Source organism: Ptychodera flava, chromosome 10, assembly GCF_041260155.1.
Source record: "Ptychodera flava strain L36383 chromosome 10, AS_Pfla_20210202, whole genome shotgun sequence".
Taxonomy (NCBI): Eukaryota; Metazoa; Hemichordata; class Enteropneusta; family Ptychoderidae; genus Ptychodera; species Ptychodera flava.
The window spans coordinates 31,754,442-31,877,036 of record NC_091937.1 but is presented as its reverse complement, the minus strand read 5'-3'; the positions used below and the strand labels follow the sequence as shown (position 1 = coordinate 31,877,036).

General features: G+C 38.8%; 3 protein-coding genes across 4 annotated transcripts in view; 2 read left to right on the top strand and 1 right to left on the bottom strand.

Annotated features, from left to right (window-relative positions):
• Positions 1–1,035: 1,035 nt before the first annotated feature.
• On the top strand, positions 1,036–46,545 carry LOC139141611 (leucine-rich repeat serine/threonine-protein kinase 1-like). Its single transcript, XM_070711205.1, has 27 exons — positions 1,036–1,270; positions 6,834–7,257; positions 13,098–13,263; positions 13,675–13,825; positions 15,184–15,331; positions 16,265–16,408; positions 16,858–19,104; positions 19,788–20,092; positions 20,650–20,770; positions 21,392–21,556; positions 22,223–22,345; positions 22,719–22,974; positions 23,671–23,803; positions 24,317–24,411; positions 24,720–24,842; positions 25,292–25,488; positions 26,349–27,920; positions 29,264–29,719; positions 30,694–30,945; positions 31,468–31,590; positions 31,979–32,198; positions 33,414–33,418; positions 38,388–38,551; positions 39,189–39,437; positions 40,374–40,597; positions 41,116–41,238; positions 42,013–46,545. The coding sequence occupies exons 1-27, from the start codon at positions 1,155–1,157 to the stop codon at positions 42,342–42,344; spliced, it is 8,634 nt and encodes a 2,877-aa protein (XP_070567306.1). The 5' UTR covers positions 1,036–1,154; the 3' UTR covers positions 42,345–46,545.
• A 294-nt stretch (positions 46,546–46,839) lies between these two features.
• LOC139142531 (WD repeat and coiled-coil-containing protein-like) lies at positions 46,840–62,944 on the bottom strand. 2 transcript variants are annotated; one of them, XM_070712489.1, is made up of 13 exons: positions 62,728–62,944; positions 59,940–60,060; positions 58,270–58,368; positions 57,451–57,509; positions 55,321–55,496; positions 54,906–54,973; positions 53,941–54,142; positions 52,713–52,829; positions 51,859–51,954; positions 50,772–50,934; positions 50,147–50,305; positions 49,714–49,842; positions 46,840–49,235 (listed from the first exon to the last, which is right to left on the bottom strand). In XM_070712489.1, exons 1-13 carry the CDS (start codon positions 62,780–62,782, stop codon positions 49,132–49,134), a joined length of 1,548 nt encoding a protein of 515 aa, XP_070568590.1. In that variant the 5' UTR covers positions 62,783–62,944; the 3' UTR covers positions 46,840–49,131. The 2 variants fall into 2 exon arrangements, with proteins under 2 accessions (XP_070568590.1, XP_070568589.1); XM_070712488.1 differs by having other exon boundaries at positions 53,743–54,142; positions 62,728–62,932.
• A 16,746-nt stretch (positions 62,945–79,690) lies between these two features.
• LOC139142530 (polycystin family receptor for egg jelly-like) overlaps positions 79,691–122,595 on the top strand; it is a 56,510-nt gene continuing 13,605 nt past the window's right edge. Inside the window, exons 1-28 of the mRNA XM_070712486.1 lie at positions 79,691–79,925; positions 82,371–82,610; positions 83,858–83,986; positions 84,584–84,745; positions 87,238–87,378; positions 87,756–87,914; positions 88,234–88,365; positions 89,449–89,616; positions 90,131–90,262; positions 91,588–91,758; positions 92,328–92,951; positions 94,107–94,310; positions 100,571–100,786; positions 101,848–104,173; positions 105,375–105,556; positions 106,275–106,448; positions 107,380–107,681; positions 108,984–109,103; positions 109,463–109,498; positions 109,993–110,124; positions 111,036–111,135; positions 111,980–112,086; positions 115,241–115,483; positions 116,554–117,139; positions 117,601–117,719; positions 118,133–118,360; positions 121,561–121,731; positions 122,519–122,595. The exon at positions 122,519–122,595 is cut by the window's right edge and continues 84 nt beyond it. Of these exons, the coding sequence (XP_070568587.1) occupies positions 79,721–79,925; positions 82,371–82,610; positions 83,858–83,986; positions 84,584–84,745; positions 87,238–87,378; positions 87,756–87,914; positions 88,234–88,365; positions 89,449–89,616; positions 90,131–90,262; positions 91,588–91,758; positions 92,328–92,951; positions 94,107–94,310; positions 100,571–100,786; positions 101,848–104,173; positions 105,375–105,556; positions 106,275–106,448; positions 107,380–107,681; positions 108,984–109,103; positions 109,463–109,498; positions 109,993–110,124; positions 111,036–111,135; positions 111,980–112,086; positions 115,241–115,483; positions 116,554–117,139; positions 117,601–117,719; positions 118,133–118,360; positions 121,561–121,731; positions 122,519–122,595 (7,586 nt within the window). The 5' untranslated portion in view covers positions 79,691–79,720. The remainder of the gene's footprint in view (positions 79,926–82,370; positions 82,611–83,857; positions 83,987–84,583; positions 84,746–87,237; positions 87,379–87,755; positions 87,915–88,233; positions 88,366–89,448; positions 89,617–90,130; positions 90,263–91,587; positions 91,759–92,327; positions 92,952–94,106; positions 94,311–100,570; positions 100,787–101,847; positions 104,174–105,374; positions 105,557–106,274; positions 106,449–107,379; positions 107,682–108,983; positions 109,104–109,462; positions 109,499–109,992; positions 110,125–111,035; positions 111,136–111,979; positions 112,087–115,240; positions 115,484–116,553; positions 117,140–117,600; positions 117,720–118,132; positions 118,361–121,560; positions 121,732–122,518) is intronic.

Here is a 122,595-nt window from a genome sequence, read left to right as displayed (position 1 = left end):
CAAACTTTTTTAAAAGTCACTTTGTTTGTTGGAGTTTGCCCCACCATGCAGCATTGTGCCTGACTACGTACAGCTTCTGACTGCAGTGGTCAGCATGCCAACAAACAACCAATAAAAAACATGTGTTAAAAACACCTATCTGAAGGCAATGATAAATTGTAAGACGTTAAACAAGTGTGGAGGCTAAGTCATGACGACAGTGCCAGTAAAATTACCTGACGTGTTTCTTTACGGGGAATTGAAAATGAAACTGAAAAAAATAAGGAAGCTAGACTTCGCAGTCACAGTTTAATGGACTACACCCCCCCCAAAAAAAAACCAAACAAACAAACAAACAAACAAACAAACAAAAACAAAAGCACCACAAAACCAAAGAAAACAAAAGCTACAACATCCACACCAAAACATTTCGCTGGTGCATCGATGCATTTTTTCGGAGTTTTTGTTCGTTTTTAGCCCAAAAATCCAGGTTCTCAACTTACCAATCACGCAAAACGACAAATCTTGATTTTTACATGATGCTGACGACAATAAATTCGTGAGGAACAAAAAGGTTTCTTTCAGGCATATGCGTTCCATATATGACTTTTGGGTGTCCGTAGTTTTTTAGAGGGTCATCTCCATAGATCCTAAAAATAAGTTGCCTTGATTCCAGATGCCAGGCCAGGAGGTGGCACAATGCACAAGGACATGGACATTTCTGCGTTGTCAAATGTCAAATAAATTTATCGCAGTATATTCTAGGTAGATTTTGGGTGAATGCGAACAAAATCTTTATTAAGCTAATGGGTGAAGGCGATAATGCCTCAAACAGGTCAGGTCAACTGGGACTTCCCCTTACGTCATGATCACATGAGTCGGGAGGACATGGGATTTCCCGATAACAATCTTGTGTTTGACAGGCAATAAGTTACGACGGCAAACAACAGACAGACGTCATCACGCCTCCCTTCACCCAGTTTCGTATGCCGACTATACTACACTGGTGCAGTGCCAATTCCTGCGCCGTAGCTCCTCAACAGAAGAATCGCAGCCTACATACCGAACGTTGATACGATAAAGAGTACCTGATTTGAAACCGAAAGCTCGGCGGGTGCATTTGAAACTAAAAAGACGCTGAAAAATTTAAAACAAGTTCATTGGGGGTCCCGCTTATGTTTTTGAGGGGATCCAGTATGCACACAAGCTACCAATTCTGCGCATCTAACTTCAGACGTCATCGGCCGCCTGTTGATGTGGACAAATTGTCTGCCTCTACGTCTATCACAAAGTAAGTGACCCTTTTCCGTATTTAACGAATAGTTTACAGGATAAGCTGAATCGTAGACAGAAAAAATTAACGTGGTATATCCATGGACAGCCGACTCCATAAATGTAAATAAATAGCAGCATTGTCCGCTGCTCAATGTAAACCTGTCTAGGGAGCAGTTTGTCAATTTAGACGAGCTGAGGAGCTCCACAACAAAGATGGCTGACATTTCCTGATGTCGTCGGGATGGAGTTCTACTGTGAAGGTTTGAACTTTTCACCTTTATTTTTGATCTATAGCTTCCCATTGAAGTGCCAAAACGGTATTTTATAGAACTATTACGCTATGAAACGGTCCCTTACAGAGTTCCCGCATCGCGCGAGTCACATGCGTGCTGTCACTGTGTCATTGTAGGTGTTTTTTTCAGTTCAGTGCACAGCCTCTGCACGTACGGACGGTGCATAACATCATGATGTTCTTGTCGAGTATCACTGTAGTGATATAGGGCAGCCTGGGCTTGCGTATCGAAACTGAGGTATTGTACACATCTATAAATTTGACATACGATCCGGGTCAAAGGAAGGCCACCGGATTCAGTTCCAAAGTTCTATGTTCCCTGTATGGGGCACGAAAAAAAGGAAAACGGTTTTCACTCACGACTTGTGTGTGTGTGTGTGTGTCTGAGATTCCAATGTCTGGTTAAAATTCACACATTTTCAGCAAATTTATGCATAGACGCTTTGTAGCAATTTTCTAGCCAGGCCGAGACATCTATAGTCAAAATAGTTTTGACATTGTGATTTACCCGAACACAGTCCCTCCACCAAACCCGAAGGATCAAAATATAGTGTAGAATGTACAGAATGTATTATATATTAAATTTTAAATTAAGTTCATACAACAAAATTCGTGTTGCATATAACAACTGTTTCAGACGGCTTTTTAATCTCTCTAGGCGATGTAGTGCTAGTACTATGTTTGTTACGTTCTCTGTGTTATCATTTGGCGAGTTAATGCGTAAGCGTGTTCATAATTTTATCAGTAGAATACAACAATGCACAAACTTTTACGTCAAGAATATTTATAATTGTACATATATAGATTCATATCAGTGCAGGCATTGGAGAAATATTTATACTAGCTAGTTTTTTTTTGTCGGTTTTTGAATGTGAACAATTGTACTTTCTGTTACCATTTTTTTCCCTTTTTTTATGTAACGTCTATGGGCCTTGAGCCTGATTTAAATAAATAAATAAAAAATAGCCACGGTTTATTACAGAAGACTATATTGTGTGAATGATAGTTAATTTTGTAGATCATGAATTTAATTTACATGGGTAGAACTTCGAAAGTAAGTCTTTGTGTAGAATTTGAACTGTGATCGTTCAAAGACGCGAATAGGGAATCTAGTATCTGTCACCACTATGTCAACTTAAAATGTACTATTTGAAATATGACGTGCTGGTTTGTATTGCAGAACCGTCAAAATATTAACCTGATTGTATCCCTAATCTTCTGAAAGATTTTATCTATCATAGGATCAGTGTAATTGGTTGAATACTCCATGTCATTGGTGCTGTTGAATGGGTCAATTCTTGCTGACAAAAATTGAGAAAAAATACCATGTGTAATTGTATTAGAACAAGTATTAAACTAGAACAAGTGAAAATGTTTATCTTTGTTTTTATACTGATACTTTGAAGATTACCAATTTTCTGTATCACTGATACGATATTGAAATACAACTCTCAGAGCCTGCATGAATTAATGGATGAATGAATAAAAAATAAATAAATAAATAAGTACAAAAGTAAATAGATAAGAAGTAACAATGCTGTGTTGGTAAATCCACTTCATATTTGAGTCAGATGGAAAGTTGTTGGACAGACCATGTATTATTTTTCTCTGCACAGACAGCCCATTCGAAAACATGCTTATCCTTTGTTTTGCCCCTGATCTAGTTCAAATTTTGTTAGTTAAGATTTTGCCGAATCATAGCATGCGGGTCACAGTGTGAAGTATTAACAGGGAACAATAAATGGGAGTTTCTGCGACTGCAAGATTAATATTGCCACCTGGCTTTCCCCAGGACTCATACTATTTATCTTTAAAATGTTCAAATATGAAAATGTCATTTTTTAGACAGGGGTCATGATATCGTTTTGTTCCATATTGTTCAAAACTAGTGTGATATCAATTACTCACAAAATTGAATTCTGTCAAGATTCATCATTCAGGCATAAATGTAGCTCTCATTCCAGGGCGAGATTTCTAGTAGTCATGTCAATATGCATTTGGGCTTATTCTCTGTCGAGCACAAGTAAAATTCATGGTTTGTCCATATTTATAGAATTATCACTAGGTGATAGTCACTATGAGACCTGTCAATTTGTTGCTGTTGTTGGCATAGGAAAAATGATGTGTTTGCAATTGTACAGTTCATAGGTCATATACTGCAGATATTGGATCAGGTACATCATGTATTTCCTTACATGTAGCCAAATGCATACTTACTGTATGCATTTGGCTACCATTTATGGTACCCTTTGCATGTATACAGATATAGAAAATCCCGTTTTCAGAAATCAAGCTATTCTATTCCAGTTTGTGGGTTACATTGAAACCAAGATTGTCTTTTCAGATGCAATGCAGTCCTTCAAACATTCACCTTTTTTGCTCAGTCCTGTTTCTTGACAGTACAAAGGTCTGTGTCCCCGTCAGATAAGGTACAAGTGCAGCTGTATATTTTTGCACTTCCAAAAAAAAAATTCATAAAAAAGGAACCAAAAGAAAACCTGACCATGGTACAGATGATAATATCATATTCTGACATGGCTGTATTAGTATTAATTTTGTAAAAATAAGTTACGTTTTATTGGTGTAGTGTACCCAATTTGGAAATGAACAGGACTCTCAATTATATGCTGAACTTATGCATATATTGTCGACCAGAGGGTTGTAGTAGTAGATGATGTACAATTGATCATCAGTGTTACTATAGTAACAAAACACAATGGAATGTATGATATTTAGTGTAATTACTAGTTAATTACCTGAGATGATCTGTCTTTGTTCCTAGATAAATAGCATGTCATTATCAATCATGCGGGCGGATTTTTGTCTGTCTTGTCCAGCTAAACCATTCATACGTGTTTTGATAAATTCATTGTGTCTTACTTTATTAAATTTGGAGTAAAAAACAAATTAGAAAAGGACAGGGTTTGTATTCAATTATAAACCTAACCAAGTTCATGGCCACCTAGCACTTGACATCATTCATAGATTTTGGACTTTTTAATGATAATCGTATCTCATAAGTCTGCTCTGCTTGGGTACAGAATATCTACTACTTACCCTGACATACATATACTCCTTGAAGGCAATAAATTTAACACGTTAAGAAAGAGGTGATTAAATTCTTTTTGCTCATATATTGGTAAGGTCTCGGTACACAGGCAAATGATCTAGGAACCCTGATATCACTTCTGTTGTCCCCTAATGTGATTGCATTTATACCAAGGGGAACCTCGGTAACATGGCTAGACAGTTCGCCTCCCGCCCCAAGCAAAAACACTAGATTAGCACTTTTGTACAATATAATATGTTTTGGCGTCTAATCTTCAAGATAAATAGCTAACTCCCACAGTGAAATGTGTTTAATGACAGGTAATGAACTAACATGAAATTTAATAGTCTGTTGACCAATGTCACACATCGTCGCTGTATTGACATGCAGATCAACTGAAACACATGCAGTCACAGGCATTCATGTGCAGTTACCTAGGCTGGGTGTACAACACCAGTTCATTCACTTACATTGTGAGCGTTTAAATTAGAATTCTATTAGTGTCAAGCTTCATCTTACTCACTGCCACAAATTGAAACATGCAGCAAACATCAATTTAATCCCGATTTTCCAGAGTGAAATTGCGAATTCCATTTCAGTAAATGAATTTTCAGTGCTGTAAGGGTTTGTGTACTTGATCTCGCTTTTCCTTTCATCATAATTTTCCATACACTAATTTTATGTGTGATTTCTCTACGAAAAACAAAAATCTCACGTTTTAAGAGACACAGATGTGGATGTTTGAATCGTTAATGCCATGTGTACCGCAGACATTCAGGCGTAAAACGTGATTACGATTCTATTGTATATGTGAACAAGATTGCACTGAACCCCCCAATGACTGTCTCAGAGCCAGTTTACTATGAAACTAAATAGAAAAACAGCAATTCTAATTTGAGCAGCTGCACTAAGCCTTTAGCCTTTACACTTGATGAACGATCAATGCACTGCTAATCAGGCAGCTAGGCTGTACACAATGGAGTATACACTGCAGTGTCCTTCTACAGCCTTTTTAGATGTCTTCACTCTCTCGGCACCTTGGTTAAGTGACAGAAGATATTGAGTTTTGTCAGAAGCAATCAGTGTAGGCTTTAGGACCTTATAACACCTGAACTTTTTAATCTGAAGAAGGCAATCGCCTGTTTCAAGATATTGATGTGGATCTACTGGTTGTAAGATAGATGTGGTACATTACAAGTAATGCTGTCAGAGCAGTACACTGTAGCCGAGGCATGCAATTATTAACTCACATTCAGTTACGAGCTGTTACCTTCAGTAGTTAAGAGCTCACTCAAAGCATACTCCTGTTAAGGTAGTGTGCACCTCGAAAGTGAAAGACTTAAACTTCTGCAAAATTTTCCTCATTTAAATTTTCAACCATTCTCTTACCAAATCAAGAATAAAAATCAGGGGTCACTGTGCCAAGTTTAGTACTACTGCTAGAGAAACAAATTACCGAATATTTAAGTGATATTTGAAATTCAAAATGGCCGCCATCCCTGTATTAACTCTATGGGGAAAATAATATTTTCAATTTTCGAAAAACACACGAAACCGTCTTGAAAATGAATTAATGGTCATGACCATTAATTCATTTTGGCGATGGTCATTGATCGTGTCTAAACCTCGGGTCAAATATATGCATGGTCACCCATTCATTCAGTATCTTTCAACATGTCAAACAATATAAGTAGTATCTCACACCAAACAAAATTCATGAAAAATGGCTGACTTTGTCCCTTGAAGTAAAATTCTTTTGTTTGCCGTCCACGTGCTGGTAGGTTTTCAAAAAAAAATTAAGAAAACAAACACAGTGTTAACACTATTACAAATATAAATATTTTCCTAAAAGAAACCAAATAAAATATGAGCGTATGTCAATACACTTGTGTTTTTTGTCTTTGTTTGTTTTTTTTTTTCCCTGGCTGGCTGGTAGGTTTTTCAAAAATCAAAGCATGGCAAACACAGAATTTTCTTTAAATGGCCTAATCTGTGAAATTGTATGATGAAGAAAAAATCTTGTGAATAAGTGGTGTGCATAATTTACTTATAGAGCACACTGCTCTAAAGTCGTCATTACAGTCTTTTCAAATTTCATACAGTTATTGGTTGATATATGGTACCATGAACTTCCTTTTTAGCAATGAGAGTTGTTAATAAAGAGGAACCATGCCTGCTATCTGTATATGTGCATAATAACGTTAAAAATAACAATTTTGTGATTTGCTAAATTTTCAGAATTGGTAATGAAGAGTTTGTGGTCCTAGATGGTGAGTCTATTTCTGATGCCAGGCATGACAGAAATCTGACGAGCGTCATGAACAATAACAACACAGCCGAGCTGGACTTCCCAGCCTACACCACCCAGTCCATGTCGCCCATGAACATGGTCTCCGAGCTGGAGCTGGGAATATCCGACACCGAGGCCTTCCCGGGCCAGCTGCTCCACCTGGCCGCCTTCTACGGCAACGTGGAGTTCTTGCAAGACCTCCTGCATGGGGAGCAAAAGAAGTATATAGATAGCACCGACTCGTTCGGTAGAACTGCACTGCATGTGGCTTGTGGCCAACACTCCACTGAATGCGTTAAGACCCTCCTGGAGGCCGGGGCCAATGCTAATATTGCGTCTGTCAGAGAGTACGATGGCATTCCTAAAATGACTGTAAGTTTCATTCCGTTTTCACTAATAATTAATCACAGGATATTTTTTTTGAGGGCAGTCACATTTTCCGGCTGGATGCTACTAACTTGTGTTGCAGCACAGTGATTTGGTGCAGTGGAGCATGCCCAGTGTGTCATAATACCATACTCTCACTGTAGTATCCATAATATGTATACATTTAGTGTACATTTTTCATTAACCCACTTCCTACCTGGTTCATCAGTGGCTGTATGGTCAAGTTGTTCAAGAGTCAGTACGGCATACATAATCCACATAATTGACTGCATTTTGACCCTTCCACCCCTAGACATTGGTGTGACCCCATTGTTTGCTGTAATGATTGGTGGACCTATGTATGGGGAAATAGGGGTGACAGGGTGATGAAACTATGGTAAAGAACTTAGAGCTTCCCAAATAAATGCATACCGGTATATAAACATAATTTTGAGTGTATTACGTACACTAACATGGCAATTTTCACTTAATTGATAATATGTATAACTTTGATAATGTCTATCACATTGATGTCTAATGCAGTGATTTCCTGGATAATTGGTATTGATGCAGATTTTGAATGACATAGTCAGAAAAGGGTTTAACTCTTGAAGTATCAAAGTTCTAATGTTCAGTGTACCGGTAACTTGCAAAATTTGAACGGTACGACCCAGAAAGATTCGTAGTGGGAAAATTACTTGCATTAAAAAATCTCTAATTTCATGTCAGTACTGTATGGTTTTCAATAGTGTATGGGATCTTTCCATCAGGATAAGGGGTCAAGTTGGGTGTCCGATATAAGCCAACACCCAATACACGTATTTATTTTCTGACTCTGGAAATTAAACATCTGGTTCATCCTTAGCACTACAGCAAAAATGTTTTATTCATAACCATTTGCATATTGCACTTGATGGCATGCTGTTATGTATTTGTTTTGTTTAATACCTGTATTTTTTGTTATTTTTCACTCAGTATATCTGACAGCATTTGTACAGAAATACTGAATTCTGTGAATGGTAATTGCCATCCACAAAGTGCTCATTATGTCAATGTGAAAGAAAAAAATCAATGTTTGTACAGTTGATAATTTGATCATCCTTGAAAGCAAAGCATTCGTAAGTCAGCATAGTCTTTCAGTGAGCGAGGTAGCGTCACATAAACAAGTTTATATATATATATATATATATATATATATATATATATATATATATATATATATATATATAATATATATATATATATATATATATATATGTACACAAACATGCACACATACACTTTTGTTGAAACTACTATATTTATAATATTTAATATTTGTTGTGTGTATGATATTTGCTATGTATGTAATATATATATAGATGTATAGATGTAGTTTTTTAAAACTACTTATTTTACCATATATATATATATATATATATATATATATATATATATATATATATATATATATATATATATATATATGACATTAAATTACATGAACTTTTGAACTTTTGTTGAAAATCTTCTGATTTAATAATATTTGTTCTTGTTTTCCATTGCAAGTAAAAAAAGCAAAAGCATCAATATTGGTCAGATTATCAGTCATATTTTATTTTATCACTTTCACATCATTTGAAGGCAGATATGTCTAGAAAATATAATAATAAATTTTGAAAATCACGATCTTAAGTGAATCCAAAAACCCCATTACGGAAAGTGAAATGAAGGCTGAAGGCTATAGTAGAGTTTTATATCCTGGTTTTTACAGCTTGCAACAAGGGTGTTTCCGAGACGTAATGCTGAAAGTGTAATTGGATATGATACAAGGATATTTACAGCCGTACCTTCCGCAAAAGACTCCCCAAGTATGTCTGTGTTTTAAAGGAGCCTTTTCAAATATCCATCATATTAATTTATCAACTCATGTACAATACCTTACACTTCAGAATCTAAAACATATTTGCAGAGGGTGTAATTTTGTAATGGTGAATTTATGGTAGCTCTGTTTCAAATTTAATTTGATTTTGAGTCTTTTAATTCAGTTTCAGATAGAAGAGAAGGTCATAGGTCAAATTAATTGAAAGTCAAATTGGGTGTTTTTTCACTATCCTTGGAAAAGTGTCTGTGTATTGACATCTGGTGTCTGTGATAGTGATATTGCAAAACAAGGCTTTATAAACATGCTAGCTTTAGATGTACTTTATTGGTACACTCAGTGTTTCTGTCATGAGAAAGACGTAGCCTGTACATACATTTTGGTAAATCTAAGTACCGTATATCTTTGCCTCTCACACAAATTGCATCTAGCTGTGCCATGGCTGTGCTTATAGAAAGACAAGCATAAGTGTAATTCACTGGTATGATTTCCTGTCCGCTCTTTTGTTGATTTGGATGTTGTTGAAAACATACTGTATGCCTCGGAAGAATAAAAAGCAGTCAAATCTTGTTATGCATATGTTTGTATATTTTTAGATTTCAGAAATGCAAAATCCACTATAACTATCAAAAGGGATATTTTATCCATATGCAATAAGAAAATGTCACGAAGAGAATATATAAATAATTGCTACGTAGATAGATATTCAGTTATTTCTACATCTGAAATTCTGTAGAGAAGCTGTTGTCATGGTGTAATAGTGCATATAGAACTCTCGTACTTTGTTGGCAAATGAATATTGGTTTTTCTGATTCGGAAAGTAGCTTGCTTTCAGAACTCATGCACATGCTGCCAGCCTGTTGTGAAGTCTTTGTGTGAAGATAATCTACGTGTGGGATTTTCTCAGACAGCCTTTCGACATTCATTATAAATGTATGAATTGTGATTTATAATTCAGACTGATTTTCGCATTGGATAGATATCCTCATTACTCTCAAGAAAATGCTGGGAAACCCCCCAAAAATGCTGTATTCTTCTTGAAGAGGGAAAATCTTGAACAAATCTGTTCGAAGGAAAAAGTGTGATTCATACCCATGTCTGGGATAGGAAGTCGCCCTGTCATGAAACAATACACAAGGGGAAATACCTCCACCCATAGGTCACCAAAGGTCACAGCTGTAAGGGGTCAAAGGTGACACGAGTTTCAGACGTGATAAAGAGCCTTTCATGCAACCGAACAATCGGTAATGTAATCGTGTCAACAGGGACACTGCAGTAGCAAATTTACCAATAACGGGGGAGTTTTCCAAATGTCTTCCCACGCATCAAGTTCCTAGCTGTACCAACCATATGTGTCATAGCTCAATTGATGTTTTAGGAATATTTAAATAGAGTTTTAATCACACAAATGAATAAATAAAAACAGCAAAAACAAGCTTTCTTGTGCTGTGGTACCATTCCACTGGTATAAAATATGGTTACAAAGTCAAACATATATGTTAATGAAGCCAAGTATTGACACCATTATATGCTATTTTTATCACCTTTAGTAGGGCTATCAGAATAAAGGTCAAAAAGGCTGTCTTGTCTCGGATGAATTTAGTATTTTCTGAATTTATGTTGTGCTGGTTTTGGTCTTTGTTTAAATTTACTTAGCTTGTGCTTTTTGAATTCCAAATCAAGGACATCCATCCTTTTTTGAAACTTGGACATGGCAAATATAGTACGCATGTTGACTGTCAGTGAGGGTAAACAGCATGTGTTTGGTTTGGGCCTCCTGAAACACTGTTTTCAAGGTGACTCAGTCACAGGCTGTAGGGGAAACAGGCCAATGCTGTTCCCTAAATATATCTTCTTAATAATTGTATTTATAACACATCTCGTACGTTTTCCTCACATATTTTTGTATATGTCTTGGCCACCACAAGTCTCTACGGTAGACAAAACTGCTATCTTCTGTACACTTCATAGAATATAGACATGTGCACAGAGAGTGCTTTCAAACGTATCCATGTAAATGTTTCCAAACTGTCAGCTGGTTTGAAACAGTTCCATAACACTGTTAACCCTTTGAGCACTGTAATTTTTTCCCGCCAAAATTTTATTTCAACATTTTTACCAACTTTTACGAATTTTTCTGTAATTTTTTGATAATTTTGGACCAAATGAACATCACATTTCATTGGCTACAGTTTGTTATCAAAATTTTGACAAAAATCTGAAAAAATTAGGTGGAGTATATTTTCATAAGGTGAGAAATATTGACTCAAAGAGTTAACCTGTAGCTGGCTTCGTGCCAGCATCAGCAGCAAAATCACACCTACCATGTGACACAAAATTGACAAATCCCAACATTAACTTGACAAATCACAGTAGGTCTTAAATGAAATTTTCATCAGAATATTGAAAATTCATTTGAGGAATTGAAGGTTAAATTATTTTTAATAGTACTGATGCACATGTGTCTTCCATACTGATCAGCTGAGATCAGAGTTTCAGATTCAACATGCTGTTACAATCCAATCACAAAGGTCGTAACAACTTATTTAATCCACTGATTTCACAATTAGTGTTGACCTCGTCTTGTTATATTTGCTGCATCAGCTCCTGGCCTTCCATCAAAATGCATGCAAAGTTGATTTTAGTCAAATTACGGTAGTAGGGGAAACAAAAAGGCTTTGTCAACCTCAAGCTTTCAAGGACAAAACAGTGAATTTCTGTGAATGTGATAATTAGTCAAGAGTATTTCTGTCAGCATCGTAGACTTAGACTCTATTAATGCAGAATTGTATCACTGAAATATCAAACATCATCTTGTGTGTGTGTATGTGTGTGTGTGTGTACATATATATATATATATATATATATATATATATATATATATATATATATATATATATATGTGTGTGTGTGTGTGTGTGTGTGTGTGTATTAATTACAGATTACAGTTGGTATTGTTATATTATTCTGTAATTTTTGTATATTCCTATATATCAGTATCTTCATTCACTATGTTATCAATCACGTTAAAGTTGATGTTTACATCACATTCAACTCTGCTGCAAAGAAAAGGCGGCTTTAACTTCAGGTAGCCGAAGTCAGAAATGAATTGAAAGAAATAGAAACACAGAAATACACCAACTTCAGTTGATTGTTTTCCATCATGCAAAGCTCCCTGTCATAGACTTATCTGATCTGTTCAAATGACCCTTCCCATAGAACAATTTCAGGTCTCTCCATCCTTTACATAGGTCCAGCTGTGCCTATCAAAACATTGTACTCATCCCACACTATAACAATGTACATGTAGTATTTGTCCAAGCTACACGTTGATTCTGCATTGAATAGCCAAAGCTTTGATTTAGTCATTTGCCCGATACGATTTCAAGCAAATACCTTACTGGTAATTTGGTATCCATTTTACATGGTCACTGAAGATGGATGCTGAACCTTAACATTTCCCATTAAATAAACCAAGCGTCTTGTTGAATACAAATTGCATTTGATTGTTTAGCCACTGCATTTAAAATAGAAAAAAAGGCCAAAGCTTGGTGTTGATGTTGGTAAATTGGACTCCAAGGACACTCTAGAAAAAACAGCAAATAGCACATGAATCACCAATGTAAAAGAAATCTTGAGATCTGCCAAGCTGCAGCATAATGCCTTTATGTGTCTCCGTCTTATCTAAGTTGTCAATCTAAATAATTTGTGTGTATTGTAAATTATTATAGTTGTTGGCAGAGGAAGGAGAAAAATGTGTCTCATCAAAATATATTTTTGAAAATTTGATTGAAATATTAATATTGGCTGTAAAATTCATATATGCAACAGAAAGCCCTTATGATATTGTTCTTATGGAAATCAATTTCAGTGAACAAGTAGGGGCATTACAGAAAGGTGAAGCCAGATAAGAAATGGCTCGGTAAAAAAAGATCTAGCGAAGCGATGTCTTTTCACTGCAGATCTGTAATCCTTTCCTTTCCAGTCCCCACTACACAGAGCAGCCTGGGACAACAAAATTGAAATGGTGAAGCTATTGACGGCCAACAACGCTGATATCTACGTGAAGGACGGCGCCGGGCGTACCCCGTATGATCTGGCGATAACCAACAGGAGAATGGAGGTGGTGGATTTTCTCAGGAATGAAGCAGGTGAAATAAATGTTATTTGAAAATATGCCATAACATACTTTGGTAGTGTATTAATATACTTTGTGCATTTTCAACTCTCCTCCTTATGATTATTGCTGACTGTGCAAAAAATGTTCTAGTTCATGTACCATATGAGCATGAAAGCTTCCTAGGTGTGAGTAAGTCCTAAAATTTGTTTTGGAACACAGCCAGACATTATAAAGTGATATACCAGTAAATGCAGGTTCAAATGTCACCAACCTCCAATACAATAGTTTGGAATAATGTTAGAACACAAGCAGGAAGATTTCAAACTTAACATTACTCACAATATAAAACTACAAGTAGCGTGACATTGTGTATGATGATGCAGTTTTCTCTTCATCTGCTGAATTGTGGATGGATGATCTGCTCCTTTTCATTGCTTCTCAGAAAAGAGGGAGGCTCTTAGAGGCGAGCTTGGTTCTGACCTGTGCAAGGCTTGTGTCAGTGGGGATGTTGTGAAGGTGGACGTCATCTTAGATCAGCTTGGGCCATCAGCGGTCAATGCATACTACACTGGTGGTACTACATTACTCTACAAGTGAGTATGCTGTGCGCTACATTTTTAATCCCAGTGGATAAAGTTTAGGGGGACTTATAGATTTGGTCGTGTCTATGTGTCTGTGCGTGCATCCGTGAGTCTGTTCACGCTAATTTCTCAGAGATGCCTGGAGCGATTTGTTCCAATTTGGTAGAAGAATTACTCCGTATGTCATATTTATGCACCTCGATTTGTTTTGTGATACAATTCAATATGACCTTCATTTCCTTCAATGATTTCTTAATTCATCAATCAAGTGGGGAAAAACATGTACGATGAATGTAATGATAATGTGTCATGATGCACAGAAAGTATGGCCGCCATTGCGCATATCTTTGTATAACAGGTTCCTTTGATTCTAGGCATACCGGTATACCAAAGATACATGTATGAGACTTATTTGAGCAGCGTTTCTCCAACTTTCACAAATATCAGCCTGGTAATATCTTGTGACAAGTTGTTTTCCAAGCGACATAGTTTGGAGGAAGGATATCCAAATGACCAGGAAGATGATAAGCATGAAAGGTATCTCAGTTAAATGACACAGTTTTTAGCTCATATTTGGTTTTGTACTATACCAAAAAGAGCTTATATGATGAGTCGGTGGTGTCTGTATGTCTGTATATTTGTGGGTATGTATGTGCGGATGTATGTCCGTCACACACAAAGGCTCCCATACCGCCAAAACTACCATCTCAGTATTTGGTGTACAGGTAGATGCAGGGGTTGAGATGTGAATTTGTTCACACATCAGTGTCAAAAATGTGCAAATGAGGTAAGAAAAAGGGAAATCCTGCAAATGTGCAGGAGTGATGGCATGCCAGTAAGAAACAGGCCAACTCCACTGATCTTGAGTCATTTCCTGTCATTGTTCATGAACTGTTACATATTAACAGACCTGCTCAAACTATAGACAGTAGAGGGGGAAGACTGTCTATGGTCAAACTAAGAGGGGCTTGTTTCTGCTATGCATGTTGCTAAAGTTGACCTCCAGTACCTAAAGTTTCAGACCTTAATTACATTTGTCATTCTTGTTTTTCTGGTTTAAATATTTCTTGTTGTTTTTCTGGTTGTACTGTGCAGAAATCATTGTCATAACATCAACGTAGAATTTTCCTCCACTGAACAGATAAAAACAACATTTATCGTTGATAATTGGTAATCCATACTGGTATATACCAATCTGATCAAATTGAGTGACACTGTATAATTGCGGTATTTTTGAGAGAATGTGCTGTACATTAATAGACCAGCATTAATATTTATGTATATGGCATTGTTATGTGACATCAAAGGTAATTAAAGGGTGGTAATGAAGAAATGATAATGTTTCTGGTTTGTTTCTGTCTGTTCTGCAGAGCTAGTGAAGCAGGTCACCTGCCTGTGGTCCATCTCCTGATAGAGAAAGGAGCTGAGGGCAAGCCGAACAAAACTATCTCCAGGTTGACGCCGCTGCACGTCGCGTGCAACAAAGGCCATGTCCACATTGTCAAATTGCTGCTAGAGGTACGTTACACTTGACCTCAAGGTAGGAAAATATTTGCCCCAATATCCACAGTAACATAAAGGGTAAAGACAGAATGACATTGGCTGATATGTGAAAATGCATGGACAGGTGTAGATGAATATGAATATTCAAATGAGCATGAAATGTTTATCATGTCTTCACTATAATGTTATGAAATTATATCAGTGAATTACGGTGCTATTCAATAGGAAAGAGCATGGAATTTCATACAAACTTTTGGTAAGCAGCACTCCCAGCTGTATTGCTATCCCATAATGCATCATATTGGCATATCAGATCAATGTGAGATACATGTATGTGAGTACTGCCTTGGACCAATTTTGTCGGTGCACTTGTGATCCATTCTATTTGTGCAGGATGCGAGGTATAATGATATTCAAATATGCAGATTACATTAATGAGCATTGTTTCGGTATTAAATTCTATGCTAATGACCCTTAATCAATGTGGAATATTCATGTACCTCGGATTTTGCATTGTGTTGTGATCCATTGTCACATATGGTACAAGTTTAATATCTCAAGTTAGCAGTGTCACATACTGGTATTGTAATACATATACGATGGCAATATAGAACTGGGCAAGTTTTGGACAAAGAGGATGTTTTCTGTTTTTGCAAATTGCAGCATTATACAACTTGATCATATGCATGTTGAGAAGGGATGTTTTTGTATATTGTACAATGAATATACTTGTTGCCTATTGACGCTAGCATAGTTGGCTGGGAGTACTTTGTATGTATCAAATGTTTCACGGTAAACCCTTGTTATTCCCTGATCATGGATTCAACCTCTCATTTCCCGTGACGGACCCATTGTTCCGGGAGATATGGGCCGGAGTAGGGATTGCCTGTGTGTAACACTTACTCACCGACTCACACCATGGTTTTATTGTCTCCATTCTAACAACAGCATTTTCCGAGCCTTGCGGGAGTGCCCTCCGCACCAGAGGAGCTGTTGCCCGTTCACGTTGCATGCGCAGAGGGAAAGATAGACATTGTAAAGCAGTTACTCACAGCTGACGAAGAAGAATCGGCAGAAACTTCATCTGCTAAGGTGAAGCTTTTCTCCTCAGCTTCCCGATGTTTTCATCGTGAAATTGTGTTTGATGTGTGTTGGCTGTGCTTCATTTGATGTTTCTGGGCAGCCATTTGCTTTGTATGAGTGGTGCTCTTGCAGATTGGCTTGTGTTTGATTTGCATAATTTATTCATTATTTGATTTGCATAATTTATTCATTGTTTGATTTGCATAATTTATTGACTATGTTCAACGTGCATAGCATTATTTTATGGTAATTAAATTTATATTAGCTGCATTTGAGCAACCCATATTTATTTACCAGTAATGCATAAAAGCATCAGTTATTCCTGTTTTGATATGTCACGAGAATTTGGCCAGAGGTTTGTTATTTTATTGGAGGGTTTTTAAAGAAAATGAACAAAGTAGAGAATGCATTGCGTCTCACATTCTATAAAAAAATTCAACTGCTTTTTTTTTTCGCAGAATGACCTTGTGAATATGTCTCCAGCAAGAGCAAGACTGGCTAGATCTGGTTCTGTTATATCAACCCGCAAGGAGGACTTGTTGTTTGATATAAATGCTGTCGACGCAAGTGACCAAACGCCCGTCTATCTCGCAAGTGTGTCAGGACATTTGGATGTTGTCCGTCTGCTACTTGAGTACGGTGCTGCATACCAGCCAATCAGTGGAAGCCTTCTTTCACTTAACAGAGAGAAACCCACCATTGATCTTGAGACATACTCTGTGATTGGTCAGACAGCTCTGCATGCGGCGGTTTTGAACAACAATATAGAAATTGCCAGGCTTTTGATCAGGTACGGGGCGAATGTCAACGCCCCCATCAAAAATGAGATTGCCAAGTATTCAGCAAATTTGGAGATTGAGAAGCAAGGACAGACCAGCGTAAAAGTGAGAGAGGCCGACTCTAACGCACTCATCGAGGCATGTACAGTGAACAACACCGACATGATCGCGTTGCTTCTCAAGCACGGTGCTCGTGATGTCGACAACAAAGCGCTCAGGTCAGCCTTGCAAGCCAGAAACGATGAAGTGATCGCCATGCTCCTGATCTACACAGGAGTTCACATGGACGGAGAGTATAACGTAAACCGTGCCCCGAAAACTTTCGGCTACGACGCCAGTCTCAATGCAAGTATGACCAGCCTGGCGAGTATAGGCACCCTAACAGACAGTTTGAATACACTAACTCTAGAGGGACCGTCCACAATGACCAACAGGTCCATGAAGGGATTCTACGATACAATGTCCGTTGACTCCAGCAGTACTGTCATCAGTGAAACAATGTTCTATTCACTTCCGAGGAAGAAGAAAGAGCGCACTGGAACCACAACGTCCAAAAACCCCATGCCGAGCACGTCTGTCGCAATAACCTGGCATGACAAAGAAAACCTTCCTTACATTAAGGAGGAGTGGCTCGTGGAGGCCTGCTTGCACGTCAACCACTGGCTTCGTAGCAATATTTCTTTGGAGAACGCTTTCCACGCCCTACAAGCAATAACCAGGATAGATATTGCCAACAACTCGATTACTGAACTGCCCCTGGTCATATTTCAGTTACATTCGCTCAGAACACTGAACGCCTCACGGAACAAAATAGAGAAACTGCCCAAAGCCGACTTTGAAGTTCTGTCTAGCGCCCTCATGGAGGATACCTTCACTTCAGGCTGGCACTGTCCAGTGTTACAAAAGATAGACCTGAGTCACAATGAACTTGAGTACCTACCGCAGCAGTTGTTCAAGTTACCTGAACTTGAGATACTGCTTGTTTCGCACAATAAGCTGAAGTCTGTACCGTATGCCATGTGGACGGGGCCCAAGCTGACGAGATTACACATGTCTTATAATGATCTGGAAGAGCTGCCATATTGCCCGGAACAAGGGCAAGACGAAGATGAGGTTTTCAGAGACACCAGAACGGGGAATGGCGGTGTCAGTATCGATGATGTGGACGTATCCATGCAAAACTTAAATTCAGTCAATGCAAATGTAACAGCTGCGGAGAAACTGCCGGGTAGCAGTCGGGGATGTATGAACGAAGGACAGCAGATCAGCGAAAAGAGGTCGGTGCTACGTCTCGGACTGAAGAGGTACAGTGTCTGGAGAAATAGTGGCCTCAGCATAGAGAGCCCGGACAGCGATACGGATGAAGACGTGAATGCGCAGTCGTCGCTGGAACTGCTAGACATCTCACACAACGCCCTCAAGAGAGTACCTGTGGGTTTGCCATGCCTTGCCCCGAAACTCACGAAGCTCATGATGGCTCATAACAGAATGCGAGAGATCGGTCCGCTGAACCAGTTTCCCGCCGGCCTCAAGCATCTCATCCTATCCAATAACAAGCTGCTCTACATGGTCAAATCCAGACTGCGGGACAGCATCACGTTCACTGTCGGCGACGAGCAAAGCTACACCGCCAGCGTCGCCTCCACAATGTCCCTGTGCTTTGCTGCGTCGGCGACATCAAAGAGGTCAAGTACAAGCAGCAGCAGTAGCTCAAGCCGAATTTCCTCCCAGCACGGGTCAAGTTCAACTCTGTCCAGCATGTACAACATGCAGTGTTGCAAGCACAGGCGGCATAAGATCCTGGCCGGGCTGAAAACCCTGGACTTGAATAACAACAGACTTCGGAAACTTGATCTGATGCTGGTGCCGGATGGAGAAGACGATGAGGATGATGATCCTGAAGTCTTGAGAAGACCAGCTTCAAGTGTGAGTTGCTCAACAATATCCCTCTCTCAGACGTTTTATAAAAGACCACAAAAAACAAAATATCACAAAGTAGAAAATGTTGCACTTTAATCATCAATGATGATGCCCTTGAAATCGCAAATTTTCAGAATTTACTTATTATGTGTTCTTCTCAGTGTCGTTTGACTCCTCTACTGGAAAATGGATGATGGGTTTGTACTATCCTGGAAAATCCTTGAATTTAAAGCCTCCTGAAAAGTCCTTGAAAATGGAATTGAGTCCGGGAAAGTCCTGGAAAATTTATAATCCTCCCACAGTTTTCAAAACTGACAAGGCAATCAGTTGTGATATCGTCAAAATGATATATAAAATGATATATAAAAAATGAAATATGTAAAAATGATACGGGAAAATAGTACTTTGGACCTCAAAAAGTCCTCTAACCCTTTCACCCCCAGTTCCCTGTATACAGGTCCAACTTTACCACAATGGATTTGGGACAAACCATGGTGGTGAAAGGGTTAAAGTCCTTGAATTTTAAGTGACTTTGAGTGTGAGGACCCTGTGGATGTAAGAGCTCAAAGTATTTCATCTTATGCTTTATTAACAATTGTGTTTTCAAATTATTTCCCAGTACATGAAAACCTGAATCCCAGTTTCAGCAAATTTTTAATGCCACTTCACAACCGGTTTCTGTATGACAGGTCAAGAGGAGGTCAGCCCTGTCCCAGGCAAGCATACAGCCGCTCTTTCCAGAGCTATCCCAACTGAAAGCCAGCAACAACAGGCTGACAGAGATTCCGCCAAAAGTTGAACTGATGACCCAGCTGACTGCCATACAGGTCGATGGAAACCAGGAAATCAGTACAATCCCGCCGGAGATCGGACGATGCAGCCGGATCTATGATTTGAGGCTGGAGGGATGTAACATGGAGGAGCCGTTCAAGACCCTGGTGAAGACAAGACAGACTAGGGACTTGTTGGGCTACCTCAGATCAGTACTTGATAAGTAAGTACTATCATAGACAGCTTCACTGTCTATAGTACAGTGCAAATCATTGCTTATTGTGTGGTTCTACACTTTGCAATCTCCTTGTAGCACCAAGGAGATTGCAACATGTGTGTGTGTCTGTCTACATGTGCTTTTGCTCCATGTAAAGGGCATAGCATTCTTTATAGCTTTCAACATTTATGCACTCTTTTTTAGTAGATATTGAATTTCTTTGAGTTACTACTAAACCAACGCATGTACATAATTCATTTATTTCCTTAAATTAGACAGAACTTGAGGTGATGACTCCTCAATTTGGCTTAGAGGGCATAATTTTACAGCATCCAAATTTGAGAGATCTGAATTATTTTGTTGAAGTATAATTTTTATAACCCTACCATCAATGCATACTTTCTTAAGGGGAGAATGTTTACTTGCATTGAGTTTCCTTCAAAATGTTCTAACGTTGAATACAAAACCAATTGACCAATACAAGTACCATCGGTTGAATCAGCATATATATTCTACCAAGCATTCCTGGCAATAACAACGCTTGATATGGTTTCTACATTCAGATCCAAGAAATATTCCCGCATGAAGCTGATGTTTGTCGGTGTGCAGGGCATCGGCAAGACTACATTGTTGAATCAGTTGAGAAGAGAAGGAACGGGATCCTATCAGACAAGAGCTGCTGAAGTAAGATAGATGTGGCCATAGTAATTCCATAAGACATACAGTACACCTTCACAGAGAGCTAAGCCTTAGAGATATACAGTGACAATCCCCGTGTTGTGTCACTCCAGTAATTTCAGTGATGTAATATCAATATTAGGTCACTATCATGATGTAACTGTGGCTGCATAAAGTTTTCTGTAATTTTATTTTTCTCAACTCGGTTTCTAATAATTTTGTAGCCTTCATGCAAAAATTTTTCACATTTATGTAAAATTTTAGCTGCCCCAATTGTTATTGCTCATAGAATTACACATCTGATTCAGTACTTCATATGGCTCATGAAACAGCAAATCTACAATCAAAATTGGGGGATAAGGGGACGAGTTTTCTGTATTGTTTTTAACCAATATACTAACTCTGAGGAAATTTCATTGAAAAGTATTATTACTATAAGAACTGAGTCAATGATAGACTTATTTTTGCCTTCCCACAATGGAAATATTATATCATATGACTATTACAGTTTGGAACATAAGTTTTTTCTTTCTCACTTAGTCAATCAATTCTGTACTATTTCAAATTTCATAGAATTTCATCTTTCCGAAAAGCACTGCTATAAAACACGTCATTATTTCTACGCAGGGCTGGGCCAGACGTCAGGGCAACCGAAACATTGACCAGAAGACGAGAGGCGGGACATACATCTCAACAGTTGGCGTCGACGTCTGTGACTGGACCTATCCCAAATATTCAACCAAGAGTAAATACGGACAAGTGACATTCAGTACATGGGATTTTGGTGGGCAGGTAGGTCAGAAAGTGAAAGGTTTTGCCTGATTGAGGTATCATTGAAGGAGTTTATTGGCACATACGTTGCAAGTTTTCAGTAGAATGTGTAAAATGGAGTATATCAATATCATATTTTAGCTAGATGATATTTAGCCATTTTTTGTGAATGCATGAGTTTGCTGTGCGTGTCAACAGCTGTGTTTTGTAATGGTTTTGCATAGATTACCACAATTATTCATTTGAAAATTCGTGACCCAATTTATTCTGTCCACCCCCATTTTCCTGTAAACAAGTCCATATTTACAATTGATAACAAAGGTTTGGGCCAAACCATGGTAGTGAAAAGGTTAAGATAGCAGACAATTAAAATATCTGTCATGGTACCAATGATGCTTTCCTAATACCACACATTACCAAGTGTTTGACAGCAGTTGACAAGTAGAGATTCTTGTGTCTGCGCTTGTTTTGCCAGAATGATGACTGTTCCAACACATTAACACCAATGCTATCATCATGTCATAGCATCAAATCCCCAGTCCCTCTCATTCAAAATAGGCTTTCTACCACGGTATCTCTAATGTCCAGTTTGCACCACCAGAATTACTTCTGGAAGAATTCAAACAAGGAAAATCTATCACCAAAACAGTTGTATCAATTGTTTTATTTTTGTTCCCCTTTCAACAGAAAGAGTACTACGCCACCCATCAGTACTTCCTGTCCAAGAGATCACTGTATCTCCTTCTGTGGAAGATTACAGATGGTGAGAAAGGGGTCAACGAACTTCAACAATGGCTCGTTAACATACAGGTGAACATATCTATATGTATATCAACCTGGGGATCTTTTGTTTTCATTTAACATACAGTATTCTATCATCAGCATTGATTATTGGGTGTGGATGATGATGGATTCAGTACAAAAAATAATTATTTTTTGATACTTCATGATGGGTTCTGTTCATATTGTTTTAACATGCATGTATGCATGTCAGATTAAAACACTGTGATACTGTTTTGGAACAAGAATGCCATACAAGAGCATCCCTTTTACTATTCTAGAATTCAGTATACAGTGTACCGGTACACTTTTCAGTATTTCAGTTTAAGAGATATAAGCCCTTTAAAGTGCAAACTTGCAAGCTGTCAATTTTCATGGAATCTACACTTTGCGTCGGAAACAGGTACGAGCCCCCGACTCCCCCGTCATCATAGTGGGCACCCACTATGACGAGGTGTTACGCAGGAAGAGCTACCCCCGTGAATTCTGGCCAGAGCTGCAGAAGATGATCTACAAGAAGTTTATCAACATAGAGGAGCCTGAAATGCATGGTTTACCGTGGGTACTGGAGAGCATTGAAGTCAGCTGCACCAGGGGACATAACATTCCCAAGCTGAGGGACATGATCTATGAGACAGCGTTTTCCCTCAGACAACCTGGTAGGTGTTTTCCTATCACCCCTGTGTTGATGTCTACAGGTCTGATCACATCTACATTTTCCATAAATATGCAGGCCAACTAATGGTTCCACTCTGGAATAAAATGGAAGCGCTATGTTCTGCTGACCTAGTACACCCAAGATATCACGTGATGGTGGTATAGATAAACCTTGTGTACAAACACGTACGGAAATTTGTGCACTATTTTGTTTGTAGGGTGTTCCATTGAAATTCCAGGTTAAACCCATTGCACGCATCTTTTGAAATAAATCAGATTTCAAGACATTTTACTTGCATCATTAGACATCAACTACTGGTTGATTTTTAGTAACCAATTAATTCTTTCCCACATTGGCCCAGCGAACCAAAAACGTGATTAAAACTTTTCACTGCTTCTGACCTTCCAAAGGTAAACATGGCTTGCACACCCCTTATACAATACAAGAAGCTACATATGAATTTATAGGAACTGAGTAATTTTATGTATTTGTTTATTGGCAAGTCTTAAACAAAGAAAATTATTACAGTCTGTCCCAGCAGGCTATTCTGTTATTGTAGTTGGAAGCTTCCAATAAAAACTTCACATATACATCCATGGGGATACACCCTCTCTAGACTTTTCATATTTCATAGCCAGCTTTACAGTTTGCCACCTACTTGGAAAATGTTAACCAAACTCTACTTCTCCACTTGTAGGTCCCAGCAATGGAAGACTGCTACATCAGATGATACCAGCGACCTACTTAGCCCTGGAGGAAGCCATCACTACCATAGTGTCTGACAGATATGCCAATGGCAAGGACCCTGTTCTAGATATCAACCACTACAGGTAATGACATTTTGTGTTTGAACCTGCTCACCCCCAATTTCCCTGTAAAACAGGACCAGAATAATCACTGATAACAAGGCCAAACCATTATCGTGAATGGGGTGACTCATTTCACATGTCACCAGTTCGTGCACAACAGTGTGTCCTCTAACAAATGCATGTCTTTCTGGAAACTTTGCGTCAATTCAGGATCTTGTGGAAAATTCTTTGCATCAGCCCTATATCTTTACATGTAAACCAAAAAAATTTGCTTGCATCACTGGCATGTCATATTGGCTTAGAGGGCACAATAGTGCACAAGGAACGATGTCATTATTGTCTGTTAGACTGGAATAATTGAAATTTCAAAAAATGGGTTCAGAAAAAAAAACATGGTTGTGAACGCTTAAAAAGAAAGTCATGTAACTGTTGATGTATGGTCATCAGCACCTGATAAAGTGTCTGTTTGAGCTTTGTATAATTTCTTTTTATGAGAAACCAGATTAATTACAATCTTATTTCAATTGTTTTCAGGCTTGAAGTGATGAGGGTGATGGAAGAGAGGTGTGGTTTGTCATTCCGTGATTTAGATGAATTGAAGCAGGCCACCAAGTTTCTGCATGAAAATGGTGTGTACTTCAAATCAAATCAAATCAAATTACTCAAATCAGTACATTTACAGTCTCAAATCGGTACATTTACAGTATTGCATTTACCGTGTAGCATGTCTTAAGATTCTCTGGTGTTTGTGCTAGTCATGTGCATCCAAGTAGCAATAACAATATGAAACAATGCCAAAATGTCAAATAACATGATGCAGGGATAACAAAACTGCATATCAGTGGTATAAATTTGCTCATTGCTTAAGATGTTGATTTCATGTAATCATACATTTCGTCATCAATTTCTCATCGTAGTAAATGTCTTTCTATTCCAGGTGTGTTGCTGCACTATGAGGATGTGACACTGTGCAATTACGTCTTTGTAGATCCTCAGTGGTTGTGTGACATGCTTGCCCATGTTGTCACTATCAGAGAAATCAATCCTTTTGCCAAATATGGTGAGTCCACATGTTTTGCAACAGTACAAGATCTAAAAAATTAATGCAGTCTGACCCATATTTTTTCCACTGCTCACATTTTATTTATAAATATCTTTCTGCAAAAAAATCTTGTCTGTATCAGCAACTTTTCCAAGATCATAATTATTTACATTATCCTAAACCCTTTGAGTGCTGTAATTTTTCTCACCAAAATTTTACTGCAACATTTTAGCAATTTTCATGAATTTTTCTGTAATATTTTCTGTAATTTTGGACCAAATGGACATCAGTTTATCTTGGCTACAGTTTTTATCAACATTTTTGCAAAATCTGAAGAAAAATTGAGTGGGGTATATTCATAATATAGGTGACAAAAACTGTCTTTAGTGCTCAAGGGTTTAATCCCCCATTTTGGAAATACAATAATTCCTGGGTATTTACCATATTTGTTCGCTCTATCTTTAAAGGTGTTATGAAGACCTCAGACTTGCAACAGCTTTTCAAAGCTACCAAGATGGCGCCCATCAATATTGAAGACTATATTCTCAACTTGCTGAACAAATTTGAAGTTGCTGTCACATGGGACAACAAGAGGTTGATCATCCCTTCCATGCTGCCAACGGAGATTGAATTGAGCCACGTACCACCTGGCTGTGAACCAATGGTAGGTGATTGTTGCAGAATAGGACCGCTTGAATTTGTAGGAAGTGTACAATGTGGCTGCCATGACTGCTGCCAGCCAATTTGACAAGTGTAGTGCATGAAAATAAAGTGAACCTACAATGAATAGTTGTCCAACAGTCCTGGTTTTCTGTAATATTAGTGGGATAAAAGTTTGCCATTTGTAGCAAGTGTATCCTGCTCAAGCTAGAATGCACCACAAGGGAACAGATATATTAAAACTTTTACAATGCATTTTTGGTCCAATACTTTTAGGGGCTCATTTTGAAGCTCGTAAATTTAATGAAATTTTTCGTGAGCTTATTTCTTGGAAAATCAAAAATGATAATTTTTAGCTCACTCTTATCTAAAAATAGGGATGCAGGGTGACCATTTCAATTGTCAGTAGATGTCTCTGGTACCAAAATTTTTAGTGTCCCCCAATTTTTGTCATGATTTTGAAGAAGAGAGTGTGAGCAAAAGTTTAAGTCTTCCATTTTCAAGGCGTGAACTGCCTTTACGTGTAATATATTGGTCAGTGGTGACAAGTGTGCTGTCTAATTCCTAAAATGTATGAAAGAGTTCAGAAATTTCTTTTCAAGTGGAATGTTGACGACAGCCATTTGTTTCCATCTTACTGACATATTTTAGTCAAAAGGCTGTTCTTTATGGAAGTGGTATGTGATGCAGTGGTTACACTTCAATATCTACAACATTTAACATCACAGTGTTGGTAACATCAAATAATTTCATGCACTGAACATTTTCATTCTTCATGATTATTCCGGTAGTGTGTTTGTCATTTTACTTCCATAAATTCTCAGAACATTTTGTGATTTGGGATATCTATGCTTTGTTTTATAGATTCCAATCAGAGAAGTACCCAGACACTCCAAAGCAATCATGAGAAACATGTCTTACCCCATATCCAGACTCCGTCTCGATAAAGGAGGGCGCCCTCAGGCACTGACAGCATTTCAGATGGGACAAGACACAAACATGTACGAAATAGGCATGTCCAAATTTTTTGTGCCGAGTCCCACCAAGTCCTCAGAAGATGGTGCTGCTCTCGAGCCAGGGTTCGGCAAGCACATCTTGGCACAGACGAGGCAAGTCGTGCAGGAGTTTGTACCGCAGGTCCAGAACATATCGTATGTGAGAAACCTACGAAGCGAGATGCATCGTCTGTACCTGATGCAGTACATCCCAAGCGGCTACTGGTCGCGTCTGATCACCAGGATGTTGGCGTCGCCCTATATCTTTGAGATCACCAGACTGCTGTACCCGATTCCAAAATACCTGCGACACGTCGAAGGCCTGGTCGACCTGGTGAGCACACTGCCGTACTGGGTATGTTGGCAAACAGGGCTGAAGCTGGTGCACAGGGGTACCAAGCTCCTGGAAATCAAAGAGATCATGAAAGATGTGAACTTGAGCAAGGAATACAAGCATGAAGACGCCATCAAGATATGCGCGCAGTCGGGTTCGTCACCGGACGTTTCCCGGATGACGAAAGTCGTGATCAGCATCCCGAATCAGAACATTCTTGTGACCACAGTAGAGGGTTCGGTCATACAGAAACCTGAGGAGGGGGACCCTGAAGGGTTAGTCAATCCCAAGGAACTTCTGAAGACAAGGGTCCTGAAACTGCAGGCGTCAAAGACGATGGCCGCGCAGCTGTTGTCGTACGTCGTCGAGCAAATTGACACTCTGTTGGAAGACTGGTACCCACATATAGGTGAGAGGTTCAGTCAGACGCTGCGTGGTGAGCAGTTGATTGTACGTGTTGCTCCGTGCGTCCTGTGTTACAGTGGCTACCACAGAAGCGTCAGTAGCAGCGATGAGGAAGACGAGCTTGGTGACGGGGCGTGGGAAGTCGTATCAGTCAGCGCACAAGACAATACTCCTTTCGTGTCACTGCGGTTGGCATCTCCGCTAGAGGAGGAAGCGTTGCGAAGACGCGGGCTGGGTCCCACCCCTGGTGCAGCAGCCGCTGCTGCTGTCGCTGAAGGCCAGGAGTCGGGTGAGGCCGAGAGCACAGCCGCAACATCTGCGGCTAAAGACAGTAACAGCGCCAAAAGAGACCAAAGCCAGCCAGTGGTGGACGAGGCAGCCGATCAAATATTTCAACTGAGTCTGGACGAAGAAGTCGAGAAAACAAATCCTGGCCAAACCGCAGCGCCCGTCAGCCCTCCAATTCAGATCCCCGGCAACCAGCAAGCTGCAGCGACTCAGCAGCCCCCACGACCAGTGGGAGCCAGACGGAGAGAGCTTGCACGAAAGTCAGAGAGAAAGGAACCTGAGCCAGACGATGGTGGAAGTGATGTCATATATGGGTACATCTTTGAAGACTGTATACACAGGTCTTTGGAATCCAATTATATCACCTGTCCAGCCCATGGGGAAATACAGCTGAAAAATATCGTCCCAGATGGGGTGAGTAGGACACACAATGATAATTCTTGCCTTGTTTAACCCTTTCACCATCATGGTTTGCACCAATCCCATTGTTTTCTATGGTAAAGTTGGACCTCTAGAGAGGGAAATGGGGTTGAAGGGTTAACAGGTCTAGCAGTAGGGGAGTTTGATTGATAAGTCACTTACCATATGTACATCTATAGATTATGACTTTTCACAAATATATCTTTATGTTCAGTGTTTGGAATGTTGTCCAAGTTCACCTCCCAGTGTCATACTCAGGCTAACTAAAGTCAGTTATTACAAATAGAAAGAAACAGTCCTCAGATTATGAGCGGAAAATCTATTGATTTGACCTTTTGTTTCAACCCTGGAGCATCCAACCATGGGCCAACGGCACAATGCGATTGCAGTTTGACTAATTTTTTAGCTCATATTTGGTTTTGTATAAAAATACCAAAAAGAGCTTATATGATGAGTCGGTGGCGTCTGTATGTCTGTATATTTGTGGGTATGTATGTGCGGATGTATGTCCGTCACACACAAAGGCTCCCATACCGCCAGAGCTACCATCTCAGTATTTGGTGTACAGGTAGATGCATGGGTTGATATGTGAATTTGTTCAAATGAACACGTCAATGTCAAAAATGTGCAAATGAGGTAAGAAATCCTGCAAATGTGCAGGAGTCATGGCATGCCAGTAAGAAACAGGCCAACTCCACTGATCTTGAGTCATTTCCTGTCATTGTTTATGAACTGTTACATATTAACAGAGCTGCTGAAACCATAGACAGTAGAAGGGGGGGGGGGGGGAAGACCGTCTATATTCAAACTAAAAGGGGATTGTTTCTGCTATGCATGTTGCTAAAGTTGACCTCCAGTACCTAAAGTTTCAGACCTTAATTACTTTTGTCATTCTTGTTTTTCTGGTTTAAATATTTCTTGTTGTTTTTCTGGTTGTACTGTGCAGAAATCATTGTCATAACATCAACATAGAATTTTCCTCCACTGAACAGATAGAAACAACATTTATTGTTGATCATGGTAACCCATACTGGTATATACCAATTCTGATCAAATTTGAGCGACACCGTATAATTGCGATATTTTTTAATTTTTCTTGTACATTATATAATGATTATTTTCATTTCTTAAGTCAGTTTCCATCACACAATATATTTTCACTGCCATGAGTATGATGTTGCTCATAAATATAAGAAATAGTACATAAAGTTATTCGATATGTAGAATGCAATGAGATGTCTCCAGTGCCAATTTTAGTCCCAAACTCACCAATAAAGATGTCTGACAAATACAAAAGCATAGACTTTATTCCCCTTGATGTCTAATTTCTGATTCAGATGTTTGTGGATCTTGGAAAGCTTATGGTAATTCCGGAGAAGAACATCACACGGAATAAACTACTCGGCAAAGGAGCGTTTGGATTCGTGTTCCAAGGTCAAGTGCAGGTCGCCAACTGCCCACCCACCAGCGTGGCCATCAAGACCCTCCACCCATGCGATCCTGGATCCAACGCCAAACAGTCGTACAAGATCGCCTACGAGAACGCCATGCGTAACTGGCAGTACAACCCCAAGAATGCGATGTGCAGGGCATATCGCACGGCTCGTCAGGAGCTCGTGATCACCGGGAGTCTCCAGCATCCTCATATCGTTGGTCTGCTCGGATTGTGTGCGCGCCCGCTCAGCTTACTGCTAGAGCTGGCACAGGCAGGGTCCCTGGACAGAACTCTGAGAAACTACCGCAGAAATGGATGTCGCCTGTCAGAACTCACGGTCCAGAAGATTATTGTGCAGGTACTTATCTATTTCTTTATGCAAGGAATATTCTGTTTATGTAGAATACAGGAGTCTAAGCTTAACCCTTTCACAACCATGGTTTAGCCCAAAACTCATTGTTATCAATGGTGATCATGGACTTGTATACAGGTAATTGGGGGTGAACAGGTTAAAGTTTCCTGAAGGCAACTCTCAACCATTCTTTTTCTAAATTCAAGAAAAAAATCAGGGGTCACTGTGCAAATTTAAGTACCAGAGAAGCAAATTACCTTTATTTACCAATATTTAAAATTCAAAATGGCCACCATTCCCTGTGTTAACTCTGTGGGAAAAAAATTGTATTTTGATTTTCTCAAAGATGAACATTTACCAATATTTAAAATTCAAAATGGCCACCGTTCTCTGTGTTAACTCTGTGGGAAAAAAATTGTATTTTGATTTTCTCAAAGATGAACATTTTATTTACTCCAAGAGCTTCAAAATGAGCCCACACAAGTCGTAGATCAGAAAAGTATTGTGAAAATTTGAGAGTCAGAATATCTGTTCCTGAGGCACATTCTACCTTAACCCTTTGAACGCTGTAATTTTTCCCACCAAAATTTTAGTGCAACATTTTACCAATTTTTATGAATAATTTTTCTGTGAATTTTTTGATAATTTTTGACCAAACAGACATCACATTTCATTTGCTACAGCTATTCATCAGAATTTTTGACAAAAATATGAAAAAAATTTGACTTTGGTACATTTTTTAAAGGCGACAAAAATTGACTTTGGCGGTCAAAGGGTTAAAGCTACTGTTGCTGAATGAATACTCTTGGCTATACATTGCCTTGTATACTCATGTTGTTCCATTTAGTAAACTGGTCACAAGTCAGTTCAACCTATGATTGAAATTCTAAATCTGATTTTAGTAATTTATATAAGTGAAAAAAATGAGTTTTGATCAGTCAAAATTAGTCCAAGAATTTTTTCATACTTTTTGTTACCAGCTTGCGTCAGCGGTTGAGTACCTTCACAGCCTGAGTATCATACACAGAGATCTGAAATCAGAGAATGTTCTGGTGTGGTCGGTGCCGGCACCCCATGAAATGAACCCTAATGTACCCGTGGAGGTGAAACTGACAGACTATGGTATAAGCCGTGGCACAATGCCCACGGGTACTAAAGGGTACGGCGGTACAGAGGGGTTCATGGCGCCAGAGATTATACAGTACAAGGGAGAAGAAACCTACACAGAAAAGGTGGGCTTTTTGCAAGTTTTAAAACTTGAACAAACTTTATATATACCTCTGTTTTCCCGTGATAAGTTTGGTATACAAAAATTAAGCCATGGGAATTTTCTTGCTGTGAGTTCAACGGGTACACAACAGAACAGGATGTTTCATTTTCACTGCTTCTTTCTGCGTATTACATACCAGCTAAATGTTGTAACCATGGTTTGTTCTCAAAACATATGTAGTCCCTTTTGTTATTTGTGGGGAAGTTCACCATGATTTTGTTTTGATGTTCATTTGCCATTTATGTAGTTCGGCAAATGTAGAACGGATGCCTTCCCTACTTGGAAAGATAGCATGGAAATTTTCAGTGTCTTTGTACTTTCTAATATAATTGTCAAAATATGTATTCTTCCACTTCTCATAGAATACAATAGTTTATTTTGTAGCAAATGTAGGGGCTAGAAGTTACTGTGCATACTCTACACAACAGTTTGTGTTTTGGAATAACATTTATAAATGCTGTTATTTTATTTGGTATTAACGCAGGTTGATTGTTTCTCATTTGGAATGTTGATGTATGAGCTGCTGGCGCTGAGACATCCCTACGAGGGAGTTGAACAGATACAACAACATGTCAAGGATGGAATTAGACCAGCCATCACTAGACGGGTGAGATCTCCCTCTGTCTTCCACTTTTCACGACACAAAAGAGGTTTGCCTCCTTGATCCAAGTTGATCAAAATCTTCCACCCATTCTGGTGATTTTCTGTTCACTGAAAGTTATATAATACTGTAAGCAAGAAGCATCAAAGGTTGATGGTGATGTCATGACCTGTACAAGTTACTGAATGTTGTTTTACATATACACTATAATTTTGATGATTGCTATAGCTCAATCTGAATTCAAAAATGTCGGAAAATCTACATAGTCAAGGGTAAACTTATAATTGCAAAATGTTACACCCTACTTCATGAACTACAATCATTGTATATTCTTCCCAGATAGGGCTCTAACTAAATGTCTTCATCATTTTGTCAAAACCATTCTTATCTCCAGGAGAAAGTTTATCCAACGTACATACTTGATTTGATGACTTGGTGCTGGTCTCAAGACCCTAAACACCGGCCCTCAGCAGCACAGATCTTCTCCGTCGCCAACACGCCAGAGTTTGCCCATCTTGCCGAGTCTGTGTCATTGGAGTACAAAGGTGACATCATGGCTGCCTGTGTAGTAACTACGAGAGTGATGGAAGATATTGAGAATTTTGATTTTGATGGTGAGTGGCCGTCATATCAAACTTCAAATGATTGAGAGAGGTTTAACCCTTTCACCACCATGGTTTGGCCCAAAACTCATGGATATCAATGGTGACTGTGGACCTGTTTACAGCGAATAGGGGGTGATCAGGTTAAGGTTGTGTGCAACTTGAAATTCAAAGACTTAAAACTTTTGCTCAAACTTTCCTCAAGGAAACTCACTACTACATGTATACTCTTTCAAAACCAAGAATAAAAATCGGGGTCAACATGCAAAATATGGTAGTATGGAAACAAATTACCTTAAGCCTTTGAATGCCAAAGTCAATTTAATATGTCACCTTTTTAAAATATAATGCAGGCAAATTTTTTTTAGATCCAAAATTTTTTTCTGATTTTTTCCAAAATTTTGGTAAAAAATTGTAAGAGTATGAAAATTGCTGTCCATTTGGTCTAAAATTATTTAAAAAATTACAGAAAACTTGATAGAAAATGCTTAAATATTGCACATAAATTTTGCTTGGAAAATTACAGCTCTCAAAGGGTTAATTGACCAGTATGAAATTCAAAATGGCTGCCATCCCTATCTAAACTCTGTGAGGAAAAATGAAAGATTTGATTAATATATTTTGTGTGTAGCAAGTCTCCAAATAGTGGTGCGGCATGGCAAACCCATTGTGCATTTTGTGATAAAAGCACCAAACTTGGCTCAGATGTGTCTTAATATGTGCTGAACAAATTCAGATACCGAGCCACTGAAAATCTACCAAAGCGTTGCCATGGCAACCATTTTTCTCAAAATGGCTGCCAGACAGGTATTTCTCACCTAGTAAATGTCAACTACATAAGTCGTTGGGTAACTTTAGGTTGAATAATTTCAATAAGAAACTGTGAAAAGACTTATTTGAAAATTCTTTTAAATTTTCTTCACCACCTGACTTGTTAAACGGGTAAATACAGGCAAAAAACACAATTCTTATGCATAAAATGCACGGTATTTGATCCTATAAAAGGATGACGCTATGTAAGCAGTCAAGATATGTTAGGCCGTGGGCCAGAGGGGTCTACTTGCACCCCAAGGATAACAAACCTATCTTTTTAGAAGCCTTGGGATCCCTAGAATACGAAATAGAATTTTGACAGAAAAAATATAGGGATGCAATAACTGTTATGGTCGACTTTTGAACGGTACCGCAAAATAACCGTTTTGCTATCCATGTGCTTTTTTCTTGTAGCACTTGTAAGTCATCTGCTAAGTTTTTTTAACGTTATCTGACTTGTCGGATATCATTAGAATGTAAATTTATTCCTCTTTAAAATGGCATATGTAATATGCAATATCTTCGATAGGTTTTTTTATGAAACGGGACCAAAACTTACCCAATACCCCAAAAATCTGAAATTCTACCAATTTTTACCTTGGCATAACACAAAAGGCAATGCTTTGTATGCCATCTGTTTATTTGCTTGAAGGACATGTCAAAATGTGAAATAAACTTTTGATAGGAAAAATATTGGGATGCTATAGGTCTACCGGTCATACTTTGAAGGGTACCGCAAAATTACAGTATTGCCAACTCGCATGCCTTTTCGTTTAACCTGTCTTCTTGTAAGTCGTCTGCTGAGCTTACTTTTTTACATAACCTAGCTTGTGGAAAGGGATTTTATTCTTCTTTTAGACGACATATTTTAATATGCAATATCTTCCATAGCTTTTATAAAATATGACCAAAACTTACCCTATACCCCAAACTTTATATTGCAAATTACTGTCAACAGTCACTGCTTATCTCAAATTCTACCAATTTTTACCTAAACATATTAAAAAGGGCAATTCTCTATATGCAATCTGTTTTATTTGCTACGGAGACATATCAAAATATGAAAGAGACTTTTAACAGAAAAAGCATTGGAAAAGGGAACTGTAAAGTCAAAGTATTGCGAATCGCATCTTTTTTGTTAAACGTCAAATTCTACCATTTTTTAACCTAGACATATAATAAAGGGTAATGCCTTGTATGAAATCTGTTTTATTTGCTATAAGAACCTGTCACAATTACGAAATAGACTTTTGGCAATGCCTTGTGTGAAATCTGTTTTATTTGCTACGAGGCCATGTCACAAATATGAAATAGACTTTTAACTGAAAAAATATTGGGACGCAACAGCTGTCACAGTCATATGTTGAAGGGTACCGCAAAATCACGATTTCGAGACCCACGAACATTTTTGTTAAACCTGTCTTTGTTTAAGTCATATGCCGAGCCTAACTTATACATAACCTGGTTGTGGGGTATCATTAGTAAAGCGATTTATTTTTCTTTTGTAATATACAAATATCCGTTACAGTTTTCATGAAATAGGACCAAGACTTACCTAATACCCAAAAAGATTACATTTCAATTTACGGTTTATCTTACGTTCTACCATTTGTTTTTGCTCCACACAATACAGAAGGCACTATAATGCTTGTATGAAATCCGTTTTGTTTGTATCAGATGTATTTCAAAATATGAAGTGAACTTAATATGATTTAGTCGCAAGTGGGATCATATTTCTAGGGGCACACAGATACGGCAAATTTCCTGAAACATATAAATTTTTATCAAACACGTCTTTATGACAGAAGTCAGCCAAAATCATAGTCACGGGTGATCTCAAAATATTATCAGCATCGCATATTAAATTATTTTGATTCAAGTTTGTTTTGTAAGATTTGGTCTGAAAAGTTCTTTTGTGGAACTCTAATTAAATATTTTTGGCAGAACAATTTTTGAAAACTAATTATGGTATGTGTTCTACTCGCTGTAATGGAGATGAAAAAAGAAAGGCATTATACTGAATTATACAACCAACTGAATGACAAGCAAGGTGCAGAATTGAGCCTTTAAAGGTTTTGTTTTCTAAACTGTATCAATGAGCACAGCTAATTCAACAGTTTAGCTGATCCAATAATCGTTTCTAAGCATTATATATACATCAAAATTACCTGGGCGTTCCCGAAGAAAAATTTGTATGGATATATCAGAAAGCTGGACTTTCTTCATAAACAAAATATTATGGAATAGATATACCTGATATTCAGCTGCTCTAATTATCGTTTCTAAACTTCATAAATTAGCATAATAATAATAATAATATTTATTTCTTACACGTACTACACATACGTCTCAGTGCGATTTACATATTTTAAAAGAAACAAACAAACACTAAAAACCAGCAATGGCAATAAAAGAAAAACAAAAAAAACAATGTCAAAATCTGTCAGCACCTGTACCATTCTCGTACAATAAACAAAAGACGGTGATAGAAATTTAAAAAGTTAATTCATTATAAAAAAATGAAATAAAACAAAAGACGGTGATAGAAAATTTATGAAAGCAGTAGAGTAAATTAAAAAGTCCCAGTTAAAAAGTCCCAGTTAAAAAGTCCCAGTTAAAAACCATACAGAAGATGATCCTAAAAACTCAATCACCAATAGAACTGATTAAAAAGATGAGTTTTTAAAAGACGTTTAAAACAGTCCACAGATCTGGCGTTGCGAATCACTGGCGGCAGCGAATTCCACAGAGCAGGTGCACAAACAGAGAATGCTCTCTGCCCGTATGCCTTATTAAAGTTTCCATGAGGTGGCACCAACCGCCAAAGAGTCAGCTGATCTGAGACCTCTGACTGGGGTGTAAATTTCAAGTAAATCAATTAAATAAAGTGGTGCGAAGCGATGAATGGTTTTATAGGTGGTTAACAAAATTTTGAATTTGATGCGAGCATCAACCGGCAGCCATAAGTGTCTAAAGATATGTCATATAGCTTCGCTTTCTTCATTAACAAAAATAGCGATATGTCCAATATTTAACTGCTCTAATGATAATTTCTAAACTTCATAAATAAGCAGAAATTTAGCTAGCCATTCTTAAGTACTTTATGGCATTCTTCAGTAATATTTTAAGGATATATCCAATATTGAATCGATCTAATTATCGTTTCTAATCTTTACGAATTAAATCAAAGGATGTTCTATAGTTTAAAAGCAGGTATCTGATACTTGATCGCTACACTCAGTATACTTTATAAATTATTTCAGATTTAGCTGGGCTGACATGTTCAAAACGTTCAAAATTTGGTAATAGCTTTTCTGTAATTGTGTGTTACTGAATGTGCAAATGATTTATTTTGAATACTGAACTGCGTAAAATCTCTAAGGTTTATGTTTCAATCTGGACTGGAGTGTCACTGTTTGTATAGGAAGGTTCCCATTTGATCAGATAATTGGCCAGCCAACACTACCTTGCTTAGGTCTTGGGTGTATGTGTCAAGTGGATAAAAAGAAAATGATTGGCAAATATTTAGGATTGCCGTTTAAACTTGTTGTCTTAGCCTATGTAAACACCATGGAAAGGAATAAAATACTCGCCAGCTGACTAGCCATGTAAAAGCAAGCAGAGATCCGGGGAGTGCCAAGCACGGACATGACGGACAAAAGTGCAGCATTGTGTTTTAGCTTTGCTTTCCCTACCTTTCATGTTTGTTAAAACAAAAGAAAGTGGAGTAATACAATTTAATTTATGGTGCCACGTTTTTGCATTTCAACAACAAATTATGTACGACCAAGAAATTAGTACCAAAATATAGGCATGAATCCATATATATATTTATGCAATAGACCATTGACATTGAAGTAACTCTAAAACCAATATCTAAATAATGAAATAGATATCAAATTACACAAGATCAGTTTCATGTGAAATGAATTATGAAAAGTAATGTATAAAATATAGTACATATAGCCGAAAAATAATATAAAAATATGATCGTGTTCTCCACGTGGTCAAAATTTAAACGGCTGCACTTATGTACTAATTGTAGTTACATGATAAATCTCAAACATTGAAAATTATCGGAATATATAAGAGATTTCCGCCCAAATGTTATTGTTTTTTAAGTTAAAACTAGAAGGTTTGTTATACCGTAAATATTGTGCTTTTTGGTATGTAGGCCTACGCGTGAATGTAGATGAACAAGAGTGAGAGATTGGGTTAAATTCCCCCACAATTTTCCATGTCAGGCCTTGTGATTTAACACCCTGCAGAACTTGTCAATGGCTAACTTATAAAAATTAGAAAAGATAATTTATCAATGTCAAAATATTGCACATTATTCAATATTTCTACTCAAGAACACTCCATCCATTGGAAGAACATGGAACAGGCTGTTTTTACACTCGGACGCATCATACTCTCCCCACCACAGCCATGGGCCGATCTAGGCCTATTTGCAAAACCTGGTGAGTGTCGCACGTACCAGCTACAACTCTAAAAATGCTTAAAACTGGTGCACCAACGATTGCAAATAAGAATAAAATAAAAAAACTCTGAATAGTACCTTCTGATAGTCTAACTACACAGAACAGCTGACAGCTGATCATCGTATAAAACATTCAATTTGACAATTTTGAATCTTCCACTTTTGCCTTGTTGCAAACATATTGTCGATAACTTTATTAAGAGAACCCGTTTTTACTGCTAGAATGAAATTATAAAACAATAAAAAATGCAAATGGTAATCTTAATATGTATTTATGATGGTAATACATCCACTATTCACTGCAGAATCATCCGTAAGAGCAGCAACTACGGGATTTTACAGTAATTGATGGTCGTCATATTTAAAAATGGCCGCCACACCAGAACGAGGCTCTACCTGTTAGGGATCGGTATAAAAATTGATTTTAAAACAAAAAAATATGCAAATGGTAATCTTAAAAGGCATTTATGATGGAAATACGTCCTTTATTCACCACAGAATCATCTGTAGAGCAGCAACTATGGGATTTTATAGTGACTGATGGTCGCCATATTTAAAAATGGCCGCCACACCAGAACGAGGCTCAACCCGTGGTGGCTCGGTATCCAAATTGATTTATATCATGATAATCTACATTCGTACCAAATTTCATGCTTTTATCACAAAATGCACAATTGTTATGAAAATTTTGGTTATGCAGCAAGTCTACAAAGCTGTCTTGTTTAAGTCAATTGTTCTACATGTCTAGCAATGAGATGTCTGCTTAAACAACCTTCCATCAAGTTATCCAGCTTTAGTATTCACGCTCCGGAATATCTTTTCCCAGGGATAAGCATTCCGGAGGAAGATGAAGACATGATGATGTCCCTGCCCATCAACATAGCAAATGATGTGTGGCTGTGCAGAGTGGCCGAGACAAGACCTACATAGACATTCTGAAGCTGAATGACAGGTGTCTGAGCACTGACCATGAACAGTTTCATCTTCCCAAGACATCGGTTGAGAGTATCTGTGCTGTCAATGACACAGTCTGGGTTGCACTGCCCACGGGACATATACAGATATACAAGTATGTTGACAAAATCTTTTACATCTCCTGAAAGTGTTGAGAAAACTTTTCTAGAAGTATTCACTTTTGTATGCACATAATTTTCAAAAAGATTTACTGAAAATTGTCTACACCAGCATTCATTTTCCATCACATAAATGTCCATCTGCTGTATAGCATGAGTGAAAATAAATTGGATGACTGACATTCGATCAAGAAGAAGTTCAATCGAAAATATAAAATTAATTTTTGAGACTGATGTAAGTTAAAGTATGTTGTTACATATTTAACCATGTAACTGCTACAGTTATGATAGGAAAAAAGTTCTGTCAAAATCCTGATTGAGTGATATTGTATATAGATGATATTGTGTATAGAATGTATTGTATGTAGAATGATATTGTATATAGAATGATATTGTATATAGCCTGCTTGTAGATCTTAACCAACTGAGAAGATATCATCAAAAAGATAATATTTTCATCCTCCTTGACCTTCAGACTATGAGACATGTCACGTGTATTCAAGAGTTGAATTTTGCCTTTATTCATGATCACAGAGGTTAAAAAGTTCAAATGAACAACTTTACATATGCAAGACTCATTCAAACCACACAGATTTAAAAAGCTGCCTGTTTTCTTTATTTTAAAAAAAACAGTGCTGTCACGTACCAGGAGATGGCCAAGTTTCCACTGTCCCAAGGTGGCAGTACTAGAACGCCACCCATAGCCCAGTACATGCAGTACATACCCCGCTTGAACCAAGTGCTGGTAGCCGTCAGCAATGGCTCTGTCATGTCCTTCGTCGTCAACGATGGGATCCCCGAGCCGAGGGGGAAGTACGTTGGCTTTGGCAAAGCTGCTTACAGTCTGTCAGCGGTTCCAATCCACCAACCAGACAAACCAGGGTAAGATAGACAACTTTATATCACATACATATACAGCATTATGCCATTCCCACTTCCCAAGACTTTTGGCAAAATGATATGGCTCTTTGATGTTCTATCTCTACAAAGTCTGCTTTGCCATGATTGCACTCACAAAAATCATTGTCAACGTTACAGCATAGGGTTAGAAATTTAAATTTTCACGCTCTCGAGCTTTCTTAATCTATGGGTTCTGTATGATGATGTGTGAGGTGAAAAAGCTATTTGTTTCTAAAAGGATGTGATGTGAGTGCACAGGAAATTTAATATTCATGACTGGTATTACTGCAAGTGATATAGCAATAAAATATGATCAAAGAAACAAGGGAATTGAAAAGAAACCAAAATAAGTTAGATGTGAACATATATTGGTAGCAAGCATTCCCCTTATGTGCCTCGAAAGTGAAAGACTTATAAACTTTTGCGCAAACTTTCCTCAGTGAAACTTTCAACCAGACTCATACCATTTCAAGAAAGAAAATCAGGGGTCACCATGTGAAGTTTGGCACTAGAGAGACAAATTACCTGACATTTACCAATATTTGAAATTCAAAATGGCTGCCACTCCCGTGTTAACTCTATGGAGAAAAAACTATGATGGTGAAAATTTTCTTTCCTCCAAGAGCTTTTAAATGAGCCCCCACAAATGATTGATGAGAAAATATTGTAAAACTTTGAGATGATTTGTGCCCCGAGGTGCAGTCCACCTTAATATGGCAGTGTAATCAGCACTCAGTGTACACATATGTGGGCTCGCATTACATAAGGGTCATATCCAGAAGTGAAGAACTTATGTGCAAAGTATAAAATTTACTTATTTGACAGAAACACTGTTTCACTTCCAGTAGTACAAAATTGATGCCATCCTATGTTCTGTTAATCTGTTCCAACTATAAATTTTTGTCACGTTCTATACAGGACTTACGAAGTTTGGTGTGGTCAGTCAGACGGCTACATCACCATACTGAATGCTGACCTGTCAGTCAAACACAGAGGACTCAATCACTTCAGCGCTGCCGCACCCACCAGTAAAAATGTGGGCGTGTACCACATGGTTACCAATGACAACACCATCGTCATGGATACCACTCTGAGCGTTGAAGCCAGTGCTGAGCAATCAGTGTGGACATATGTATTTCCAGGTATGTTTTGCTCCATCATGTATATCTTTTGTTTAAATTTCTAAATTGTATTAATTTTTTGTAACTTTTTGGCAATAAATTGCACACAGGTATGACATTTTGATTGCTTCCTTTTAATAATCGTGCTATATTAAGCATAAAATTTAGAAAATTTGCTGATTTCATTCTTGTACATCCTCATTTGCACAACATCTAACATATGGCGCATTGTTTCTGTGATAATAGATGGAAAGTACTCCAAAGTACAACAGAAAATCAATTGGTTATAAGAGGTTTCACAATGAGGAGAAAATAAATTTAGGCATAAAAAATACAGATGAGATTCACTATATTTTCAGTGTACAACAACTAGTGCCTTGTAGTGCTTATATGGATATATTAGCAGCCGTATTCATTTTGACCTCTGAACTTTGGAACTGTCTTACCTTTAGCCTCTAGCCAGGGGGGGAAGGGTATAGTGATGAAGGATCATAATCTGTCATTCAGTGTATGGAATCTTCCATTCTTTTTATCATCAGGTTCCAGTGTGTATCGATGGGATGTCATTGACAGGACAATTCATGGTAAACTAGACTGCAGTAAAGTCTCTCGACCTCCCACGTCTCTCAGACCCAGATCAGGAAGCAAGTCAGGATCAGGACGTAAGTGATACATCCAGCAGTTTAGTACAAAAATGATTTTTTGGGGGGATGGAAAAACAGTTTTGATAACCTAAGTAGTCAACTGAATGTAACAAATACCAAATGATCTGAAACTTGTGAGTCAAGCCTTTGTAGATGGTACATCAACCAGGGATGTAGGAAATAGCTGGCAGCCGACAAAAACAGCCGGCTGTCAGCTAAAATTTGCCAGCTGTTAAAATTTAGTTGTACAAAAAATATCAGCACAGTTTTCACAAACCTAATGTGCACATGCACTACTTGTACTTTTATTTTTGCCAACTGTAACCAAAATGTTCTACATCTCTACCAACCCTCAGAAAGTTTGAACAAGACTGAACAATTTTACAAATCAAGATTATCGTAGGTGGCCCAGTTATTTCACAAAGCCATGGAGGGCCCCCTAAGAAACTGTTTTTATGATGCAAATTGTGCCCTGTGTTCTGCAGGTGCGCCTCACCCTTCAATAAATGAATTTGTTGTTGTACCACCTCTGTGTGTTCTTCCGTAGACAACTTCTTTCAAAGTGAAATGTTTTGATAATTTCCAGAAAAATGGTTAAAGCAAGATCTATGGGATATACAGCAGTACAACTTCACATTGGCAAGGAAAGATCAAATTGCATATATAGGGTTGGCATTCCAAAGCCCAATATTTTTCATATTAAGTAGAAGTGATTTGGCTCCAGATTGATGGCAAGTGACCATTTCAGGAGGTATTTTCTACCAAATTCACATTTTTTTTTTTCGTTTCCAGGAAACAAATGCCATGTGACATCTATGGCACACTCATGCAATCATCTGTACATCGGTACAAGCTGGGGACAGCTATTGGTGGTCGAGCCATTCACCATGACTCCATATACGGTTTTCCATTGTCACGAGCAGCCAATCAAAGCCATCCTACCTGTCAGGCCAGGCATCTGCCTATCAGAAGTGGGCTTACATCCGGAGGGCTCAGCAGTTCTTACCATCGGACGTGGCCACAAGAATCTAATAGGGAAGTACCCGAACGGACCCCCTGTCTCCCGACAAGGCAGTGGTGAGGAGACGTACGTCTTGACATGGAATGCAGAATACTGGATGTAGACAAGAGATGAAGGACAAACGTACAAACCAAAGACTGTGAAATTAAAATCAAAAGCCACATAGGGCAGATAATTGTAGACTTTACGGAGCAAACGTGAAAGATGAACCAGATGGTGTACTATGAAAACATAAGTCACTGCCAACTTACAGAATGGTTCATCGTCTCATGTCATGGGAAAAACAAACCCACTTGGAATACAACATACACGTACTCTCTGAGTCCATGATCCAGTGCCATGATCCAATGCTAAGTGCGTGGGTTCTCAATGCCAAAGTCGACTGTTCCTCTTGTACAAATGAGCTCAAAGCTTGTCAGACAGCTATGAAACCGACCAACTGAGATGAAACAACTATTCTGCAAATTTATGACAGTGTGAAAAGGACAGAATATGACTAGTACGTCCATTACACAGTTTTGTTGGTACATGCACATATTCAGAGTAATGTGTCGCCAGTTTTTATCAAATAATCCCAAGAAGAACATCAGTACATGGCTTGCTTCTGTTTTGATAAATAAAGAAGCTGTCTAAATCTGATGTACCGGCACTCAGTTCGGTGGGAATTCAACCAGGCATTTTGATGTGCCCGTATATGTACAAACCTATGCATGTACGCTCTCTCTTACTTTGGACTTTAGACTTAAAAATTCAAGAAAGAAACGATTTCTTTCCACATTTTTAAACATTTTTCGGTCCATCTGCAATATAACAATAACTTTGAACATCTGAATTTAAATTATTTATTCTATGCGTTTGTGACAGAGTTTTGCAACTTTTGAACATAATTTGAAAGGTCTACATTCACCTCTTTGGTCCCCAAAGAATGGGGGTAGTGTAATTGTAAAGTGCAATTGTAATTGAATGAGAGCCTTGTCCGTTTTATTGGTGTATAGGTTTTCATGTTTCAAAAAAAATACTCACACTTAATTAGAGTCTGCCCACCCCCACTTCACGTACAGAATGGAAACTATCGACCACCTGAAAGGTGGGATTATTCCATGTTGTGTGCGATGAAAGGGGTGAGGGTTTTCAATTTGTTAATTCAACTCATCAGGTACCCTGAGTCTAATGTGAAAACATAAACAATGGTGAGTAACTGTACCTGATAAAAGAGCAAGTAAAAAGCTCATATTTTACACAAAAACCTGATATTGAGAAAAAACTTCTGTGAAATTTTTTCCAAATAGCCTGACATATGTCCATGTATATTTACGAGAATGATAAACCTCCAGTGGCATATTTACTCATAGCGGTTACCAGTTTAAAAAAGAGAGACTTTTTTTTGATTCCCTGCTAGTCGTCTCATATCTTGTGGATTGTACGAGTTTGGAAATCAGAACTGTCAATCAAATGTGATGAATAATCTGCAGCTTTCTTAATGTAATGAGTTTCAGTTTGGTATTGCTACCAATCATCAGTGAAATGTGAATGTGTTGAAAATGATGTCCTGGGGATGAATGTTTAAAATCTGTCAACTGTACCATCAAGTACTTCAGATCAACCGTTATTTATTGTTCATTACTGGATGGTTCATTTTGAATACCAGTGTGGCCTGAGGCCTCTTGGGTAAAATTACAAGACAGTCATTTCGTTGAGGGCGCACATCATGGAATATTCATTAGATACAAATGAGCGACTACCATCCATCATTGCTCCGACAAAATTTCCTCTAAAATATTTGCATAATTAAATATATGCAAATGTAGAATCTGCATGTGTACTGACTACATATGATCTAGATAATACGATAAAGAGAACTCCCAGTTGAACTAAAATTTGACACACAAAAATTATAGCGAAGTGCCAGTATATGTGGCAGTGAACAAAATAATCTGCGATTCGGATCAAAGCATGTGCAATGAAGACACACAAACACTGTCAGATCAACTTAAACTTTTCTATCATACCGTACATGTATATATTTCCCTAAGTTGGTCCATTCCAAGATAAAAATTTGCACCAAAGTTTTTTCTTCCTATGCATGCTGGGAAATTTTTATTTCCGATGCCTTGTTATGAAAACTTTTTATTGTACACACAATTATGAATAGTCTGTCTGCATGTTGTAGGACATTTTGCAAAATAGCAGCAATAAGTCTTGTTTTACTAAAGTTGTGTTATTTGTAAAGCAAATCTTGTATCAGTGGTCCACAGACAATAGGCTTGAATTTTTCAGGTCTTGTTATGTATTTATGTATGCGTACTAGCAACGCAGCAAGACTACGTGTACGTTCCTTCATGTCAGGGCGCTCTTCCACCTAAAGAGGCAGCGAGTGTTGGAGCACCCTTGCATGAGGAAAAGCTTCCACTCTACCATGTGGGTACTCTTAGTGTTAAACATACACTAATGTGGTCAACCAAATTTAACACAGGCACTGAGGAAATGTCCAAAACGAAACCCTTCTACAGTTAATGTTAAAACATCTGTGTAATTTATACTGGACAATTATTTCTGAGCTCATCTTTGTCAAATAGCGTGATATATGCAAGAATTCTAAGAGTTCACCGTGAAAAAAGAATGGCAACATTGAGAAATATTGACTTTTTGTCATAAAAGTGAGTAGCTTTTAGAACTTTCTGGTCGCAAGTGGTAAGTGAATTTCTATTGAGCATGTGTAAATATAGTCTCCTGGTAGTGCTCAGCTGTGACACATGTGTGTCTTATTTTTGTGTTGTTGACTTTCGATCGTGTGTTGTCAATATTGCAGTGTACATACTTTTCAACATAAGTTTAGTATGTGAATTATTCTGAATATTTTTAAAGATGTGTACATAGCTTTACTCATAAAGGTACTGTTATTGTCAATGTCAGAGTTGATAATTTTATCGTAGAGCAGCTTTTTAGATCTGTGACACGAGTAGTAGAGATTCTTTTGTTCATTTTTGTTTTTCGATTGAAAGTTACTATAAAAGGCAGTAAGTGGGAAAAAAAAGTTTTATAGACAATGTTATTTTACAGAATTGCAACGCAACTCATCTGGCCACAAGTCATACTGTGTACTGTTTACCTTGTTTATGTACACTGTACTCGTTCAGAATTTACACTGGGAAAGTTGAAAAGAAACGGGTGAAACGGATCTCTTTATCACTACAAGATTTCTCAGCATCACTAAATCCTGATTCACTTAAAATGTTGAAGCTCAGTCTTTCTGAATGCAGTTGAGGGAGAATATTTCAAAAGATGATATCTGCAATGTTGCTGGTTTTCTTCTCCCCCTCAATAGTTGCTCCCCATAAGATCAAAGACCCCGTAAAAGGAAGTTGGGATGTAGAAAACAAAGGGTTTAATTGCCGTACCTGTATTTCATGACAAAATTGCTTCTAATGGGGTGTGCAATGCCTTTTCCCGTCAGCTTGAACCCAACTATCGGTACAGTGGTATGCTTCTCGTTCAACTTGTTTATCTACGATGTTTATCTAAAACAAAGATGCATGCGACTGTGCTGGTGGCCTTTGATTTCTAAAGGTGAGACTTTTAGTGGGGCACACCTCAAAAATTATTTGATCAGGAAATTACATGAAGTTAGCTTGCACATCTGTCCAGTTTTGAGTGTTCCAACTGAATTTTTTTAGTATTTGTGGAGATTGTTTTGAAAATACATTTTAAATGTAATGACCTTATTTGATGAAAAGTGATACGCAATATTGCACCAGTTGTACATTCTGAAATTAAAGGTATATAGTCACCTGTAATCTAAATATGCCCATATATGGTAAAAGGGGCGTTCCTTGGCATTCAAAATGCCCATGTGAGGGCGCTGTTTTTAAAAAGTGGCCACCCGCTTAAAATCTGTGATTGGTTAGATTTTCTCTTTCCATGGTAACTGTGGCAAAATTTGGAACAGGTGACAGTATACCTTTAACATTGGTCACGTGATTTGTGTCTATTCCATCAAATCAACGACTCCTAGACGGATATATTGACATGAAATCAACCCATTCCAAATGTCACATGGGGATCATTAAAATGTTCCCTCCCAAAAATCGACATTGCACAGCAAGAAAAACAGAGCCGTACTTGTAAAGGTGTAATATTTAATGATTCTTTCTGAGGATGGGCCAGGCTGAGAGGTAGCATGTGAGGGTTGGGGGAGGGTGGCACTTAAAACTAAGTGCAATGAACTACATGTACTTGTAGTATGCTGAAAATTTGTAGTATCTCATTTATGTAAATGAAATAAAAAAAATAAATGTCTTTACTTGAATTTGCTGTCTTTCTCATTTGTTTGACAGATAATGTATCTCAACAACTTTATCAGTTGATCATCCCAAAAGCTTTGATGAGAGTTGTAAGACATTACATGTAACAGAAATCTGAATATGACCTCATATTTTGAAGTCTTTGAAGTCTGTTCTCAGAGAATGAAATGCATCAACAATTGTCTCTACTCACAGACTGACAGACATACGAAGACTCAGATCCTCAGTGTAGCATAGGCACCCTAAGGTGACTGCTATTGCATCTGAATGTCAAAAAAAATGCTTCAATTCTTAAACTTGATTTCATGATGACGCCATTTATTATACACACATAAGTAAACAATACAGAGAAGTACAAACAGTACATACTGTATTATCACACGCAGTACCATACATACGAGTGATATGACTAGGGCCGTCTAAGTGATGGGCACCAGACTTCCAATACTTTTGAACCTGTCTCATAAAATCCAGATAATTCAGAATACCTGGCAGCAAGGTTTCTCACGGATGCTGATGTGATAATAAAACACATTTTACAGTATTTAAAAGACAGCCATAGCTTGCCGAACATTCCTTAATGACACTTGTTGGGGCAGCGAGGGCTGAATGGAGTAACCAGATCTGCTCCAAAATGCATGCCGTAGTATTTCTGAAAGTCAGCGACCACAAAAAATCATATTTTATATCTGTTTAAATCAGTTATTTTATATCTGTTTCATCGACATAATTGATAAACAGCTCCAAAAGAAGCAAACTGTCTACCTGCAATTATCGAAATGCACTTGGAAAAGATCCTGTAGATAGATACTCAGTGCAGGCTCCCACTGGCAGCGCGGCATACACTGTAAATGAGGACAGGACCCAGTCTAGAACATGGAGAAAGCAGTGCAGGTAGTTCATGATTAAACACTACCATCTGTAATATCTACAGCTGCCCTCGAACTGCTATGGAAATTACTACAAATGTGAAAGTGAAGCACGAAAGTGTTGTATGAAACACTAATGAAAGTCACATTGTTCATCAAAGGCACAAGAAAATTTCAAATGTAAGGATTTGATAACAGTTATAGCTTGGACTGGAACTTGGAGATGGCAAACCCATCTGTATGTGGACGTAACAGCTAAACAACACACTGACCAGTGTAGAGAAATGAAAAAAAAAAACTTTACTGTTTTACAAAGAATAAAATACCCATAACACGCTTTTTTATGAAAATTTGATCCGATAACAAATCTGGCAAACTCATAATGTGACATTGAAAAATAACTATAAATATGGAAATAAAAAAAATCTTGTGACTCTATCCATTTGTATTTTGTAAAACTGACAGTAGAAATAGAACTGCGATACCAAACATTGCACTTGAAGATTTACTAGGTGAAACCCATATACACACTGCTTATAGTACCCTCTGACTTTGGAGAAATCTCTTGGTTACAATGGCAAGATGGCTCGTTCCACTGCTAGAAGGGGTGAGAGGCTGTAAACTATAGCTATTCTTAATGAAGCCTGGATGGCGTAGCAGTGATGGGAATGCTTAAAAAGATAAATAGAAAGTCACAACAAAATTTTGCATTGATTTATAATTTACAACTATGGAAAAAATGGGAAAATGCAATAAGACCAGATAGGTGTTGACCTTTTAAAAGTGGACATTTTTCAAGTATGTCATATAACACATATAAGTAACTCAATTAAAATGACTTTGTAATTAGCACTGATGTAAATTGACACTCCTCCAAGTTTACTAGAACTTGGGATTTACATGAATTTGTTTCATTCCACATTTTTCATCTATGTCAAGATCTATGATAAAACATTCTTTTAAGATTTCTATCCTTGTTTGTATTGTTTTAGATAGAACATTTGCAAAAATAACGATAAAGTGAAAAAATATATTATCTTGTAAACTAGCTAAGGCATGTAAATACTGGGCTCTGTGAACTGATAGGAATGAATAAAATTCATGTCTGGCTATTCAGATCTTTGCATCTGGGCAAGACTGAAGGAGACCCCTGCCCACACTGAACAATTTTATAAATCAATATAATCCTAGGGGGTCAATTTATTTCAAACAGCTATGGAGGACCCCTTAAGTAACTTCCATTGTTTTCATCATGATAACTGGGCTCAGTTTCTTTACATCCACTGAGCATATATGTGGCCTTCATTCCCTTGTGACCGAATTAATCATTTTGGTAAAAAACAATTATTGACATGTAACTGACTTTTCAGACTTGGTTCAATTCTTGCTTCAGTACTCTGAGTGGAAAGAAATTACTGTAGTCACATGTACAAAATTCAAAAGAAATGTTTTCGTCAGCCTCTTTGAAGCAATAAACTACAAAAAGTACATATAACTGCACAAGACAGAATTCCAAGACAAACTTTTACGAAAACCACTGTTCTTACAAAATGTACATCCCTATTGCAATAATGAGTCTTTCCATACACCAATAGATGTAATTAATTGTGCAAGCTGTATATCTCAATTTTGAATTGAAATGCGACATTCACTCTTTCTACCAATAAAGAAAGTTCATCAAAGAATTTATCCTTCTCCATGCTGTACCATAGAGGGCACTTCACTTCTGTATTTTCCTCCCAACGACGGTCCAGGTTTTGTTGTGTTCAAAGGTAACCGGTACAAAGCCTTCCTTATCGGCAGACAACACTATCATCGCATTTCCTGCAACGGAGAAGAGCAGGAAGTCAGTGACAAGAGAAGACTGTTGTTTTATACATCTTAAATTGTCAAAAAGGCTCCTACTCGGAGTTCTCAGAAAGGAGTACATTGAATCTACCATGCAATGGGAAGATTATTAGATGGAGAGTAACTACACAATGTCACCATCATATGTATACATAAGCTCCAATATGCTGTGCAGGGGAAAAAATTCCTCATAATATTACTTTGCTGTATTTTTGGTTCTCCTTTGTTGAAGCTGTTTTGAGCGGCTGACATGAGACCAACTTCCTTGTCGAGTCCTCTCATTGACCTGCTCAAACCCCCCCCCCCCTCCCCTATTACCAGGTCCACACCTACTGGGTCTTGAAATCACAACCCTCCAATAGTGAGTCTATTACAGTGGACCTGGTGGGTCTCAATAGTGACAGCAGTAACCCTAACCACTGCCCCATGGTGCCTTGGTCAAACCTTGACTTACCTAACACAATCTCCACAGTTGCCAGCTGAAACGCTTCCTTAATAGCCTGCAGTCTGACCAAACCATTCTCCAGGATAAAAGTCTTCTTGACAGTGTTACCGTTGTAGTTGTGAAGGAAGTGCACAAAACCTGGAAAGTTGATAAAACTTATGATTTAAATAGCTGTGTTTCTGCATCAAATGACGATGAAAGGGTTGAAGGTGGGGTGCAAAGTATGTCATGTTGAAGTACTTTCTACATCCTTTTTCAGGAACTTTGGCAAACTGTTACATCATACACTCTCCTTTTCTAATGTTCACATGTCGATGAAAAGCATGTATAATTGATGAGAGAGAGAGTAATTTTCACCCCCAGCTACAAGTGAGGAAATGATAACCAGTAAATTATCACTAAGGTCATATTCAAATACATGTATGGATCTATGACTTTGTACCTGCTTTGTACAGGGTAGGATACGGACCGGTGCTGAGACCAGCATGGGGGCCACTGTCAACCTCATCTCGCCCAGGATGATGATATGGTTGCTCCATAAATTCACCATCACAATCTTGGTAGGGGTCTCTGATCGGAATCATGGCTGGTGGCATGGTAACTGTACCAGAAAACAAGACAAATGTACACAAGAAGTGAGAACGTTTTTATTTTTCTTTCTCATCAGCTCTATTTTCACATCAAGGAGAATCCTTGACAAGAACTCGATTTACCAACCATCCACAAAAATAGACACTGTCAGAGACTTTTGCTTGAAGACCTTTGAAATAGATTTAAAAGAGAGCTGGTTGTGTTTTGGGTGTCAACTCTAATAAAGGATATCCAATTTTTGGTGACTGTGAACAATATCAAACATGTCTGTATGTGTTGTAAGATCAAATCAGATAAATTGCCAATGACTTGAAAAAAGGGAAAAAAAAGGAAATCCAAAACTGTGACATATGTTTGCAGTAAATTGAAGTGTGCATGCCAGTAAAAATTGTAAATCAAGTCAGGTTTCAAGAAAAAAGTTTATGTCTGGCATTGCCCTTTGAAAGTAGTTTACAGATTATTCCGGAGGTAGTTACCTATTTCCATGGAATGGTATCGGAATGACAGATCGTACTCCGTCATTTGACTGCTTGGAGGGAACAGACTGTTGCCTTGTACCTGTTTGCCGACCACATACAGCAGATCTTTGCCGTCTAGTGTGCTACATAAACCTTTCGGCCGACCGTCTCTTCCTAAATCCTGACAAAAGAGGGATAAGAAACATTGATTTCTGGGTACACAGTAGCTCATAAAATGTTGCAAATAAATTATAATTTAAACATTGAGAATGTGACACACTGAAGCTTGGCAGCACAAATAATTACCAGGTAGGCTACAACTCTGGCATACTGAATTCGGACACACATATGGTACAGATACCATACATGTGATCACACTACCACATACAACAGTACAGCTCCATTGTCCACAAAGGGACTCTTTTTGAAAAGTGGTGCACTTCTCTGTTTACCAGTCACCTACACACATTTTAATGACCAAATGGGAGAATATTTTTAGCAATGTACGAATATGCAAATTATGCACTGTTATGTAAATTGACCACCTCTTTGAGTTTTTGTCAAAACTGTGGAGAACGCTGTACTGTAATATTGTCTGCTTGCATTTGGGAAAAATGGAGCCAAACTTATGGCAATCCCTCACTAAGTATCTGCAAACATGTTCCAGTGCTCTACATCCAGAAGCTAAATGTATACTTCCAAAAGTGGTTGTGTTGTACTGTATGTTAATTTACCCCCAGTTCAATATATACATAAATTTCACAATTACCAGGAAAGCTATTCTTGGTATTTTTGTGGCAATGGTAACTACCTATCTGCTTGCATGATTTACACCAATCCTTAACGGAAACCAAATTATACCATCAGTACACAGTTCAGACAGTAATTATTTCAATAGTCTATTATAGGAAATCATTGACTTCCCCTGTATCATTCACTATTGCTTCGCATATTAAGTTTCATCCATTCTAACAGACCATATCCTGCAATTTTACGATATAATCTATTACATTGTGTACAATGAAGTAAAACCATGTAGGACTTTAATGTATGGCATGGCTAACTGACATTTTTCATAAAAGGATGAAAAAATAAAAAAACTCACAAGATCTTCTATCTTCTTGATTTCCTTTTCACTGATGATGAATATTTGTATCTTGCTCTGAGCATTGCTACTCACTGCAATGGTTTTATTCATCATCTACAGTGACAGAAGAAAAGTACATTGAAATGTACATGCAATTGACATGATATACTGGGTCCATACACTCAGTCATTAAATATTCAGTGACTTTCAAGGACTTTTTCAGCAATTTTCAAGGACTTTTTGGGGTCAAAAATGCTATTTTCCAGTTATCATTTTTACAATATATCATTTTTCTACTTCATTCTACATATCATTTTTACGATATCACCACTGATTATCTTGTCATTTTTGAAAATTATGTGGAGTGTACAGACCCTGTCTATACCAATTTTTTTACTGGAACCAAGATTCACCATGAGTGCTTCAAGCTACATTGATTCTAGCACTTTACAAAAAAATTACTTCAAAAAAGCTTCACGATAAAAAGGTCATGACAAGACATATAAATTAATTTGCCATAATTTGATACTAACTGACAGACTATTAATATCATTCATATATCGTAATGCTCCTATGCATGCATACCATGTAAACATGCTCCTATATCTGGCAGAATATACCGGTAATTCAATACACAAGACTCCTAAAGTTTGGTTATATGAGGCAAATATACTTGAAAAAAAAATATTTTCAAATTACACCCTTTTAATTTTGTTTTGCATATTTGGTTCAAAGTCAAATACTGAAAGCTGTTTCATGATTGCAAGGCACTTTGGCATTGGAACTAAAGCATTGCCCTAGTACCGGTATAGGCAGAGTATTCTCAAATTGCTATCAACACAGATGTTGAAGATCAATAACTTTTTAATCACCTGGTAGCTGATCAAGTCTGGTTCAAGGATTCCCGCAATGGTGACATTGGACACAATGTCGGGTGTTTCATCTTTCATCGATATCAGCAGTAGCCGGGAGGCATCTTGTACTTGACACTGACATAGAAAGCACACGCCAGATGTAAATCTTTAGCAAGTGTGTCAAAGTGGTTGAGCTGCCTATGCTAGGGTAAGCAACCTGTCTGTTTTCTGTCTGTATGTTTGTATAGATAGACCATGAAGCTAAAATATGTCAAGCTAAAAATGTACAAAGGAGTCAGCATATTACATGCACAAGGGTGATATCGATCTACAGCAGTGATATTTTCATTACAGATACAGTAAGACAACTGTTGGTGTCGTAAAAAGCACATTCAGGTTAGTATGCGCCTCAAAAGTGAAATACTTAAACTTCTGCTCCAACTTTCCTCAGTGAAACTTTTCATCATTCTCTAACCAAATCAGGAATAAAACTCAGGGTCACTTTGCTAAGTTTGGTACTACAGAAACAAATTTACTTCACATTTACTGATAACTGAAATTTAAAATGGCCGCCATCCCTGGGGAAAAATAAAATTTTCAATTTTTGAAAAACTGAGATGCTGAAATCATTCTTACTCCCAAAGCTTTGAAATGAGCCGCCACGAGTAGTAGATCAGAAAAAAATTGTAAAAATTTGGGAGTCTGAATATCTGTCCCCGAGGCACATTCTACCTTAAAACACAAAAAGGAGAGGGAAAAATGAGGGAAGAGACAGGAGGGAAATGCAGGGAGATCTGAATGAGGCAGCCAGACACTGAGTGTGGCAGCTAGTCTGCATATCCACACTATGTTCTGTACAATATTACGGGGGGGTATACTATTATATGCAGTATTTCAGTGCTGGCTTTATGCTGCTAACAATACTAGTGCTGAGCCCTGTTTACTGACTTACAGTATATGTATATAATGCTTTGTTTATAATTTCGCTCGAAAGCATTTCTGAAATGTCAAACGGACACCAGTCCTACGGATCTATGCATGCACTTACTGTGTTTCTCTTAAGCTTTAGGAGTGAAAGGTCCTTATCAGTGTCTCGTTTGACATGCATGATATCCAATATATTGTCATCTTTGATTTGCTTCGTCGGCCTTTCATCCAGCAGCTCACGTTTTACGCTCTGGCCACCGGCGCTTTGCTTATTAGCGGCTACAAGTGAGGTCAAGTCTATCGGTCCTTTCCCACTTACATCAAAGTCCAGCGTGTTAACATTCCCTGTTCCTGCATCAACTGAATTGCCGGCAGCGTCCACTGACGATGGTTGCAGAGAATTGGGAACATCGAACATGTCTTCCTGTGTGTTGGTGACGACCCTGTCCAAGGGAAGGCCTGTGGTTACTAGTAGCTGGTCGTCGTCTATGGCAACAATACATCCTATTGGCGCATCCAGTCTGAAAAGTAAAGATTTTTGTTATTTAGCAGGGTACCTCCTAGCATATCCATGCACATATCTACCTGCAAGAATTGGCCAAGACAAAGTCTTTCTGATGAAGCGATACTAAATATCACAAATTACTGTAAGGCCTCAAAGGACAAGTAGCTGTAATTTTTAGATTATTTTTTTTTTTACTATTTTTGTTTCTAATGTCAACAAGGATTTCTTGTTCTACTCCCTGAAGCATGCAGAGATACAGAGTATTCAGCTTGTCAACTCAGTCTGTACACGCGTAACTTTAATGTTTTTCTTGACACGTTAATTCTGGTCTGGACTAGATTCTATGAAAGCAATAACAGTGCAATCTACCCATACGGACGCTGTGTTGGCAAGCTAAATACTTGGTATTTTAACATGTTGGGAGTAGATCAAATATTTGCAAAACACCACCATGCTCTGGGAGTAAAAAAAGAATTTGCAACTGACATACGAAACAAAAGTAGTTAAAAAATATGATCAAACGGTACAGCTACTTTCCCTTAACACTTTAACTATCATATATTTACTACTGTAACATAATATTCATTTTTTTCTACGCTTCCGCACAGAAAACAATAACTTTATGGCTCTGGACTCCTAACCCTTGATTGTGCATTTTGTGAGTGTGCTCATAAAAATAACATCATACATAAATCAATCAAATAAACAACTTTTGAAGACAATTATTGCGTATTTAGAGTACGGAAAAAAACTAAAAAGTTTAGACTGCCTGGACCTACCCTGGTACCTGCCACACTGAATGCTGTCTTTCAGTAAGTGATGTTTCAATATCATTGAAATCAAAGGTCTGCAAGAAAACAATATTATTTTATTGGAGATGATGGATGCATCAACACTTTGCAAGGTTTTGATGGGAAGGTAAATGATTTGGAAACTACAGTAATACTTCTGTTCAACTCACAAAAAAATTTACATGTTGCAAGTATTGGCGTAGAACCAACTCACAGAAATTTCAAGAAATTGCAGAAGTGACTCAAAGTGCTCAGAAATTTCAATGGCTAGACAGCTGCTGGTATAATTCAGAGAATAGCAATGCAAATGTTGAAGTGAAAAATTCATGTACTGGTGGTCTGACACCTCAGAACACAAGATTTGCTCATTCTTGTAAAGTGAAGCAAAGTTGAACAGACATACCAGCAGAGATGACCCTTCAGAAATGATCAGTTTCTTGGAATCCGATGACCAGACCCCTCCAGTGATGTCACTGCCCTGGTGGAGTGTTTCGCAGACAGAGGACTCAACATTGATGACTTTCACATCCGACTTTGTAAGTACGCACACGATTGGCAACTTTGGGTGCCAGAGTACACCTGGAAGGAAAGATACATGGCGATGAAATAGACATATTGCTCCCTTATACTGAAACATACATGGAGATAAGTTTATGACTGATGCAGCAACATGTAATCTGTTTCTAAACAAGTTGTTAAAAATCAGCATTAAAAATCAAGGCAGTATAGGAAGATAATTGTGGCACACACTAGTCCAGAACCACTCCTTAATATTGTATACCCCTTTTCCTGCCAAGTTCATATTTCACCACCAGGTCAAGATGGTTAAAATTAATGAAACACAACATATTCCATATGGTGTATTTTGACATAATACTGTACATTTGAAAGCTGTTGGAAAAACACAAATACTGTAAACTTGCATTATTTTTGACTAAAGATGCTATAACAGACCAAGCCAAGTGGGTGAAAATACGTCATGTTTGGCTCAATAACACTTTTTACTGACTCGGCTGATGGGGAAGTGATACTGTCTGGCAGGAAAATGGATACACTGCACAGTTTCAATGAGAGCTAGGTCCTAAACTAGGCATATACACTATCTCAGTAAAATATCCCTTCTAGGTTGAGTTAGTGAAAATTGCAATTTTCACAAATGTTTCAGCAAGACAAGCCAGTCAAAATCATTATTACATATTTTAGGGGTCTTAAAATTGTCTAGCCTGTTAACCCTTTCACCATTGTAGTTTGGCCCCAATTCCATTGTTATCAATGGTGATTGTGGACTGTTTAACAGGGAGTTAGGGGTTATTTTATTTATTATATGGAACATGTTGTTTCATCTTAATGAGTTTCAACAACCATGATACTTGTAACAGATGAACCCGACAGGAAAACATCAATTTTAATAGTCGTTTCAATTTTGAGATAGGCATACTAAAAGTAAAGTCAATTGAAGTACACCCATTTAGTTTTTATAGGGTAGCCTGTGTATTGTGATTTTACTACAGTAAACATCGATATAATTAGAAAAGTTACAAACAATTTACAATATTTAGACTATACCGGTACATGATATCGCTTTCATACACTGAATATGCACATCCCAGAATTTTATCTGGTGACACTGTGGGGTCAAAGGTCAGTGATAAACACCAAGCAAACTGGAAAAAAATGATAAATTCAAGATCTGTGAAAATTTCATTCTCTTTTAACTTTGCACTTGAGAATCAGAAAGGCTGTATGTCATACAAAAACTGGACTGACAGCTTTATACCTTCCTACACTGAGTTTGCACTTGATTAAAATGTTGAGGAGATTAAAATGTACAGGAGATACATTATGCTCGATGATTTGTGTCTTCCATTTCAACTTATAACTCCAGTACGTACTCCATACACTCTGGGAACCCCTGACCTTTGTACATGCAAAAGGTTTTGAAAGTGCCAGGTTGTTTGTGACAGGATACAAGGATGTAAACAGGCCAGACATTATCATGTTACCCTTGATAAATGATGCACCTCCTCAGTTTCACGGCCCTGTGGCACTTAAGTTAATGACTCCCTAGTTCCTGAATAAGGATCCTTCGGCTCCTTGCAAATATGTAAAGTTTTCCTTATCTGTTCCTGTAACAACTAAATGTCAATCAATACTTATTATTTTTAGGGCAATATGCACCAATTACTGGTAAATAGTGTTGCACATTGTATTGATTTCATTTCAGGGGAGTTTATATTTCACAAGAAAACTGGGATGTAACCTTTGACCCTTATACAGCTTCAGATTCTTACATAGTGTGGTTTATAACTAATGGCGTGGAATCTTTATCCTCCATCTCACAAATGGTCTTCAGCCTATACATAGATGCAAAGACTCCTTAGCCAGTAGCAAGTCTACAGGGACTCCTTAGCTTATGGCAAGTGAACACAGACTTCTTAGCCTTTGGCTAGTGGACAAAGATACATGATCTTATTCCTAGTCTTTAACAAATACTTATAAAGAGTTCTTTTGCTTCGGTATATATGAACTTTACCTTTTGACAGAGCTTTCCCTGTGATTTCAGTGATGAAATTGAGCTTGGTATCTGCCGTACTGAAATACAGAAATAAGATATTCATATGAAATGTAAAATAATGTAAATCGTATGAGAATTCAAACCTCAACACCATATTGATCCACATAGCACCCCTGCTCAGCCAAGGGCCAACTCCAAACTTTTGATGAAAATAAAATGCCCACTCTGATTTTTTCATTGTTTTTGGAAACAGAAATAAAAACAGTTACTACTATAGTTTGTAAGTCCATTCTACATTTTACGGTTGCGTCAGTACTTCCCTTTTCTTACGTCATGGCCTTTCAAAGTCCTGTCGGTTATGTGTTTGTTATCAAACAAATTTGACAGCTTATTTTGAACAACGTAGCATATATGTCGCACTCTTTCTGATTTCTTTTGCTGATAATAAAACAAACTATTTTTGAACATGTTGGAGGGGGGTCTGGGTACCGGTATGTGCCCAATCCAATTTCAGAAGAAAATTACATGCTATGAATGGACCCTGGGCATTTATGCAAGTAAATGTGGCAATGCACACAATGCCTTATGGTACACATTTATGTGAATGCTTACACGTACAGGTATCATATTACACAAACTTCTTTCAGAATTTCTCTTCTGATTACTGACAAGTCATTGGACAAGAAACTGATGAAATATCAGTGGAAGAAGTAAACGCTAGCAACATCTTTTGTCATAATTTCTAGGTTGCTAGCACATCAATTTTTTTTAACTTTAGAAGTTGCACGTCACATTTCAGTGTTGCATGCAATCAACTGTGCTGCAGTGTTGTCTTACCTTCCGGTAACTTTCCAGATGATGGTCTTGTTAACACACTGCACAGCAAGATAGCTGGCACCTCTGTGAGGGCTCCAACATGCTCCGATCACGTCATCGCTGTCATTGGACAAATGATAACATATAAGTGGCCCTCATAAGGTCAAGCTATTCAAAAATCAGCATTTAAAAAACAAATGTGCCGTGAAGGTCATTGAAGGTCAAGTCAGTCCAATTCACCACCTCACCAAATTTAATATTCCCAATCCATCTCAATCCAATTTTCATCTCCCACCCATTTCCCACCCAGTTTCTCCCACCGGGCTGATAAAAGGCATGCGAGAGGGTGATAATAGTTACTTTAGAAAGGATAACTTATTCAACATTTAACATCTAGGTTATCAGCATGTACTTTTGAGGGCAAGGTCAATTTGTCCCTGTTCATTGATAATGAGATGGTAAGGTTGAGCTTATAACCTTTTCAAATAAAAATTCAACTCAATTATAATTGATATGATCACCAAAAAAAATGAGCTTTATCATTAATAAAGCTCCTTATTCTGAAGGGAAGGGATATTTCATTCCTTCCACTATTTACATGACAACAGCAGTTGTTCATTTGAACAGTTACTGTAAATATTTGTAACATTTTTCTTTCTAGACCACTACAGAACTTATTTTGACTATGATTATTTAATGGTACATAGCAAGTCATTTTTAGGATGATGCAATCGCAAAAACTGCGACAATGTCATCTTCTGAAATATTTTTTTTTACACATGCAACCTAGAGAGCCATTGAATACGGTGATACCCTATGAAGCTGGGAAGTCCCTGATTGCTTGATGGCTCATTTAAATATGTAATGAAGAGCAATGAAAGTTGTCTGCAGATCAATAAATGAGAATTGAATTTACATTTCAAAGCTTCATGGCTGTTTAAAATTGAACTTTATAACATGGAGTGGCGCTTTTCCTCAAGAGAATAGAAACAAATCACACATTTTGTTTTATTCTGTTAATTTGGTCAGCAAAGGTAACATATGGAAATTGTCAGCCTTGAATACATAAAAATACACCTGAAGGTCAGGTGACATAACTGCTAAAAATAGCCGGGGAAACACCACCAGCTTGGAACTTTCCCTTGAATTGTTTTAGGATGGTGTACACTGCAACAAACCAAGACATTGGGTATCATAGCGGTATGCATTGGTTTGATAGAAAGCAGACCTTGAAAACTTGACAGGTGGTAAAGTTTGGAAAATAAACAAACCACATTAAAAACAAATCATGAATAAATATGTAAATAAATATATAAATAAAAAAGTAAACAAATAAACAAAATACATACATACATACATACATACATACATACATACATACATACATACACACATACATACATACATACATACAATACATATATACATAAATAAATAAATAAATAAATAAATAAATAAATAAATAAAAACATAAATAAATGTATAATATATAAATATGTATAACAAATGAAAATCAGAAATATCTGGAAATAAAATTCTAACCAAATGTACATAAAATGACAGACACTCTGCAGACAGGGAAATTATGTAAAATTTTCAACAGTATATGCTGAATTATGATCTTGAAATGTAAAAATATTGCTTACACAATCTTGTGTCTCAAATCAAATCTTTAGTTTAACTATACTCACCTTCCAAAGTCCTTTAATTTCACTGTTTTTTCACCAACCAATTTTCCTTTGAAATATGAGATTGGTGTGAGATTTAATGCTGCACCATTTGTCCATGCTAGACCGTGGGTTGGATGGATTGCTGAAATTAGAAGAGAAGCACACAGCTATGCTGAAAGACTTTTGTATATTATATATTATAGAGCACACAAGGAATTATATGCGTGAGGGTAGGTGACCGTTTACCCGAGATAAGGAAGGCAAATGATCTCCTGCCTCGAGGGGACATAGCCCGTTGTTTGGGCTATACTGTTTTTATTACCTGCCTCTCTTACATAGCTTTCACTCAAAATGCTTGGGTTTATTTACAAATGACAATGATATGCTTTTTTATTATGTTAGACAAAAAATCCATTGAAAAATAGAACAATTTTTATCATCGTATGGTGCATTAATATAATTTAAATCACAATTATGCAGTTTATCAATTTTTTTATGCATACTTCGACAAAAAACAATATTTCCTAGGAAAAACATGTAATTAAATCACTTTTAAATTCCAAAGTTGTCAAGTTGAAAGTAGTTCTAGTTCATTCATTTCACTCAAACCATTACTAAGTGGCCCTCCACGTAATCAACAAGTTTAAACATTTCACCCCAGTTCCCTGTATACAGGTCCAAGATCACCATTGATAACAATGGGTTTGGGTGGAACATGGTGGTGAACGGGTTAAACATTAATCCTTTTGAGTGAGCGACATTTCAATATCTGAGGCGTGTAAAAAAAGTCTTTTCTGGCAGTCTCTCTTCTTGGCTGTGGTATACCCTATTCCAATTCTTTTGATGGGTTATGGTTGTATAGCCAGGCAGACAACAATGAACAAAGATCTAAGTGTACTTGTACAAAAGTATAGCCATGCAGTCATCATTGCCCAGCTCTGCAGACCAAAACCACTTTGGGTCACAAGACCACAACACATGCAACATGACCAGCTACCAGTAGCAAATTATTGGCAATGACAAACAACTTTCACATCACCGTCTTTGCTTGACTTCCAATAACCAGAAAAAAGCTACTGTTACACATTTGTGTACAATTGATCTAGAAAACAGGAGTTGAATGTTTCTTTTCCTAAAAATGTGGTGTCACTGTGTGCTCTTAACCCTTTGAGCACCAAAGTCTATTCTTGTCCCTTTATAAAATATAATCCCCCAGTCAATTTGTCTCAGATTTTTGACAAAATTTTGAGAAAACACTACTACCAATGAAATGTGATGCCCAATTCTTCCAAAATTATCAAAAAATTACAGAAAAATTCATAAAAATTGGTAAAATTTTGCACTAAAGTTTTGAGCGGGAGAAAATTACAGCACTCACAAAGGGTTAAAGACAGTAAGTTACAATATCAAGCTTGTGGTCCATTAATTTGTCAATCGACCAATTTAATTTTAAAAACATTACAGTAAGAGGATGCCATGTTATGGTAGTATACACCTCAAAACTGAAAGACTTGCACTTTTGCTCAAAATTTCCTCATTGAAACTTTTGACCATCCTCTCAGCAAATCAAGAATAACAACAGGAATCAACTTGCAGAGTTTGGTACCAGAGAAACAAATTGCCTTACATTTACCGGTGTTTGAAATTCAAAATGTGGCCATCCCTGTGTTAACTCTATGGGGAAAAATACAATTTTCAATTTTTGAAAAAGTAAGCCGGTGAAAATTTTTCTGACTCCAAGAGCCTTAAAAATGAGCCACCACAAATGGTAGATCAGAAAAGAATATTGGCAAATTTGAGTCCAAATGTCTGTCCACAAGGTGTTCTGAAAACACAAAGTGATAAATCTAAATAAAACTCACTGTGAAACAAGTTGATGGTAAGCAGTACGATAAAAACATCAAATGGCTAAGTACTTAATTAGTATTTACTTCACTATATACCGGTAGGTGCAGATGGTTTCACTGATTAAGGTACCTGTACTTTGTTGGGTCACTGCAATTGAACCCATCCCTAGATAGAGGGTCTGTCTGTAGGAACAAGTCTTACAACAGGATATTGGAATATTGACTCTGGGGGAGGTAGGACGGGCCCCTTCCTTCCTTGTCTTTCTGAAAACCCAATCAAGGAAGTCTAGTTCTTACATAAACATCATTTCACGAATATAACTGTCAGTAACTCCTGAAAGCCATTGACAATATAGCTGTCTTCTATATCGTTGCTTCTTCAAGAAAATGGTCAAGGAAACCCATTTATCCAACGTACACGTACCATGACTGGCACAAACACTAACCTCTGTTCTCTTGCTATGATGAGTAGACTATGGTACATGTACAGCCCGCTAAAAACGAGAAAGTCCCCGCTTATAAATTGCCCCATAGAATTCTGTTACATTTGAAATGAAAAGGAGTTGGCAGCCTGCGCAGATCAGAACACGTACACTGCTTGGGCCTTGCTTGAGGCTGGGCAACAAATCATACAACCCCGGGCAGACAACTTACAAGGTCATTACACCTGCTGATGACAACAAATGGGGCTGGCTGGCTGGACGCGGACGAACGCGGGTAACGAACGGGTGGATGGTACATCGATGTAGCCTTACTGGTTCGCATCGTTTGACGTGCGCACTAGTCTGGAACACGGTCCCTTTTGTGGAGGGACCGTGCCTGGAACCAAAGTCTGACCCTGAATGATTCGCTCTACAGTCCACTAAACTGGATCACATGTCCATTCATTCAGCGACCTGTGGACCTGCAATGTTCTCACACCAGTCACCACCACAACAACGTATCAGTGGTCATTCACTTACCTTGGAAAAGTGAGTTAATTTTAGTTCGTGAAAGCTTGACACGTCCAAGTTCCATGATTTACATCTATACGCGTACCGTCGTTCGTTTATGAAGTCCTTGTTATGTGTTGGTTCGCGCGTATGCCATTGTATAAATAAGCACTCACTGCGGTGCTTCCCCGAAATGTCATAACTCATGGCTCGTGGTTTACGTCATGTATACGATGACCTCGCAGATGACCTCATTTCCTTTTCATGAGTTGAAATTCGCATCCTCGTTCCAGTATTGTGAAGAATGACGATACAGTGACCGTATATTTGTTAAAATACCATTTTTCAAATAATGCAAACACTAAATTTAGACTTTTCAACTGGCAATGAATAATTTTAAAGCAAAAACAAAGTTGCCGCTTTGTCTTACAGCCCTACAACTTTCACTGATCATGCCAATAGGCTGAGGAAAGTCACGTGACGGAATTAGGGCCAGTACACATGCGACAATTTACGTGCTGTTCGACAATAAAAAGAATTTGCAAAGCTCCTGGCACAAAACACTTTGAAACTTAAAAAAGTATATATGATGACAACATTACCTTATTGCATTTTCATGATTTTTAAGGAAATCCCCCCCCCCCCAATAATAGGTTGGGAATTAAAAGCACAAACCTCACAGTAAATGTAAACCCAAAAATTCTAAGCTTATCCAACTTCTGTTAGCATTAACCAGTTATGTAGCATAATAACATATTTGGAGCAGAAATGTTAAAGAGAAATCGTTGTTACCTCCCAGGTAAACTGTAATGGTGACTCTCATGCAACTAAAGCATGACGAATGTTCAGAGTTGAATTCTAAAGACATATGCAGCTGCACAATATCTCAGGAATTTTATAACACCTTGTGCCTCATCAGGTGCTCTTCCCTCATCTGATAAATGTCTTCTGCACACACCTAGATGGAATCTTACTACCTATGGTCGCCGCTCCTTCTCTGCAGCAGCTCCTGTCCTTTGGAACTCTTTACCCCTGGACATAAAAACCTCTCCTAATGTCAACATTTTAAAAAGACGCTTAAAAAATTACATCTCCCAGTGAGCATTTTCATTGTAACTCGAAGTGCCACTTAGCATTGTTTAGGTTTGGATATTTGGCGCTATACAAATAGATAGATAGATAGCTATGATATCACAGGTATGGCATTCACTGAATCTTATACGCAATGTTCAAGCGCAGCGATAAATTTGGTATTTCCTGTCGACTCGAACAAACTTTATTAGTTCCGCCTCTATATCCTTTCTTCTGATTGACGTTATACGTTATACGTACTTCGCAAAATGATTTTCCAGTAATTTGGGCGTTAACTTATGCGGAAATAGGGACCAAATTCAGGCATACGCATGAAAATGAGGCTATCTTTTGCATGAACATTGTATAAATTGAGTACTCGGTTCATTTATTTTGGCCGCACAACCCTCCCGGGGAGATCCTCAACTCCCACCCTATCTTTGTGGACATGCAACTCCCACCCCATCTTGAATTTGGTCATAGGGGATAAATAACCCCGCTTCATCGCTGGCTTGTTTGTATGTAGTTACAAGTATGGGTTTCTGTGGTTATGTTTTTACATCATTTCCGGTAATATTTTTTCATCTCCTTACCCCTCGCTCCGAAAAAACGACTCAGGACATCCTCTTGTTCCCGGTCTATGTAAGTACTGAAGGCATATTTACACACCTGATGTCATCGATGGTGAATCCAAGGAACGGCAAATGTAAAATTCGTTCACCTGGCAGAAAGACATCCCGACGTACACAGTCCCTCGTGGGCTATTCAGCTCGGGGACTATTCGCCCCATAGAAGAGTGTACAGAAGCGAGAAACAACTTGTTTGTTTCTCGCAAATTGTTTCTCGCTTCTGTACACTCGTCTATGGGGGAATAGTCCAAGAGCTGAATAGCCCACCAAGGGACTGTGTCCCAACGTACACTCTCCTCCTATTAGGAGGTGAGTATACGTTGAGTGTTGCATCGGGACAAATAATGATAGTGTCCTTGTAATGTTTCTTATGACATCTACATTACGTTTGAAACAACAACAACACAATAGTTATGTTGGTTGCATTTTATTTGTCAACAACAACAACAACATCAACAACAAAAACAAAAACAACATCATCAACAAAAACAACAACTGCCGATCAAGTAAATCATCGTATGGCTCAGGCGACTAATCGATTTCTCACTTATAATAAGAAACCCAGTCCATTACCGTCTATTATCTTGATGTAGCTTTTTGCGGCGGCGGGGGTTGGGGCGGGAGAGGGGTGGTTAAAGGAATTCTCGCGGACCACAATTGTGAGAGCGAAAAATAAAATTTAATACTCGGATTTTGGTTTTTTGAATGTCTGCGACGATCTGAGACGGTCCCTAAATGCAAACATGCTATCATAAGTATTTTTAACAAAATTAAAATTAACGGGGACAACGTGAAACTATTCACCTGCAACGATTTTAGAATAATATTGTTCCGGTCCAATTTTCTCCCCTTAGGCTTCCATATCCCCCTCTCCGTCCCGCTGGGAAACTTTGTATTCCTATCCCAATCTTAACTCCTCTAAAATCTAGCCATATTTTCCTCTCACTACAAAAGCTCCTCAGCACCCACTCTTTTGTTCGAAGTATCCATCGCTTTAAGTTCCGAGAACAACCACATCATTGGGTCGCGGCAAACTGTGTCAGTTTCAATTTGTTCGCTTTAAACAAAAATAAATGCCCGCCCGTCCGGCAAGTGCCCGCCGAGAAATCGGTTGCTTTCGTCCCTTTGAGGTACATGCTTGTAATGTTATTAAGTAACAGATACATCTTAGAAAAATTATATCCTATTTCTTTATAGGATTAACATTGATGATTGAGCGAAAATATCATACCCCTTTCGAACAGAAGAAGAATGACAACTCGCTTGCAATTGCTCGTTCATTTTCGCTGAGGGCGCCACCATGAGGTATATGTGAAACAAAATGAGTAGGATTGGGATTGTGGTAGGCCAAGGTGAGAACCGATATTTATAGTAGAATGTGCCTCGGGTACAGTTAGTCGGACTCTCGAACTTTTACATTTCTTTACTGATCTACCACTATAATGGGGGCTCATTCTAAAGCTCTTGCTGTAATAAAAAAATTGGCCGTCTTCGTTTCGAAAATTGAGAATTTTACTTTTTCCCATACAGTTAACACACGGATGGCGGCCATTTTGAATTATTTTCAAATATCGGTAAATCTTGGGTTTTTAGTTTCTCTAGAACTCAAATTTACTCGGTGACTCCCGATTTATATTCTTGATTTTAAAGAGAAGGTTGAAAGCTTCCTCGAGGAAAGTTTGAGCAAAATTTAAGTTTTTCCCATGGAGGCGCATGCTACCTTAAGAAAGGGCGTACAACATTTGCCATCAAAGTATTGCCATTTTTCTGAAATTTACTATAGGGATGAAACGCGTAGCGAGTTGGCAGGGATGCTGTAGGCGGGCAATTGTTTGCAGAGTTTCGTTAAAGTGAGGTTTCCCGCCATAAGGCGGGGATCTAGTTATTGGAAGCTTTGCGATGAAGGGGGGGGGGGGGGGGGCTGGAGAATTGGGAAGGTCATTTAGTTATAGAAAGATAGTCGCGAACAGCTGTCATTTCAACTTGCAAATTTCATCTGTTTGAAAAAAATCTTTAAAAGGGAGATTTAAGTCTGATTGTTGTTTATTCGAAATCGGTTGGTTGGCAGTCCCGTCTAAGTGTTCTGTGTTTCGGTAAACAAGGTTAGGTTTTTTCCCTTTACACTCTGAAATTTCGACTGTTTGTCTTCCGTTGTGATTAATATCTACAGTAGTATAGAACTGAGTCTCTAGATCGTTAGGTGAATAAAAAATTAGTATATTTCGGTAACGGGGACCAATCCTATGTTTTCCATGACTGTTTTTCGCATATTGAATAAACAGAGCGAGCGCTGCAGCTGCGGTTTCAATGCCTTGAAAGAACTTGAAGCTTTCGAATGACCTCGGTTGACCTCGGAATTTTTCTGTTTCACAGGAAGCCATGTAATTTTCTCCCTCTTTCTTTCTCGCTAACAGTATGTTCATCAAAAGAACGTATCTATTTCAATAGTAAATGCAATCACTTGTTTGACAAGACAATACTGAGCTGCTTATCAATATCATCTTACCCATAGTACGAACCGTAACACGGACGTTTTCTATCAAAGGAGTAAATTTTTTTTCATGTGTACCACTTTTCCAGTCTCCTCCTGAAATGGCAATTCATTACGCGAGCTTGGCAGCACCGTTTGTTGAGAGACCAAGTTTTCTGGCAGAAACGGCTCGCACACATTTGAAGGAGCCCTTGAAAGACAAATTGAGCAAGAAGGGAGCGCCCTCTAGCGATTGGTACTCATTTCTGACACGGTGTGTTCCTCAGGGAAGCGCAAGGTAACTGCTCAAGGAAGCTATGTTCTTAACCCTTTTGTTGCTGCAATATTTCCAACAGAAATTTTACTACAACATTGTACCAGGTTCTATGAATTTCCTGTAATATTTGTGATAATTTTGGCCCAAATGGACAGCACTTTTCATTGGCTTTAGATTTTTATCAAATACTGGCAAAAAACTGAAAAAAATGACAGGGGTATATTTTACAAAGGCGACAATAATTGACTTTGCGCTCAATAATAGGTATAAATATAAAAATTCAATGTAATTTCGATATCACCATACCACAGAACGTCGGCGGTTCTAACAATTCTCATCAATCCCCGGTAAATTAAAGCCACACTGTGTCCATTATTGATCGGTGTGCATCAAGTTCTTTTTGTTAGCCTTTTTTGTTCGCTACTATCACAAAACTATAGTGTATGGTGATTTAATATTAATGGTCATCAAAAATTCATGGAAATTCGCTTATTTTCATTTGTCATCCAGAAAGTGCAAATGGTGGCAAGGAAAGCCATTGAGCGCATGCCGAAGTCTCTTGTTGTTTAAAGACAATCACGAGAGTTTCTTCCAAATTGATCTCCTTTAGACGATGGAAAAGCAGCGCCAAAGTCATAAATGACTGCCACAAGACCTCCGTTCGCCCGAGATGGTAAAAAGACTGGTTATTATATCAGTGAATTGCAAACAGAATGTGGATTTAAAAAATAAAAAAGAAATACGTACTAATCAAGAGAGAATTCTTGTTCACTAATGTATTAAGGTGGAATGGGTTTAGAACTATACCGCGGGGAAAAACCGTAAAAAATACTAAATTTTGGTTTTTATGCACATTCTACCTCTACGTTAACAAACTTTATTTGGACATGCTAATTCTAGCTTGTCTAGACAGACCTCGTCGCTAGGGTCTGTACATTAGTTACATTAAACAATAGATGTAGATTTCATACACGTACTTGTGTTCATTTGCCGTAAACGACAACAAAAGGCCGGCAGAGAAACATCAGGTCTTTTAAAACGACATTGTTGGTGTACAACGCGGTAATTAGGTGCAAAACTGCGATCAAAGTCCTTAATAATAAAAACAGTTATATTGAATAGGTCTACCGTTGATCGAACAATCGATGGGAGAAATTGCTTTCTATTAATAATGAATTCATTAATTTACATTTTCTGAGAAAACGTCAATTTGTCCTGAAAGTAAATCCTCAATTTGTCCTGAAAGTATAGATAGTTTTCTGAAGGTTGACATCTCCTTGGACATAAAGCTTAACAGGAAATAAGCTCCCGCTAACAGTGAAAAAGTTTGAAACATTTGGGCTTATTGGTACTCTATAGATAGGGTTAGGTAATGGTCATGGTCAAGATAATTCGATCACTGGCATCCTTGGTAGCCAATCGTTGATTTACACTGCGTTCAAAAATAGCGATGGTTGACATGCCAGCTTTTACCAAATATGGACATATACAAAGTCATTGAGTTTAAGATCAATGTTACCCGATAGGCATTTGGCACATCACAAGTGATGGCAGACGGGGACCGAGCTTATCGTTTCTCGCAGTCGTGTGGGGAAACGTATCATGTCTCGTCGTAGAAATATTTGCGGACTTGTTCAGATTATTTGTCAAAAAGTACAAGTCTGCGGAGGTTAAAACAGAGTGTGTTTTCTGATTCTGCTGCGCACGTTTACTTGCGAGCACACTGCAAGCCAGGTGGTGACAATCCTGATATTGAATTCTCCCCGTACGCGGATGGCAGAATTTTTATCGCGATCTGTCCTGCTGAATAGGAATAAAGATATCAGAACAGGTACTCATCACTTAAAAACTCGAGGTTAGCAACATTCCTTGAAGTCAATTAACGCGGAGAGCAGCATAGAAAATGTGAAATGTGGACGTTTTTCACAGGAAAACTATCCTAGTAGTAGGGTGGCCAAAGTTAAGCTAAAATGTTGCGACATTATACGCAACTCACGCACACTGAAAGTGAAATTTGATTTTCGTGAAATTTTAAACGCCATTTTTTCTGAAAATAAGTAGCTCAGTTACTGAAAAAATGGATATTTCCAATTAAAATCGATGTATGAGGCAGGTTTCATTAAAAAACTGAAGAAAAAACGATAGAAAAATAGTATTTTTCCTCTCCAAAAATGCCACTTTGTACTGACCGGCCACAGCGCTCGAGCGGTCGCCGCTCATGGCACGCACTTCTGAATCCAGTCAATACCTATTTCGCAACGGAACTGCTTTCGGGCCCTGTGCACGCTGTTATAGAACTGTGAAACTTGGCCAGGAAGTGGCAGACCATCCCATTTACATGTAGTGGTGAGTTTTTGTTATATTCTGGGAATTTTAGCCAGTAAACACGAGATAAAGTGAGTACGGTAAATTCGCTGTAGATCTATCCCATTTAGATACATATTTTTGCCATAAAACTTGTAGCATGCTCTTTTTAAACATCATTCCAACATTTCTGTGAAATATGACGAAAATCTGTCCACGAGCACAAGTACGAATCATAAAAACAAAATCGTGTTCATTCATAGACCTCAGTACAGTGTGACTCAAGATGGCGGCGGAAGGCAGTCACACTGATACACCATTGACAGCCTGCCGGAGGCTGAAGTTAGGGACAGCTATTTCTTACAATTTCATGGCTGAAAATGAACTGCATTAAAAGACAATTGGCAGTTTAAATTTATTTGTTAGAATTGAGTGTTATTAAATAACATTGTGACAAAATTTCATTGTATTGTGAGCTCTAGTTTTTAAGTTATGTGAATTCAAAATTCATAATAACATAAAAATCCATCCATTTTTCGATGGTACATTCCGCCGCAATTTTGACCAAGTCAGACAAAATATTTTCAATTTTCAACACTCACAGTTTCAAAATCCAAGACTGTGCATCAGTCAAATCTTGATTTTTCCGTAATATTGGGTAAATCTGTGCACAAGACGCATAGTTTAATGATTCCATGTGAAGTAAATAAAAAATTATGGGTTGCCAAACTTGAAGGAATCGGCATTCATTGAAATAATTTTAAAATTTGCCGAAAATTGTCCGCAAAAAAATGGCATTTTATTGGTTTAAAAATTCATAACTTTTAATTGGATACAGCTATTTGCATAATTTTTTTTTTATTTTTCTTCTTTTACCCCATTCTTGCTAAAAATCCATTTAACTGTGTGTATAAACAAGAGAAAAAAATGGCTTGGCCACCCTACTAGTAGTGTACATCAAGCCATATCTGGGCTTCCCCCCCCCCTCTCTCTCTCTCTCTCTCTCTCCTCTCTCTCTCTCTCTCTCTCTCTCTCTCTCTCTCTCTCTCTCTCTCTCTCTCTCTCTCTCTCTCTCTCATGTTTCAATGGATGGCCCTGCACATAAACGTTTTCACGTCTTGTCTTCAAATTTAGAATGCTATGTAAAGGTGTTTCTCTGAATGGCAGGATGGGATATCGCTCAATCGTCTTCAGTATGCTTGGACTGGTAAATTTCATAACCAAACCTTCTATGAGACTTTCATTTATATTGGAAGAAATTGAAATTGAAATATTCATGGTGAATTTTATCTTCTTGCCGAGCAATCTCGCTCCCTATATTCGTCGCATTCTTCGATTTCATCGAGAGGAACTTCCAACCATTTTTTTTGGTTTTATATCTACGATGATTCGGATTATTATCATCATTGCCCGAAATTCAACGAGTTACAATCCACTGGAACGAGTACAGGCTACACGAATGACAATAAGCAGATGTTTTTCTTACAAACACTTATAGACAAGTCAAGTGTCGGCGACGGCCATTCAAAACAGAAGATAAATGCGCACATCGAGATGCTTCAGCTACCAAGCGAGGGCATGATCACAGTTCGCATCGGAGAAAATTTAATATTCGTATACAGTATTCTATGAATATGGTTCTTCTCAAATAATTGCAAATTATGCATATGCCGAGCTTTTACGATCGAAACATGTTTTGACAAGAACAGTGCATTCGATGTCATTTTATGCCGTCCCGGTGGAAAATTTTGATCAAAAGGCGTGAAATTCTAATTAATTAGACGGCAACGGGAGTCGCTACTTTATTAGTTTTTGCAGTAACCATGGCGACGGCATCAACATTGAATTAAAGCCCCAATAGCTGCAGATGTGCAATAAACTTATCTCAATATATCCTCATTTTTCAAAGTTTTCTTTGAATAAGACCAATATAAGACTGAATAAGTGTATAACCCTGTCATAAGTGTCGAAAGTGGCATGTAAATTCAAAGTTTTAACATCATTTTGGATTTCCCGCCATTTTCAAAAACTAATCATGTGACAGAGAAAATAAAGATTACAACAACGAAATGTTGGCCAGAGTGTGCTGTGCATTCAAGTAAATGGCATCATGCTTGTTTCTAGTATGATGACGATGTGTATGTGCAGGAAATACTGCTTTTTTGTACTTTTCTGTGGGGGCGCCATTTTATGAGTGCGGCACCAATCTATTATTAAACCTGTTTAAAACACGTAGGCATGGGCCAAATAAACAAGCAGTGATACTTCTATCATTGTCCTTCAGTAAGCACATTTAACACAAAATAATTTCGGTTTGAAAATAAAATCATGAAAATAATAATAATAATGCATAAAATTCGCAGCTATTGGGGCTTTAATATACTCTATGTTACGGCAAAAGTAAGTACAGATGTCCAAGACTAGGCTGCATATAACATAGGCAACGAAGAGAATAAAACATACACCTGGTAAATCCCAATTTTCTTCGGAAGAATACTTGTATAGAAAATGCCCTGTTTTATAAACTCCATGCGGTGTTATCGTTTTGATAGTTCCCTCTTTGTAACTAGTGATTCAGTTGCTTCTTCTCGTCTGTAAGAATCGATATCAAGAGTTGATAAAATCATGTGTCCCTTATGGGCTTTCATACATTAGCTCTATATATTAGTGTATTGTTAATTAAAATAGTTTTCAATCAATCACTGACATCCATCCATTTCAAGGTCATGGTTATGAGGCGCTGAACACGAACAAAAAGATCAAAAACGCTCTCAAAGTGATGTCCTTTATAAAGATGTTCAAGGTAGGCGACCGGTTGAAGTTCCAATGCAAGATTGTTCCATAAATCAGGAACACATCTAGGAGTGTTTTCCATACTGATTGCGGGTTACACTGTGGCACATGAACAATATATTTTTATTCTTCTTAAACCAAACAAAACCAGTTTGAATACGTCTCTCTCTCACATGACGCCGAAACCATCAAGTGTTAGACTGAGCAGAGCGCTGTTAAGGTAGTATGCGCCTCGAAAGTGAAAGACTTTAACTCTCGCTCAAACTTTACTCAAGGAATGTTGCAACCATTCTCTTACTGAATCAAGATCGAAAATCGGGTGTCACCATGAAAATTTTGGAACTAGAGAAACAAATTACCCAAGATTTACCAATATTTGAAATTCAAAATGGCCGCCATCCCTGTTAACTCTACGGAGAAAAATAAAATTTTAGTTTTTCAAAAAAGTAAAACGATGAAAACTTTGCTTTCATCAAGAGCTTTAAAATGAACCCCCACAAGTGGTAGATTAGAATATGAATGATAAAATTCGAAAGCCCGAATATATATCCCCAAGGCACGTTCCACCTTCATTTTATTTCGGAGTAACCATTGGTTTGTCGAGAATTGCATTATATATTGCACACAGTCCTTTGTGTTTACAAGGCTATAGTATGTTTTGCTTTATCACACTTTGGTGTATGATAACCAGAAAATGTCCTTGTTTTGTTGATCAAAAGGATGAGAATATTATCGGCAGTTATAAAACTGACGCCCTTTATTAAACCTTCAGTGATGACCGTTGGCACACCTGCTGATCACACTTTCTCAATAATCATCGTGTCAAACACTTTACAGAATCTGTGACTTGAAATATTTATAGACCTGAGTTGAGTAGAACCTTAAATACATAGGACAGACCATTGAAGGTACACGTTGCCGTTAAGGTATTCATATTATCGGTTCGCGACGCATGGCAAACGGCAGACCATCCCCCAAAGTTGAAGATCGCGCACTAGTCACACATTTCCCTAAAGATAGATTCATTATTATAAACCAGAGCGACGCAAAATAATCGACTTGATATATTTTAGAAAATCTATGTTTCGAAATGTCGCAACGCCGAGAGAATTCGTCTGTCGTCAACAACAAACATTGTGCTTTTGAAATTTGTTTGCAGTATTACAATACACACACGGCCAACAAGCCGATTCAATACAAACGTCTCTTCGTATTAATAACTTTTAAAACGTGTCGTGCGGTGCCACCCCGTGGGCACATAGACTAGTAGTACATACAGAATACAGTATTTTGTCTTCGGACAATTGACACAAAGAGAAAGTTAATGAGCCTCGAGCCCACGTTTATTATAGAGAGCTTCAGAATAAATGTCGTGAGGAACCTTTGGGGATAGGGAAGGGTTTTATTGGAAAAGTAATTATCGGTTCCACACAAATGCAAGGTAATTTTGAGTAGCTGTCTTGTGTTGCCTGTTTGCCAAACATACGGAATATGAAAATGACATTCACAGTGATAAATTTCATATGAAATGAGACATTCGATCTGATTGTACATGTGCCCATGTCCAAGACGACAATTCCAAATAAAATACTTGACAGGCGTTACTGTAACCCTTCATTCTCCCAGGACCTATCTTCAGGCATTTCAAATTTCTGAGTCTTTCCTATTGAAAACAAGTGTACTAAAACCACAAACCAGGCCACCCCGGCCGTGACCGTCAACCGAAACCATTCTGCAGTAGTGAATCAGGTTCCGTACAAACGCACGCTCAGCATATGGTAGTTACAAAGTCCATGAGAAGAACGGAATTTTGAGAGCTTTATAAAACAAAGATCAAAAAGATAGAATATCTCAAAAAAAACGCGCGTAACACATTCTCACACAGTCAATTTTGCATGCATTGTTCACTATTTTCTGTCAATTTTAAGTGAAGTACCGTACCGTCTCGTGACAGCTTTATCAAAACAAATTAAAGTCACGATGATATTTGACATAAACAATAGTACGTGACATGCACAAGTTGTCAAAACTTGACCGTAAATGTTTGAAATACGACGACAATGGGGTACGTCGCGAGTGGTTGCCTCTGGCAACACTGACATGTTGCCCCCTGCAGACATAGAACTGGACAGTCTGGCGCACTGCACGCCAGTGTGAAACACGGTTTTCTTGTGTTCACATCACTGTTACTTCCACAGTCTACAATGAAAGGACTTGTCTGTTTTCTCTTCATTTTGCTATATTATGCAAATGGCACTGTAGGTCAAGGTAAGGCGAACAGTTTGTGTCGAAATTCGCTCATGCTTTATTGTCCATTGAGATGCTATGAATGTTTTGTCTTTTTACGAGCAGTTCCTTCTCTCTCTCTCTCTCTCTCTCTCTCTCTCTCTCTCTCTCTCTCTCTCTCTCTCTCTCTCTCTCTCTCTCAATTATTTCAAAACGCAAATAGTATGAAATTGGTTATCTCTGACGATCTTTATTTTCATAACTACTTAACATATGGAAGACTGCACGCCTTTACCTTTGGAGCAAACGTGAAGATACTGTGCCAGGGTATATCTCACTTGAGATCATTGGCAAGAAAAGAAAGGAAAATCTCACAGCGTAACTTGGCTTTGAAAAAAGTACATTTCTCTTGCTGTCTCCCTACCAGTGTTTTATATATCTGTGAGAAGAAATTTCCAAGGGACTCGCGGTGCACTACTATGCTATCATGTTACTTTTTCTGGCGAGTAGAAGTGTTGTCTTTCTTCAATACGTTAAATATTCCAATTTTCATTCACTGATTAATGAATTGCCGGTGTGTTGGTAAAGGCGAACAAAAAAAAATTCCAACTTTCCATGAGTGACACAAAACGCGGTGAACTCTTGTTACTACACGACAAGAACCTGACTGAGGTTACATATTATAACGGTAGCTTTAGCCAACAAAAATCGATCAAACTGTGTTCAATGGTAATTAGAAATCTTTGCATATTAAAGGGACATAAGCTGTAACTTGTGGCTAGTTTTTCAGTATTCTGCTTCTGTATATCAACTACTATGTCTGACCCTATTCCATTTGTCATGCTGAAATTTTGAGTATTCTCTTTGTCAACATAGCTTGTATATGTGCAGTGATCATTGTTTATTGTTTACAAATGAATTCTAGTCCGGACTTTAATGCAATTTTCAACAATAACAATGTAAATTATACTCATATAGGTTATGTTGATATGCTAAATACGTGGTATTAAATTACAGTTTAGGGATTCAATGCAGAAAGTGTAGGGAAACCACAGAACAAAAGTTCTGAAAAAATAGCCAAAAGAAACAGCTTATGGAGCTTTAAGTAGGCATTTTTTTCGTTTTACCGAGCCACAAAGATTTCTACTTGAATTGCTATCTCAAGTTTGAACATCATGATGGAGCGCCACTCTTTTACAAAAAGTCGTATTCGTGTACTTACGTTTATAAAGTTTGTTCTCCTTTTAAATTCTTCGATTTGCAATCGATGCGCTTATCTCACCCTTTTAGCGCCAAAGTCAATTTTTTGTCACCTGTAGAAAAAATACCCCAGTCAATTTTTTTCAGATCTCTGTCAAAATTTTGATAACAAAATTGTAGCGAATCAAATGCGATGTCCATTTCGTCCAAAATTATCCAAATACTACGGAAAAAATCATAAAAATTGGTAAAAATTTTGCACTAAAATTTTGGTAGGAACAATTACAGCACTCAAGGGCTTAAGGTACAATATGCACCTTGGGAACAGAATATTCGCTCTCTTCAAATTGTTCAAATACTTTTGGGTCTTCATAATGAGGATCGAAGAGTAAATAAAATTTTCACCAGCTTATTTGTGACAATCGAAAATTCCATTTTTACCCACGGCGTTAACGTATAGGGATGGCGGCACATTTGAATGTATTCTGGTTCAGTTTCTCTCCTGGCCATTGCTATGTCAAGCTGATTATCCATCTTGTATTGCATTACGTGTGGGTCTATCTGGTATGACACATGCAAACTTTCACACAGAAACACTACACAGTGCGTGGCACAAACCACAAGAAGCGGAAAACCACGAGGAGTGTGTCACTTTTCCAACTGTTTAAAGAAGTCAAAACAGGCGTGTGGCTGATTAGGTGGGCCGGATGGGTGACACGGCGAGCTTGAGTTTGGTTAGTGTGCTCTTGAAGCGTGCTTCGGACGATGAAGTAGAGACAGCTGAAAATAAAAGAATGATCGAGTTTTGTCTTTCAACTTGATATCTTCCGTAGAAATTGTCTTTATTCTCCATTTTGCAGACATTGAATGTCCAGATGACATCCAGCTCTCTACGGAGCCGGGAAAGCCGACCGCCGTCGTGGCCTGGGTAATTCCGATTGGAAATGTGTCCTGCGACTACGAACCTGGAATCGAATATACCATCGGTGCAACCGTTGTGCTTTGTCAAAGTCACGGACCTAACGGCACAGACACGTGTGACTTCACAGTTACGATCGAAGGTGTGTTGCCGTGTATGAGTTCTGTTCACACACACCGTTTCTCTCAGTCACAGTTAAACACTATCTTTAACTGTAAAGAGTGACAATAATTTCAGTATTTTTCGCTAGAATAAACCACGCTTTATTGTCTACTTGATATGAAACATGTTGAAATACCAGAGTAAACAGCATTGAGCTTGTCAACGCTGCTTGCCTGGGCGTAGTGTGCATTTTTTATCATTGATTATTGAATTCAGGTCCGCACCTGAATCAACTTATCAACACTAACAATGTATGTCACACATGTACAGTCATAGTTGGCAAACCAAGTACTGGGTATTTCAACACGTTATATCAAATAAACTAAGAAATTGTAGTTGATATATGGAACCTGCCAAACACTATAAAACTGTTGTCAAAGGTTTCTGGTATTTTCGTGAGGTGATCGCGTATGTTCATAAGTTATTTTTCGGCCTTCGCTGTAACAGTAAATCCAGGGCAGTAACCGGGGGAGGGGTAGGTGCCCCAACCCCTGTAATTTACCACACTGTCATAAGTACATTTATATAAATTACCAAAATCCTAGCTAACTAGGTTCCCCCCCCCTCGCAAATTGGGTCAAGTTACGGCCCTGAATTATCTAACATTTCCTTATCTCCCCCTCAGACGATGAAGATCCCGTCATTGACTGTCCGTCAGCGCTGACATTGTCTCCTGATCCTGGTATGTCGACGGCGAGTCAGGTCTTCCCGAATGCCAGTGACAATTCGGGAAGCGTGACCGTCACAAGCAGCCATGGTCCGCCTGAAACAGGCTTCGGTGTGGGTACCACCTCTGTGTCTTATGAAGCCAGGGACCCATCCGGTAATACAGTCTCGTGCGATTTTGACGTTACCGTGGCGGGTATGTATGATCTTTGTGTTTATCTATTTTGATTTCCATCTGCATAGTTTACTGGTGATGCACAGAATTGATTTCACATTTCCGTCCGATAAATGCAGGATGGCTAAACTACTGTCTATTGAGGGCGCTCTGGATAATCTTGGAAGCGATCTTTGGCAAACAAGTTGGTCTATGCACAGAGAAACATAGACAGTCTATGTTTGTCTGTGGTCTATGCAAATAAGGTGGAAAGAGACTTCTCTGCTCTGTATAGTAAACGTACCAGAACTTACAATGGAGAATAGACACTACGATACAAATCGGAAAATGGCTACTACTCATCAATTTTCAAACAATACTGTACATAGAATGGTCACCCATCATTTCGCAGCATATTGCTTTTGGAAAGGACATTTCCCTGAACTTCGCCTCCGAATATATACCTTGGACAGAATGTTTCTGGGAGATGGATATTTGGACACAGAAAACGTGACGAGCTTTCACCTCCCTGCATATCGTGTGTGCCCCTTGTTCCATTTTGCACACAAGATTTGAGCTACACCGCCTTATTTTTCTTGTGAAAAGTGAAAGAAAACTTTTGTCTCGTAGCGTTATTACACATGGTATGTTTTTGAATTTCTTGTATCGACTTCTAAACGTTATGTACTCCAAAGTTTGCTTTGTAGTAGAGGTACCCCCTGGTTATTATTACTGATGATACAAGAGAAACGTTTGAAGTTTTCTTTTGCAAAATATAAAGGGAAATGTGTAAGATTATTATGACTTTAAGTCTTGCTGTTACAAATATATACGCAATCAGGTAGTGCAGGGTGTATTTTTTTAAAGTGGCACTCCCCCCACTGGTAACATTTTAAAACATGTTTTTTTAATGCCAGCGGTCGATATTTGACGTGGCGACTGTGTACGGATCGCGAGATATCGATAAAAATATGTCATTTCCCGAGCGTATTTTTCACGTCCCGAAGTTTTACGATCGTTTCTGATTATGACCCGAAATCCTCCGAAGGTTTGTTGCTGTGCTGATTGACGATATTCTAGGGAGTCAATAATAAGTTTGAACGACGCAATTAATTTACCTCCCACTGCAAAGACTTTTTATACGCATTATGCCTTTACCTCAGGTAAGTTTTTTTAAAACCTTCTCCTTGGTTTTTGTCGTTTTCATTATTCTAAATCAGGTGTATTATATTTTTAACCAATACACATAGATATAAGTTTTTTACGTGTAAAATATTAGCCGCCTCTGATCACAACATTTTGTCGTCTGCCAGTAGCTGAGACATCCTATCGACCGAAACTAAGTTCCGTTTCGTAAAAATGTTTCCAATTTGAATATGCAAGAAAATGTACAGTTCAGATTTATATCACTGATATCATCTCCTACCACGTCAAGGTAGTTTTTGCCATATTCAGTTTCAAAATGTTGAAATCCTGTCAATGTCCATTGCCACTGTATTGTATTGCATTGTCGATTCGAGTCAGCTATCCATGCAGTGCGCTCTTAGCAAGGCAAAGATGTGTTATACTTAGGTGTGCCGACCGCAATTATCCAGGGTGTTTCCATGATGAAATGTTGGTTTTTTTCAAGTCAAATGTACTCTAAATATTTAGACAACTTTCCTGTATAAAGGGTAATCTGTGTGCGACCAGAATTGAGTCACACAGGCCATCGATGCATCGATGCAGCGGCCATACTAGTCACCCATGCGAATTCTGGTGGAATCAGCAAACTTTCTTTTTTCGTTTTAAGCCGAGTCATGTAAAACCTCGCTTTCTCCCACGGGGCATGATCGATCACCGACGCGGCTGGTACTATATGGCGTACAGCAGCGTCAGCGTAAACTCATACTCCCTAGCTTAGTTGACAATGACCCCAGTGCCGAACGTTCGATGTTCGGAAGCTGAATTTAGATGGGCAACCAGAATTCAAACTTTTACTCTTTTGAGGACATGTTTTTATCGATATCTCGCGATCCACGCGCAGTCGCCACGTCAATACGATCGTTGGCATTAGAAAAATGTGTTTTACAAATGTAACCAAGTGGGAGTGCCACTTTAATCATCGCTTTTCACAGATTCCACACCACCGGTTCTTCGCTGTCCGATCGACATGGCAATCTCGTTGGATCCGGGAGAGACGACAGCAACCACTTTTTGGCCAATTCCGCTCCCGAGTGACTCGTCTGGAAGTGTCACTTTGACGTGCAGTCATGACCGGCCCAGTCACCTTGAACTCGGCGATACGGTCGTATCCTACGAGGCCCGAGATTCAGACGGCAACGTTGCCACGTGCGACTTTACTGTGACCGTAGTAGGTGCGCCGTTTTGATTTTTTGTCGTTTTAGATGCTACATTGCGTATGCACCATAGTTGTAAATATATCGAAAATTTTCCGATCCGCACGTCATAACCTCCGCAACTTGAATCATTCAAAACACATTGACTGAGGCAATCTTTGGCATATGTTAGATTCAAATGCGAATGGCCCAGTTTAACAGTCTTGAGAACACTTGTGGTGTCCTACAAATAGTATTATTATAATAATTTTGGTGTAACTAGTTATTTTCCCACACCTGACATTTGTTCTGCTCTTCAATTCACTTTTAATCTAAATCAAATCTCAGTTTCTCCCCACGCAACATCAACTATCAAATCAAGGCATTTACAGAAAAGTGACACGTTGGTTTTGAATACTCATATTCTGTAGCTGGTATATATCTCTTGAAATGCCATTTCTTCGCAGAGATAATACATGCACTTTTGAGTAAAAGCTCTTCATTCACCACCCCTACAAAAGAAATACTTTTTCACATTCATCTCCTTAAAGTATGTGTACATTAAAATATCAGCCTTCCGGCAGCTAGACCTTGTGGAAAATATGCGGTGATTTTTTTTGTTTGTTGCGGAACTGGAAACTCTATATTACAGGCAGAAAAGAGACAGGCTTCAAAAGTTACGACTTACAGAGCTATAACACTGTTTGGATGATGTAGAACTTTAAAGAAGAAAAAAGTCCTTTCGGGGCATACTTGACCAACCTTTTGCAGTCATGTTGATTGCCGAATAGTTCTTATCACGAGAAATGTGTTTTGCTGACACCGAATTCTATCAAAATATCGTAAGGGCCAAGGTTTCAATAAGCTTTAATCGAAATGTGTCGGCAAACTTTATGTTTTAATGTGGAATGATATGCAAGTGAGAATTAAGGGACTAAGGGGTGGACCATTTGATATCCGGGGGGGGGGTCTGGAAGATTTAAAAAAAAAAATATTCCCAGCGAATGTCAATGAAAAACAATTCAGCCAGAGGGGCTTAGGGAAAAAAAGATGGCTCACTAAGGTGAAAGAAAAAATCCATCAAAAGTTACTTTCTGGAACACTTTTTTTTTTTCAGGGCGCCCTTCGGGCGCAAACTGAAGACTGTGTCAAATACACAATGGTTCTTTGGCCAAATACATTTGGGGAGCCACAAATTCATCATTCAGTTGCATTTTTCAATGCGCCCTTTGGGCGCATAACTTTAATAATAATAAGACATATTTTTCAGAGCCCCCTCCAAGCCCGAAACTTTAATATACAGACATATATATATCAGAGATATCTGTATGTTTAACATTTTTCAGCGCGCCCTTCGGGCGCATTACTTTAAAATATCAAACATATTTTTCAGCATGCCCTTCAGCCGCATGACTTTCATATTATATATATATATATATATATATATATATATATATATATATATATATATATATATATATATATATATATATCAGAGATATCTGGATGTTTAATATTTTTCAACACCCCTTCGGGCGCAGTACTTAAATATATCAGAGATATATGTCAGAAATATCTTGATGTCTGTAAATTGAAAGTCTGTTTTGCCAAGTGTACTAATCATTATGAAATCTTCAGTTCATATGAAAAGCATGACAAGTTCCTGATACTTTTCTGTTTTCTCTATGAGAATTCAGTATTAGAAAGCAACATGCACTAAAATTTCACAATCACATTTTTCTTATAACAGTTCTGGACATCTGGTTACACATAAAAAGTGTGGAATACATTCACAGCTCATTCAAAATACTATATTGAAACTTTAGAATTGACACTTTTAAGTTCCTATCTTACAACTGACATGAAATTAAAACACAGAATGAATGAATGTTTAAATATATATATATATATATATATATATATATATATATATATATATATATATATATATATATATATATATATATATATATATATATATATATATATATATATATATATATATATATATATATATATATATATATATATAATCCAATGGTATTTTTCTGTGTTTGACGTCATCGTATAGAGTGTTTTTCGCGGAGCCGTACAACTTCGAGCCGAAGTTGTGGTGGCGGGGTTAAAATCGTAAATTCAAAACCAGCCCGTAAAAGGCAGGGATCCCGTCTGAAAACACGACAGCTATGGACCCATAGCTAACCTGTCCACAAAATTCATTAAAAACAGAAAGAGAACAGTGGACAACTTGAAGGTCTCAGCCGTAGGATGACATTGTGATTTTTCTCAACAAGTGCTTATAACCTACATTGTGACAGCAAGTGTTGCTCACTCGAAACTTATTTTATTTTAACAATGTGGAAGGAGGCGGGGATAGGTATGGTAAAATCTTGAGGGTCCTAATCCACCATACACCATCGCCTTTCAGCGTAATGTCTGTTAACGTTGCCTTCTTTACACCTATCTATTTTTCATCCTTAACAGACAACGTACCTCCTGTAATCGCCTGCCCCGAGGACATCACAGCGGGCGTTCACATCCTGAGGGAAACCGTCAACGTGACATGGGCAACTCCGGCTATCAGTGATGGTGGTGGAGATGTGACTGTGACCAGTAGCCATGACCCCGGAAGTGATTTCTACCGGGGCAAAACGGTTGTTTCGTACGAGGCCGTCGATCCTTCCGGAAATGCTGCAACATGTAATTTTACTGTTACAGTGGGAGGTAAGACGTGTCGGTAAATTTGTTGACGCCTTGACCATCATAAAATGATATCTTGCAGCCCTGATGATATACCTGCACTTCGACGTGAAGATCAATACAGGCGGGTCTCACATAATACAGGCGGGTCTCACATAAAACCGTTATACACACGTATCATGAGATAGACACAGTTAGGGATGAACCATTATGTCTTCAAAGGGGTGGTCCAAAATTTAATCCTCTGGTTTTCTTACTGATTTTAAATGGCGTTAAGCTTGTTCCTGAATGAATTCATAGCTTTCAACACTGCAAAAGTGGCCGGTTTGTAAGCCTTTAGCAGTTTAGCATAAAAAATTTTAAATAACCAAAATAATAGCGAGTATCACGAGATTGTTTACCCGTTTTACTGATTTGCAGTTAGCTCAACTAGCGAAATGAATTAGGGCCGTCAAAATACAAACCGCGATTCGCCGTACCTATATTTAATACTATTTTGGTAGTTCGCTCCACGTGACTAACTTTTAAACTTGTACTCATCCATACTGTTCACTTTCATAACGTAGACTAAAGATCGTGGTGGGGAGGGTCACTGAGCAAAGGTCAGAATCAGAGAAACAAGTCACCTTTCATTTAGCGATATTTGAAGTTCAAAGTGGCCGCTAACCTTAGGTTAACTTATGGAAGAATAATTAGTCGACCATTATCACCAAAAACATGGTGGTGAAACTCAGAGCGAAATGCTTACGGTAGAATATTTCGAATGAATCACTCCGCCTTCGTTAGCCTTTTGTCATTGTGAATGGTATGACACGTAACCAGGCGACTGACCGCAGGAGGGCGTTGTAAACTGCTGGTATTTCCATCCCCCCATCCCTATTGAGGGCTGGCCTTGTGCTTTGATTTCGGTGGCCTCTTTCACTCTGCGTTTGATGCAGTGATCTTCATGTATGATTCCAGAATTCTGGAATATGATTCCAGAGCAAGGAAACAATATTTTAGTTGTATTACGGTGAAAGTTCATTCGCTTCCATTGGCTTCAGAATGAATCCATATAAAACAGCGAACGAGACAAGTATTTAAAAATCTGGAAATCCCAATAAGTTGTGTTCGTCGCCAATGTTTGAAAAACGTTTCGTGGTCACACTTCGGTAAGCATTATTTACATAAGTTGCATTTGATTGCAAACCAACTTATAAAAGAAATACAAAAAGATGTAGCTTATGAGGTTTTAATACCAACCTATTAATATGCGTTATTTACTCTTGCAGCTCCGTTTCGCATAGTTGGAGATCTACCAAACAAAGGAAGAGTTCAAGTATACTTAAATGGTCAATGGGGAAGAGTCTTCAATGAGTTTTGGGGAAGTACTGAGACCAGGATATTGTGTCGAGAACTAGGTAAGTGCCCGGCTACGAGAACTTTGTCCTAGACCTTTGCGCAGTCAATCTGACGAAGGAGGGTCAACAGTCTCCCGCCACAGGGTACACTGTTCTCATTTTCATAGTGAAAGACTTAAACTTTTGCTCAAAATTTCTTAAATAAATCTTTCAATCATTCTCTTACTGAATTAACAATAAAAATCAAGAGTCACCGAGCAAAGTTTGGAATTAAAGAAACGAATTCCTCAGCATTCGCGATATTTGAAATTCAAAATGGCCGCTATCTTTGCCTTAACTATATGCTAGAAAACTAAATTTTGGATTTTTGAAAAAAGTAGGATTGTGAAAACTTTTCTTTCTACAAGAGTTTTAAAATGAGCCCCACCCTAAACAAGTGATAGACCAGAAAGAATCGTAGAATTTTGAGAGTCCAAATATCTGTCTGTGTTCTACCTGAAGTGCAGTTACTACGGCCAAAATACACCAATGAGGATGTTTATGAAATTCCTAACTGAAAAATAAATGTGGGAATAAAACGGTAAGAAAGTAATTGTATTGGAAAGCGATGGACTTTACTCGAGCAGATGTGATTTAATATCGCTACTGTAATTGCAGGCTATCCTGACGAGGATGGAACCCCAATAATGTTGACATTAATCGACGACATGCCGGTGTTGATGAACGATCTTCTGTGTCCTGACGATAGCCTCCCTACCTTGTTGGACTGTCCGTATTCTTCATCATGGGAAGGCGCTGATGCCACTGTGGAATGCGAGGGTATGTCTGTCAGTATATAAAAAGATTCTTCGCTAGGTCCAGGATATTGGCACGACAGAGAGGGTTTATAGAGTGGCCCTAAAAGCGTTTTTATGAAGTGCTGAGCTGAAAAGACCCTCACGTCCAATGCCTTGCTAAGGCCAGATAATAATAATTGTGTGGTTCCGAATGCATGCTTTTCAAAAGCAGAGTATCGAGGTCGGTTTTCTTTATCTTGCCAATTTTTGGTTTCTCAATTCTTAATTTTTGTAGTTGTGAAAAACGATGTCGGGTGAATAGTTTATTTCCTTCAGAGCATGTTATTGTCTACCCTGGGCTGATAGTTCTGCTGGTGGACAGAATTGTCCCCGAGACTACTCTTTCGCCCAGTTATAGCGTTGTATTCATTGCTTCCTTCGATGTGTGTGCGATGTGTGATAGTGAGCGTATGTGCGTGAGTTCTTCACGAACTCTACAACGTGTGGAGCGATAGCAGTCAGAAAAGTGTAACAACTTAGCCGGCTATTGAACCACTATTTGTGAGAGTGGAGATTTAGCTGTGCGGTTCTGTCTGCTGCCTCTCTGCTAGGCGACTGATGCCGTATGTTGTGGGTTCGAACCCGATTGAAAACTATCCGTATATTATATCAGAACACAAGACTAGTGTACATATGCGTTTGAATACCATCAGAACTGAACAGACTCAACTAAATTCTCCTTCAGAAAACTGAAATGTTTATCATTTACCACAGTCCAGGTTTTAGTATACGATATTATGATTCATTTATGTTAATTTTATCACACTCATTCATGTATCAGAAGAAACATAAATTGTTCTCGTCAACAACAGTATTAATGAAAACACAAGCCCGTTCGCCTGCAAAATGCTGTACATCTGTATATAACGTCGCACCCTTGTTTAGCTCAAATATGGCATTCAAAAATCAACGATAGTATGGCTGGATCGATCACATATGTAAACTTGTCGCTGATTGGCCAACAATGGATTTTGAAGATGTCTTCACTGGGTCGAATCTCAAGGCAAAATCACCACAACGATGCAGAAATGACAGTAGTAATATGTGTGTGTGAACAGACAGAGAACTGTAAGGGGGAATGTTTCTAACAAGCTTTGCTCAAGAGATGGGAAACTGATTTAAATAACTGAACTCAGCCAAGTCACTTTTCAGACCGAAGAGACTGGTAAAAGTTGTTAAAATAACATGCTACGTTGAAGTTTTTATTGATCCTTTTCAGACTTTGTTGTCACCAGGTACTGTGCGATCATAATTGTACATGGTACTGAAACACGTGATAGGGTCGCTGAAAAAGTCACTACTCTAACGATTTTCCTGTTTAACACTTTGAGCGCCAAAGTAAAATTTTGTCACCTTTATCAAATGTACATCAGTCAATGTTTTCCTAATTTTTTGTTTAAATTTTGATAAGAATCTGTAGCCAATGAAATATAATGTCCATTTGGTCCAAAATTATGAAAAAAGTACATAAACATTCATAAAATCGGTAAAATGTTGCATCAAATTTTTTGGCGGGAAAAATTACAGCGCTCAAAGGGTTAAATGCATTTAGATCATTTGTGCTGAAACACACACAAACAATAACTTTTCAACTTTTGAGAGTAAATACTAACATCATTAAAACTCCCTATTGAATCTGATAAATGGTATTAATCAATGCTGTGTCTTGTCAACCAAAATGGTTGCAAAGTATTGTAAAACATAGCAGATCGCCCAAGAAAGCCAAGTGCGTTAACATGTATATTTTTCAATGGTAGTTGCCCTCACAACTTCATAAAGATTTTACAATTTTTTTTAACTTCTCACAATCACCCATGCCCAAAGTTAATATATTTTGTGTTAAAGTTTTCCGTTACCTCACCAACATGCAACACTTGTATTAGTCTGCTGTATTTCTAGCCATTAGCGAGAATAATAGCCACATTTCACTATGCTACACTACACTACACTGCACTACACTACACTACACTACACTACACTACACTACACTACACTACACTACACTACACTGCACTCCACTACACTGCACTCCACTACACTACACTAACCCACACTACACTGCACTGCACTGCACTGCACTACACTACACTACACTACACTACACTACACTACACTACACTACACTACACTACACTGCACTGCACTGCACTGCACTGCACTGCACTGCACTGCACTGCACTGCACTACACTACACTACACTACACTACACTACACTACACTGCACATTACTGCAGTACCCTACACTACTCTGCACTACTCTGCACTACTCTGTACTACACTACACTACACTACACTACACTACCCTACACTACTCTGCACTGCACTGCACTACACTACACTACACTACACTACACTACACTACACTACACTACACTACACTACACTACACTACACTACACTACACTTGATGAAACCATCGTAAAACATAATGATCCGTTCATTTTGATCATATGCATTCCTGTTTGACTCCTCCAGTGCGGGTAAGGTTGTCCAACGGCTTACCCCCTTACCAAGATCGCACCGGAATCGTCGAAGTTTACCATGAAGGCTACTGGGGAATGCTGTGTGCCAGTGAAGTTGATCTTGAAGATGGAGCAGAAATATGCCATGCACTTGGTACGACGATACAAACACAAATTTAGTTTCACCAACAGAAGCAAACATTACGCGTTTTGAAAAGTTCCACATGTCAATATGTTGGCATTTGGTGAATCCCTTATGATTATGGCTGGCCACGTAAGTCAACAACTGTTCTCCCTCATTTACAGTACAGAGCGATACAGAGTCTGGTAAGTGCAGATATCACAGACATATTTATATATATATATAATATATATATATATATATATATATATTATATATATATAATATATATATATATATATATTATATATATATATATATATATATGGAACATATCATGGGGGCGTCACAACTTTTCAGGGAGTCTGGTTTTGGAGGAGTTCAACCCTAGTATGTTTCTGTTATGACAGGTTTTCTTGGAGTCTCGTCCATCATCTACGATCGTAAATTAACAGTGGGACTCTGGATGTCAGAGTCTGGATGCAGCGGTACTGGAATGTCCATCCTAGATTGTCCTCACGGGAAGATTGGCTGCAATGAAGAGGGGGCAGCGTTCATAATATGTCAACGTACGTTTTTCTCATAATATTTTCATAATTTTTTTTATAAATATAGTGTTCTAATATAGTGTTCATTGTTGGTAATTTTCAAAGTACGTTGCAGTTTATTCTATTAATATTAATGTCAATTACGTGTTAGCTGTTTGTTATGGAAAACCACTGACTATATACTTTTGGAACATTGAAACGGGGGCGGGGAGACATGACGAACATTGATGCGCGTGATGACTACAGACCATATATAAATCTACGTTTTTCGCCTAATATCACGTAAACACCATGGCGACGTCCGCTAATACCCAACTACGGGTTCTAAATTGTTTTGCAGCGTTTGTGAGGCTTGTTGGAGGGACACGTCCTTATGAAGGTTTCATCGAAGCTTACAGAGATGACACCTGGTTCCCGATTTCAGATCTGTTTTGGGATCAATGGGATGCTCAAGTTGCATGCAGGGAACTTGGTAATGTTATACGATGACTATAGGTTCATTGAATACGATAAGCTGTAATTGTTTTTCACTGCAATGTACCAGCTTCACGCTAGGTTCCTCTGTTTATCGGCCGCGTAATACGTGGTAACCCCTAGAAACTGCTCCAGTTTCCGGTCACTTTATAAGTGAACCATATGGACCATGAAAGGATAAAGGAATCTGGATGCATCACCTACATTGAACAAAGTTGACACCACTCTATAGACGGGCAAGCGGATGCATGGATGCATGCATGATGCACACTCCCGTTGTATCACTAACGAGTGTGAACAATAATGAGATACAGTGCGTTTTACCTAGGTACCGCAACTCAGCGTGTGAGACAGACACAATCCACGTACAAAACACACGACTAGCTTGGGTATCACAGACACATTTCAAAGCCACCGACTCGTCGATTAATTACAGTAAACCAGCATAGGGCAGCCACTGTCGAGACTGAGAGATAAACAGTTAACTAGACTTGATCTACAATGTAACTGTTTATTTTACAATTTCAGCTAAGAGTTCAAGAAGTGAAGTATTCTCAACAGAAACAAACTAAAAAGTCACACATTGTAGATCAAGTGTATCTCTCAGTCTAGACAGAGCGGCTGCCCCATGCTGGTTTACTGTTATAAATCGACGAGTCGGTGGCTTTGAAATGTGTCCGTGATACCCAAGCTAGTCGTGTGTTTTGTACGTGGATAGTGTCCGTCTCGTACGGTGAGTTGCGGTACCTAGGTGAAACGCACTGTACATTGGTTAACTCAACTTTGGTATGATTGCGCCAGTGACAATGCTTTAAGACTGTAAAGTCTGCGCAGAAAAATGTTATGTTGTTAATATTCTCTCGGTATTTAGTAACTTGGCGGGCAGATTCACCAAACGGTAAAATTTGGACTGTTAAAACACCGGTGTCATTATATACGTATGAAGAAAGTTCTTACTTGTTGATGAACAAATGGGGACAATGAAACCAGCCTCGCGTATACAATTTTCAGGTTGTCCTCTCTTCTGACAGTGCTTGCATCTTCCGCACCATGTTAATGGTGATTTTATCATTCCGCCCAGGTTTTCCACAACTGATAGAAACGACAAAGACTCACAGCGTGCCTTCACGATTGTCAACCATGTACAGAATAGCATGCTTCGGGAACGAGTGGAGTCTATTTGACTGCCCTTGGAGTACTTTTTACGATGAACGAGAATCCACGCTTGCTGTGTATGTCGACTGTAGTGGTAAGTCTTCACAACGGATTCATACCTTGACGATGACGCTTTCATTCTTGTGCTATGGGAAGTTCGTCCACGCAAAAATGTCCTGGCATCATTCACATACTTACATGATTATACCAGTTTATTTATATAGGAAGTCAAGAGCGAAAATTAACTCGACGATACGATCGATGAGAAAAACATAACTTGTCATGTAATTCCCGATTGTAACAAGCTTTGTAACTTACGTACAGAGAGTTGTGCCATATGCAAATTTTATGGTTATTGCGGGTCCATAGATAACAAGTGTTGTTTAAACGATGGCGTTGAGTTTTGTGAGATCTCACTTTTACCCGAAATCTCTCATTTAAAATGTGAGAACAACGGTGTGCATGTTGTATTTCTTGATATTGTTTTTACCATTGAGGATGGGACATTTGCTTACAAGCTATTTGATGAGAGATGACCTTTCTACCTTCATAGTGCGCATGTCCAGCATTATTTGCATGTAGACAAGTAATCCACTGATCTCTCGCAGCGCCATTTGGTATGACCATGTTACCTGATGGAATGGGCTATACGATCGTCTATCGACTAGGCGGCGACGCTCAGTACATGTCCTACGAAAACTGGGACATCAATGATGCTGACGTCATGTGCAGGGAAGTCGGTAAGCAAGTTCATTAATTAATCATTGAAAGCTTATTAGCAGCCGTCTACTAATTCTCGGCCCAACTGTTTTATGTGTCCTAGGTTTAAAAGGATGCTTTGTCGAAAAGAAGAAAACACTAATAGAGTGTCATGAAAGGAAGTAGCCTATCTTCAAAATTTTAATTTGTCTTTATTGTTCCTTTGATACTTTCACTGAACTCTTACTTGTTAGTATAACAATTTTCTGCGAAGATTAGCGAGACTGAAAAATTCCATATTTTATGTTTTACTTATTAATGATATATTTGGGTACCGAATTTGAAGAATTTGAAAGAATTTCTCATAATATGACTGGACTTTGTTTCACTGAAATATGTAAACTGTTGAAATATTAAGTTTGACGAGATTAAAATAATTAAATGTTTTTAATGTGTCTAAATATTCATGCGAATTTGTAAAAAAATTAATTTAAATAATGTTTATTTTGTCACTTACAGTAGGTGAACCCATGACACCGATGCATCTTCTACTTTGTTTGTTTCTTTGAACGGTTGTTCGATTTGTACCTGTAGAAAAATAAGCTTTAAATTCTGTGTTACCTTTTTATTGATGGTCTATGCGTACATCAAACTTTCTTTAAAAAGGTGAACCATCAGATTTTACAAGCGGCGGCTAAATTGGAAAAATTATGCGAAACAAGCATCGTTGAAAAAAGGTTATAAAAGTTTTTCTTCTGCAAACATTGTTGACCTGACTAATAAGTAAAAACTAGGTCGAATGAGGGAAAGCATTCATGCTCTGACCATCCCCAAGAACATACCAAATCTCACATCTTAAGGAAAGAAGTATCTTGGCGCTTGTATGGCCTTATTTTGAACCTCGTGGAGTACTATATCACATTTTCGCCATCTTGTTTTTGTGAAAAAAAACGAACATTCAATTTTTCGCCAGTTAACACAAGCATGGCGGCCATTTTGAATTGAATTTCTGGTACTAAATTCACCAGATTTTTAGGGGTCGGCACTTCCTCGTCATCATCAATATTACCGTCATGAGCACCATCCCTTGGGCGGGCAACAATATATATCATCGACCAGCATCGAACAAATTTTAAGGGAAGTCAAAATAGCAGTGCGCGCATGGATATTTTACATCTAACGTTAAGCGTCCACTTTGACGTCGAAAACGTTGAAGGGTTTACGACCGGACCGGGTAACCATGGAAACCGGTCAGTACATCGTTCACCGGCACGCAAACTCCCCGGATGTTCCTGTTCAAATCAATGCACTGATTTGCACTCACATCGAGGATGTAATAAATTAGAAAATATGTTTTTTTCTACAGGTTACGCCATGAGCGTGGCTCCTATCTACACCATCAGTTACTTCCCAGCGAAGTTCTTATCCGATGTTGACTGTTTTGGAACGGAAGACAGTTTATTCCATTGCTACCACAAATTTACATATGTGGAGGATTCTGATTATGTAGCCGGGGCCAGATGTTCTAGTACACCTGGTAAGTGTTTGTTATAGCTTTTTATATAGCTTTGTATACCAGACAAACGAGCAATGGTTAACAATATCCGTACTCCTGACAAGCCACGCTTACAGGACGACAACGAGACTCGGATTGCGCATGTGTGAATCATTCCGTCGACAACTTGACCTTAGCTATTAAGCTAGTATCATTCTTTTCAGTGCGTGAGACTGTATCTTTTTGCATTTTAATTACAAAAAAAATACAATGCAATCTTCGGAGATATGTTTTGGATTCCCGTTATTAAGCCATTGTGATATTGTCCTTGAAAATGTCACTATTTTGGTCGATTAATTTCAGGGGCTAAACGTGTACATTTGCGACGGCCATATTTGAGTTGAAACTCGAAAATTATTTCATTATAAAAAAATCTGACTTGTACGATCGTCGCCGATGTTTGAAAAGTGTCCTATGGTGACACTTTGATAAGCATTTTTACACAAGTTGTACATATTATCGTAAAACGTGCAAAAAGATAGCCAATGGGGCTTTAATGTTATTGAATCCAAGAGTGTTGTTCTGTTCTGTTCATTCCTGTGGTTCTCTAGAGTTCACGGACCTGTACTGGCCTTTAGACGAGGAAGTGCCGACCCCTACAGACCTGAAGACACAAACTGTCACACATGGAGACGTAGAGTTTGTGAGCATTAACCATGCCATAGTGGCAAGTGTCAGCGACGGTGATTGGATAGACCTTGGCGTCCTGCTGGAAAGCTGCCTGGAGGACATAAACGCATGCACCAATCACGTGTTTACTCTGTCTTTCTGGTTCAAAGCCGACAGAATGGATCGAGATCAAACTATCCTGGCGCTTTCAAACGAACGCAACTGCGCTGGCATCTCGTTTGAATATGTGTGGAGCCACTATGAGGTTTCCATGGCTACATGCATGTCCAATGCATACAATTCTAAAACTCGTTCAGTGAAAAGAGTCAGCATTGAGGGCGCATTTCCGAACTGGTCAGAGATTACTTTACTGGCCGCAAAGGACAATGGTCTAGAAGTTTACATCGACGGGGAAAAGTTTTTCTGGCAACGACAAGCCGCCCCTGGTGATACAAAGAGCTCGAACCACTTTCTACGGGTGGGTCAACAGATGCGCAAGGCACTCAAAAGCAATGAATTTTACCTGGACGAGATAAGATATGTAGAGAAATACCTGGTTCCCTCTGGTGAGTTTAAAGTAACTACGTTACACCCCGTCGATCTGTCACAAAACGGAATCGAAATGGTAACTTATTTTGCCAAGAGTAAACGTGATTGATTATGCTTATGCACTCATCTTATTGTTATGAATGTTTCAACGTGTTAGAAATGTAATGATTCAGCTGTAAATGCAGATGTACCAGTTGCAAATATGTAAAATTCAGTTGTAAATTCAGGTGGGAATATTTCAAATGTTACATGTTACTACAACAGTGTGCGTTGGGCGCAACATCGAAGCAGAATTTGATGCGTCATCAGAAAAAAGTCACTAAGAACAACTGTTTTAAGAACGATTTTGTTGAAATACATTGTGGAAACAGTTGCCATGGCAACTACGATATACGGTCACTGTTTTTACAATTTATTTAGATAGTAATATTAAATGGCTACTAGCTATAACTTATGATAATTTTCACTATTTTTGTTTTTTTTAATGTAAACTACAAGTTTTTGTTCTTCTTCCAAAGGCATATTAAAACGTCCAGTATTTAGCTTGCCAGCACAGTGTTGGCATATCTAAAACGCACCATTATTTTTTACATTTGAATCCTTGTCGGGAAGAGAAATAACTTGTCAATTATAACAATGCTGTTTACACATGCAATAGACCGAGTTCAAAAGCTGAATACTGTGTATCTCAACATGTTGAGGAAAATAGAACAAGAAACGGTGTTGACATTAAAAATAAAAGTAGTGTAAAAATCATCAAACAAGTTACAGCTACTAGCCCTTCAAGATAGTATGCGCCTCGAAAGTGAAAGACGTCAACTTTTTTTTGCTCTAACTTTCCTCAAGGAATGTTTGAATCATTCTGTTTCAAATTCAAGAACAATATCGGGGGTCATCGAGCAAATTTTGGTACAAGAAAAACAAATTACCCAAAATTTACCGATATGTGTGAAATTCAAAATGGCCGCCATCCATGTGTTAACTCTGTGGAGAGATATAAAATTTTCGATTTTCAAAAACTAAGAGGGTAAAAGTTTTTCTTGCTCAAAGGGCTTCAAAATGAACCCCCACGAGTGGTATACCAGAAAAGAATTCTAAAAGTTTGAGAGTCCGAATATATGTCCGCCGAGGCGCATTCTACCTGAACAACGATTCTATGTTTAAATTTTCAGGACCAGTCAACGCAGCACACAGGAAGCAAGTCACCTTACAATCTGGCAGCGGTGCTATTGACACGGCCGGTGTGTCCACGGAACATGCAGTGGATGGGTTTCCCGGCACATATTTGAGCGTGTACGTGGCAAGCGAAGGGACGTTTCTTCAGATTGATATGATAGATCTCCGGACGGTTTCGCACGTTGTCGTTCACACCGCGGGTGAGCGGGACCCTCATTTCTACAAAAGCTTTCACATCGGAATTCAATTCTACACTCTGCCAAGCTCATACCTATACTTTCCTGTCGATTTCAGAACGTGAATAATAGATCAAGTCTTTATGATAATATTTTAGAAATGAACTTGCAATAATAAAAGTAACAAGGCAGTATTGCTGAAGGCAATGAGTACTTGGGCCATGATAGAGTAATTTTGAGGACAATATATACTACTATTCAAATATGGTCTTGAATTTCCTCCTGTCAATTAGGCATTTGATTAACTGGTTATTAAACGAAGCAATGGCATGACAACGGCAAAATATGTCTAGCAACTTTTGTGGAGTTTGAGGCAGGGGTTCTTTATTTATAGTGGAAATTGCTTAAACTCCTTAAATATTCAAATTACTGCAATTTCTTTTGTTCTCGATGGTAGATGTCTAATATTTAGATGGGAATATTTAGATTTCTACCCTGTAGTTATCCCTATATACCAAAAATCGGACATCCAGCTCTATTGGCTTGCTCAGAATTAGATATGCGCATAATTAATGAGGTACAATATGTGGTGTCATAAGGTGTCCCATCATACCAAATATGAAGGATGTAGCACTTGTGGTTACTGAGTTGTGGACAAATATATATATTTGAGGTCAAAGGTCATTCAGGTCACGTCACATTTTGTCATAATAATTGTATTGCTAAGTTATTCCTATATACCAAAAATCAGACCTCTAGCTCTATTGGCTCGCTCAAAATTAGATATGCGCATAATTAATGAGGTACAATATGTGGTGTCATAAGGTGTCCCATCATACCAAATATGAAGGATGTAGCACTTGTGGTTACTGAGTTGTGGACAAATATATATATTTGAGGTCAAAGGTCATTCAGGTCACGTCACATTTTGTCATAATAATTGTATTGCTAAGTTATTCCTATATACCAAAAATCAGACCTCTAGCTCTATTGGCTCGCTCAAAATTAGATATGCGCATAATTAATGAGGTACAATATGTGGTGTCATAAGGTGTCCCATCATACCAAATATGAAGGATGTAGCACTTGTGGTTACTGAGTTGTGGACAAATATATATATTTGAGGTCAAAGGTCATTCAGGTCACGTCACATTTTGTCATAATAATTGTATTGCTAAGTTATTCCTATATACCAAAAATCAGACCTCTAGCTCTATTTGCTCGCTCAAAATAAGATATGCGCATAATTAATGAGGTACAATATATGGTGTCATAAGGTGTCCTATCATACCAAATATGAAGGATGTAGCACTTGTGGTTACTGAGTTGTGGACAAATATGTATATTTGAGGTCAAAGGTCATTGAGGTCACGTGACGTTTTGTCAAACAAATTATATTGTTAACTTATCCGTATATACCAAAAATCAGACCTATAGCTCTATTGGCTCGCTCAAAATTAGATATGCGCATAATTAATGGTACAATATGTGGCGTCATAAGGTGTCCCATCATACCAAATATGAAGGTTTAGCACTTGTGGTTACTGAGTTATGGACAATAATGTATATTTGAGGTCAAAGGTCACCAAGGTCACATGATATTTTGTCAAAATGTCTGAGATATTGCGTGAACCGATGGACTCACTGATGGACTCACGGACGGATATGACCCAATCTATAAGCCCCCTGGACTTTATCCGTGGGGACTAAAAACTGTGTCACTGCATCCTTTAGGCAATATGAATACGATGAGAAACTAAATTTTTATTTTTCTTGGCCTTATACATGGGAGTCTATGGAGAACTGCCTTATACATGGGAGTCTATGGAGGTGTAAACTAAAAAGTCCTCTAACACGGCCAAATTCGATCGCATTGTGAAACAAATCGACGTGCATCTGTATGGGGTTGGGTACTATTCTTGTACTGCAAAGTTTGAAAGAAATTGACCAGGGCATGTCTGAGATATCAGGTGCAGCCAACGAACAATGCACTTTTAAAGGGGTCCTTACTATGATAAGATATATTGTACATGACAAGTAATGTGAACTGACTAATTTTAAGTCAAGAGGGTAATTAATTAGCTGTTCATAATTTGCCCTCCCACTGAAAATTTTTCGACTTACCCTGCCGCACTCAAACTTCATTTTTACCCGCTCCCCACATATTTTTGCCTGTTTCCCCTCCCCACTGTGAATGTTTGAAGCTCCCCTGCCCTGTGGCGAAAAAAAAATTGCCGGTTTCCCCTGCCCTGGAAAAAATTCCCCTCGAAATTTTGTCATTCCATTTCCCCTGCAGACATGAAGCTACCCTATGCTGTGATGAAAAAAAAACCTGTCGATTTTCCCCTGCCCTGAGAAAAAAATTCCCTGAAAATTAACATTCCCATGCAGAAACATACTGCAGTGGCCTTCTATTTGGTTTCCATCTCGCAGTACATAGAGTGAGATGTTGGGTCAATCGATAGGCTAAGTAGTCTGGGTAACCTTTAAAAGGTATAAGTACTTGCCCTGTGTCCCCATCCCCGGAAACACCATGGCTGAAATTCCCCTGTTCCCGTTTTAAAAGTAGCTTCCCCTCTCCTCGTTTTTTCGCCAAGCCCTGTCTCCAGGACAATAAACCAATATCTGCCCTGCCCGACAAAAAAACTAAAATTTGCTCCCCTGCCACCTAAAAATATGTCCCCTGCCCTAGTAAAATTAAAATTTCCCCTGCCCTCAAAAAATGCTTCCGGAATAGCTTTTTCGATGAATAGCTCCGTTGGCTGCACCTGAGATATCTGCGTGAACGGACGGACGGACGGACTGATATGACCAAACCTATAACTCCCCCAGGACTTCGTCCGTGGGCACTAAAAACAACGCAACAGTTATTACAGCTACATCGGCGGTAGGTTCATATCCAGAGCCCCGTACGGTCTGCCGCCGTCGCTTGAAAACAATCTCATAAACCTGGCGAGCTGTCACGTTCAAGCTCAGGATTATTTGTCGATCAAATTTCAGTAAATTTACCTTACCTAGATGAAATTTTGTCTATAGGCTGAAATTTCGCCGAAGTTTGACAAAATTGCATCGATTTTTCTGGTTCATATCCGACATTTTTAAGTTTTGAGTGCAGACAAAAATAAGTTTTGAGGCAACATACATGGCTGCAACCCCATGTTGACCCCTAGCCCTGCGTACGATGCTATGTGCTACAGCTAACACACAGCATCGTACGCAGGGCTAGCGAGAGAGTTGCCGACATCGACGGTTATTTACGAGAAGTGAATAAAAGACTGTCATTTTTGGAAGCGATCGAGTAGCTGAGGTAGGCTGGGATACGACTTGGGCCCAAGAACGCTGAATTTCGGCAGTAATTTGGCTTTTTACGTCAAGTCCCAAAATGGATTTGAAGTCACCGACCCTACGTACGGGTCTTTGCAGGGCTGTGGTGAGCGGGGCGATTAGCTGTAGCGGAACACACAGCATCGTACGCAGGGCTAGTTGACCCCAAGTGAAAATGTGTTCGCGATCAAATCTTCCTATATTTTTTTCAGAATTTTCGACAAAATCATTGCTTCGTAAATCTTTTGTAAAATATAAAATACTAAAATGCGATGTGCCATGTCTCCAGATTTCTAAAATATCGTTCGTTGACCGTTTGACGGAATACTCATTTCGCAAACTTGTGACGCAGTTGAAATTCAATACTGACCGCCAAATAATCTTAATGAGACGAGATCATTCTAAACGTCCTCCAAATTATCCAACCATTCGCGTTAGAGTTCAGCTCGCTTAGAGTATCATAACATTCTTCGGCCTTCGTTTAGATCGACCGTAATCTCTCCCATTTAGGAAATAAATACACAAGCTACCTTGACAAAACTTCGTGCACCATCAAGGACCAAACGCACTACAAATCTGTCTTGACGTCATCATCTCCTTACATGGTAATCGGCATACCGTATTTTTTAGCAAAGGAGACACAGAATACGTCGGAGTATTCAGTTTCAAAACGTATTATATTGTGTGATGTTGTCAAAAAAGGTGATGTTACTGCAGTGGTATAAATTACAAAACACAAAAGTTCAAATCAGTTTATTTTGGACTGGCTTTACCCAACATTTCATATTGTTTCTTATGCCAGATTTGACCACGTGCTTACTGGAGACCCCTTTACATGCAAATTTTGTGTCAAATGGTGTGTTCTCCTGGAAAAACAAACGTACGATTTCTATATGAAGGAGGCGAAATTTGCCCTCAAAACTCGAAACCACCCCTTTATGGGGTGTACCTAGCTATTTTGAACGAGCTTCTCGAATCTGCAGCTCTATTTCGAAATGATGGTCTGGTTTTCTCAGCTCAAGGATAAGTGTTCTCCATCGCTGTGGGCATTACTATTCTCAACTGGGGGTACAGTTTCCAGTCGTAATGTTTTTCGTTGTGTCCGGGATATAAAATCTTTCCTTTTCACAATTTTACTTTTATTAACACTAGTCCACATCTTGTCAGCGATTAAACATGTTCAAGTTTAAATGTTATAATTCTGGTCTCGAGCCCTCTTGTTCGACCAAACTGAAATTACCCCTCCCACTTTGGCTCGTCCAGTGGGTGTAGCAAGGGTCGTGCCATCGCCTAGGAAACGGAGGGTGCATTAATTGTTGCATTTCGATGCACATTTTGATTATATTCAGAAGATTTTGTGGCAAAACTCAGATAGAGAAGCATTAATATTCACATCTCACTTATTCAAGACTGGCTGAGAGCAGCACTTCCATTCAGTTAACATCATTACGCCATTTATTATGCCAAGAAAGATGAAGCCAAGACATTTTGCCCTCCCTGGTCTCAGCCAGAAATGGTTATACCTTAGGCCAGGAAGAAAAAATAAATTGTTCATCGGAATCGCCGCTTCTACTTTGGCATATTTGGAATTTTTTTTTTTTTTTTTTTTTTGATCGCGGCAAATTCTTACTTCCGCATTACAAATATTTTTAGTACTGCCGCTGGTGGCGCCCTACACTCTGTCGGGTTTTCGCGGGCACGGAATTTTGTGTTCGGACTTAGTTGACCGCCAACACGTTGTTGTGACGTCTGAATTTGGCGAATCACGACGCAAAGTGGGTCGATTTGGCCAGAAATTTGCTCGTTTTGTAAAGGTTAGTACATGTCACATCATGAGTATTAATTTGATCGCCAACATTCGACGTGATGGCCAACAGTTAGTTCCAGAGACGCTATTCAGTGTTTGTCCTGATATACGTTCGGCGATTTGTTCAACAAGATCGTGACAGCAGATAAACGTGCATCCGATTGAATGAAAATTGCATCGAAAGTATAAAAATTTACGGCAACAAAAAACACATGGTTGCGTCGATGTTAAAGTACGATCTGAATGATGACTATATAACTTTACACAGTACAGTGTTGTACGACCATTGTGTAAAATGTGTGTATATAGACAGCGGTAAAGAGGCCAAAACATGGGGCCAAAGTAAAATGAAAAACTCAGATGCTAGCTCCCACCAGGACAATATTAAAGGACAATACTGAATTGTTGAATTTCAGTGATTTGCTGTACATTTCAGTTTTATTCTGAGAGAATGTTGAAATACTCAGAATATGTTGTGCAAACACTAACTGTGAATGTACTATTCATTGAATTCAGTTACCAGTATCAGTGTTTCTTGTCTGAGATATTTCTGGTAAAAAGGGAAACAATTATCTTGCCTTGTCTGCATCTGTGCAAAAATGCCAGAGAACCGCATTTACCTTCGGCCTAAAAAAAAAAAAAAAAAAAAAAATTTCGCTCGCCGCTCCTGGGACTTGGTCCAAAAAATCCGATGAACAAGATTTTTTTTTCTCTGGCCTTACTGAGTTTTTTCCCACGGAATGAAAACAAATGTACTTGGGCTGAGGCCCAAGTACAATAAGTACCAGTCCCCGGTTCTTTGTGCATTCCACCACGTATACAATCACTTGCCGAAAGACACGTCACTTGTTACAGAGTTATTTTCAGAATTATTTGTTTGATCTGATAAACGAAATTGACTTCGTTATGCATAACATGTCGGCAATTTGCAGAAATGACATACACGTTCAGCTGGTCCTAACTCGTATACATCATCAGTGTGGCAGAATGGAACATCTTGCATGATTCACCCCCCCCCCCCAAAAAAAACAACCCAAACAAACAAACAAACACAACAAACAAACAAACAAACAAACAAACAAACAAACAAACAAACACCATGAGGTTTTGTATTATTTATTCACGATACATCCTTTATTATATTCGTTTGCAGATAAAGATCAGCATTTGAAATTAGCAATCGGCCGACAGTCGTCGAGCGGTACCGGTTATGATATAACGGACTGCGGGTCGGCATTTCAAGTGCCAGCTCATAGTACATACGTACATCATTGTCAGCACTCCATCCTTGGTCGATATGCCTTAGTGGAGCCCGTACTACCGTCAAATGGTCCAGAATTAAGAGTTAGCGAGGTGCAACTTTACTATGGTGAGCTATTACTCTGTGGTTTAAGGATACATATAAACAGAGATACAGAGAGGCGGAGACAGTTACAGAAAGACAGACAGAGAGACAGCTAGACAGACAGATAGACAGACACTATCCCTCCCTCTCTTTCTCTCTCTCCCTCCCCCCTCTCTCTCTCTCTCTTCATAAGTCTTTTCTCCATCCTTTCTGTGGCTTTATGTGGCTATGACTCTGACAGAGTCTGTCCTAGACAGTAGGGGCGTCTAAAGACCAGTATTTTACGTTTTGAACTTTGAACTGGCATCTGCAATATTTGAAAGACAAAACTAAATTTCAGTGAATAAATTATGTTTAATGTAAAGTAATGCGGTAACACCATATTTCTTGTCTAAACGTCGTTACAACACGTTAATTTTACAACTTTCCAGAGTAACCTGATTAGCCTTTCCTCTCCGAATAAGATACATATCAAATACTTAATACTCGACCCCTACTCACAATGGAAAAGTAGGTCTGCAATTATTTCCAATCAGTCTCCGCTGCAAATGTCATTGTCGGAAATGCGCCCATGGCGTGGTCAGACGATACCCCTGAATAGATAGCAAACCGAAGTACACATAATATACATCATATGGACCACTTGCTCAATTTTTGAGAGAGAAGCTTACTACACACTTTAAAAGATATTCGACCTCGTGTAACCCCTGGGCATAAGATATTCATGTCGTTTCGGATCTCTAACTTTCTTGAACATTCACTCATAGCTCAGCCGGAAGCAACTTAGCTCTGTGTCAACTAACAAAACCATTAGATCGTGAGAACGCTTTATTGATAACACTTCGGCATCTTACTCAAGAACGCTGTCCTTCGTTTATTGTGAAATCTTACAAGATTTAGATAAGAAAAAAAATATGTAAATTTTATGACATTACAAAGCACTATTTTTTACCAATCACGTCGTATTTCGGTAATTCTATATAAACATTTTAAAACTTGTTCAGAGCGTGCTTACAATGTTTTTGATAACATTCGAAGATGGTAATGTTTATTTTGTTGTGGTCCTATCTTGTTTTACATCATAGATCCAACCTATATGGGTTGTTTTCGGATATCTGGGGATATGGATTTTGAGACAGAAGAAGGTTACAGGATAGGGCAATGCAGGACAGTCTGCGCCAAGAAAGATTACGCGTATTCTGGGCTGACCAACTCAGGAAAGTGCTCGTGCAGGCAGAGCTACGAAGACTTGCAGATAACCCACAGCTGCACCACCTTTCTGCACGACATGATGGCTACTCGCCGACGACTGTCAACACAAGACGTTGCGCCGACAGCTGTACCCGACGAAGAGATAAGTTTCTTCATGTCTGGCAATGACCTGACCTTGTTGGATACGAGCACCTTCTATGTTCTAGTAAGATGTCACTCTAATTCGTCCGATAGGGTCGTATTTTTACCGATGGAAACAATAGCCTGCCACTTTCACGTAACTATAAATGAGTCAGACTTTTTGGTTCGCCTGGAAGCCTCCGATGAGACCTCTGTATTGGTGGACAGTTTTATACCAACCAAGGAAAACTACACCATGTATTTCTCCTATCCTGAAGACGGGTTTCATGATCTTTTCGTGAAAGTCTCCTTTAGGGCAGAAGAAATCTTACTGCAAGGCAGAATTGAGGTAAGAACATTTCCGCTACCGCTGATGGCTTCCCTTGCACCGAGCAACAGCGGAATTTCAAACAAGTCTGGAGACACACCCGGGAATTACTGTATCACTGAAGACCAGTTCGCTTTTAAGGACGAGCTGGCTTCGTTTACAACAAAGTACCTGGAAAGCGACGAAGTTCGGTGTACGATAGATTTTGGCGATGGGCAAGAAGATGCGATGATTTTACGAATCCAAGAGCGCTACGTCACGTTCACGCATGCCTACAGTGAGACGGGTCGTTACTCGGCTGTTGTGGAGTGTAGTAATGACTACGGTAACTCCAGCCTGACCATCGAACGCTGTGTCAAGCAACGCATCGCGGATTTCGCAATCCCGCCATTCAGCGTAGAGAACGGGGAACCCGTAGCGATAACGTGGGAGGTGCCGGAAGAAAATGATGTATTCTTTCTTCTGACATTGCGGAATGTATATCCTGGTGGTTCTGCTCCTCAAAGGACGGCACTGGGTTATCAGACTTCCTCAAATGTAGTGGAGACGCGAGAATATGTTCTAAATTATAAGCTAGGGGCGTACACTGGACAGTCAATGTACTCATGTCGAGGTTTCCACGTGATGCAATTCTTGCTTTATAACAGCCCCCAGCCAGTGCTTCACCTAACTTCTCACTTCTACGTTGCGGACAGGGTCTCCGGTGTGCATCTCGACGTCGGAGAAGTCATGAGGATAACGGATTTCACGAGTCTCGTCTTTGACAACCCGGAATACGGTTTGCAGATCGACAGGGGTGAAAATTTGACGATTACATTCTCCACGGAAAACGAGGAGGACATAACGCGACTTCTCAGCTACGGAGACGAGGATCAGCCTGACCCGGGTGAGATTACAGTCTACGAAAAAGAAGAAACGAACGAAGAGCGGAGGATACATGCGTATATGGAGAAAGATGTATATATGTTAAAGTTGACCGCAGTTAATGAGGCCGGATTGTCTCTCTTTCAATATGCTCTGAACGTGTTCTCGCCCTGTGAAACACCAATGGTATGGATCAACGGTTATGGGAAATCGCGTGGCAAGCCTAGGAAGGAGTACAGGTCGAGTAAAATCATAGTGTCCAGTCTGGTCATGATCTTCTGCAGGGATGAGAGCATGACGGAAGCTGCGAAGTATATATGGACAGCCAAAAGGCTTGTCGACGATGGCACGCAAGAGGATATTCCAGTTGACCAGTCCGGAACTACTAGCCTAGCATTCGACCCAAAGACGTTCGAGTATGGTCTTGTACGTGTTGCATTAACGGTGCGTATTAAGAGCAAGATGATACTTGAAGTTGGACGAGACAGGGTCTACATGGAAATAGGCCGGGCGCCGCCCGTAGCTGCCATCGTTGGCGGCGTGGCGAGGTCCAGCCCGCTGTACAGGGATGTCGTCCTGGACGCGTCTGTCTCCTACGATCCCGAGGCCTCGACAGACAACTACCGGATCGAATGGCGTTGTCGTTTGGAGCACACAGATTACGATGATACATTATCACCACAAGGAGTCAATCTTGACCCGTGCGGCATTGACTCCGGCGGATATCACTTGTCCAAAGGAACAAAGACACTGACTGTGTACAGCAACTACGTAACCTTGGGTAACTATATTTTCAGTGCAACAATTGTAGCTGAAGATGGTGCAAGAACTGCATGTGAACAAAATGTCGAAATAACAGAAGGCCCTAATGCTGAAATTGCAATAAGGTAAGCCAAGAGAAATATTCCGTTTCAACTTGTCTTTTCCTTTTCGATACATTTACTTGTCATTGTCAGAAATATGTGGAATTTGGAAGAACCTTATATGTATTGTCTCTTATTGCTTTCTTCCGTGGTTCACTTCAATTTACTTGGTATCTCTTTCATATACTGTATGTAGGCCTATTGTAAGCCTTGGTTTACTGTAAGTTTCGTGAGCCCCGAAGAATATTTCTTATTTAAGCAAATCGGTCGCTCATTAAAAGTGAAAATAGATAAATAAATAAAAGCTACCTCCTCCATTGGTGTCACACCCAAACGTTATATAAACTATGTAACGATCACTCATTTCCAAAAACTAAATATAAAAAAGGGACTACAGCAAGGGTGACTTTTTTCGTAAGTTTTTTTTAAAGACGTGTTCAAATTTGTTCTGTACAGTATCTCGTTGATGCATAAACGAATTCTGGAAAAAATGGAACTTTTTGCTTTTGGAAGTTCCAAATTACCTTTAAATCTTGTTCGACTAGTTAGTAACCTTGAGGTAAATAACTCACTTAGGTGTATAGAGCTTTATTATCACAGAAATTGTACAGAGGTATACCTCTATTGAATATTATGAGAAGGAAAATTATTTACCCACTTAATTTGGTAAAGAGGTCACAAGCTGAAATACTAAGGATGGAAAATCCAGAATAAGTCTCGTTGCCCGTTTTTGTACTATAGTTATTAAATCAGGTAGTTTTGCACTAAAGCGCCCTAGGTAATCGAAAAGTAATCAATATGAGATTAAAATAGGTTAAAATTTCTTGTCCCTCTGTGCGATGATAATCTTTGAATCACCTTTTAGTAACTCAATTTCTCAACATGTTTAGTCCATGACAGACAGCTACACTCACATCTACATAGATACGTTCGCATACAGTACAGACAGAAAGACTGACAGACACAGTCATACGGTCATAAGGAGAGCCTACAGCAAGTGGTAATAGGGGTGGTTCGTGCTTTTGAAAATAGTTTTTCTGAATTTAAGAGTTAACATTGAGTATCAAACTCGCAATTCGATTACGCAATTATAGCACAAATATATCAAGACTGAAGGACATACGGAGGTTAAAAGTAATGTATGAACATGCAAATACGTCACAACGATAGGGCATGCGTACTACAGTTATAATACTTCAATCTATTCTATCGGTTTGCATGACAGCTGTGTACAAAACTGCCACAGTACAGTGGGATCGTCGTTCGCCATGTCATTCCAAGTGATCTGCGTGAGGGGATTTTGCCAAAATGAGGATGGTGTTTCATTTGTTTGGAAACTACACGAGGACAATACGTCGGAGACGAGGTTGCTACTTCATTCCAGGCACGAAGATTTGTTTTTTATGGGTGAGTAGCTTGGTCTGTGGTGTGTGTGTGTGTGTGTGTGTGTGTGTGTGTGTATAAACAAAGGATTTGTATCGAAGATGCAAGGATAACCTTATGTTAGTGAAAGCAATGTTCATGAAAACATCTGTACGACAGTTATGTCCTTCGCAACAAAGTTCTTTGGGAATAATCACCCATGTAACAAAGGACAGACACCGTATTGTAGTCATATTGCCAGGCCCTGAACTATTCCATTCCATGTATCATATATATATATATATATATATATATATATATATATATATATATATATATATATATATATATATATATATATATATATATATAATATAATATAATATATATAATATAATATATATAATATATATATATATATCAGATGTCTCTGTCTGTCTGTCTGTTTGTATGTAGCTCTTATTAAATTCGTTTTCCTGGTTCCTACAGATGTTCACATTCAGATACTTCAACTTGTACGTTGTGACAAAATTAGCTGTGTTGATTTTAGGATAGCGGAGCTTTTCAGAATATCAAACAATATACTGCCGAAAATGCTTTTTCTGATAGCTTGAAGTTTGTTTGAACTTTGGTTTTCAGATACCAAGCATTCCAAAAAATGTGCTGTAATCTATCTATCTATCTATCTATCTATCTATCTATCTATCTATCTATCTATCTATCTATCTATCTATCTATCTATCTATCTATTGCCCTCTTGCAGGTAATCATGGTTCATCTCTAATTCTGCATGGCGGTTTCCTGAAGAAAGGTTCTGAATACATGCTGACTGCCCTGCTCAATGGAACTCAACTGGTGGAAGAGGTGTACACCAGATCCTCATTCAAAACGGCTTGGCCACCGTACGGCGGAACGTGCGAAATAATCCCCAAACACGGTATAGTACACTATATGGTGGATAAATCTTTGTGTCATATAGCCGACGAAGGGAAGTAGCATCTATCATTGTGAAATTGGATGTTACCAGTTGCGTCTGAGCATTTGTAAATAACCGTTACATTGTTTAGTTGTTACTATAACCCCTGCCAATAGCAACCGAAACCACGAACAAATCATACGAATAAAAAATTAAGTTTTATTTAACGTAAAAAATATCCCGGGACCTTAATATTAGTAAGTTTACGGAAAGCGTCTACTAATTTTATGATATAGCCGCTGTCTCTGTCTCCATCACTTCAAGTCAAAAGTACCGGCTTCACAAACAATTCCACACATTGTTTTGCAAAGGGTACAGTTTTAATGGCATGTCATGCATGGCCTCTTGCAAACGAACGGGGAGCATTGGCACATGTTGGCAAACATGGAGAAGGCTAAGTATTACTGCCCAGACATAGGAGTCGGTCACGTGTTTGTGCACGCGGCTCTTGGAAAAACTTCTCAGTAGCCAACACTGGCGACATTGGCGGTTTTCACGTTTCTCGTAAGGTTTTCAGTAAGTATGATGATGCTTAAAATGTCAACACAGAAACCGATGACAACTTGAGCAAAAGATGCTTACGTAGTTAAACCTTTGAGATATTTGAAAATGCTAATAATAAGGGACATATTTTTTGAACATTTCTAGAGCCGGTGTCGAGAAAATCCCGCATTAGTTTACATTTTGTATGTATAATATAAATTTTAACTGAATATTAGACCAAGCATTCTGCGAAACGAAGGTTAAAGTTTTTCTTGGATTCTATGATAATATCTGAAGAGCAAAAAGCTTTTCCGGTACATTAATTCACTCTTTCGCAAAATTTTGCAAAGTTGAGCGGTTCAGTGGTCCATGGAATCTCGTAACTAGGATAAAATATTTCCGCTTTCAGGATATGCTTTCAGTACCCAGTTTGTGGTCCGTTGCGATGGCTGGAGATCTGGAGTACAGGAAGATGACGAAAGCGAGTCTCCGGACGATGCGCCCGAGCTGCTCAGCCAGGGATTGATGTACCGCATGCGACTTTCAAGCAACGATATACCGTACGGGGGCGATATTTACTTTGCGTCCGATCCACTGACGCCTGGAATGGCACTGCCGGAGGGACCTCCTGAAAATGACCACTCATGGGATTTGATCATCAAAGTTGAGAACAAATATAAAGAATACAGCCTACTCAGTCTTCTTGTCAAGGTACTTTTGTTTTAAATTGTACTTTACTCAAGTTTCATACAAGCTAAACATTGCTCCTGCTCGCTAATAAACTTTAAGGTAGAATACGCCACGGTAACAGACATTCGGATATACAAAGTTTTACAGTACTTCCCCGATCTGCCGTTTGTGTTGGCTCTTAGAAGCTTTTTTTAGTTAAATTTTAGTCACATTTCTAGTTGATTCAGTCAAAATCGAAGATTCACATTTTCCCTATGGAATAAACACTTTGAATTTCAGATCTCGGTAGATATAAGGTAATATGAACACGATTGGAACTAATTTGGGATAATACGATCTTCATATTTTTCAAATTTCTCAAAAGTGTTAGTGCTCTATAGGTGAATGTTGCAATATTACAAATTACTCATAAAACAAGTGTATAACTTAGAAAGAAAAGCGGATGAGCTTACATTTGCAGATCAAACCGACATTACTTCACCATCCAATTATCCCAAATAAGTTCCAATCGTGTTATGTTTCTCTAGTACAAAATTGACACGGTGACCCCTGATTTTTAATTTGATTTGGTAAGAGAATGGTTGAAAGTCTCCTTGAGAAATATTTGAGCAAAAGTCTAAGATTTTCACTTTCGAAGCGCATACTACCTTAACAAATCTACCACCAAAATCTAGGTTGTAGCGAGCGGGACGTCTGTTAGGTGCACCTTAAGCCTCATCTTTCAAATTGACATTGCCATTTTCTGATGCCTGTTACAACGCCCTACTGCCTTAATCACTCTTTGTTCTGCTTGGGACAAACCAAACAGCCCTAGCTCAGTTTATTTGAACTTCTTAATATTCACAAGCTATCTCATCAAAAAAGCTTCACCAACTATGGCTTTTAATGTTCTTGTTTTTGGGTTTTTTTTGCATTTTGTTTTCCCTCCATGAAATAACGTTTCTTGTTCAACTCTCAAAACCTTGTCAAAATACACCAGTTATGTTATTGTTAAAAAAAGAGAATTTTTATCGGACTTGGATTCATTTGTGGCAAAATCGTCGCATATTGTACACTGTTACCGTGCATTTTCACATGTTTCACATTACGTAAAATATTGCCAAAACTATTGATTCTGTGAATAAATGTCCTACGATGTTACAGAGTTGAGGAACAATGGTGATAACCGACAAAATGATTGAAATAATCATCTTTCTCAATTTTATCAGATAACGATTGGCCAGCCAACAGCAATACGTAAGACTGTTGCAGCCGATCTGACATGTAAGCGTACATCCGAAAATTGGAAAGTACACATTATAAATTGTGTGTAACTGTTTTCAGGTCTTGCCGAGTGAGGGCAGCCTAGTTAATGCATCAATACTCATTAATGAGTATCTGACTTTGGGAAATGCCGTCCAGGCCAACCAAATGGTGATGTCAATAGCAGCGACATTGAAGAAGGTAATGAACTTCATCAGGGTTTGAACGACAGGGTTACACTGGTGCCAGGCTTGACTCTCATGGCTCTTGGCTCCTGTCTTAGCTAGTCACTAAAGTGAACAACGTCGGATAGGGGAGTAGGGGCTGTATTTCTCCACGGTTTCATTCTATAGTCAGAGAAAAGTGTATAACAACCCAGAGCTGGTGACTATTTTTGCTTCCTTTACCGTTACAAGAAAGGTTACTGAAAAGACATTCTTTGTTGATCTTTATGTGGCATATATTAAAATTGCCTTCGTGCAATGTAATCAATGCACATGAAAGTCACAGTCTGTCCTCAACAGAGCTGTAATCATCGCCCATGTTTTCTTATTTCCCAGAAAAACCAGGATCTATCAGGCGTTAACATCGACAAGGTAAATCTCCATAAAACACCTCAAAAGTTACTTACTTTCCATTCGTTAAAGGTATACAGTCACCTGTTCCAATTTTGCCATAGTTACCACGGGAAGAGAAAATCTTACCAATCACAGATTTTAAGCGGGAGGCCGCTTTTTAAAAACAGCGCCCTCACATGGGCATTTTGAATACCAAGGAATGCGCCTTTGACCATATATGGGCATATTTAGATTACAGGTGACTGTATACCTTTAAATAAGTTGGAGTGTGAACAACTTATGAATAGAATCTTGCGTAATAGAACTTTTAGATACGAATGTCTTTCTTGAAGCACGCAATGCAAATCCACGACTTTTAAAAAGGAAGTTGTGTATTGTTCCATTCGTTGTGTTCTTGATTAGAGGAAATTCGGAGGTTATTCTATCACCGTCTTCACTACTGAACAACTTAACCTGCTATGACGGTCAATGCCAAGCTTAATTTGGTACATGCACTTATTTCTCAATTTCAGTTAAAGAAAGACATGGGTAGAGCATTGGAACTTTCAACAAGATCTTTTCCTTACCCAGAGTCCGTGTATCAGGCTGCCACGACCTTGGAGATGGCTGCCAACGAACCTTCACAACTGGACGAAATGCTTCAAGTATGAACCTACTGTGTATATATTTAATGCTGTTTTCCAGTAAATAGTAGCCAGCCTCGTTTTCAATTTTCTGATACAACACCCATGGTTTGACCAGTGGTTATTGAGTAACCGAGTCAGATGTTTGGATGTTTCCACTAAAAGTGGGTGTAAATGATTTTAACCATATCTGACGGTTACCTATATATTTTCGGCAAGACTGAGGAATACTAGGACCACATTGAACAATTTCTCCAATCAGCATTATCCTAGGGTGTCCAGCTGCTTTACGAAAGCCATGAGAGGTCCCCTTAGAAAACCAGGCCATTTTTGTAAGGAAGCTAGGGCCCAGTGTACTTTCAGGTGCACCGAAGTCTCCATCATTCTTTTCAAGACACGTCATATTCAACCATCCAAATTGATTTCCCGTTTTAAGGTAGTATGAAAATCTTAAACTTTTGCTCGAAATATCCTCAATGAAACTTTCAACCAATCTCTTACCAAATCAATTGTAAATATCGGGGATCACCGTGCGAAATTTTGATTCGGAGAAACAAATTACCCAACATTACCGATATTTGAAATTCAATATGGTCTCTATTCATGTGTTAACTCTATGGAGAAAAATGAATTTTCTATTTTCGAAAAACTAAGACGGTGAAAATTTTCCTCACACCAAGAGCTTTAAAATGAGCCCCCACAAACAGTATACCTGAAAAGTACTGAAAAAATTGAGAGCTCAAATATCTGTCCCCGAGGTGCAGTCCCACCTTAAATTAAGCCGAACATATTCAAGAACCTTGCATATTACCTTTTGTTTGGGAAAACCATGCAAGACAGCAGTGTGCATCATTAAGATTTTATTCATTGAAATATTTATCTGTATTGTTACTTCAAAACATGCTTTCGTTTTTGTCAACTTTCAACATTAGGATACAATGATAACCGCGTTGTCAAGAATGTCTTCGGCTGTATTACGCATGCGGAAAAAATCTTACATACCTCGAAAGAACATACTCCTCTGTTCAAAAGGTACGTTAGTGTACAGCTGGTCTATGCCGACAAATCACCCTCTTTGTGGGTAGTTACCCATGGGTATACAGTAATGGAGACACTGTGAACCAACAATGTCATAGAACACTTACTCAGAAATTTTGACCTGCCTCTGTTGATTATATAGACATGTCTAGATTATACCGCTCGGTAGCGCCGCATATCGCAGTATTACAGGAAAAAGTAGATAACAATATTTTTGATAGTGTTCTATGTCACTGCATGCAATACGCATTTTGTGCTATTACTTTAGTACTTATGTCAGAGAAAATAAAGTGTTCTTATCATAGTTGTGCTTTGGTGTTTGATATTTGAGCATGCTCAGTCATAGCTGATTACTTTTACCTTTCGACCCCTGTCACTTTGACACATTGGAAAACATGCCTACAGGCTATGTAGACGATGTGTTATATTTGATCTTCGAATCATCAAGTGCACGGAATATTACCTCACACACAAAAGATTTACTAAAAGACCATAAACTTGCTTAACATGTTGATGAACATGCAAATGAAAGTAAAACAAAATAAAAAAACACAGAAAACGCACTCGAACGTCATTCATTTACCATGCAAATAACGACTGCATACATCGGAAAAGGTTGCGTATTTATATCACAAAAAGACAATCGCAACTGAGAGACAGTGAGTTTTGGTACAAATGACTCGGATATGAAGATTCACTTTTATCGTCAAATAAGTCGGCCAGCTGATGGAATAATGAATAAATGCCAACTCAGTGATGCATATATTAATAGTTGGACGGCCGCTCATTCAAGAGCCTCCGCATCTTTTTAACATTTCTCCCTTTTTCCCTATGTTAGACATGGTTGCATCGTCTGCCCATCTTTTGGATGCGATACATCGACCAAGCGTGCCCAGAACGGAGGAGGAAAGTGACACTCCAGGAAACGACACCCAAGACTCAAATGTAAGCTTCTAAATAAACGATTTCGTTGATCATTTACTTCCTCATGTTCCTAAAATTCTCCTTCTATGTGATGAGTTTCACATAAATTAAAGTGTCGCAAGATTCATATCTTTGCCCTCCTAGCTAGATATTTGATGTCTCGTAGATGTTAATGCCCGAACTATCACTTAAATGCCCGCAAAGGATTGGCCTCATTACTTAGAGATTACCTCTTCACCTTTGATAAGAATTTCTTTCAGTCCTGCCCTGTACCAAAAGAAGTAAAATAGTGTTGTTTTGCTATTTTTGTACATTTTCATCAAAATGAGGCTATGACCACTGTATTGACCTAAATTCGACTGATACCATGAACAACGAAACCAATATCAGTCGGGTTATGTCCATCTTGAGGATAGTAGGGAAGAGCCAATGGCGTACCGTATATGTAATGAAATTAAGGCAAGAACCAATCACGTACTGTATATGTAATAAGGGTCAAAGGTTACGTTGGTTCACTTTGTTCAGATAGCAATATGACCGGACAGATCCACCGATCGAGTGAGACTGTTGGCTACCCGGAAGTATCTTAGCTCCAGTCGATTGGCGACGTTCTACCGTGTTAAAAATTGTAAGATTTCTTCAGGAATAGTTTTCTAAGTTTCTTTATCCTTGACCATATTCGACAAAGAGTTATTGGACGTTTTTCGTTCTCTTTCCAGCTTTTGGTTAACTTCTCGGCGATTGTTCCGGCGCGCGTTTTTCTGAGCAAAGGGTCAATCGTATGGAAGACCGGTCACGACATGCGACATGCGAGTTTTTTTTTAAACTGCGACCTGGGAGTTCTTAAACTGCGACATGCGAGTTCTTAAACTGCGACATGCGAGTTGCAAAACTAATATGGCGTTTGCATACATGTCAGGTAGAGACGAGCTTATTTCTGCATACTTCTACAATGGAGACATCTTGGGAGAAATAACGGCCACGTTAGGACTCCGACATGTATGGAAGTCCGGTCACGACCTGCTACATACGACCTGCGTCTTTAACTGTGATCTGCGACCTAACCCTAACCCTAACCCCTAACGGCATACGCTAACTAACCCTAAGTTATGCCGTTACAATTTTTCTTTCCCTTGGCCTAACCTCCAGGGTTGAGAGCGAAGTAAGGTTTTTTACGAGAGAAAACCTAACCCCTAACCCTAACCCTAACCCCTACCCTAACCCTAACCCTATAACCATGATAACCCTAACCCTAACCGCAGATCGCAGTTTTAAAAACTCGCATGTCGCATGTCGTGACCCCTAACCCTATACCCTAACCCTAACCGCAGATCGCAGTTTTAGAAACTCGCATGTCGCATGTCGTGACCGGTCTTCCATACAATCGTACCGGGAAATGCATGGTGATCGAAAAAATCGTGCTCCATCGTGCTCCGATGACCGACTAAAACAGTGACCCATCTTTGCAAAGCTTGAAACATTCTCCATACTGCAGATTACAAGGTTAAATTGAAATTTGACCAAAAATAGGCGATATTTGGCGACAAATAACTTACTGTAGATTTACAAGGGTCAATATTGATTTCTAGGAGTCGTACCCGGCCAGGAAATTCATCCAAATAAGTAATTTTCAATGTACTAATCACTTGTATCGGTCACCATCTCGACCGTACTAAACATTGTGAGTAACGTCTACATCTAAAAACTACCCAGTGCTAAAAGTAAAGGGCGAAATCAAGCCGAAAAGTTTCAAACTCGTTGCAATGTACGAGCCCAGGTTTGCATGGTTAATTTCGTGACGTTGGTGGCGGCAGGTTCGCTGATTGGTCAATCGTAATATCCTCTCTATGGACATAACCCGGACTGAATATTGCACCCACATCAGCACAGCTGCGTCGCTTAATCTGATGCTCAAATGATTTCAGCCAAAGAATAACCACGTTTCCTCTGTCTGTGTGCAATTCAGGTGGTATGCGCTGTGATCTTTGTGGATGTCTCAATCGCTCTCACTAGTTTTCGATTCATGTTCGTGGCACCGACAATGCGCCCGGATGAGGGTTAAGTAGTCTTGGCGAGCTTACTCAGACGGCTCTAAAAGAGAAAGACGGCGACAAAAGAACAGTCTTGACATGAGAATTTGGACACGCAGTTTAGCCAGTGAGAGGGTCAAAAACTTGGGTCATAGCCTCGTTTTGATAAATAATTTCAAAATTTGTAAAAGTCAATCTCGTGAACACTTATCTACTACAGTTGGTAAATGTGCTGCCTAGCTGAAAGATTACGATAAATACATGTAATTGACATTGTAGAAGGGAAAGAAGTGTGTGCTATATGCCCGGTGGTGGCAGTCTCGGAGCAGCCGGGTACGCACGCTCGTTAGAAATTTCGCGGAAAAGGGGGTGATTTTCGTCGGACATCACGGAGACATCTAGGTCCGTGAAATCGAGAAAAAGGGGTACTTTTTCAGATCACCCTCCGAGAATAGGTCTGGTTCTTCTCCCAAGACGCTTTCTCACTCGAGAGAGTAAAACCCAGCAGCGGTCCCCCAAGCCATGATCGAGAACGTCCCGGGGGAACCGTACATCACATCGTGAGGTGATTGCAACTACGTGCCCACCCCTAAAATCAGTTCGATTAAAATTTAGTATGTTCTAGCTGTTTAAAAATCCAGTGACCGTCCCTGTGATGGTAAACATTTAGGTAAAATCTCCCAGATATCGGAAAAAGGGGGTGTTTTTCGCAGTGATTTTCTCCCAGATTTTCCAAATAAATGGGGTGTTTTTCAGAGAAAAATTATGGGAAAAGGGGTACATTTCAAACTCTGCTAACGAGCGTGGGTACCCACCCATCCAGAGACTGCCACCCGCCGGGGCTATATGTCAGGTATGACTGATGAGCTATAAATACACATATGGACAACGAGATTTCACATTTTTACACTTTGTGTTCTCTGACTATTGGGTCACGTTCACGCTATTGGCGAGAATTTACATATCATCAAACAGTAAACTCAAAATATGATCCCACTCTAGGATAAGCCGATCATGTTCGCATATGTGTGTCAAAACAATTGTAAGCAGCCGGCATATATCTTTCTTTTAGATTGTTAAATTAAGATCAATTTTTAAATCCGGCAGTAACGAAAACTTTCGTTCCCTTAACATGCCCATGGCAGGTACCCGGCTTCACCAACGCCATCGTCGACTCGCTCGTCAAAGTAGCAGAAACTGTTTTCCGAGGAATGGTGCCAGGAGAGCCGACCATTAACATTTCCACGGATGGTCTATCACTGCACCTGGAAAAGGCAACCGAAGAAGAGTTAGATAACAAAGAGATCGCGATGACCCGCTCCTCCTTTTCTTTACCCTCATCGCGGGCAATGTTCCCCCAGGTGAACCATTCCTCTATAGGTTTGAAAGTAAGTGAACTTGTTCATTGAAGTTAAGAACGATACATGACCAATCAAAATATTGCAACGAAGTGTTGGAACGGTACATGAACAGAACAGAAGAGCCAGTATATCTAGACAATAACGACATTTCCCCAATAATATTTGTCGCATCAAGAAAACAAGTACATAATATTCTTCCCTGTAAAGTGCGGTGACATGTACAAAGTGCTTTAGTCTTTCAAATTGCACAATATGGCATTTTACAGACACACGCATTCCAGTCCGGACGAAAATTCAGTTGTCAATAGGTTATGTTGGCACATTATCCACCGTGAACGTCGATATGATTTTTGGAGTAGTTCGAACAATACTCTCAGGCTTCTTAAAACAATAAGGGGAATATACGAAGTTGAATAAAGCCAATGGCAATTCAAGAATAGGTTGTAAACTACGCCTGCCATAAACAAGTGAACGATAAGCTTAAAGGGAGGCAGTCGTCGGAATTACACTTGTGCGACTTTCTTGTTTACAAACACTGTATTTCATTCATGATATCTAGATGCATCGAGTCGACATAGCTGCAACGTTTGAATTTTACGATATTCATTGTTAACAAACATGTTTTAACTTTCATCAATCGCCAACGCACCCTACATACAGTGTTCACATCGGTTGTAGGGTCCCTGGCAACCTTTGAGCTTGTAATTGACAGACATCAGTAGAGTCTCAGTGTAATCCGTATGTTTTCGAAACTCGTTGAGAAGAAAAACTATACTTGCATAGCAAATCGGTTAAATTTCGAAAGTCGTTTGAATCATATGATCGTCTTGCCGTATGCTTTATTGGCAAAACAATTTACAGTCCTGTCCGTCTGCCAGGATTCAACCTATTGGTGTCTCCTTTCTGAACGAATCAACGATAGCGCATGGCGCATGGAACAGTTTGTGTATGGATACCAGTACACCATCTGCAACATCAAGGCACTTACAATCCCGAATATGACTACTTAATAGTGCGATCTGTTTCATGAAAGTAACATACGCAGGTAATTCGAACATATGTATCTTTCAATTTCCTTTTATGTAAATATGTTTCAGGTTGTCGAATATAAAAGAAATATCTTCAGCTGGGACGTCGATTCACACATCAATAGTAGCGTCGTATCAGTGGAACTTTATGACGAAAACTCCACCCTCATCAGCCAGGACAACTCGACAGAATATTTCGCATACACGATGGAAATTCCAGAACAAGGGAAGAGTAATGACTCAGTGTCTGATGTATCTACTTTGGACAGCGCTGAGATACCACTGTACTACACCTTAAATATCTCATACACCGACGCCGGAACGAGGCTGTTTCTCTCGGTACCGACGGACGTCAACACGACATTCGCGATCCACGTGGGCTTCGATTACGACCCGACGGCCGAAAATTTCGATTTCAGATTCCTCGTTCCGAGCAGTGGCGTCTTGGTGAACGTGATGGGGACAGCCCTGCCTTCCATGACCTCTAACCTTGACCCCATCCAGGCTGATGCAACTCCTGAGATAGTCCAGCGAAGTCAAAGCGAGTACAAGGCTATTGCTATCAACGCTACAACCCACGAAGTGTTCATTCCATCAGATTATATCAATGTCACCGGACCATGTAACGTATTCATTGCAGAGTTTACTTCTCTGAGTGAGTACTTGTGTCTCATTGTCAGGGGGAACTCAGAACTCAAACACCAATACATACATACATACATAATAGATACATAGGTACAAACATACACAGATGCATAGATAGATAGATAATAGATAGATAGATAGATAGATAGATAGAAGATAGATAGATATAGATAGATAGATGGATACACACATACATACATACATACATACATACATACATACATACATACATACATACATACATACAAATATGATGTAAAAGCAATATATTAACGCCTCAATTTTGTCCAATTCCCTCCTTTCATGTATTTGCTCTCGCTCGTACAGATGTGTCGTCAATCTCGCCGTATACCCGTCCATTAGGGTTGTTTCTTGCTTAAATAGAAAATGACACTTATTTTGTTCTTCTTTACTGTGTAGCAAAAACTTCATTTAATATAGAGCTATTGAAATGTGATTTCCTTGAAACAGACGACACTGGCTATCCAAGCCTTGGCCGACCGTTGCAGCCGTATGCCTTCAAGATAGAGACCGCCACGTGTCAGTACTGGAACACCGGTACGGAAAGGTGGACCACGACTGGTTGTAAGGTTAGTAAACCAATATATGTTTTCTAAGAAGTGGTTGCGTTACTTAACCTTGTCTCATTTTACAAAGGGTTCTGCTACATGTGTGTTTTGGGAAAGACCAACGTGATTACAAAGAATAGTATGCATCACATGTTTCATAAAAAAATCCACCAGTAACATCATTGAAATTATGCGAAATCCTCTATGCACGAGAAATTCATAGTTATACTGGTGTGACATGTGTTCAAAGTAACGTATTTTCGCACACGCAGGTCACGTTTTTGCTCTTATAATGCATGAGCAAACTGAATCATGTTGACGTGGTTTTATTCATCGATGTGCAAAGACACAATTTAAAGATCGAGTAACGCCTATTTTTGTTTTCTATGATAATTTGTGCGTGGCAATTTTTGAATAAATCTAACGTCTCCTAGGTTGATCCGTACTCTCGACCAGGAGAAACAACATGCCTGTGCAACCATCTGACAAGTTTTGGCCTGGATTCGTTCTACGTTCCCGTCAACACCATCACGTGGCATGAGCTGTCGTTCTCGGATCTGTTAGAAAACCCTCTTGTCATCTCAATTGTGTGTGCCATCTTCGCTGTGTACTTCATCCTACTAGTGTACATGCGCAGAAAGGATAAGGAAGATTTGTACAGGGTAGGTATATATGAGATCATGAAAGTTCGTCAAAATACATCATGTATGGGATGCACCGCTTGATTATTGGAAGAGGTAATTGACCAAGAATCTGGAATCTGACAGATTTTTAGATGAAAGTCAGACATACTCTTTGATGTCTTTCAGTATTCTACAAGATTTCAAATATTCCATCTAAAGAAACATTGTTTTCAAAAATAGTAAGGTAAACAATTTTTGAATTATGGTCTGTGCTAAAGTTTGAGAAACATTTCAGCCCACCTATAAGATCTAATCGCTTATTCGTATAGCTTTGCTGCGAACGTTCGAGCACACTTAATTGTGAATGGGAAAACAATGTCTAGTAAAAACTTGGTTCTGTCATCTTTTGCCTCGATGCATTCATTCCTTCTACGAAGCGTTCGGACAATGAACACGCTGTCTTTATCAGATAAACCTGAACTGGGTTCATCAGTAAATGAGAATTTGGAATGTCTTTCGGCCAACTTTCGAAAGCATTATAGCACCGGACGTGATGAAGACAGCGCTGTAGGCACATTGTTGTGAATAAAGAGTGCTCGTAGGCACAAAATGCCGGCTGACTAACTTGTCTTTTCAACCACACGGGTGTGTCCCGCAGCAGGAAAACAACATAACATTATGCTTACCTAGTTGTTCTGTAGGAAACGTAAATGAGGGCTCCGGACTGTAATACTTTGGCATCGAACAGAAAATGTTATCACTTAATATAAGGAAGTGTCAAATGTAGGGTGTTGCAAAAGTAGCATTCCGTAGACAATTATCTCATTATTATGCCCTGTATTTATGAGCTCGACATTTTCTTACATTTTCAAGTTTACCATATCAAATATGTTAAAACCAGTAAGGGCTTGAAATAAGTTTGTATCGCATAGTATCATAATCTCCCAAATTGGAGCAAATAAATTAATGTATTACGCTGTCGAGACATCAGCGTTCTTGGGCGCGATAAATCAAGCTGCAATCCACTCGATTTGGACTATTACCCGCACGGTATCGACAACATGGTCTAACCCGTTTACACATTTAAAAATTCCCCCAATAATCACCCATGGAGGTATTCTGCGTACCACCCGCATGTTCTATTGATGACAGCTTTTTGCCATACAAATTTCTGCGAGAGCGTTTGCCAGCTTAATGAGTTAGTGGGTGTGTGTGTCAATATGTACTGACTGATAACAGTGAATTTTAAATTTGACGCCTAAACCAAGCATGGCCAGTGATAGGACAGAAACGCCGTTCCACTTATCACGAACACCCCCACCAAGTGTAACATTTTGTTCATCGGGTCCTAAACGCTATTTTCTAAGTTTTCTAGACAAAGCATAAAGAAAATTTTCACTGGCGCTTTACACAGTGTTGCATGACTATGCTTTCTCAAAGAAGCAGGTCTTTGATGCTGAAGGAATAGGACTAACAAGTTATTAATAGCGTAATACTGTCAGTAAAATTGTCTCGGGTTCATTGGAGGAGAAAGGAAAAAATTGAGCCATGATTCTTGAAGTTGGCCGGCAATGTTAGCCGTAAGTTGCGTACAGCCTCCGTGTGTTCCCGGCGTTACACGGGCTAGCCGGCATGTGAGCATTTTTTTCAGTTTGTCTGTGAATAAGTCAGCATATCAAAATTAGACTACAATATATCAAAATTTGACCACATATATATCTCACATGGATATACTAGGCTTACATTAGATAAAAGATAAAAACAGTTAACCGCCAGCTAAGTACAAAGCAGGGATCGAGGTACGGGCCCGGGTACGGGCTGAGCGAATCCTTGTCCCCGTGAACGCCAGCGCTTACAAACAGGCGAAGTTGGTCAGTTTTTGTTTTATTGTTATGTCCCATTAGCCGAAATGTTCTGTGTCTGTGAATGCCGGACCCTTGTCCATAACAACGGAGAAAACATCAGTTTTGTAGTCATTCAAGTCACTTGAACTGGACCATTGATACATGTCATACCGTCGTACCGATCGACACGATCGCAAGCGTAGCACTCGGAGCTTACGGACATAAGCGAGCGCGTTCATGTATGGCCGTGGTTTGAGGGACTGTGGGGCTTAAATACTCGAAATTATCGTGTGTCGCAGCGCATTTCTTTTCATTTTCGACCAAAAATGGTGACTTTGGTATTTTACAACATAACATGCACTTTTAATAGTTTGCTAGTGTCCGTTTCAACTCACATCGTTTGGTGTCGCCGTTCTCAACTACCGAAAATCCAGTCGTTGTGGACTGGCGAGGTGGGAATGCAGAGAAATACTTAGAAGAGCCAAGTGTAGAATTTGGGACTCAGTGGAGATAATTTGTTTGCGTTCCTGCCAGCCTTATCCGAAGCAGTCTTTGTAGTTTTATCGCCCTCGTTCACGCTGAATATTCATAGACGTGGGCACTATACGGTTCTCGGGGCCTTGACCGTATAGTGCCCACGTCAAAACTTGTATGGCCAAAAGCTGGAATGTTGTATTTCAACCACTTGTAATATTGAGCTGTTACATTGTATTTTCATTTTAATTTATGATGGCGTGGGCTTGAAACGATGGACTTGTAGCATGCCACGCACGGGCAAGTGATAATTTGTAATGTCGGTAGAAATCAAAGTATTACATGTCATCTTGTTGTTCTTTATGGCGTCGGTATCCTACAGCCAGCTCTATAAATGGACTCTCAGAAAGGCAGGGAGGGGGACTGATTAAGCTAAACTCACACACTCACGCAGCCACACACTCCGTCCTTAATAAACAAGTTCAAGTTCTACATCATCACTCGTCGTCAGTTCCAGCTTCTTTCTATGCTACGACATGGGGGAGAATCCGGGTAAAATGATACGACAGCAGTACGTGCCTCGAAAATGAATGAATTAATTCTTTTCTGAAAATTTCCGCAAGGAAATTTTAAGCCATTATTTTACGACATGAAGAATAAAAAAAACAGTGGTCACTGTTCAAACTTTGGTACAAGAGAAACAAATTTCACAGTATTTGAAATACTTGAAATTCAAAATAGCCACAATCCCTGTGTGTTTGTTTTATGGGGAAATATTAAGTTTTCGACTTTCACAGAAATAGACCAAAAAATGTATCGTTGAAATTTGACAGTTCAAATATCTCTCCCAGAGGCCCATTATTGCAGATTCAGTTGAGTATACTCAAAGATTTCTTTCTCTTATGTACCACAACCTTTCAGTGGGGCGCCACGCCTTTGATCGACAACTGCAAGAGAGATCGTGTCATTTATCGCATAGCAGTTTGTACCGGCGACAAAGGTAAAGCTGGCACCAGGTCCAACATCTATTTCAGGCTGGTTGGGGAGAAGGGCGCCACCGGTATCAGACAGTTGAAGGGCGAATTTGGTAAGGTATGTACAGGTATCTGCAGGTAAACGTTGACTGGCCCTGTGTCTGGTATTTCACTTAAGGCACCGGGAGTCACATTTTCACTCACTCTTTGACTGTTAGTTACAAGTTACCCGGCCTTTATAAGAGTATTTGCTCGAACAGGCACGTGTCATCAACAACATTCTGAAACTCAGTCATTCTGAGTAAAGCGACTTTGATATGTTAACTTTTTGGTCATGCACTTCCACGTGATGATTTTGTTACCTTTGTAAATGGGTTTATTGGCAAATAGGCCACATTTAGAAAAAAACGGTACGAGGAATATTTTGTCACATCCCTCACCCCTTTAAAGCTCGAGTTTTCCGGTGTCCACATCGGTATGTTGAAGTTTTGTCAATGATGAGTGAAGAATTTTATCCTTTCGTTCAGCTAGCGACTTCGAAAAGCTCGGAGGGTGAGTAGGGAGTGGAATTTCGTTTGTTTAGGGCAAAATCTTGTGGCAAGAAGCGGGCAGTGGATAGCCTTTTTTGCTAGAAGAGGGCAGACGGGATCCCCGTAATCAAGCGAACCAGCAGGAGTTTTCCTTGTGGAGATAGAGGGACACCATGGGGCTGAACGGGAATGCTAAAATGACAGCGGTGGGGGGGGGGGGGAGTCAAACAACTCTCTTTCTCGTTCAAATTGCAACGTTGTTCAAATTACATTGGGTTCTGTATTTTACGCATAAAACACACCTTCTTAAAATTTCTTTGCAGTTGACTTTTTGCTGCCCTTAAAACAAAAAATACACCGTCTACTTGTCCATAGGTATTCTCCAGCGGAAGCGTGAATCATTTTCTGATGGCGGTTCCGAAAACTCTCGGCGAACTTCAATATTTGCACAT

Excerpts from the sequence above, each read along its gene's own strand:
- LOC139142531 (XM_070712488.1), bottom strand. The coding sequence starts at position 62,782 with ATGGAACTTGGACGTGTCAAGCTTTCACGAACTAAAATTAACTCACTT. Across the intron at positions 57,510-58,269 it reads ATCTGGAAAGTTACCGGAAG|TACGGCAGATACCAAGCTCA; the intron begins GTAAGACAACAC and ends TCTGTATTTCAG. Across the intron at positions 49,236-49,713 it reads AACTGTGGAGATTGTGTTAG|GAAATGCGATGATAGTGTTG; the intron begins GTAAGTCAAGGT and ends TCTCCGTTGCAG.
- LOC139141611 (XM_070711205.1), top strand. The coding sequence starts at position 1,155 with ATGTTTTTGAGGGGATCCAGTATGCACACAAGCTACCAATTCTGCGCA. Across the intron at positions 23,804-24,316 it reads CTAGATATCAACCACTACAG|GCTTGAAGTGATGAGGGTGA; the intron begins GTAATGACATTT and ends AATTGTTTTCAG. Across the intron at positions 40,598-41,115 it reads GTGGACATATGTATTTCCAG|GTTCCAGTGTGTATCGATGG; the intron begins GTATGTTTTGCT and ends TTTTATCATCAG.